The 144,179-nt window shown below is 39.6% G+C and overlaps 1 protein-coding gene across 1 annotated transcript; it reads right to left on the reverse strand.

Moving 5' to 3' along the window:
- Positions 1 to 83,864: 83,864 nt before the first annotated feature.
- Positions 83,865 to 84,671, reverse strand: LOC149172450 (uncharacterized). The gene has a single exon (XM_089426326.1). The coding sequence runs from the start codon at positions 84,669 to 84,671 to the stop codon at positions 83,865 to 83,867; it is 807 nt and encodes a 268-aa protein (XP_089282452.1).
- Positions 84,672 to 144,179: the final 59,508 nt, after the last annotated feature.

Here is a 144,179-nt window from a genome sequence, read left to right on the forward strand (position 1 = left end):
GTTTGTTGAATGTGGTGGTTGAAGAGTAACTGCGCGGAGTGGTGAACGCTGGCCACCTTCGTCCTTTCGGGAATATGAAATGGCTATGTTGCGCTATCTATGCTCCTTGATCACTCCTGTTATGGGTTGCATCGTGTTGTGCTATCGCCTTTCCACTTCCAACCTTCTGTCTCTGTCTCTCGGCCTCTTTTAGGTGATGGGATGGCTATTCAAGCCTTTATGATCTCTTGAAAATGTTTAATAATGATTGTTTTCTGTTGTGTATAGAAAATGTTGTAACGCTGAGAAATCTCACCCATTCTCCTTCTTTCGGACTTCAAAAAGTCCACAAACATGATTAATTCCTTTATTGGGTCCGCCCTTCAGGTTGTTGTCGCATATCTCAGCCGACCGGTTCCCTCGCTTTCCTTTGTATTTTCATTTATCTAACGAAAATATACCAAATACATTGAAAACAGCTTGTGCGCGGACTTAAAATTTTATAAGAAATCATTTGTAGTGCCATCGGGTCCGACCCATCAAGTCGCATGCATGTATATGTAAAGGCCCTGCCACTTTGGTTTCTGCCGATAGCAATATTATTGTGGACCCGACAGGCATTGTAATATGGTTTAATAGCAATATCGCATCCGATAGGTGCAATCGGTAATCGACCATTGGCAATGTTATAGACATGGCTTATAAAAGGCTTCCTGAAAGTTGCGATTGTGATTGCGATAGGATATGGCTATCTGCTAAATGAAGCGGTGATCCGAACTTAAACAGGAACGCAACAAACTACAAAGCTAACCATATACACAGATATGCAGTGGAAATAATACTTCATTTCATTAATGTAAAACACTGAAATATGCTTACAAACAGTAATGGAAATAAACCAGCTAGGGCGATGGTAGCTTATCCCTGAGCAGAGATGTGGTGGCTACATGCCTCTGAACTTTCTTAAAATGAGGCTCAAGGGCCTTTTTATTATTGAACAATAAGAGAAAACCCTAAACAACAAAAGCCCTAACTCGAGGAGATGTAACACCAAGCGTTTGTGGGCCCCGTTGGGGTGAGTTGGATAGCCAACTTCCCGGGGTCGCAAATTGGTCATATTATCTCTGTTTGATGCACATGATAGCCCATTGGAAAGATCTCTCAAAGGACTACGACAAAAAAGATGATTTTTTGACAGAAATATCGCTGGCAGTAGATTTCCCAAAAAACGTCGTTTATGGCCTCAAAACAGCTCCAGAAGTTTAGGACCCGAAAGACTGCTAAAAATAGTAAACAATGCTATAATTAAGGAAACTGAAAAACTAAAAGAAGCACTGGTGGGGATCCAAGTGGAATTAGCAGGTGGCCACCAATATCCACCTGGATCAAGCGGCCCCCGTGTATGCCTTGGACCCTTTTGAGCACAACCAGGCAGACCAAGCCTATCTCTGATCATAGAAAATCCTCGTTGTATGGCAGAGCTAACACTGGCTCCTTTTGGGGATGAGATCCTCCCTATGAGGTCTCAAGAGCTTGCAGATCAATGCCTTTCCTGTGAAAAACAAATTAGCAAAATTTCCTAGTGTTCCATTGGGCATGGAGTCTACTTTGCTTACACTAAAATGATAAACAAAATATTTACAACTTTAAGGCCAAAAGACCTTAAACCACATAAATTTTCAAAAAACGGCCATTAACTGGGCCATCAAAAACTGCTTCTCCTTCCATGCTTTTCAGCATAAAGGTATTGTTCCCTTGAATCTGAGAAATGATAAAAGGCCCTGTCTAGAAAGCATCAAATTTCCCATGGTTTCCTTTGTTTTCTTTCAATGCATCCCACTTCAGAACCAAGTCTCCAACCTGAAAATTATGTGTTTTTGTCCTCTTGTCAAAAGCTTCCTTGATATTTTTCTGATGTGTTGCATCCTTTTCAACCAGTTGTTCTCTGATTTGATGTACCTCTACTAGATTAGTGATCCTTTTTGCCATGTCTTCCTCCTCATTTTGTTCTCGTTGCAAGAACTTTGCCATAGGGAGAGTTAACTGAATAGGGAACACAACCTCAGTGCCATATACCAGCTTGAATGGAGAATTCCCTGTGGACTTCTTGATGGTCACTCTGTCGGCCCATAGTGCATATTTGAGCTTAGAATCTCAATTCTTTTTATTGTCTTCCAGCAACTTTTTTATTTCTTTTTCAATCAAAGGAAGTAGCATAGGATTTATTGGTCTTGGCTTCTGTTTGAAAGGTATGGTGTCTTTCTCTAAAGGGATTATTATCCAATCACGTGAGAGGATTTTGGAGACATATTTATTATTTTCTAATTGTTGGTAAACCAAATGTGAAAAATCTGGTTACCTATTACCGCGGTTCTTGGGTCGGTTGCCGGCGTCGGGCTCTAGTTGCAACTTGCCTGGATGCCTTGTTCTTTGACTATCCTGTAGAGTCACTCTAGAGTCTAGGGTAGTGGTATGGAGTGGAGGTTGTTGCATCATTAAAAAAAGTAATGGGTAGCTTGTAATGGAGGTTGTTGCATTGAATTTGTAATGGAGGTTGTCACATTGAATTTTTTAGGCCAGCATTCATAATGGCGGGCATGACGCTGATATTTTTCCCTATTTTCCCTCTGGTGGGGTGTGTCTTCTCATTGGGTGTGTCATGCGGTTAAGAAGATTAAAATCTATTTACATTAATTAGTTTTTTTTTCTTGCTCTCACATACGTATGAACACCTTGTCTAGGAAGGCAACTACTCATTACTATAGGAAAACCTAATTATCGATTCCACAAGCTTAGCTAATTACTATTACTTAGGGTCAGTGACCACTGCCGAGGATTTTTTTATATCACCACATTTAACCAGAGAATTGCGAGCAGCGAAGGAGCCATTTTCCTTTTTTGAAATTGCGCAAAACCCATTTTTACAGGTAATTATGGATAACCCAAAATAGCTTATCTATATGCCACTATTTTTACAGCTATTTCTCGACAAACCAAAAGAGTATTCATTTGTATGAAAAGTCTCAAAACCTAAAAGTAAATATTTAGTCATGTCAATTCTATCACCTTTTAAACTTGGTCTCAAACGGGTTTTACAATTCTTACCAACATTCAATCTCATTGTCACCATAAAGATTTATTTTTGACGATGTTGAAATTGTTGATTATCTTTTTAAGGAGATTGATTTTTGATAATGTTGAAATGGTTGATTATCTTTTTAAGGAGTTGTATCAATTAGGTGCTCACACAGTTCATGTAACTTAGCTTCAAACGTTCTTGCTAACATGCTTGCTCTCTTGATGAGATCATTATTGATTCTTGACATGACATTTAGTTTTATACCTAGTGGATTTCCTTGGGAAACACATTATGATAAAAAGTATTGTTTTTCTTCAGTAGTGTATAAATACCTAGTTGGTTTCTTAAAAAAAAATATAACGTAAAACTAAAAATAAAAATCTAGTCGACCTTGAGAAATACATCATGCAAAAAAAGGTTCAAATTGGTCTAGCTAGAGTCACTGCAGAAAAATTATTAACCTCCCCACTTGAATTCAAATCTAACTTATGACATAAATCTCTTTTTCATGTCCTAGAATTGTTATATTAATACATGTTTCCCCCCATGATACATTATTTTACCCCCTTTTTTCACCCCTTGAAAAATACATCATGCAAAAAAAGGTTCAAATTGGTCTAGCTAGAGTCACTGCAGAAAAATTATTAACCTCCCCACTTGAATTCAAATCTAACTTATGACATAAATCTCTTTTTCATGTCCTAGAATTGTTATATTAATACATGTTTCCCCCCGTGATACATTATTTTACCCCCTTTTTTCACCAATTTTAACTCTTATACCATGCTCTTCCTTTTCATTTTGACATAAACATGAAGGATTGGGTTTAATGTGTAATTTTATATGAATGAGAAGTTCCAACACTAATTTGGGGATCAATATATTGGCACACTTTCTGGAGAAAACTGAAGATGGGTTTTATCTGTAGTGATGTTTTTATGCTCCCATTTGAGTCAAAGGGATACCATGGGATTTTTTCCAAAATTCACATGATCTCAGAGATGCAATAGATTTTGTGAGGCAGATTTGTTAAAATGCACAATTTCCAATTTTTTTAATCATGCACATATTTGAAGAAAATGGGTAGTTACAACCTAAATTTGTAATGTAATATGTATAAAAACACATATGCTGGAAGAGAGGATGTTATTCTAATTTCATTTTTCTGGTTTGGACCTTGAGCATATGGTTGTTGATGTAAAAGACTGATTGATTTTTAATACAAGAATCCTAATGTCAAGTTGTTCTTCTCATCTTTGGTGTATTTTATGATAGTTTCTTCTCTATTATTTAATATTTTAAAAGACGGTGCAAGCTCTAGTAATAGAAGAATTCTAATGTCAACTTCTTCTCATTTTTGGTGCATTTTATGATAGTTTCTCCTGTGTGATTTAATATTTTAAAAGAGGATGTGTTCTCGACTCGTAAGACACACCGGATCAACTTGACACCTCCCTAGTTGTATATTTTTAATGTGGTTTGTTGATCTTGTGAATAGTTTGTGTTAATTTACAAGTATTGGTGTATTGACCATGATGATTTTTTTACAGATTTACTAGATATATGTGTGCTACTTATTACACTTTGTTTCCTTCATATTTATACAACACTTTGACTTGTGCTCGTTTAGCACTTATTTCTCGAAAGGTGCAACTATAAGTGTGACATATCTCCTTAAAATTATTACATTGCTCAATTGCATGGATAAAAACCATAAAATATAACAATATCTCTATTATATGCTTATAGGTGATTTGTTAGGCAACACATGCAATTTGTTTCAAGGTTTTAGCCTTCTTGCAGATCTAAGATATCTTAACAAAGTGCATAGTGAAACACAATTATTATTAATTGATGCCCTGAAGAAAAAAATTGGAAACACCGAGTAAGCAACCTGAAAGCTCTATTATGACACATGCAGAAGATCATGAAATGAAACATGATATATCAATATTACAAGGCCAAGTGCAACACATTTTTCTCTCACAAAAAGTAAAGAAGCTAAGATGGAAGCTAAGATCGATGGTATAGAAGAAAAACTGAAAAACAACATGGATGATTTGAGGAAATACATGGAAGGTTTGAAGGAATGTTTCACAAAGTTGCTACAAGAAATGCTTCCTAATGGTGAAAAGGTAGTAAAGGAAACTCATGATGAGAAGAAAAGAAATGTGAATCATGATTTCATACCCTCGCCACTTAATCCCCTCAATGTCATACATGTGGTCATATTAGTGCCATCAAACTCAAGGTCAGACTAACAGCCTAGTCTTCCCGTCGAGCTCCGTATCTCCTGGTGTGCAGTGATGTGATGGTCCATAGGAGTTGGGGCTGGCCCCTTGCCTCAATCTCCTATCGTTGGCACTTAAATCTGCAAACGATGGTCCTATGGGTGTGCATCAAATGAAGGATTAAGGCCTTTCCTTAGCCCCACCATCGATAGCTCCTTTTTCTCAGTGTCATGGTTGCATGTGGTGGACACGACCAAGGGCTAAGGGTCATTACCAAAACCCTCTTTGGTGAGCTCCTCACAAAACTAAATCGATGGTTGTGTGGCAATAACATGACTGGGGGTTGGGACTACCATCCTGACCCCTCTTTCCAAATGACGGAGACAGAAAGTTTCAAGTATTGGTTCTGCCCATAACATAACAAGCACCAGAGTGAGAAAAGTTGGTAGAGCATTAGAATGATAGCTAGGAGGTGAGGGGTCCGAATATGGTCGGGCCTCCAACTGACCCACACCAAATTTTTAAGTGACCTTGGGCTGCCAAATTGCATCCCATGACTGGGCCATGTGGCACCCATTCATTGGTCCACTTCAATCAACCATGAACCAATCAGATACGCCCAAAAACCAACGAACCAAAACTTGCCGTGTTCTAACTTGTCACTAGGTCATACCCTACAGAGTCAACTTGCTAACTCAGAAATGCAAAATCTGAGTCCGCTACCCTTCTCAATTTTAGTTGTTTCGCTAAATGATCATCTCAAGATAACTTGAGCATACGGTGCCAAATTGAGGTTAAACGAATGGTGTTGGATTCATAATGACAAGCACTTCTATTTGGCGATAGTTTCGAGACTTTCTAATAACTTTCATTTTTTGAGTTAAAAATTGATCACCTGATCATATACAATTTTTGTAAATTTCCATGTAGGTTATTACAAGAGTTTCTATTGTTACAAGTGCCATCATAGGCTCTACTTCAATTACTACAATTCCTATCAGCGAGTTGCCACAAAACCTACCAGTGAGTTGCTATAACACTTATCAATGAATTGTTATAATATCTATTAGGTAGGTGTAGGTAAGTTTCTTTTTCTTTTATTTAAACTAAGTTCATTCAATTCTATGGATTTGTATTTGGAAAGACACTTATAATTCCATCCTAATTCCTCATCCATTTCCATTTCCTTTCTCAAAGGTTGACACTCTCTTCAGTTTGTGAGGTATCATTACCTTTTCATTCTATAACATTCCCTCACCATTCTTATCAATCTCCACTCCCATATTCATACATGAGAAGGGTTCAAAATTTTCAATAGTAAGAGAATTTGTTGCGACCACACAAGAACACGTCTCTACCTAGACCTCTACTGTGTTTCGTTATGTTTCAAAGCGTTGTTAGATAAATTCAGTTCTTTTTAGGTTGATCTTGCTTAGCAGTTTGCCTTTATGGATCACCACGTGATGTATGATACAACTCCTAAATGCAGTCTAAGAATGATAAGCAAGCTTTTTCAATTCTTTCAACTTTATGAAAATCTTAACTACTGAGGGAAAAGAAAGACATCATCTTTTCAAACAGATCATAGAGCACACACTGATGCACTTTTCCTAAATCGACATGCAAACTGTCAAAATGCACATGCACAATGCAAGTATTTCTTTTCTTCTTCCTTAATGTTGATGTATTACAAAAAGAAAGCTGTTGTATGATTTCGAATTCAATTTCAAGCGAAAGCAAACAAGTTTTTGTCTAATAATCAAAAGATCACCTTAAGATTCACTCGTTTCAACACAAGAAATACTGAAATTCGAACCATATAACGAAAGCAAATGCTCAAGTAGCTATGAACAGCAATAAACTAGCTCTTAGAATCACAACGACACTTTATCACAGGTCTAGATCCAAGAGGCCACAGCAAGACTAGTTCACTTTCGCTATGGGAAACTGTGAATGAAAGCAAGAAATAAAATAAGAACAATCACGGTTTCTTCATACAACTGAGGCGGAATGAAGGCAAAGAAAGGTAGTTTCAGCTGGGTATACAGGTTGACAACAGGCTGCAAAAACAATATTGAAAACTGGGCAACAGACAGTAGGGAACCCCAATTGCACAAGGCAAAACTGGATCAGCGCAGGTACTGCACTGTCAATCTGACATGCAGCGTAGGTAGCCCCTTTGGGAGCTGCGTTGCAGCGCAGGTAGCCTTTGCTGCAGCTGCACTGAAGAGACAACTCTCGTCTCTCTCAGATTCTGGGTCACAGTTTGCTCAAAAATCAATGGTTTTTGGCCAAATCAGAAGCTATCAGTCAAGTATACACTAGAGGATGATTAAGGAAGATGAACACTATCACAAAGAGCTAAAAAGAGTCCTTGTGGATCAGCTCTTCAAATCATAAACATGCCCAACACTGAGCTAGAGTAGCTGCCCTCTACTTTGCATTAGAAGGATTCGAATGCAGTTCGATTCGGTACTCCCTTTGTTTAGGAAATGAATAGCAAGAAACACAAGCTACCAACAAGACACAATCCCCAGCGGAGTCGCGAGTCTGTTGTGGGGAAAAGTATCCAACACGGAATGACCCTATCCCACTCTAAGGGTGATAGTTCCTTAGCAACAGCTGAAGCAAAGCTATCTAAAGTTACTTCTTTATGACATGCAAGAGATGAAAGGAAGAGATCCACTTACCGATGTCTTGCGCAAATGGTCGATCCAATCTCCTCTATTTGCCGCTTGCTCCCAGCTCCAAGTCTTCTCATGGGCCCAGCTACACGAGATCCTGCGAACAAGACAAGAAAAGGAAACTACAAGAAGCATGCATTCATAATTGATTCAAGGATTAGCATAAATCAAATACGCAAGTAAGACAATACACCATTGAAACACATGCGAATAGAAGAACCTCAAATGCTTTATTAATATAAGGAAGCAAGGTTCAGGCGGTGATACAACCGTAAGAGGTCCAATCCAGCATCACCTTCCCGACGGAAAGAAATCTCCTCTTCACCTCCCTCAAGCAATCACCCAATACTAATAACTGTAAACCAACAGCAATTCTTTGCACTAAATTCCGGCCTTCAGATCCCATGGGATGAGATCCTTATATAGAGTTTTGGAGTGAAGATAAGTCAGCTTTATGTGTGACTTGTCCTCTTCAACTCCAGTTGTTCTTCAGTCCTTGAGTCCACTCGGAGTTTCTAACTTCCACTTGGAGTTTTTAGAAGCTCTTAACTCATCATTAGGCGAATCTTCTGATCCAAGTGTCATTTTGGAAGCTTCCTGGGCACTGGCACATTGAGAAAAGATTCCTCCACATGTCAAAGTACGCCCAGCGCAGGTAGCCTTTGTTGCACTTGCTATGCAGCGCAGGTACACCATAGAGCTTTTGTCATTCAGCGCAGATGCTCAGTGGAGCAACTGCTTTGATCCAAAATTGACCTGTTTTTGAGTGTTTTTCAGTGGAGAACTGATTTGCAGTGCTGTGGTTTGCTGACCTTGTTCCTCTAAGGGTAAGAACAACATGTTTAGGGACTTTGGATCCCTCAGATTATTGACATTTCATGCTCCATGCTGTAAGGCACAAAAATGTCTATAACAGTTGCCCCCTAAAGTATGAGGTCGTTTATCGGGTGAAATGCTTTATTAGGAGGATCCGAAGTTCATTCAATCGTCGGGAGGTGACCTGTAACAAAATACAATACAATACATTATCTTTTCATACTTTCTTTTCATGATCTAGCTGATGCGGGCATTTCCCATGCTCAGCTTTATAAATACATTTGCTGTACATAAACAGACGATCGTCTGATAATAGACTGATAATTCTCTGCTTTTAATTATCATCCTTTTAGTAGGATGATCATCTGTTGCACATGTCTATGCTTTTATCTCCTGAATATATATCGCAGCCCGGATGGATGAAACTAGATCCGGGGTCTTCAAACTTGTCCGATCTTCACTCTTAGTACAAGTCGATCCATGTGAGAATTTCTTGAAGTCGAACATGGAAAGACATCGCTTGATTACCAGTCAATAATGTAAATTGTTAACAACCGCGAGAGGAATCACCGATAATGATGATGACCCTCAAGGTACTGCAGCACAATTCACGTGGCGTGAATATAGGATCTGACGTCGAACACCACGCAAAGTCTCCTGGTCGAAGGTCATTAATGTATACCTATCGCCGGAAGTGAGAAACTTGCCATTGAGGCATGCAAGCTTCAAAGTACTGAGGGGGTGTTCCTAGATCAACTTCTTGGATAATGAGCTGATGTCGACAAGAAGTGATCCGTCAAAGGAGGGCCTTAATGAATCCCACATCAGTGACACGGAACGGAGCTAGTGATGATGGTGAAAACGATCTGTGAAATATGATTCAGGGTGGCGGTCATGGAAGGATGAAAGATGATGTATGGTAGTGGATGGGACCCGGTTGACACTTTCTGAATGACATCTCTTGAACATATAACGACACTGATGTGATGGATCGGTAGCATTACCCCATGTATGGATGGTATGGCGAGACCATGGTGAAGGGACCGGTGAATGATAATAACCCAACCCGATATTTATGGAGGCAAAAGTGTCATGTTCAAGAGCGACTTGCTACCATTAAGCTTTGAGGTTCTTCCCAATTTTTCCCCAGTCATTTCTGACCAGTACCTCTTTATTTTTGTCAAGCTTGAGGAGGATAACATATGCTTGTTCTATGACCCGCCCTTCGGGCAAGCCCATCGCTATGTTTTTAACGAGCTTAACGATAGGGAAACTCGTTCTCGTTTAAAGACAAGTTTGTCGCTATAATATTTTTAATGAGCCCAGCGACAAAGACAACTCGGTCCTTTTCATTTTTAGAGAGTCTGAAAAGGGTACATAAAGTGGACTCCAGGGGTCCTTTTTCGTCATCTAATCCCTTAAGTCCGAAAAAGTATAAAACAATACAGAAGGGATGAATGTTCGATATCTTTATCGAGCCGAACTAGACAAGCGCTCGATCTTTTTGTGCAATAATCCCTCAGGTCCAAAAAGATTAAAATCTAGAGGAGGGATAGCTCTTCCTGTCCTTTTAACGAGCTGGAAGGTCAAAACTCGGAAAACTTTTCATATTTTACGAGTCAGTGAAAAGAGCTCAAAGAAGACTCGTCTTTTGAGGAACGAGTGATAAACAGGGATAGCAGCAGATTCCAGGTACAGGTTGGAATTTTCCAATCACGGCAGTGTTACAAGGATGGCTAAGCGAAATCACTCTTCGCAGCTGTTCCTCAAAATAGGTAAACAATCAAGTGGATGTGAATGATCGGCCAAATGAAAAGTGGAGGTGACGGTACACAAACACGACCAAGGCTTTTATGGCTGATGAATTTACGGTCTCAAATGGTTATTTACCGGTTCATTTTTCTTAATGAGCTTGAACTCTGGGGGAAGCTTGCTCACATGCTTATGTTTATTTTTTAACGAGCATGAATTTCCGCATTAAAACTGCTCGGTTTTGCGTTTATTTTTTAACGAGCATGAACTTTGCCAAAACTGCTCGTTCTTTTGCATGCCCCCAGCATCATAATAACGCATGTCAAAGGAGGGTGCCCCCCAAGCTTCATTGCATTCAACTTGGTGGTTGGAATGAAGGTTTACCTTTGAATTTTGAAAAGGGGATTTGTTTCATTTTTTAATGAGGTTGACATAGTAAAAGAACTATCCTCATGACTCCTTGTTTCATTTTTTAACGAGGTTGACACGAGATAAGAACCGTCCTCGGAGCCCACTGTATTTACAGTATTTCCATTAGGGCGATGATCCATGCTGACAAAATATTTAGGAATCTTCTGAATCCGTTGGATATAGAAGATTTCATATGGTAGGTTTCCACTGTGGCTACTTCCGCCAGATTACCTGCCGGCGGTAGGACAAAAGTACCCATTAAGGCAGGGTCTTTTAGGAGACCTACTCCAATATTTTGGAGCGATTGATTACTTTCATGGATCATTGTGCTGCTTCCCGTAACTTGAGAACTGTTGGGGAGAAATGTTTGTTGGTCGACGATTGTAATTTTTCCTTGAAAAGGAAATACAATCCTCCTGAAGTAGGTCGACACAACTACAGCCATGGCATATATCCAAGGCCTTCCCAGTAGGATGTTGTAATCGAGGTTTCCGTCGATTACTTCAACATCAACTTCTACTGTTTTGCCCCCCAGCTCAACTTGCAAGTTACTTAAAATCCCGTATGGAGTGTATGATCGTCCATCAAATGCTTTTAAGGTCGTTGACGATTTCGACAAGGGTGGTGAGCCTAAATTTTTCCAGCAACTCATCGACATAAGACATGTAGATGCCCCCTCATCAATAATTGTTCGATGAACAGTTTTGTTGAGGGCTTTCACTTGAATAAGGAAAGCTAGTTGAGCTGGTAACTGAGGGTCATATCCTTTATGATCAAAGGCCACAAGATTGGAATCCATTGGGCCAATCCCACCTATTGCTGATAATAAAGTTTGCTCTTGGGAGGGGCAATTTTGCGATACCTCAAGTGTCGACATAGCGGACGGCGATTGGGCCAGGTCCTCTACTATATTATAATTCTGTGCTATTTTTGCACGAGGATTAAATGTCGATTTGTGTACTACTCCCTTTGGCGACTTTATCATTGGTTCAGGAATGATGGGTGGCACGACTTTGGTCAAAGTTGTTGTTGAACTACTAGGTTGTTTATTTGCCTTGCTGTTCAGCTGCTTTGGATTCCTGTAATCTTTATTCCTTGCCAAAGCATTATTCTGCTGCTTTGAGGTGGACAACATAAGCACTTGGGATCGGGAAGCATTTTGATTAGCAACCAGATTTCGTCTTGGATTGGGAAACGGATCAGTCAATATTGCTGGGGTTTTTGAACTCTTGAAGAGTTTCTTAACTTCAGCTATATGTGGACAATCTTTCGTCCAATGATCCTCATCGCATATATGACACCCTGTCGGGGGTTTCCCTTTCCTTTTCTTTTTCTTCTTGCCCCCTGGTTGCTTCAGTTGTTTGCCCTTGTCGGTCGACATGGCATTTACTTCTGAGGCAAGAAGTTCCTCATTTGCATTTTGACTAGAAATTTTGCATTTGCCAGTCACGCCATTACTGGTGTGAGAGTCTGTATTCGATTTAGGAGGGGGAGGAATTGAAAATTAAGGTCTAGGGGCATCAGGGATTTTGTCGTAGAGCGTGCCAGACTGAGTATATACTAAGTCTAAATATTGAGCGCGAGCAATGACTTGCTCCTCTGTTACGACTCCCCCCTTGGCCACATCTTCCGTTATAGCCGGAAGTAACGACTTTATAAACCATTCAGCTAACAGCTGATCGGGAACGTAAGTTTTCACCATCCTACGACGACGTCGCCACTCATGTATATGATCAGATATGTGAGTGGCCATTGTCTGTTTGAAGTTGGTAAGGAGTTCTGTTCCCGTTTCATACCTTATCGGTAATTGAAAATGGGTTAAGAAAGTCGTGGCTAAGGAGCTGAAATTGTCGAAAGAGGCTCTTGGCAATTCAATGTACCATTTAGCCGCTGGACCTGTCAATGTCCTCTGGAAGAGGCGAAGCCTTATCAAATCATCGTTTAGAGTGTTCGATGAACACCACAGATGAAAAGTCATGACGTGATTCGACGGGTCTTCACCTGGATTTCCATTGAATTTAGGAATGTCCGATGGAAGTTTATGTGGAATCGCTGGCCACCAAGGGGCATAAGCAATTGGATCATTCGTCAGCCGGTTTAGATCTGGCAATTCTAGAGTTGCTACAAAGGGCAACTGTTGGTTCAGGTTAGGCGAAGCATATCCAGGATAAGATGGTATCGCCTGAGCAATGGGTCTTCGCAGACCAGCATAATGCTGACAACTTTGACAAAGTTGATGGGCATAACCATTATAGCATGGTTGCCCATTACTTACAAAGACTTGTTGCTCAGGTCCTTGATATGATTGCTGGAATGGCAGCTGTTGAGATTGAACCAGCTCTGGTTGTTGGACCATTTGCTGTTGACCAATACTGGATGATTGACCAAGATGAGGAGTCACAGTACTTGTTTGAGCCTGAGTCGCTCCAGATAAGGAGGCACTACCCTGAGATTGTGATTGAGCCACCGAGACAAGAGGTTGTTGTATTACAACAGGTAGCGCTTGTACTTGCGACGCATTCGCCATAGCAGGTGTGGTGGGAATATTCGACACAGGGTGCACTGGTTGCATTGAATGTGAAACTCCTGATCGTTGAGGCAGTATTGGTACCCAACCGCTGGATGTAATTCCAGTTTGACCTGATCCTTGTTGTAAACTCTCATATGGTTGTTCTCTAGGAGGGAACAATGAAAGAGCATACTGCCCTCCACATGGTGGAAATCCAGTACTTAAAGGGTAAATTGGCCTTTGAAGACACATTGGATCAATTTATTGAGTTTCAACATAAGAAGTACCAGATGATAATCCGGATGAAGAAATAGGAACTAACCATATTGTCGTCCTGGCCCCCGAAGGGGCTCCCTCCAGCTGTTGAGAGCTGGGGACAGATGGTATGTCGGCGAACATTGTCGGAGTAGCAGTAGGAGGTTCTGCTGCTGCTGCGTCAGACGACACAGTCCTAGATGTCAACGGTTGTTCAGACATATTTAGTCTATCCAAAAGATTTCTTAGCGATTTCTACAAGAACTTACGATGCCAAAAGACTAACTTCGAAGATCAACGCAGGAATAGGGGGTGATTATGTTCCATTTAGAATGAATTTTATATGACGACGCTTTAGACACAACTTGCTTTTTCAATTTTTAAGAGTCGAGAAAAAGCTAAAGATGACTCTAGTCTCCTTCGATGTATTAACGAGCCCGAAGTGACAAATGCTCGGATGGACTTTTTCAGTTATAGAGTTTGAAAAAGGCCAAAAGAAACTACTCTGGAGTTCTAGGCAGAGGGTGTGCCAAACCTTTCGCGAAACCACAGAATACGTTTTACGGTACGAGTGGTCGATCTTCGTGAATGCTGTGTTCACTGCATCGCGATCAGTAGGGCGGCCGACACGGCTTCCTATGGATAAAGGCTTTGTTCCTATAGGGGTCCCCCAATATACGCGACGGTACACGGGGGCACAAGTCCGTATTAGTGCTATCGTCCCTCAGGAGGAATCACCCACCTTCGTAGAGATCGACGGTCACTATGTTTAACGACGCCGGAACACGTCTCTACCTAGACCTCTACTGTGTTTCGTTATGTTTCAAAGCGTTGTTAGATAAATTCAGTTCTTTTTTGGTTGATCTTGCTTAGCAGTTTGCCTTTATGGATCACCACGTGATGTATGATACAACTCCTAAATGCAGTCTAAGAATGATAAGCAAGCTTTTTCAATTCTTTCAACTTTATGAAAATCTTAACTACTGAGGGAAAAGAAAGACATCATCTTTTCAAACAGATCATAGAGCACACACTGATGCACTTTTCCTAAATCGACATGCAAACTGTCAAAATGCACATTCACAATGCAAGTATTTCTTTTCTTCTTCCTTAATGTTGATGTATTACAAAAAGAAAGCTGTTGTATGATTTCGAATTCAATTTCAAGCGAAAGCAAACAAGTTTTTGTCTAATAATCAAAAGATCACCTTAAGATTCACTCGTTTCAACACAAGAAATACTGAAATTCGAACCATATAACGAAAGCAAATGCTCAAGTAGCTATGAACAGCAATAAACTAGCTCTTAGAATCACAACGACACTTTATCACAGGTCTAGATCCAAGAGGCCACAGCAAGACTAGTTCACTTTCGCTACGGGAAACTGTGAATGAAAGCAAGAAATAAAATAAGAACAATCACGGTTTCTTCATACAACTGAGGCGGAATGAAGGCAAAGAAAGGTAGTTTCAGCTAGGTATACAGGTTGACAACAGGCTGCAAAAACAATATTGAAAACTGGGCAACAGACAGTAGGGAACCCCAATTGCACAAGGCAAAACTGGATCAGCGCAGGTACTGCACTGTCAATCTGACATGCAGCGCAGGTAGCCCCTTCGGGACCTGCGTTGCAGCGCAGGTAGCCTTTGCTGCAGCTGCACTGAAGAGACAACTCTCGTCTCTCTCAGATTCTGGGTCACAGTTTGCTCAAAAATCAATGGTTTTTGGCCAAATCAGAAGCTATCAGTCAAGTATACACTAGAGGATGATTAAGGAAGATGAACACTATCACAAAGAGCTAAAAAGAGTCCTTGTGGATCAGCTCTTCAAATCATAAACATGCCCAACACTGAGCTAGAGTAGCTACCCTCTACTTTGCATTAGAAGGATTCGAATGCAGTTCGATTCGGTACTCCCTTTGTTTAGGAAATGAATAGCAAGAAACACAAGCTACCAACAAGACACGATCCCCAGCGGAGTCGCCAGTCTGTTGTGGGGAAAAGTATCCAACACGGAATGACCCTATCCCACTCTAAGGGTGATAGTTCCTTAGCAACAGCTGAAGCAAAGCTATCTAAAGTTACTTCTTTATGACATGCAAGAGATGAAAGGAAGAGATCCACTTACCGATGTCTTGCGCAAATGGTCGATCCAATCTCCTCTATTTGCCGCTTGCTCCCAGCTCCAAGTCTTCTCACGGGCCCAGCTACACGAGATCCTGCGAACAAGACAAGAAAAGGAAACTACAAGAAGCATGCATTCATAATTGATTCAAGGATTAGCATAAATCAAATACGCAAGTAAGACAATACACCATTGAAACACATGCGAATAGAAGAACCTCAAATGCTTTATTAATATAAGGAAGCAAGGTTCAGGCGGTGATACAACCGTAAGAGGTCCAATCCAGCATCACCTTCCCGACGGAAAGAAATCTCCTCTTCACCTCCCTCAAGCAATCACCCAATACTAATAACTGTAAACCAACAGCAATTCTTTGCACTAAATTCCGGCCTCCAGATCCCATGGGATGAGATCCTTATATAGAGTTTTGGAGTGAAGATAAGTCAGCTTGATGTGTGACTTGTTGTCCTCTTCAACTCCAGTTGTTCTTCAGTCCTTGAGTCCACTCGGAGTTTCTACCTTCCACTTGGAGTTTTTAGAAGCTCTTAACTCATCATTAGGCGAATCTTCTGATCCAAGTGTCATTTTGGAAGCTTCCTGGGCACTGGCACATTGAGAAAAGATTCCTCCACATGTCAAAGTACGCCCAGCGCAGGTAGCCTTTGTTGCACTTGCTATGCAGCGCAGGTACACCATAGAGCTTTTGTCATTCAGCGCAGATGCTCAGTGGAGCAGCTGCTTTGATCCAAAATTGACCTGTTTTTGAGTGTTTTTCAGTGGAGAACTGATTTGCAGTGCTGTGGTTTGCTGACCTTGTTCCTCTAAGGGTAAGAACAACATGTTTAGGGACTTTGGATCCCTCAGATTATTGACATTTCATGCTCCAATGGGCAAAGGAAGTTCCCCCCTAGTATGGCTAATAAGAGGTATTACATTGCATGAGGACATGCAACATTTTTAGTAGGGAGAGATGACATGCCTCGTAATGGACATATTTCTATACACTCTTTTCCCTATTATTAATTCCTTTTCACTTTCCTATGACTGTATATTAGTCCATTCTAATGTTTGTATGTGAAATTTAGACATAAGGTCTTTTCTGTTGCATTTCCTTGGGATTTTATATGATTTTATGATTACACATTAAAAAGGTATCATATTTTCATTTATCTTTGACTTAATCTGCAAAAACAACATGCCAAATGTTTTGTTATGAAAGTTATGATGTTTTCATAGGGGATGTTCTGTTTACAGTTGTTGCAACTTTGAACTCTATTGCTACAACTATAATTCATGTTGTTGCTACAACTCTGAACTCGATTGCTACAACTATAATTCATGACATTGTTACAACTCCAATTCACAATGTTGCTGCAACTCCCATTGTTGAAACTCTAATTCACGATGTTGTTGCAACTCCCATTGTCGCAAATACAATTCATGTTGTCACTGTTGTGGCAACTCCAATTCACGTATTTGTGATAATTTCCATTGTTGCAATTCTGATTCATGTGATTGCTATAACTTCAGTTCAGGCCATTGCTGTAAGTTAGGAATTACATTGCAACCCACTGCCGCAACTCCCAAAACCATGAGCTAGTGGAACCTTGTGATGGTTGGAAACTTGAATTGATGTTGTAACACAATTGTGATTGCATTATTTTAATATGGATCAATATTACTCATGGTTAACTAAGTTATGAAAACTATTTTGGAATTATGTATGATTCATTTATTGTTTACTACTTATTATCCAATCATGTGAGAGGCTTCTGGAGACATATTTATTATTTTCTAATTGTTAGCAAACCAAATGTGAAACCCATGCATCTCATTTATTGGTTATTATTTATTTTTAAACAAATGTCATCTATAAGTGGAGTTCCTCTTTCATTCCATGAGGAGTACTCTTGGAGAAATTTCCATATCATAATGAAACAATAGCCACGTGGTGGCATGTCAGTGCTTATTTGCATACATGAATTGTGTGCATCTAGTTTATATGGTTGAAATGATGTGTGAACATATCATTATTTAAAATAAAAAGGTTGCATTGAAAATTTATATGTTTAAAATTTGGATTATATTTTTTATTTTGAAAGTGTCCATAGCTTTAAAATAATTGATTTTAGATAACAATAAAATTATATCAAAGCTTATGCAAAAAAGTACATTGAAATGTATATAAGGAAAAATTATTCTAGAAATATTTTTTAAAATATTTATTTGAGTAATATTACAAATAATTTGAGGGCAGAGTACCAAATACCAATGCCATTACTAGTGAAATCAAATTAAAATAAAAAGTAAGGGATAGATAGTAGCTAGTACCTACGTTTAGGTTAAATATAGTTTAATTAAACTAAAAAATAATAGACACTTATTTCATCACAAAAATAAAACAACAAATAATAAAATGTTTTTTTGTGGAATGGCAACACCAAAAATTAAGAAATGTTATTAACTAATATTGTTTCTATTAAGATATATACTATTTCACATATATATATATATATATATATATATATATATATATATATATATATATATATATATATATATATATATATATATATATATATATATATATATATATATAGTAATAAGTAATCTCTTGAATTGAAAATGAAGAATTATAATTCACAAAAATAGCAAAATGAAAAGAAAAAATCAAGAAATTAAATAAAAAAGAAATAAAACTAAAAACAAAAAATTAGTAACTAGTAGAAATGGAAGTTACTAAAGAACCTATAATAAGACCTCAACCAATCACCTTACAACTAAATAAATTTAAATATTAACAAAAATTGTATTCCTAAGGTTAAGCTATGGATAAGCAACAAATTTGTTTCGTCAAAGACAAAGTAGTCAAAGCAAAGACCAAACATTTATGACAATTATCCATAGTTTAACATTAAGAATTCAATTATCTAATTTTTTATTATTATTATTTAAATTTATTCCTTTTTAAGGTGATTGATTAATCTCTTATTATGGGTTGTTTAGTAACTTCAATTTCTATTAGTTACTATTATTTTTCTTAGTTTTTTTCCTTTTTATTTTTTTTCTATTATTTCCATTTTCATGAATTATAATTTTTCATCCTATTATGAATTAATAATTAATGATTACTTATTATTATATTAAAAATATATTTTAATAAATTCAATTATAAAAAATTATATATATTAATTAAAAAACACACACATATATATATTAAAGTGTATATATGCTAATACCAACATAGATCCATCTTAAGTATGAATCTAACATAAGACGAGTGGTCTAAAATAGGTTTTACAATTTTTACCAACATTCAATCATTGTCGCCATAAAGATTGATTTTTGATGATGTTGAAATTGTTGATTATATTTTTAAGGAGATTTTTTTTAGTGATGTTGAAATGGTTGATTATATTTTTAAGGAGTTGTATCAGTTAGGTGCTCACACAATTCATGTAACTTAGTTTCTTTCATTAGGGTTCTTTCTGAGTGCAATCACTCTATTTGGCCACGGTCATTTGTATGACAAGTCTAAAACCGAAAAGAAGATATTTAGTGATGTCAATTGTATCGCCTTTCAACCTTGGTCTCAAATGGATTTTACAATTCTTACCATCATTCAATCTCATTGTCGCCATAAAGATTGATTTTTGATGATGTTGAAATTGTTGATTATCTTTTTAAGGAGCTATATCAGTTAGGTGCTCACACAGTTCATGTTACTTAGCTTCTTTCACTAGGGTTCTTTCCGACTGCAATCACCCTATTTTGGCTACAATAAAAAGCATGGCTAAAACTCTACCGGCGGTCAAAATTGTAGCATTTGACATTTATAAATATTATATAACTTGGTTCAACATCCTTACCATGGTAAGACCACTATTTCTTTACTTGTAATTGTATTGGTGATGTAACTATATTAGTTGCGTTTGGTTTTTAATGTTTTTGGGTTCATTAATGCAAGGTTTTAGGAGACGAGGAGAGTGTGTTGTGGGGATGGAGTCATTGAGACTACTATATTGCCCAATTCTAGGTAAATAGGGAGGTGTGCCAATGCTTTGCAATATATGTTCTGGGAAAATTTCCATTCCACCGAGACTGCCAATGAATTTCTTCTCAATTCACTCATTCATTCTTCCAGGAATCTCTCATTTCTTAAATTAGTGGTGGAATCCAAACTAAGATCAGTTGAATTTTACTTTCGAAATAGTTATTTTAGTTGTATGAGAGTTTAAATTTCATGTCATGAAGCTAACAAATTGTGTTTTTCATTAGAATTTAATGTTTTACTCCTTAATTTTTGTCTTACTTTTTCTAATTATGCATTTAGTTTTTTTTATTTGAATAAATCTACATGATGTCTATAGTTTAACATTATAAATTAGATTTTGTTATTTTTTAACATTATTATTTGAACTTTTAATGTCTACATTCTTATTATGTGATCATTACATATCTATAGTTTGAGTTGGATTTTCTCTCACTAATCTTAGAGAAAGTTTCCTTTTCCCTTACTCATTTTGCACAAGTTAATCCTTTACAAAGGGGAAAGTACATGACTATTACTTTCCAATATTAGTTTGAATGAGAAATATGAAAAAAATTATTTCAAATGCATGAAGGGTTTACATATTTTTAAGTAAGATTGATTATTTCCTTTAGTAAGACTTCATTTCCACTGGCATTGCTAATTGAGCTAACCCAAGTGGACATTTCTAAAATGTAGTTTCAAAATTTAAATATTTTTAATTTTTATATCAAAATCATATATAAGTTTATATAAATTTCAATTTCATTCCAATTAATTCATCTTTAGCTTTATTATTTGAATAATGGTTTATATAGAATTAAGTTTCTATAAAATTTAATTAACTATATAAAATTTTCAATGTCGTTTCAAAATTTATAAAATATTGTGTATATAAAGTTTTACTTGTAACCCTTAATAATTTGCTAATGGATTACATAAAATTAGATGTATATAAAAAAATATTTTTGATTATGTTTCTTAATATTCATGGTAACTACTCACATAACCATATCTTCAATTGAATTCTAGCTTTATTATTTCAATAATGGTTTCTATAAAATTAACTCGCTATAAAATCTATTTAACTATATAAAAATTTCAATTTAATTTAAAATTTTATAAAAGATTGTGTTTATAAAATTTTGTTTTTCAATTTAATTTTTTCATAATGATTTACATAAAATTAGATATATATAGACAAATTTATTTGACTCTGTTAAACTTCTCAGTAACTTAAATATCCATGAGAACTCAAGTCCTGATGAGTCTTGAGTCTGATTGGGTCCTCGTGGGTTACCAGCTGCCATTGTGGCTGGCAGTTGAGCTGTCGTCCATCTGGATATTCCAAGGGAAGAAGTGGGGGGGGCATCCCAAGTTTTTTTGGGGGACTACACAAACACACATCATCCATCTGGATATTCTAAGGAAGTGAGGGGGTCCCCGAGGTTTTTTGGGGAAAAAAGATAAATATAAGTATATAGATATGTGTGTAGAGAGAGAGAGAGGTGCCCCTCTAACAGCAAAGAATCATATATAGAACTGAAAACCAATCACAAGAATCTAAAGTTCTATTCATATTTCATAAAAGCAAGGTTATGTTCAATGCCCATGAAACTACAGACAATAAGAGAGTATCAATACATTGAGCATTTGTAGTTACATAAGAATAACACAAATCTTTATTTTATTCAAGGGAAAGAATTGAAAGTAAAAGATTATATGATTGATTTTACAGCGGATACAATAAACGACTTATGTTTTTTTTGTTTTTAGCCAAATTTTCCTTTGATTCCCGATTAAAATCTATGTAAATTCAATTCTAGATTCTGATTCTAAGAAAAGAGGTTCCAAGAAAGGGATTTGATTCCTGATTGAATTCTAAGTAAATTCAACCCTCGATTCTGATTCCAAGAAAGAGGTTCTCAAAGGGGAAATATATCTAGAGAGAGAGAGATCCAATGGTGAGCAGCAAGGAATTTATTTTCCACTAATGGGCGAGTTCAATTCCCATTAGGACCTTTCCTGGAATCATGAGGCCACCTAGAGGTTGTGATCAAATGTGTGGCTGCACCTAGAAGAATTGTATTAAATGGTTTCATGACCCATGCACACATTAATGGATCAAAGGCCACAACAATTTACTTCAATATTAATCAAGTCCAATGGGTTACCTCAATTAGTTTAAATGGACTGTTTGAAGGTGGAGTTTGCCATGAGGTCTTTGGTTCAAGTCTTGATGAGTCTTGAGTCTGATTGGGTCCTGGTGGGTTACCAGCTGCCATTGTGGCTCGCAGTTGAGTTGTCCTCCATCTGGATATTCCAAGGGAAGAATGGGGAGGGGGTGATCCCCAAGTTTTTTCGCGGCGATTACACGCACACACATCATCCATATGGATATTCTAAGGAAGCGAGGGGGTCCCCAGAGGTTTTTTTGGGGGAAAAAATATAAACATAAATATATAGATATATGTGTGTGTAGAGAGAGAGAGAGGTGCCCCTCTAATAGAAAAGAATCATATATAGAACAGAAAATCAATCACAAGAATCTAAAGTTCTATCCATATTTCATAAAAGCATGGTTCTGTTCAATGCCCATGAAACTACAGATAATAAGAGAATATCACTACATTGAGCATTTGTATTTACGTAAGAATAACACAAATCTTTATTTTTTTCAAGGGAAAGAATTGAAAGTAAAATCTTATATGATTGATTTTACAGCGGATACAATAAAAGACTTATGTTTTGGGCTGTCTAATTGCTTGTACAATGGAGAGACAAGGTGCCCAAAGAGAATTTGTAATTGCCTACGGAGCATAATAATTGACCTTTAATTTAAAGTAAACAAGACTATTGTGCAAGGCCATCTCATGTTCAAGGATATGCTCTGATCTTCAGTCCTAATGATTCAAAATCGTTCCTTCGTGTAGGCCTTTGTCTGCAAAATTTTTTGAACTCCTCATCAGAACTAGAAGATTCTGATTGGTCTAGCTCAGAAGAGAATTTGGACTTCTTACATTTTGATCCATTAATCTGTCAATGACCTACCGTGTCATATTCACTAACCAATTCAAATATATTGCTCGAGATTTTTGCATTTGAACTTGTACAATCAGGTTGAGTTTCCTGTTCATCATGATATTTGTTGGAATTCCCACTTTTCGAATAGGTCATTTTTGTCCAAATCTATCCCAAGTCATTTTTACACAGTCACTATTGTATACCTATTGATCAATCAGAAAAGAAAAATGCTACTATGTCAATCAGAGATCAAATTTTTCTACACAACATCTTATTTCATTGTGAGTGTCTCTTTGATGTCTTTTTAACATGTTGTTAGATCTGAAAAGGAAAATGTGATAAATCATAAAGTTTTACCAATGGTGAACATTTGACAATGCAAAATGTTGGAAAGGAAAGTTGCTCAAATATGCATTCCTGGTCCATTTCCTTCCATTAGGACTTCTTTGTCACCATCAAGAGCCTTCAATGCCACCCAAGATTACTCCTCAAGGTCCTATCAGTCCAGGCCACTCTCTAGAGGAAATAGTAACCTAAAAGACTTTGATGAATCAAATTTATTAGTATAAATCAAACCTTTACATGAGTGTTTGGAAAAGCAGATGTTCGAAGCGTTTCCTGTACTTCACTTGACAATTTCTTTTTCGGCTTGCTCAGGATGAATGCAGCTTGATCAGAAGTTGCATCAATAGAAGTTATTCGATAAACTGGCCCAGCGTCTGTGAATACCTTCACTTGGATAGAGAAAATCAAGCTCAACAGACTAAACAGATGCAACTAGTAGTTAATGAGAAATAATGGTTTATTAAAGAGATTCGGATTATAAAGCAAATAGCATGGCAAATGCAACCTGAACTTTTGTGAAGAATAAAAATAATGCTATCTAACAGCAAAGAATCATATATAGAACAGAAAACCAATCACAAGAATCTAAATTTCTATTCATATTTCATAAAAGCATGGTTCTGTTCAATTCCCATGAAACTACAAACAATAAGAGAGTATCATTGCATTGAGCATTTGTAGTTACGTAAGAATAACACAAACCTTTATTTTTTTCAAGGGAAAGAATTGAAAGTAAAAGATTAGATGATTGATTTTAGAGTGAATACAATAAAAGACTTATGTTTTATATTTTTAGCCAAATTTTCCTTTGATTCCCGATTAAAATCTATGTAAATTCAATTCTAGATTCTGATTCTAAGAAAAGAGGTTTGAAGAAAGGGATTTGATTCCTAATTGAATTCTAAGTAAATTCAACCCTCGATTCTGATTCCAAGAAAGAGGTTCTCAAAGAGGAAATATATATAGAGAGAGAGATCCAATGGTGAGCAGCAAGGAATTTATTTTCCACTAATGGGCGGGTTCAATTCCCATTAGGACTTTTCTTGGAATCATGAGGTCACCTAGAGGTAGTGGTCAAATGTGTGAATGCACCTAGAAGAATTGTATTAAATGGTCTCATGACCCATGCACACATTAATGGATCAAAGGCCACAACCATTTACTTCAATATTAATCAAGTCCAATGGGTTACCTCAATTAGTTTAAATGGATTGTTTGAAGGTGGAGTTTTCCATGAGGTCTTTGGTTCAAGACGTGTTGAGTCTTGAGTCTGATTGGGTCCTTGTGGGTAACCAACTACCATTGTGGCTGGCAGTGAGCTTTCCTCCATCTGGATATCCCAAGGGAAGAAGGGGGAGGGGAGGATCCCCAAGTTTTTTGGGGGGATTACACACACACATATCATCCATCTGGATATTCTAAGGAAGTGAGGGGTCCCCAAAGTTTTTTTTGGGGGAAAAAATATAAATATAAATATATAGAGATATGTGTGTAGAGAGAGAGAGAGGTGCCCCTCTAACAACAAAGGATCATATATAGAACAGAAAACCAATCACAAGAATCGAAAATTCTATTCATATCTCATAAAATCATGGTTTTGTTCAATGCCCATGAAACTATAGACAATAAGAGAGTATCACTGCATTGAGCATTTGTAGTTACGTAAGAATAACACAAATCTTTATTTTTTTCAAGGGAAAGAATTGAAAGTAAAATATTAGATGATTGATTTTACAACGGATACAATAAAATACTTATGTTTTGGGTTGTCTAATTGCTTGTACAATGGAGAGACAAGGTGCCCAAAGAGAATTCGTAATTGCTTACGGAGCATAATAATTGACCTTTAATTTAAAGTAAACAAGACTATTGTGCAAGGCCATCTCATGTTCAAGGATATGCTCTGAACTTTAGTCCTAATGATTTAAAAGTGTTCCTTCGTGCAGGCCTCAATCTACAAAATTTTCTGAACTCCTCATCAGAACTAGAAGATTCTGATTGGTCCAGCTCATAAGAGAATTTGGACTTCTTACATTTTGATTCATTAATCTGTCGATGACCTACCGTGTCATCTTCACTAACCAATTCAAATATATTGCTGGAGATTTTTGCATTTGAACTTTTACAATCAGGTTGAGTTTCCTCTTCATCATGATATTTGTTGGAATTCCCACTTTTCGAATAGGTTATTTTTGTCCAAATCTATCCCAGGTCATTTTCACACAGTCACTATTGTATAGCTATTGATCAATCAGAAAATAAAAATGCTATTGTGTCAATCAGAGATCAAATTTTGGTACACAACATCTTCTTTCATTGTGAGTGTCTCTTTGATGTCTTTTTAACATGTTGTTAGATCTGAAAAGGAAAATGTGATAAATCATAAAGTTTTACCGATGGTGAACATTTGACAATGCAAAATGTTGGAAAGGAAAGCTGCTCAAATATGCATTACTGGTCCATTTCCTTCCATTAGGACTTTTTTGTCACCATCAAGAGCCTTCAATGCCACCCAAGATTACTCCTCAGGGACCTATCAGTCCAGGCCACTCTCTAGAGGAAATAGTAACCTAAAAGACTTTGATGAATCAAATTTAGTAGTATAAATCAAACCTTTACATGAGTGCTGGGAAAAGCAGGTGTTCAAAGCGTTAATCAAGCTCAAGCTCAATAGACTGAACAGGTGCAACTAGTAGTTAATGAGAAATAATGGTTTATTAAAGAGATTCAGATTATAAAGCAAATAGCATGGCAAATTCACCTGAATTTCTGTGAAGAATAAAAATAATGCTATCTAATTTTTTAGAACAAAAGATCACCTGATTTGAAAACCCTGCATTCCTTGACATAACCATACCCCGTTGATTTCTAGCAGTTGCCATTGATGTCACATAAAATCCCTCTTTCCATTTCCCGCTAATCCATTTAAATGGAAATGAATCGCTCACTTTATATGATTGTTGAGTATAGAGTGTACCTAAGATAAACCGGTGCATCATCAGATCACTTTAGTAAACACTCAAAAGCCTCAGCATCAAGAGTATTTCCCAGAAGCACAAGCATTACAGATATTACTCCAACAGTCCAGAGTAACAATCAATACCCCAACTTCAACAACATGGTTTGATTTATTTTAGGAACAACTATGGCTAAATAAAACTCCAGCAAACATTTATGGTTGCTTCTATACTCTTTAACTTCGAGATATCTAGCTTCTAGAATCTATACTCTTAAACTTAAAAATATTAATGGTACAGAGATCTAATTTTAAGGTATTAGGACCCTTTTTGTCGATGCATGCATTTCACTTCAACAATGTTCCTTGCTATGTTCAGGTTGTTTAGAAGTTAGAATGTTGTATAGGTTCATATGGTTACAGGGTGTTTTTGGTCAAATTTGGATAATGGGACCACCTCATTGCATTAGTAACTAGGCACTACATATCTTTATATGTTCTTGAATATGCTACAGACATGGTCACAAGTGACCATGACACATGGGACTAGAGGCCCACTTCAATGTCCATCATTTTTTTATGTTTGTTGCATCTATATAACACCCAAAATATTATCTGCTAACGTGGAAACAATGAATATGGGCCAATACACAGGCTGTGCTATTGCTTTGCAAAATATAGAACCTATGTCCCCTGGCTTTTTCAATCAGCAAGAAACATAACCTTGCATACTCTGTTTCGAATAAAAACTATTAGTTTACCTCTAGATTTCTCTTCCAACCCAAAGCTACTACATTCAACCCAACCTATATCTCCCCTCTTGATTAAGGCTTAAGATCTTCAGTGGACACAAGTCTGTCTATATGCAGCTCAGAGTTCCAGTGGCATCTATCTTTGCCTACTTCCAATCAGAAAATAATATAATTTTATGAATTCCCACAAACAACCAAGGGTTAGGTCAATGGGAGTAGATAGTAGAGTACAAATTTCATTTTTACACAGTCACTATTGTAAATCTTTTATGGAATTATAAATGCTTTACTAGCTTCACAACTAATATGGGAATGTTTAACTAAGGATAAAAGGCAATGAGGACCTATGGGCTATCCTAACTTTAACAAATATTTAACCAGATGTGAATGCTATATACCCTGTTTGAAACAATTTGGGACTCATATATAAAATTATCCTATTTGAAACAATCTGAGACTCATATATAGAACAAACGGCCAAGTCACAAGAATTGAAAGTTCTATTCAAATTTCTTAGAAGTATAGTTCTCTTCAATTCCCATGGAACTAAAGAAGATAAAAGAATATCACTGCATAGAGCATTTGCATTGACATTATACTTTCTCCTAGACTGCATAAAGTACAGAACCATCAGAAACAAATAAACAAAAATATGTAATTATAACTCCCTAAAAGATATTTTGACCCATGAGAATCTAAGTGACCTAGCAAATTTCATAACTCTACTCAATCACAAGCATGATATTTTTAGCCAAATTTTCCTTTGACTCCTGATTAAAATCTATGTAAATTCAATTCTAGATAATCAAGAATAATAGGCTCAAACGAGATTCAGATTACAGTTTCGATTAGCCTTTAAATTCAGACTCTACTAGTTTCCTATGGGAGAAGAATCTCTTTACCAAGTCTTACTAAATTTCATTATCAAGCCTACAACTTGCATGAAGGATTACATGGTTGTCTGGCCAATATAGAAGAAATTCCGCTTCACTAGATCCATGCTAATAGTTTTTGCTTTGGATGAATTCACAAGAATGGTCCTTGCATACTTGTGTTTGTTTCAATCCCAAGTCACATGTGTTTTTGTCAAATGATCTGAATTCTTGTTCAATTTGAACGGACCCAAAAGAAAACATGTCAAACTACAGACCTGAGATGAAGAATAACAACAAAAAGAAGCTGAAATCAAGATTTCAACCCATCAGCATTATCAATGGAACCATTTGCATCTTGCAAACCTATTGTGTCTTCCAACCCTAGAGTGCAACTTTTGTTGGTTGTCGTATGTACAAAATGTGTCATTTCTTATGACTGCAATATATTGACACTTGAAGGAGCATCCTGCTCTGTCATATCTGACTGTATTTTGGGTCCCTCAACAGCTAGAGCTTCTGTTTTCTCCATAGCAGAAAGGACTAGCTCCTCAAGTGATGCAAATTCATTGTAAGAACTATTAATGACAGATGCCTTGAGTTTCTGCGTCCCAAATCTCACCTGTTTTGTTCCTTCAGAAATAATCATCCTTTTACCAATAGTTAGTTGGCCAGAACTACAATCTGATCTCCTAAGTCGACTTATTAAATTGCTACATGTTGAAAAAACAAACATAAGTGATAGTCATGACCAAAAAGAGCTTCTCTAAATGCACATAAATTTTTCCACACAAAAATGAAAAAACGGCAATAATATTTGTCTCACCTGCTTTTGGATATGTCAAGGCTAGACCCTGCTTCCAATGCTACTTGCTGAAGAGCTTTCACAGTAATGTCTTCAAGTGGCATCATTCTTCAGCTTGCATGGTAAGCTTTTCAGCTCCGAGAGAAGCCAAACTGTGCAAAATATCAACAGCACTAAAATCTCGTTGGACTGGCATTGCTAGAGGCTTTGATACCTGCATGATTAATCTCCCATTGCTTTTATTAGTATTAGATAACATGGGATTCATTTGCCTTGGTAAACCTCCCTCCTTCATCGAGACCACTGAACCAAGATCATTTGCAAGAGCATGCAGGTGAACAGACCCTGGTACAGAGGAATTTATGGGTCTTCGCAATCCACCTGAGGCATCTAGAGGAGAATTTTGAAAATTCTTTTCTTTCAGACCCCACTTTTGCATCAATGCTTCTGCCTCTACATCGTCTAGAATTTTAGCTCATATTTTACTGTGTGTTGTCTTCATCGCTTTAAGCTCTGATTCTGCAACCAGCATTAATGATACCAATTTCAGTTCTTCATCTAAGCCACAATTATTTCTAGAATATTGTGTGCAACTTGAGAGAGCAGGGACATAAAGTTCATGCCCACGGCTGCCTACTTCTGAGAAAGACCCTTACTGAAACTGGTGGCAAAGGCATGCCCTAGTAGACCCTGTTTCACTTACAGAGCCTAAACAAAACAAACTATGAATATTATCTGCTAAAGTGGAAAAAATGAATATTGGCCAATACACAGGTTGTGCTATTGCTTTGTAAAATATAGAGCCTATGTCCCCTGGCTTTTTCAATCAACAAGAAACATAACCTTGCATACTCTGTTTCGAATAAAAACTATTAATTTACCTCTAGATTTCTCTTCCAAGCCAAAGCTACTACATTCAACCCAACCTATATCTCCCCTCCTGATTAAGGCTTAAGATCTTTGTTGGAGAGGTAAATCCCCTCTGCGGATAGAGGCGATCCCACTAGCCCAAAATGGGTCTAGCAACAATCCATTAACGCTACCATGCATGTTCCTAGTTGCAAATGGAAAGTGGATTATGAGAACCAACCTGGAGTCCAACGCTCGTGTCGTAGAAGGGTTGATACTCCCGTTCCCTTGCTCCGGCAGGTCACGATCCTCACGATCTCCACCAATGGATACCTGCACATGCAAAGAACGAAGCGAATACAAGCATAAAATCCACTAAATACAACTATATATCAGTCAGAAAGGAAATAGATCAAACATTATCATAATGAACAATAAGATCGGAACCATAATAATAGTCGTTTATTAATGAATAATCAACAGAGAAAGATACAACCAAAGTTCTGACGTTGAATCTCTCCTCTGGCTGGGCGAGCAGCTATACATGTCTTGCAATAGACCTTCTCTCTCTCAGACTTCCGGCAGCATAACCTCCCTATGCTCCAAAACTCTTACTATCACTCGAGACAAGCGTTATCACTACTACTCAAAAACTAGCTTGTCAAATGCATGAGGACAGACTTTTATAGATGGAGAAGGGGAAGAAAATACAATGAATCAAGACACCCATTATGGATTGGCATTATCTCCAAAAAGTCATTGTGGATAGATGTAAAGGATAGATGATGACTGTCGACATCTAGAAGATGAGCTTTATCCTCAAAAGACTTCATGACTTGAAGGGAAAAAACATCTGGGCGCGCGTTTGTCAAAAATCTTTTCCAAACTTGGTTGGCACAGGTGTTACTCTAAGACAGAGCGCCAATGGTCGCACCTTCTTTTGAGGATCTCATTCATTGGCGCGGGTAGTACATTGTGGACCCACGCTAATGGAAAAAGGGCACTTTTCAGGGATATTTTGCAGGAGGTGTCTTCAGGGAAGATGAATTCCATACTTAGGGGAACATAATGCAAGTGTTTTTAAGTTATGTCACTGCTCACAAGTCCCGGAATGAGTCCTCCAAAGTACGGAAAAGGGGTAACAGGGACGGTGACCAATGGTGACAAATTACTATGTAACAGATGCCCCCTAAAGCATGAGGCCCGAGAGAGAGAGAGGGGTGAAATGCTTTACAAGAACACATGTAGCTGCCGCCGAGAATCTGCATTGAGAGATACAACTGATAGCTCAAGTACATGATATATGTGGTATGGTCGCAACCATCCATAAGAGAGTACATAATAATCTAGATCCATAGTATGGGCGCAGCCATCTGGTTAGGATCAATGAATTGACTCAGGTATGGTTGCAGCCATCCAGTGAATGAGTCATGTAACAAGAATGACGCCTGGATTACAACAGACAAAATCCAAGGTCTTGCGCTCCATCTCGACCTGAACAAAAGTACAAGTTCAAGCATGCGAATATATGAGTTGAAGTCGAACATGCACGAACATCGTCTGATTACCAGTCAATATTGAAAACTGTTAACAGACGCGAGAGGTACCACCAATAATGACAATGGCCCTCAAGGTACTATAGGTACAATCTACGGTGTGCGAATTAGTGATCTGGCGTCGAACACCCGTAGAATCATTCGATCGGAGGCCAATGATGAAAACCTCACGTCGAACATGAAGAACCTGCCATTGAGGCATGCAAGCTCCAAGGCACCGAAAGGGAGTCTCTAGATCAGCTTCCTGGATAATGAGCTGAAGTCGACAGGAAGTGACCTTGATCGAAGGTGGGCCATAATGTTTCCCACATCATCGACACGAGACAGAGAGATAATGTTGTGAATCAGGATTATGTGAGCTATCAGAGGGAGGTTGTTTCTTTGTAGAGGTCAACTTATCTTGAACATATCGACGGCACGACAGTGGAATTGGCAGTATTTGACATCAATGGATCAGAGGTCATGGTGACGAGGCAATGAGCAGATGAGAGGTCAAAACAGGATCACCCAAATCCACGGAGGCAAGTGAAAAATGAGATGAGATATCCCCACCCAGACACGAAAGCAGACATGTGCCATGTTCAAGAGCGACATACTGCCGACACGACAATAATTATGGTTTCTTTTTTCCCCCGCCATTTCTGGCGAGTACTCCAATTATTTTTAACAAGCTTGATGGGGATAACATATGCTTGTGGTGCGTCATTTCGACAAAATCCGATGTCATCAGGTTTTAACGAGTCTGACAAAGGAAGAACTCGGCGTCTTTTCATGTTTAGAGAGTTTGAAAAGACAGCAGAAAAGGAAACTCCAGGGGTGTCCTTTTTCATAAAGTTGTGTCTCGCGAGCCCGAAAAAGTATAAAAAAATGCTCGAAAGAACCGCCCGACCATTACGATCGAGGAGTACTTTTCATAAATAGTGATTTCGACCTGAAAAAGTAAAAAAGTGATCAAAACCACGTCGTTTCGTAACCATTAACGAGTCTGAAACGACAAAAACTCGGTAATCTTTTTATGTTTTAATGGTCGACAAAAAGAACATAAAACGACCGCCCCTTATTAACGTTTAACGAGTCAAGAGGAGTAACTCGGCAATCTTTTCCTCTTTAAACGGTCAGAAAAGAGCTGAAAGCGGACCTTAAAGTAACCTTTTCACATGTTTTACTGAGCTTGAAAAAGTAGAAAAAGGAGCTCGTTTCGTTGCTTGAGTTGCACCAACACCTGTTATCATACAAAAAACAGCGTAAAACCCACTTTGATATTCAAAAATACCCAAAAAATAATATTTTAAAGGCATTTTAGGTCAAAAAATGCTATAAAATAGTGAAATGGTAAAAAACAAATTTACTTTTTACTTTTCACCTTGTGAGTTTACCATTGGAGGGTTTTGGGTGCAAACTTCAATCGTTGATCATGATCAATCCAGGAAAGCAATCGAGCCGCCGTCCGGAGCAGGTAAGAGGTCTTGTCCTTAGCTTCATTTTCGTTCCATTTTTTCAGTTTTTCATCCATAGATAGATCCCCTGCAAGAGGATTTGCAAAATTTAGGGTTGCACCATTAGCACGACTTTCCCGCTCGGGATCGCGCCAATGGGATTATTTTCCCAAAGGGGGCACGACATTGGCGCAACTATTTTGAAAACAGTCGCGCCAACCGCGCGACCTAATTTTCCCATGGATTTAACCGTTGATTTTGCAATTTTCCTTTAATTTTGGTTTCACCAGTGATCTAATGATGATATTTTTGACTTTATGGTTGCAGGGATTCGTCAAAATGGCTGTAGAATGGAGAGAAAGAGAGCATGATGCTATAGATGCTATGGCACTAGAGGATGAAGCCTGCATGGATGCTTTGAGGGACTGCGGCTTAAAGAAGTTTTTCCTTACCTCCTATTTGCGTGCACAACCTGAGTTACTACGATTTATCGTGGATGCTTGGGACATAGAGGATCAGGTATTCCGCTTGAAAGATCAGACATTGGAGCTGGATGTTTCCGATGTCTATTTTATCACTGGGTTATCGCAGAGAGGTGCACGACCCATCTTGACCGGAAGTAGGCCTTCCGGGGAAAAGATGGGGGAGGTGATGGAACGGGTTTGTCCTGGGGCACAGATTGGATCAAACAGTGCCAAGGTAGATATTGTCACAGTTTCAGACCTAGTGCTACGGGTGATATTATTCACTATCACCCGGACTGCTGGGGTACAGGTGCCCCACGAGGCCAGCAAGAATCATTTACTGTTGGCAACCGAGTGTCTCCAACCTATGCTGTTTGACTGGGCCACGACAATGACTACAAACATCAAGAGGCAGCTTACGAAGTGTAAGCGAGATGGCATAGTGGCAGATCCAGTATGGATCCATTGTGGTATCCTTCTTCTTGGAGCGACTGCCGATTTTCCGGATTCAGGGAGGCATAGTGGCAGATCCAGTGCTACGGGAACCGAGGTTGGCTTGATGGGCAGCACTGATGCCCAGAGGAGGAGGGGGCCAGCAGATGGCCTGGAGGCCCGAGTTCTTCATATGGCTCCGTCACCAGATGATTGTTATAGAGGACTGGCCCTATGCGGGCACCAATTTTACTGGAGACCCAGATCTCCCATTGCCTATGGGGGAAGACTGGGATGAGGAGCTTGGTAAGAACACTTTGTGTTTTTGATGTTTTTTATGTATTTAAGTTTTTTTGTAATACATTCCTGTCTCTGACAACAGCTATATATATGTATGCAGATGTTGGTGCAGAGCGACCAACTGATCTGTCTCACACAGCACGGAGGGTACAACCCGCAGCCGACCCTCAGGGAGAGGGTGGTGCGGGTGACGAGCTAGTACAGAACCTTGAGGCACTCACTCGAGGGATTCCAGACTATGCCAGATTGGCGGATGTGCCCTTCGCATACCAGAGGCACACAGTGGGAGTACCTACTCGCGTCCACCGTCTGCTGAGACGTTTGGTGCGAGCGGTGACATGCTATCATGAGCATCACCGTGATTAGACGCCTAGGTTTCATTTTTGCATATTTTTGAGAGACATGTTGTCTTCGGCCATATGAGATTCGGACATGTATTAATTTTTTGGACTATGTAATGCACGCGGTGCAAACATTATGACACACACATATATATATACATATGCCTATGGTTTATTATTGTGTTTTCATGTGCTTGCTTGTATAATGTTTTGATTACAAATTACGCAAATGTCTATCTAATACATGATTAGCCAATGCATCAGATAATGTGTTTAATTATCGTGGAATATGCTGATATGTGATAAAATCAAAGTTCCTTTCTAACAATCTCACACGTAAATACAACCTTAGAATGCGATGGTCTCTGACGGAATATTGCCCGTTGAGCTAGTGGACGACAAGTTGAGAGTCCAGGTTCACTACCAATGCACGAATGCTGAGATTAATTGCTTCAGCAAGTAGCTCGATTACAGCACAATATTCAACGACATTGTTAGTGGTACGACCCAAACACACACCTTGAAAATCTATCAGCTCGCCATGAGGATCATAGATCACCCACGCCGCAAAGGACAAGTTGTGAGTACTGCGGCAGGCACCATCAGCGAAACCAACATAAGGTGCATCAAACATCTGCACAAGAAGCAAAAGACACAATAAGTGGCAGTTACGCCTTTAAAACTGACACACATACACACAACACACTTGCTAGAGTACATGTATGTACAAAATAAAATGTACAAGCATCATGCATAGTACTTTTTCAAATATAGCCCGTTTCGGGGCTTCCCAAGAGGGTTCCCTTCATAATCAATTAGCTCGTAGGCCCCTTTCTGCAAAACTTTCTTCACAATGTAAGGGCCTAGCCACATAGACTCGAGCTTTCCTGCTCCTAGCTTATCTTTTGCCTGATCATAGAGCAGGACTAAATCTCCCTCAACAAAAGAACGTGGATGTACAGTCTAATCGAAGTGAGTCTTGACTCGCTTCTTTTGTGTTTCGATGGCCAAAGAGGCCAGGTGACGGGTCTAATCTAGCCGTTCCAAGTAAAGAAGGTGTTCTTCTAACGGAGTAGTGTTGGGAAGTAGCTCGACAACCAATTTTAATGAAGGGATTTCACATTCGATTGGAAGGGTAGCCTCTACTCCATAAACAAGCTGAAATGGAGTAAAACCAATGGCATCCTTCACGGAGGTTCGGTAGGCCCACAAGGTAGGGAACAACATCAAATGCCAGTTAGATTTATGCATGCCAACGGTACGCTGAAGCATTGTAACCAAAATCTTATTGATAGCTTCAACTTGGCCATTGGACTAAGGGTAGTATGGAGTTGAACTATCGTGCTGCAAGCCTAGCTGGGTTGTTAATTCCAACATCATATGATTATGGAAATGCTTCCCGTGATCAGTGACGATGTCTTGAGGGACGTCGAATTGCGAAATAACATGATTGAATAAAAATTGCGTTGCTGTGTGACCGTCTTCAGTTAATGTAAGCATCGCCTCGACCCATTTAGTAAAGTAATCGACGACAACGATAATAAACCCATGCCCCTCGGCCGAGCGAGGGTTACAGGTCATATAATCAATGCCCCATTTCGCAAAAGGGCCGACGGTGACAACAGGGTGCAATGGAGCAGGAGGCGCTCGCATCTTTCGCTGGTATATCTGGCACTCATGACAAGAGTGGACGGCAAGAATGCAATCCTTGAAGATAGAGGGCCAAAAGTAGCCAGCACGAAGGATTTTTTGGGCAGTGGCATATCCGGACATGTGACCACCACACGCACCTGAGTGACAGTCATTCAAGGCACGCTCAGCTTCCTCGAGAGTTAAACATCGGCGGAGAACAGAGTCGGCACCGAGGCGATATAGTGTATCCCCTCGAGAGACATAGTCTCAATAATGGCTTCGTCGGAAGGGAATGTTTCTTTTAAAGAGTCCGAAGAAGTCTCATCTACAAGCCCTGAGGATGGAGCGAACGAGTGAAGAACCTTGCTCGAAGGAGCAAGTTCAGAAGAAGGAGCCGATGTAGCAATGATTTCGACATAGTTGAGTTCGGCAGGACTCAACGGCATCTGGTCGCCCCACGAATCTACTTGGTCGGTGGGAGGGATGATCCACGGATCAGAACAAGTATTAATCATATTGACAGAAGCGACGTTAGGAGGGGTGAGCGGAAAAACACCCATAAGGGCGGGATCTTTGAAAAGTCCAGCTCCCAGACTCTCAGATAATTACGAGGTGTTCTCCACAAAAGGGATGTTGCCTTCCGAAGAGGAAGCGAAGAATGATAGCTGGTCTACGGTAATAATATTTCCTTGATGAGGGAAACGAATGATACGAAACAAAGATGAAGCTACAGCTTTCATCGCGTATATCCAGCTACGTCCGAGAAGGAGGTTGTAGGTAAGAGTAGCATCAACAACTTCAACTTCCATTTCGACCGTCTTCCCTTCCAAAGATATGGACAAACGTTGGAGTATACCATAAGGACGAGATGTTCTTCCATCAAAAGCTTCCAAGGTTTTGGGAGACTGGCTCAGCGTTGGAGATCCAATAGCTTTCCAACAGGCCACAGACATGATGCAAGTAGAAGCACCTTCATCAATGACTTTACGATGAATCGTTTTGGAATCAATAATAACCTGTATAAGGAATGCGATTTGGGGAGGCAGTCTCTGTGTATGGCGTTCTAAGTCAAAAGTAATTAAATCTGAGTCGGCCGGGTCTATGCCACCGATAGCGGATAGCAAGGACTTCCTCTGAGAAGGGCAGCTCTAGAGAACTTCTAAAGCGGACATAGCCGACGGAGTCTAAGCTAAGTCCTCAATGATATTGTAGTGTTGTGCAGCACGAGCATTTGGGTTGTAAGAAGATTTCCGAAGTACTCCTTTTGGAGGGGGTCGAAGAGGTGTCTCAGTAGTAGGTCTCTCGATGTGGAGCGGACCTGAACTGAACGGAGGAGCACTAGAGGGGATCTCAGGCTCTTTCCCGGTAGATGGTGGATAGTTCGAGTACTGATATTGAAAGGTATCGTTCCAGCCATAAAGACTTGAGAACCGAAGGAAGAGGGAGGCTGAGAGGGGTCAGCCACCATTTGAGTTTTTTGAGTTTGTTGTGAGAGAAAGGGTTCTTTGAGCACCGCAGGAGTCCTGGGAGCGTCTTTCAACAAACGACTAACTTCGGACCGCCTAGGGCAGTCTTTGGTATAGTGATCTTCATCACAGATAAGACAAGGATACTTGAGTTTGCGCTTGGAACCGTCCTCGGGCGAAGGTTTATGGGAGTCCTCTTTAGGTTGATCGGGCTTATTCTTCGCTTTCCCTTTCTTCTTTTCTTTCGAGGCTTTATCTGCCGTGGTGGACTGGACGACATTGACCTCGGAAGTAACATTCGAAGCAGGTGTTACCTGAGAAGTGGGTTCATTCAAAGCACTTGATTTTTGCTTCCGAGGGTTTGCAGGATTTTTCTTCGAGGATGAATTAACAGAACCAATAATACCGTCAACAGTTGGTGTTGGCGGGGCTTTGGATGTCCCTGGTCTCGGGGCGTCAGGCAAATAATCATACAATGTACCTGACTGTGAATAAACCAAGTCAAGGTACTGAGCGCGCGCGATAGCTTTCTCTTCAGTGACACATGCCCCCATGGCAATGTCCCTGGCTATTGGAGGAACGAATGAAGTCGTAAACCAATCGGTAAGAAGTTGGTCGGGAATCCAAAATTTGATCATACGTCTATGCCGTCTCCATTCATGGATATGATCATAGATATGCGTAGCCGTTGTTTGTCTTAAGGATGTGAGGAGGTGTGTACCCATTTCATATCGAATGGGTAACTGAAAATGAGTGAGAAATGCCATAGCCAACGAGTTGAAATCCTGAAAGGATCCGCGGTTGAGCTCAATATACCACTTAGCGGCAGAGCCAGTGAGAGTCCTTTGAAAAAGGCGAAGCCGAATTGAATCATCAAGCCATGAATTGGATGAACACCACAGGTGATGAGTCATGACATGAGCTTGTGGATCTTCATTAGCTTTACCATCGAATTTTGGACAGTCACTGGGAATTTTCGTTGGAACTGGAGGCCAATATGGATTATGGAGAATAGGATCATTGGTCAATTTAGACACATCCGGTAATTCTAAAGTCGCTAAGAAAGGTAATTAAGGATTGAAGGACATCTGGGGCTGCTGGTGGGATGGAACACCAGGGTTCCAACCACCTGGCGGTTGCCCCCAAGGGCTTGGTCCGGACGGATTTGGCCCCATAGGGTTTTGTCCGTAGGGATTTGGGTTCTGCCCCCCAGCGTTCCAAGGATTACCAAACGGTCCTGCAGGAGCACCATATGGTTGTGGATAATTCTGATAAGGATTCACCTACAGTTGTTGATAATTTTGATATGGGGCAAACAAAGGTTGCCCTTGAGGTTGCTGGTAACCATATGGGGGCTGGACTCCAAACTGAGTTTGAGAAACAGGCTGAGTTTGATAGGCTTGTTGGGATTGAACTCCAGCTTGCATTTGAAAACCGAATGAGGTCTGGGGTCCAGCCTGGGGCAAAAAACCAGGTTGAGCAGTGCCAGAAGGATGTCCTGTAGGTTGGGCTATCTGGCCAGAAGGATGACCTTGTTGATATTGGGGTTGGCCTCCCTACCCAGAAGGTTGTACCTGCTGGGAATGGAGTTGTTGTTGCACAAGTGAAGGTTGTCCTAAAGGACCAGATGGCTGAGTGGGCTGGGCAGTTGGTTGGCCTGATTGGATTTGAGGCTGACCGAATTGCCCAGAAGGTTGACTATACTGAACGGTAGGCTGGCCATGTGGTTGAACAGCTTGTCCAGATATTGGACCATACTGGACATTGGATTGGTTTGGGTTAACATATGATTGACCAATTTTTCCAGTAGGATAACCTTGCTGGATACCAGGTTGGACTTGTTGAACGGAAGATTGACCTGAGTTACCAGAAGGTTGAACATAAGAGGGGGAAAACGGACCACCAGAGGCAAAAGGGTTTCCCTGGAAGGATTGCCCTTGTTGGTCTTGATGAGGTGGTCTTGGAGATTGCGTAGACGATACTTGGCCACCATTAAAAGAGGTGGAGCCCCAATCAATTGACAACGGAACTGAAATCTCAACAATTGGTTGAGATGGCAAATATCGATCGTATGGCCCCTCTGCTGGGACGTTTGACGTAGGATCAAATACTCCGAATAAAGAAGCCGAAGGACGACTGAAAATAGGAGTCGAAGAAGCTACACATACCGTTGGAGCGGTTGTGATTGAGGTAACAGACGTACTGCGACTTTGTGGAGTAAAAGGCTCCATGGTAGGAAAAGCGAGTTGTGACCAAATAGAACCCGTGAAAGGAGTTCCAGAGGGCATAGAATCCCTTAATGCTTTATAGCCTGGAGGTAGGTTCCCAGTAGTAGGAGTGCTACTAACAAGTGTAGGTTCCGTTGCGGTGGGAATTTCACCGCTCGTCGCAACGGATTCTTCAGTCGAAGTAGGGGATACGTCCTCCATGTCGGAGGAAAAAGGTGGGACTGAAACACGAGGAGAAGTGTATTCCCAAAAAGGGACACCGTCCTCAGAAGGTTCCCAAATAGGGTTCCAATGAAACTCGTAAGTCTCGTCGCCTGGAGCACGAGAACTAATCGGTTGTATACTCGAAACAACAGGAAGAATTCCACTCACAACCGGTATCTCGGCAAAGGAAGAAGACGAAATTGGTAATTCCGCCAGGATGAAACTTCACAAAACCTAGGGAATCTAATGAGACAAAACCCTACTCAAACTAACGCAAACAAAATCTAACCGGGTAAATGTGTATCGTGGCCGAATAAATTTTAAGACGCAAAGACAAAACTTGACCTTTTCATGTTTTAAGAGTCGAGAAAAGGACAAAAAGATGACTCTAGTCTCCTTCGAATGTTTAATGAGCACGAAGTGACAAGACGCTCACTGGCACCTTTTCTTTTAAGGAGTCCGAAAAGGATCAAAAGTGACTACTCTGGAGACTCTAGGCAAAGGGTTTACCAAACAATCCGTAAAACTGCTTATACATCTTGGCAATCAGATGAAAACCAAGGACTTCTCGTACGGCAGTCAATCTTACCGAATGTTGTGTTCAGTGCATTACGGCTTGTAAGGCGGCAGACACGGCTTCCTGTGGATAAAGGATGATAACCTAGTGGGGTCTCCCTTATATACGCGATGGTACGTGGGAGCTCAGTCTGTGCTAGACCACTATTGAGTCACAAGAGGAGGAATCACCCAACCGTAATGTGAAACAACAGTGACTAGGTTTAACGACGCTGGAGCACGTCTCTAGCCTAGACCTCTAGAATGTATACGTTATGTTCCAATGCATTGTTAGATTCATTCGATTTATTTTACAGTTGATCTTCAATTAGGTCTCAGTTTTTAGGTCCTACCATATGTGATCTCTCAGAATTTCCTAAATGCAAACTATATGCCAAAATATATCATTCCATTCAATGAATGCTAACTACAGGAGAGTTGAGATTTTGAAACAAACAAAATGATCACCAAACAATCAACAAAGATCCTAATGCAGCTAATAGCAATAAATGAAACTTTTTCCTTTTCTTTTTCAAAAGTGACTAATTGCCAATAACAATAAATGCTAACTAATATAATGCAAAAAGATCATTTGTTTTTTTTTCTTTTAAAATGGCATAATGCACTTAAACAAATCTCGAGAGATGTTAACAAGCATAAACAGGCAAATGTCACTCAATGCAAATAGAACCAAGTCTGAAACACCAAGATAAACTGTCAAAACAAGGAGAATCACAAAGACCTCAATGAACCATGTTATCTAAGCTCAAACGAAGTCAAGCAAAATCCAAACGAGCTAGAGGTGAATTGCTCGAAGCACGGAATAATAAGCTTTAGCAACCACTAGAAAAAAACCAAAAAGTTGACTGGACAATCAAAGAACCAAAAACTCCCACGGAAGGCTCGATATACAAAGCCACTAGATGCTCTAGGGCTGGGATATAAGATCGATGGAAATAGGCAAACACTCGAAGGATAAAGGTAAAAAACTAGTCAAACAGAGTTCTGACACACTCCAGTAGCTGAAAAGGATGTAAAAAGACAGAAATCTGAGTTTAAAAAGCTTCCAACAAACACACTGGCAAAGTTCACAGGACTGGCGCGACTGTCAGCCTGTAACTAGCGCTATTAAGGAATTAGCGCGAGTTGTTGTTGTGCAACATGCGCCAACTGGCGCGACTGTCAGGTAGAAAAACGCGCCAATAAAGTTTGTTGGCCTAAAAAATAAATCAAGCAGTCCAGGGTCTGGTCGACAGTATTCAGACAGATCAAACAGCAAGAAACAACTTTAAAACTGACCCAGAAAGCTCATTTACGCAAGCAAGCAAGAGAAAACCAACATGCAAGACAAACTCCAAGTTGTTCGGTCCATAAACCAAACCGAAGATTGACTGAAGTGGCGTTGATCTACTTCGCTAATGCAAAGCAATAGCGTTTCGAAGGCTTCATGGCCGTGCTTCAGGCTCCGTCCAAGGTTTATGAATGAGACAAAAAATAGCTCCTCCCCAGTGGAGTCGCCAAATTTTTGGAGAGGTAAATCCCCTCTGCGGACAGAGGCGATCCCACTAGCCCAAAATGGGTCTAGCAACAATCAATTAACGCTACCATGCAAGTTCCTAGTTGCAAATGGAAAGTGGATTATGAGAACCAACCTGGAGACCAACGCTCGTGTCGTAGAAGGGTTGATACTCCCGTTCCCTTGCTCCGGCAGGTCACGATCCTCACGATCTCCGCAAATGGATACCTGCACATGCAAAGAATGAAGCGAATACAAGCATAAAATCCACTAAATACAACTATATATCAGTCAGAAAGGAAATAGATCAAACATTATCATAATGAACAATAAGATCAGAACCATAATAATAGTCGTTTATTAATGAATAATCAACAGAGAAAGATACAACCAAAGTTTTGACGTTGAATCTCTCCTGTGGCTGGGCGAGCAACTATACATGTCTTGCAATAGACCTTCTCTCTCTCAGACTTCTGGCAGCATAACCTCCCTATGCTCCAAAACTCTTACTATCACTCGAGACAAGCGTTATCACTACTACTCAAAAACTAGCTTGTCAAATGCATGAGGACAGACTTTTATAGATGGAGAAGGGGAAGAAAATACAATGAATCAAGACACCCATTATGGATTGGCATTATCTCCAAAAAGTCGTTGTGGATAGATGTAAAGGATAGATGATGACTGTCGACATCTAGAAGATGAGCTTTATCCTCAAAAGACTTCATGACTTGAAGGGAAAAAACATTTGGGCGCGCGTTTGTCAAAAATCTTTTCCAAACTTGGTTGGCGCAGGTGTTACTCTAAGACAGAGCGCCAATGGTCGCACCTTCTTTTGAGGATCTCATATATTGGTGCGAGTAGTACATTGTGGACCCGCGCTAATGGAAAAAGGGCACTTTTCAAGGATCTTTTGCAGGAGGTGTCTTCAGGGAAGATGAAGTCCATACTTAGGGGAACATAATGCAAGTGTTTTTAAGTTATGTCACTGCTCACAGGTCCCGGACTGAGTCCTCCAAAGTACGGAAAAGGGGTAACAGGAACGGTGACCAATGGTGACAAATTACTGTGTAACAATCTTCATTGGACACAAGTCTGTCTATCTTTCACGAGCTATGCAACTCAGACTTCCAGTGGCATCTATCTTTGCCTACTTCCAATCAGAAAATAATATAATTTTATGAATGCCCACAAACAACCAAGGGTTAGATCAATGGGAGTAGATAGTAGAGTACAAATTTCATTTTTACACAGTCACTATTGTAAATCTTTTATGTACTTCTAAATGCTTTACTAGCTTCACAACTAATATGGGAATGTTTAACTAAGGATAAAAGGCAATGAGGACCTATGGGCTATCCTAACTTTAACAAATATTTAACCAGATGTGAATGCTATATATCCTAATTGAAACAATTTGGGACTCATATACAAAAGTATCCTATTTGAAACAATCTGAGACTCATATACAGAACAAATGGCCAAGTCACAAGAATTGAAATTTATATTCAAATTTCTTAGAAGTATAGTTCTCTTCAATGCCCATGGAACTAAAGAAGATAAAAGAATATCATTGCATCGAGCATTTTCATTGACATTATACTTTCTCCTAGACTGCTTAAAGTACAGAACCATCAGAAACAAATAAACAAAATTATGTAATTATAACTCCCTAAAAGATATTTTGACCCATGAGAATCTAAATGACCTAGCAAATTTCATAACTCTACTCAATCACAAGCATGATATTTTTAGCCAAATTTTCCTTTGACTCCCGATTAAAATCTATGTAAATTCAATTCTAGACAATCAAGAATAATAGGCTCAAACGAGATTCAGATTACAGTTTCGATTAGCCTTTAAATTCAGACTCTACTAGTTTCCTATGGGAGAAGAATCTGTTTACCAAGTTTTACTAAATTTCATTAGTCAAGCCAAAAACTTGCATGAAGGAGTACATGATTTTCTGGCCAATATAGAAGAAATTCCGCTTCACTAGATCCATGCTAATAGTTTTTGCTTTGGATGAATTCACAAGAATGGTCCTTGCATACTTGTGTTTGTTTCAATCCCAAGCCACATGTGTTTTTGTCAAATGATCTAAATTCTTGTTCAATTTGAACAGACCCAAAAGAAAACATGTCAAACTACAGACCTGAGATGAAGAATAACAACAGAAAGAAGCCGAAATCAAGATTTCAACCCATCATCATTATCATTGGAACCATTTGCATCTTGCAAACCTATTGTGTCTTCCAACCCTAGAGTGCAACTTTTATTGGTTGTCGTACGTACAAAATATGTCATTTCTTATGACTGCAATATATTGACACTTGAAGGAGCATCCTACTCTGTCATATCTGACTGTATTTTGAGTCCCTCAACAGCTAGATCTTCTGTTTTCTCCATAGCAGAAAGGACTAGCTCCTCAAGTGATGCAAATTCATTGTAAGAACCGTTAATGACAGATGACTTGAGTTTCTGCGTCCCAAATCTCACCTGTTTTGTTCCTTTAGAAATAATCATCCTTTTACCAATAGGTAGTTGGTCAGAACTACAATCTGATCTCCTAACTCGCCTTATTAAATTTCTACATGTTGAAAAAACAAACATAAGTGATAGTCATGACCAAAAAGAGCTTCTCTGAATGCACATAAATTTTTCCACACAAAAATGAAAAAACTGCGATAATATTTGTCTCACCTGCTTTTGGATATGTCAAGGCTAGACCCTGCTTCCATTGCTACTTGCTGAAGAGCTTTCACAGTAATGTCTTCAAGTGGCATCATTCTACAGCTTGCATGGTAAGCTTTTCAGCTCCGAGAAGCCAAACTGTGCAAAATATCAACAGCACTAAAATCTCTTTGGACTGGCATTGCTAGAGGCTTTGATACCTGCATGATTAATCTCCCATTTCTTTTATTAATATTAGATAACATGGGATTCATTTGCCTTAGTAAACCTCCCTCCTTCATCGAGGCCACTGAAACAAGATCATTTGCAAGAGCATGCAGGTGAACAGACCCTAGTACAGAGGAATTTATGGGACTGCACAATCCACCTAAGGCGTCTAGAGGAGACTTTTGAAAATTTTGCATCAATGCTTCTGCCTCTACATCGTCTAGAATCCTAGCTCGTATTTTACTGCGTGTTGTCTTCATCGCTTTAAGCTCTGATTCTGCAGCCAGCACTAATGATACCAATTTCAGTTCTTCATCTGAGCCACAATTATGTCTAGAATTTTGTGTGGAACTTGAGAGAGCAGGGACATAAAGTTCATGCCCACGGCTGCCTACTTCCGAGAAAGACCCTTCCTAAAACTGGTGGCAAAGGCGTGCCCTAGTAGACCCCGTTTCATTTACAGAGCCTAAACAAAACAAACTATGATCTTCATAAAGCATATTGAGGAATTCACTCTCAACCAAATCATCATCATCTCTATTAGAAGCCTTTCCCAAATTGTTGTGTCTCTCTTGTTTATGCTCATGAGACACTTCTAGAATAATCTACTTTTTGGAATAATCTAGAGCAACTTCTTGAAGATGATACTTGGTTCTATAGAAAATGATTAGGTATATAACAGACAGGTATTCAGGTATTCGCTAACTGTAAGTTTTTCCTAATCAACTAGACAGAGGTATTGATGTACCCATGTAGTGCCCATATTGTTACTATTGTGCCCCATAGAAGCCCACTATTGTTATTATTGTGCCCTTACATTATTATTGTTATGTCGGCTCTGATTATGTTATGATCCCTTAGACTCTTATATATAGAAAGGAGGTCTTTTCATTTGTATCATCCAATAATTTTTCATTTATGTAATGTAAAGTAGGTTTCCCCCTAGAAGAGGCTAAATTCTAAGGCGTTGATCTATCTTTTCTATCTTTTCTTGGGCTGGTTTCATAACAGTAAATGAATCTTGCATCTAGTAGTTTTTGCAGTTCTTCTTTGACTATATCTTTAAGGGCTGGATTCATCCTCCTTTGTGGTTTCCGGACTGTCTTGCAACCTTCTTTGATGTATATGTGGTGAGTACCATTGAGGGGTGTACTCCCTTCCTTTCCTTGTAACTCCAAGAGAAGGCTTCTAGGTTTTCTCTCAACATGTTGCATAACTTTTCCTCTTAAAGAGCAAAAAGAGATGGATTAATTTTCAAAGTTTTCTTTGGGCCAAATTCTATGGTCTTGACATGGAGTGGGTTGGAATTGGCCAAGCATATGTCAATTGGATGATTGTTCTAGGTATCCCTTACTTCTTCTTCTAATGGTAACGAACTAGGAGTTGGTCTTTGGAGCAGGTGTTCAATTAAGTCATTTTCATCTTGTTGTCCTCCTCCTATAGTTGCTTCCAAAGCATAAAGTTGGGCTGAATAAGCCTCATCTTCTTCCTCCTCCTCCAACCATAAAGGTAAATCATGCTCTAGAGAAGGTTGAGCAGGAGGGTATAGGACTAACTGTTTGGACATATGCCCATTCTTGATGGTCATATTCCCAGCTCTGCAGCTAATGTAAGAATTAGTTGTGGCCAACCATGGCCTCCCAAGGATGAGAGGTTAACCAGTAATCTTAGCCTTAGCCTCGAGAACTAGGAAATATGCAAGGTACTCCCAGGAGTCAATGGAGACCATCACATCCTCCACAATTCCGTCAGGGGTGATTGTGGAACAGTATGCAAGTTGCAGAACTGTTGTGGTCTTCCTCAAGGACCCTTGGAGGTTGAGCTTGAGCATGGTGTCTTTGGTCATCACATTAATGGCAGCCCCAAGATCAATCAGAGTGTGTGGGACAATGGTGCCATTGATGTGCACATCTACTACAGGGCTTCCAGGGTCCAAATATTTTGGACATATTACCTGCCCCAACATTAAGTCAGATAGCTGCCAATGACATTAATGGTAGGGGCATCCCTTTTTCTTCTTCCTGGATGCTTGAAGCACTTATCCTTAATCAACTTATTTTAAATGGGAACATCTTTTATTGCTTGGAGAAGGGGGATATTTACACATAGATTTTTCAATTCTCCTAGAAGTTCAAGTTATTTTGGGGTAGGATGGAGTGGTTGGGCTAATCTCTCAGGAAAGGGTGGATTTACTTTAAGGTTGCTTTCCTCTCTTTCTTCCTCAACCTCCCTATGTGGAGAGGGAGGTTGGTTATCTGGGAGAATTCTCCCAGATATTAGGTTGATCTTCTGGATTTCTACAGCATAAGTTGGGTATGATGTCTCTCCACTATATACTTGTTGAGCCTGCCTATTGTTTGGGTTCAGATTTGGTTGGGCAGGCATCTGGGGTTGCTTGGGTGGAGCAGAGTGTAGGAGTTGTGGTTGGGTAGGTGGTGGAGGCAATAGAGTTGGAGCATTGTTGTATTGGGGCCTCCACCCCTGGTGTGGGGTATTCCACTGAGGTTGTGGTGGAACATAAGCTTGAAATGACTAGTTGGTTGGCTGGGAATGATACTGAGATTCATAGGATGAAGGAGGGGATGTAGACTAGGAAGGATGAGTAGGGGGTCCCCAAGAAGGTATAATTGTGGTTTGGTTGGGGTTGTAATATGCATGGGATGACCCTTGCATACCCTACTGGTATGGTCTAGGCCCAGGAGGTCTCCTTTGGTTGATGTAGCAAAGCTGCTCAGTGACCCCTTCAGCTCCTTGATATACAGCTTTGAGTCTGGGTAAAGAAGGGCACTTGTCTGTGGAGTGGTTTTCTTCACAGACCGAGCAAATCTCAATGCAGTTCAATGGACATTCATTCCTGGGATGCCTCTTGGTGCATCTAGGAAAAAAGATGGCCAAGGCTCTCTTTGCTTCAGCTTGCTTCCTCTTGATATTCATGGTGTCCAATTGCAAGGCAAGGGTTTGCATCATCTCACTTTTGAAATCTTCCAACATATTTCCAATTTCACCCTTGATGGATGAGTTGGAAGATGATGTGCTGGTTATAGGTTGACTACCCCTACCCTTTTTCCTGGTTGCACTAGAATGGTTTCTAAAGACAGTCTTGATATCCTCATAGGGTAATTGGTAGATATCTCCTCCTACTAACAAATGTAAGGTATCCAGAAGACCTTCCATTACTACTCTGAGTAGGACCAGCTTTAGTGACTCAGGGTCAAGTGTGCACCTGGCCCTTTTGTAACTGAGCTGGAATCTTTCTTCATAGTCTTCTAAGGATTCATCCTAGCCCATGGTCATCTTGAAAATCTCTTCTTTAGTATCCTTTGACCTACAATAGTCCCTATATTTTTTGTTAAAATCTTGTTGCATCTAAGCCCAAGTTGTGATGCTATCTCTAGGTAAACCCATGAACCAGCCCAATGTTGCATCCTTGAGGGTAGATGGAAGCAATTTTAACTTTTTCTCATCATCTGTATAGTCATAGGTTCGGCATATAACAACAAACTCAAATAGGAAGGTGTCATGGTCCTTTGTGGCCAGGGCATGGAAATGAGGTAGAGCAGAGGGGCTTATATTCTTCATCTTAGTGTTCCCATTGGTTTCCCTAATGGGGAAGGCACCCTCAACTCTCTCTCGATTCCCTCTGTCATTTCGGTTTTCAGCCATTGGTTCAGTAGGAATGGGTTCTTCTTCTTCTTCTTCCCCTATAGGTTCTTCAAATATGTCAAGTTGCTCACCTAAAGGTTCCTCCAGTTCACAGCCACCGAAGAAGAGAGAAGGTTGGATGTTGGATGCAGTGGGGGTATTTGGCAAGAATTTTCCTAAATTGTCCCTACTCCTATGAGGCATGAAAGGAAATGTTTTTGAGTTTGTTTTTGGAAGATTTTTTAGCAAGAAAGTAATTTTCAGAAATGAAATTGTTGATTGAATGAAAACTACTGACAGAAAGAAACTACTTGTTGAATTAAGATTCTACTTGTAGAATGGAAAGGAAAGAAAATAATGACAAATGAAAGAAAGGAAGCTACTAGATTATTTTTGCAGAAATAAACTAATGGAAGAAAGTTGAAGACGAGAAATAGAAGAAAAGAAAGCAATAATCACATTCTACTCTGACACCTCCCCGGCAACGATGCCAAAAAGTGATGAGCGCCAGTATTGCAGCAAGGATGCTGCAACTCCTGGGCTACCAGCTTTACTTATCAGCCTGGGGTTCGTACAAGTAGAAGTGAAGGTATTGCCTGTTGTCACTTGTTCATCTGGCAAGAGACCCCAAGGATTCCAAGCCAAACTTCTATAGAGTTAGAAGAAGCTTGATTCTTTGATGGAAGAAGAGAAAATCTATTCTAAGAGAGCTACTCTACTGCAGTAATGAAGAAAACAACATGTAATACTAAATCACACCATATCCTAATTAATCATTTAAACAGCTAAACTGAGTAGAATTGCTAAATCAACACTAACCTAATGCTACTATCTAAGTTCCAGAAGTAAAGAGCATCAAACCAAACTAATGTGTAAGCAAGGAAACTAAACTAAGTCTATTTTAGCATTTTTGGTGTTTTGGTAAAATCAAGCATGCAATGAGTCAAGCAGAAGAACAAGCGAAGATCGAAATCAGTGAAAGGAGGACGTAACGAAGCAAAAGTGCATAGGAACCGTTAGATCGATCAACGAATAGTAAAAATGGAAGATGAGCGGCGGAGATCTTATCGCAAGATATTACGTGAATAGATGGATGAACAAGACTAACGGGAGATGAATGGATGAGATCTTATCGTGGGAGGTTAAGTCAAGAGATGGACAAACAGGACTAATCGGAAGATGAATGGCGGAGATCTTATCGCGGGAGGTTAAGTCAAGAGGTGGACGAACATGACTAATTGGAAGATGAATGGCAGAGATCTTATCGCAATAGGTTAAGTCAAGAGATGGACAAAGAGTACTAATCAGAGGATGAATGGCAGAGATTTTATCTCTAGAGGTTAAGTCAATAGATGGGCAAACAAGACTAATGGGAGATAAATGACAGAGATATTATCATGGGAGGTTAATTCAAGAGATGGATGAACATGACTAATCGAAAGATGAGCAGTGGAGATCTTATCGCGGAGGTGAAGTGAATAGATGGATCAATCACATCAAGTCACGTGGCGACAGAAGGAAAAACAACGTGTGGAATGATGGAGCGGGTTTCTGTAAGCAGTAAGCAGTTTCTTGCACGCCCTCAAAGTTGTAAGCTGTATTTCTAAATTTTACGTGATTAGCCTAAGTGAATGACACGCAGCACAGGAAAATCACTTTTCTTGCATGCTCTCAGGTGGATATAAGTCATGCAAGAATCCACGCGAGATTGCGCAATAGCTGTCAGATCATGGGGCTTTGATCAACGGTGGAGATTGGTAGCGCATAAAGTATTGAGACGACGTGATAGCCATTGGATCAAGATAGACATATCGACAATGGAGATCTGGAGTGTGAAAAGTCAAGCGTTGAAATGAATCGGATGGTGATTGGTCAGGTTTATTGTGGATCAAATGGTGATTGGTCAGGTTTATTGCGGATCAGACAGTAAGGAGATCTACGGGTATAATCTAAGTAAGACGTGATTTATTGGCTTCCGCTTAAGCATTTTGTGCTGAAGGAAATGAGAATACGAGTGAGATCTATTATAGAAAGAGAGTGATTGAAGACGATAACGATGAAATGAACCAAGTATTGAATCAAGACAACAAGCTCCAAAGCTCATGCGATAACTAGAAATCTGAAACACAACCAATCTACTCTACACTGATGTAATGGAAATGCAGCTACTTAAGAAAACGAACAATTAAACCATGAATCTATGCTAGCATACATGTACAATAAAAAGGAGCCTTAGCTACTAGGGTTGGGCCCTAACCCAAGAGTTTCAGCCCTAACCCAAGAGTTTCAACCCTTTGAGTTAACTTAGTGCTGGCTCAAAACAAAACTCATTCTTATTATCAAAACAATGGATTACATCAAAAACTGTCACAAGTCTTGCAGCTTGAAAATAAAGTAGAATTTTACAATCAAAATTATGAATCCTACTGAGGTCCTAGGCCTCTCTACTTATACGACTGAAGTCTCCAACAAATTCATTAAAATTAGGGAGGCTCGGCTCCCAAACTCGAGATAACTTTTGCTTTGACGTTCACTTGCTCGGATGCCTTCTAGTCCTCATGATTTGGCTGGTTGCACTCCGAGCTGATGAAGGAATATTCGAATGGAGGGGTAGTAAATGAGGAGGATTTACCTCCTATAATTCCTCTCCCTTGTCCCATTCTAGTTTTGACCAAGGTCTTTAGTAAAATTCCTTGCTTTTATCCTTTAATCTTGTGTTACATGCACATTAGACCACAAAGAAAAATATCCAACTCTAACTCATCTCATAAACAAAATATAATCAAAAGTATGCAATAAGTTGTGAGAATAGTTGGTTTGACTAAGCTAGGAGGTGAATTAAGGCCCATATAATTACCCAATGATGAGGCTCATCAATCATAACTGTCAATATTCCCTACATGTGTCCTTATCCCCTGAATGTCGTAGTCAATCTACTGTGTGACATAAGTCTTCCTGGCACCCCATATCCTACATCAACCTTGTGTTGCGTTTCACTTCCTACGTCAACCCTATGTTGCGCTCTGCCTTGTCCTTTCTGTACCACCCATTCCTACTGTGTGATCCCACTATGCCAAAAAAATTTCAAAAAAAATTATGGGCTCCAACATGGCCTCCACATCATCTAAACCTTCTCCATGCTATAGACCCTACGAAACCATCCTGATCCTTGTCATCCCAGGGGATTCTCTTGTGTGACCTTCTGTAGGCTTCCAGGATGTAACCTTTGGGCATACGTCATCATGGGCTCTCTCCTAGTCGTCAATCTCTGATGTTAAATCTTGTCCATTCGTTACGCTGGCCTTGTGCTCGGTTATGCCTTGTGGTCATATGGCTAGTGACTTAGCTTTCCATCCGACCACCATGCGGCCCAATAAACTTATCCAAACTCGTGGATAAGGTTGAAAGGCTAAGCATATGAGGTAAGGTCTTTCCTCTACATTGTTCTATGTGCCATTCATGAAAGGGTTCATCCATGGTTCACCCACAATGGTTTTGTAAATGTATAGACTCACGCTAGAGTCTAACCATAGCCATTAAAGGCTTATGAAGCACACTTGGATGTTATCCCTCTTGAGCTTTTGATGAGCCCCAAATTTGGTAACTTGTTGGGCTCATTTGGCCTAATTATCCTTGTTCGATCCTTGTTCAATCCTTCATTTTTCATAGCTTATGCATTATTTTTCAGTATGTTTATGTCATTTGTACGAATAAGGGTAGTCACTCTTCCTAGGTGGCTAACACGTGCTCATTTCAGGTTTTTTGACACATGTTAGAGCAAAACCGAGCAATCATGGGCTAGAAGACAGCCAAGCTTGAGGTGAGGATTCGTAGGGGGGTTGTCTATGGCATTAAATAGTCCTTCCTCGGGATCTTCACCCCCAACTCCGAGCTCCAAAGGCCACCAAAACCGGATATAGAAGGCAGCCAAGCAGATTTTGGAAGGGGCTGTCTACTCACAGTTTGGACAGCCAAGTCCCATAGATCTAGGAGGCCAGCTAGGGCCCTCGTGGTGTATAAATGTTAAGGCCTCAGCCTTCGTAAGGGACCTTTGAAACCATTGCATATTTTTCACTATAGTGCTGTTAGCTTTACTTTGTTCTCTTGTAGCCATTTTGGCATAACTCTTGACTTATGACTATTTTTTGATAATGAGAAGCAATATGATTTTATATCAACTCTGAGTTTTCTATAGGAGCCATAGCTCTCAGGGTTGGGCCCAAACTGAGAGCCTAGGGCTTCCTTTTTGTACTGTTACCTTTCCCTTATGCATCGTTGTTTTCCTTTTATGCATTTGAAACGTATTTCTGTTGGGCAGATTTAGTTGTATTGGTTAAATAGGTCACTGTTTATGAATAGAATTGCTTCAGATGTTTAAAATAGATTGGTAGGATAATAACAAGAAAAAAAATCCAAGAAAAGGGTCAACAACACTCTCAGTTTCACCTCATCCTTATTGGACCAGGGGCTGGAATTGAAGAAACAGTGCTGCCCCAAAAAAAACACTAGTTTGCTTGACCATGCAATCCTTAGTGTACTGTTTTCATTTGCATAAGTTAGTTATGGGTTCAGATCTCTGAAATGTTTCTTTGCATGATTGATGTACATGGTCTTCTTTCCAAATAAAGCTGTTGTTCATTCGTTTTATTGACAGTTAGATTAGATTAGCTAGGACTTTGATTATTTGTAAGACTTTGTTGATTCGGTTAAATGTACACCGTGCAGGGCATCTCTACCACTCTCTCATCCGCCTAAGCTTCATCAGAGCCAGCTGTTCCATCTCCTAGCTAGGTTCCTCGTCTCACACCTGTTCTTTTGGCCACGTAACCCTACCTTCTTGCTCCATCATTGTCTTAGCCTTCTTTAAGCCAAGTCAGCCTTCTACACCCTCTCACTCCATCCACCAGTCCCTGGGTCACTCCAGGCCCCTATCCTACCTCCCTGTCCATTCATGCATCTTCCCTCACTCACCCATCCTCTAAAATCCACTTTTTAACATCCTGTAGAAATTTTTGAACATCCTGTAGAAATCTCTGAACATCCTGTAGAACCCCGGCAGACTTTCTGTAGAAGCTCACAAATGAGGTTTCTTGATAGCCAAACTTTGTGAAACTCTACAGAAGGGTGTTAAGGACTCCTTAGACCCTCTCTGAACCTTCCCAACCTTTTCCAAGCATTTTTCCTCCTTGATCCGCCCCTGCACAGTAAAAAGCCAGTTAAAAGCACATGCATGATAATTCTAATAACTTATTCAAAAATACAAAAAGATGTTTTCTTTAGGTAGAGGTAGTCTAGACACATGTATTTTACCTTCATAGAAGTAATGGCATCCCTTCCAGTAGTTTGCATTCTCTCCTTTGCATCAGTAGGACTAGCTGGTAGAATTAGGGTTTGCGTTACTTTTTGGCTTTCAGTTTCTTTTCGCAAGTAGATTAGCTTCCTTTGAGTTAGCTTTCATCCATCAGTTAAAAAGCTTCTTCTAAGAGCTCATAGAAGTTGGCTTAAGCCCCTAGCAGACTTGTGCAAGCTGACCAAGTGACAGCTGCGCAAGAGCTAGTACTTGTGCATACAGCACCGTCGCTTCCAAGTTTGTTACGAACTACCGGGTTGATAAAAGTAAAGAAGGGAGTCCCAGGAGTTGCAGCATTATTGCTGCAATACTGGAGCCCACCATCTTTTTGGCACCGTTTTCGGGGAAGCATCAGAGTATTGGTGATTGTTGCTTTTCTTCTATTTTCTCCTACAACCTTCTGCTAAGTAGTTTATTTCATTTCATTTCCGCAAAAGTAGAGTAGATATTCCCTGCTTTCATAGATTAGCATTTCAATTCTGAAAGTGTAGATTAGCGTTTCAATTCAGCAAGCGTAGACTACCATTTAATTCCTGCAATTTCATTTGAGAAAGATATATTAGTCCTTTCATGCTTTCATTTCAATTCCGCATTTTCATTTCAGCAAGATAGTTAGTTGCAGTTCAATCTATTTTAGTTTTGCAGGTACTAGAAGAAAAAAAAACAAAAGAAATCAAAAGTCTTTCCATTTCATGCCTCATAGGAACAGAGATAAAACCGACAAATTCTTACCCAACACCCCCACCACATCACTGAGTCAATCTTCTCTCTTCTCTGGTGACAGTGAGCCAAAAGAACCTATAGGTGAACCTCTTGAGATATACTAAGATCCTATAACAGAAGGAGAGTTAGAAAACACTCCATCTGAAGCCATGGCTGAAAACCGAAAAGGTAGAAGAGAAGATGAGAGAATAGAAGGTGCCTTTCCCATCCGAGAGACGAATAGAGACATGAAAATGAAAAACATAAGCCCCTCTACTTTACCTCACTTCCATGGATTGACTACTGAAGACCCTGATACCTTCCTGTTTGAGTTTGCTGTCCTTTGTCGAACTTATGACTATGCTGAGGATGAGAAAAAGTTGAAACTCTTTCTCTCTACCCTCAAGGACGCAACATTACGCTGGTTCATGGGGTTACCTGGAAACAGTATCACAACTTGGGCTCAGATGCAGCAAGCTTTCAATGCCAAATACCGGGACTACTGTAGATCCAAGGAAACTAAGGGAGAAATCTTCCGGATGACCATGGGAAGCGATGAATCTTTAGAAGACTACGAGGAAAGGTTCCAACTCAGTTATAGACGGGCCAGGTGCACACTTGAACCGGAATCTCTGAAGCTGGTTCTGCTCCGAGGAGTCCCTGATGACCTTCTGGACACCCTTAACATGCTTACTGGAGGAGACATCTACCAACTACCTTATGAGGACATAAAGACCGTGTTTAGAAACCATTCTAGGGTGGCCCAGAAGAGAGGTAGGGGGAATCATCTTTCAGATAGTACCACCTTCTCCAAGCATGAGTTTGCTAACCAGATGGAAGACCTCAAGAGTGAGATGAGACAGACTATTTCCATGCAACTTGATACCTTCTGAATTCAGTAAAAGAAAGAAGAAGATGAGAGGGCTTTGGCCATTTTTTGTCCTAGATGCACGAGGAAGCATCCCAAGAATGAGTGCCCATTGTACTCAGTAGAGGTATGTTTCGTTTGTGAGGAAGACCACCCCACCAAACAATGCCCTACCTTGCCTGGATTTAAAGCCATGTATCTAGGGGCTGAGGTGGCTACTGAACCTCTCTACTTCCTCAACCAGAGGAGGCCACATGGACCCAGACCTTACTAGTAGGGGATGAAAGGGACATCCCAAGCTTATTACAACCCCAACCAATCCGTTCATATACCTTCTTGGGGCCCCCCTGCTCATCCTTCCTGGTCCACACCTCCTCCGTGGTCTTATCCATCTCCATACCATACTCAACCTCCTTCTCATTCGTTTCACTCACATGCCCAGCCACAACCTCAGTGGAATGCACCTCAACCGGGGTGGAGGCCCCAGTACAACACTCCTCTCTCCATTTTGCCTCCACCATCGGCTCAACCACAACCATTACCTCCTACTCCTCCAAGACAACCCTAGATGCCTGCTTAACCGAACCCGAACCCTAACAACAAATAGGCCCAACAGGTATATACTGGGGAGACAACATGCCCTACATATGCTGTGGAGATCCAGGAGATCAACCTGCAATCTGGGAAGGTCCTTCTAGAGCGCCAACCTACTCCCCTAGAGGAGGAGGAAGAGAATTTAACAGGAAAGTGAACCCTAAGCCATTCCACCCTTTCCTCAGTGACTCACAGTAACCACACAACCCAACCCAGAAGAGAATGAGCTTCTGGGAGAACTCAAGCAGTTGAGTGTGAAAATACCACTTCTCTAGGCCATAAAAGATGTACCGATATACAACAAATTGATTAAGGAGAAGTGTTTCAGGCACCCAGGCAGGCGAAAGAGAGATGCCTCAACCATCAATGTCATAGGACAACTGTCCGATCTCATGTTGGGGCAAGTAATCTGTCCAAAGTATTTGGACCCTGGGAGTCCTGTAGTTGATGTCCACATCAATGGCACCATCATACCCCACACCTTGATTGATCTAGGGGCCGCCATTAATTTGATGACCAGGGACACCATGCTTAAGCTCAACCTTCAGAGTTCCTTAAGGAAGACCTCGATAGTGCTGCAATAGGCAGACCGCTCCACCGTGACTCCCGAAGGGATTGTGGAAGATGTCTTGGTCTTTGTTGACTCCTGGGAGTACCCAGCGGACTTTTTGGTCCTTCAGCCAAAGGCAAAACTCACGGGATATCCCCTCATTTTGGGAAGGCCTTGGCTAGCTACTGCGTATGCTTACATCAGTTGTTAAGCAGGAAGCATGACCATAAAAAATGGGCCTATGTCCAAACAGTTGGTCCTATACCTTCCTGCCCAACCTCTGCTATAACATGACTTACCCCTCTAGTTGGAAGAAGGAGAAGAGGATGAGGTCTACTCTGCACCATTATGCACAGTATAGGTCACCAGGGGAGGTCCTCAAACTGAGGATGATTTGATTGAGAACTTAATCCAAAATCCTCCCCCTGGTCCACTATCCTTGGAATAGTTGGTGGAAGATACCCAAGCCAATGCTTTAGTGGGCCTATGTGCGACTGATTCGACCACTCCCAGAGTTAAGAATGTGGAGTTTGGCCCTAAAAGAACTTTAAAGATCAGCTCCTCTCTCTCCCTCTCAGGAAAAGGAGCTATGTAGCCTCTTGACACACCATTTGGAGGCTTTTGCCTGGAGCTACAAGGAAATGAAAGGAATCCATCCCTCGGTCTGTACCCATCATATTTACATTAAGGAGGACTGCAAACCAGTCAGGCAACCTCAGAGGAGAATGAATCTAGCCCTTAAGGACATTGTTAAAAAGAAGTGCAAAAATTGTTGGATGTAGGATTCATCTACCCCATATCAGACAGCGAATGGGTTTCCCCTTTGGTGTTGGTACCGAAGAAAAATGGGAAGTGGAGAATCTGTGTGGACTACAGAGAACTGAACAAAGCCACCAAGAAAGACCACTTCCCTCTGCCTTTCATAGATCAAGTGTTGGATGGACTGGCAGGAAAGAAGTTTTTCTCTTTCCTAGATGGGTTCAGCAGGTATAATCAGATCCAAATCAGCCCAGAGGACCAATATAAGACCACCTTCACTTGTCCATGGGGTACCTTTGCCTACCGAGTCCTTCCCTTTGGGCTATGCAATGCCCCTGCCACTTTCCAGAGAGCTGTATTGAGCATCTTTGCCAAGTTGGTTCATGATTCGGTGGAAATCTATATGGATGACTTTACTCCTTACGGGTCTAGCTTCCAAGAAGCCTTGTCCAACCTGGGAAAATTTTTAAGCAAGTGAATTGAGATGAACCTGTCCCTCAGCTCTGAAAAATGTGAATTCCTGATGACTGAAGGGACTGTGTTAGGTCATACCATTTCTCGCCAAGGATTACAGGTGGATCTTAATAAAATTGCTATCATCAAAAAGGTTCCACCTCCTCAGAAGGTAAGAGATGTTCGGAGTTTCTTAGGCTTAGCGGGATATTATAGAAGATTCATTAAAGACTTCAGTAAGCTAGCCTCGCCATTGTTGGGCCTCTTAGCAAAGATGTTGAGTTTAAATGGACGGACGACTGTCAGAGGGCTCTGAATGAATTAAAGGATAAGTTGGTGTCTGCCCCAATTTTGAGAGGCCCAAACTGGGCCCTACCTTTCCACATCCACACTGATGCCTCGAATAGAGCCATAGGGGCAGCCTTAGGACAAGTTGAAGAAAAACTTCCATATGCCATATACTTTGTTAGTAAAAACTTATCCAAGGCAGAAATGAATTATACTGTAACTGAGAAAGAATTCCTGGCCGTGGTCCATTCCCTGAACAAGTTCCGAAACTACATCACTGGCTATCAAACATTTGTACATACTGACCATGATGAAATTAGATATTTAATGAATAAGCCTGATGTGAATGTTCGTATTATTAGATGGTTACTTTTGTTGCAGCAGTTTGATTTGACTATCGTTGATAAACCAGTAAAGAAAATGTTGTTGCTGACTTCTTGTTTAGATTGGATTTGCCTGCAGGTGAAGAAGGAACAATGGATGACCAGATGCCAGATGAACATCTGTTTGCTATCTCATTACTCTCTCCGTGGTTTGCTGATATAGCAAACTATCTGGTCTCAGTACAGTTCCCTCCGCATCTATCCTCAAAGGAGAAGAGCAGAATCATGAGGAAAAGTGCCTCATTCACTTGGATCGGGGGCAACCTGTTCAAAATTGGCCCCGATCATATCTTAAGGCGTTGTGTAAGGTAGGAGGAAGTCTTTGACATCCTCCTAACCTGTCACGATTGGCCTTGTGGAGGACATTTTGCAGCCAAGAGGACTGCCTTCAAAATCCTACAGGCAGGCTACTATTGGCCCACTCTTCATCAAGATGTCAGAAGATATATCAGCCAATGTGACCGATGCTAAAGGATGGGGAAACCGACTCCAAGGGACGAAATGCCTCTCCAACCTCAAGTGAATCTTGAGCCATTTGAGAAATGGGGTATGTATTTTGTGGGTCCTATCAACCCTCCTTTAAGGCAAAGGTCTTACATCATTGTGTGCACAGACTATCTGACAAAGTGGGTGGAAACCAAGGCAATCAAAGCAGCAACAGAAGAAAAGGTGGCTGATTTTTTAAGAGAAAACATCTTCTACAAATTTGGCTACCCAAGAGAGTTAGTCACCGATCAAGGAAGCCAGTTCACCTCCAACTTAATTAAAGACTTGCTCGCTCATCACAAGATCAAGCATAGGACTTCCACCCCATATCATCCTCAAGCAAATGGGCAGGTGGAAGTCACCAATAGAGCATTAGAAGGGATTTTGACTAAGGTGGTGAGTAGCAGCAGAAAGGATTGGGCATATCGCCTGGTTGAGGCCACTTGGGCCTACAACACCACTTGGAAGACCACAACCAGTTTCACACCTTATGAGCTGGTTTGTGGGAAGAGAGCTTTGCTGTCAATCGAGTTTGAGTACAACACATTGAGGATGGCAGCTCAGCTGGAGCTAGATCTCAGCCATGCTCAACAAGAATGGTTATTGCAGTTGAATGGGTTAGATTAACATCGAATGCAGGCCCTCCTCCACTCAGAAGTGGTTCAACTTCAGGGGAAGATATGGCATGACCGACACCTCGATGACAAACAATTCCAACCGGGAGATTGGGCGCTGCTGTATGATTCCAGACATAAGGATTTCAAGGGGAAGCTGAGGACAAGATGGCTAGGACCATATCCAGTGGAGAAGTGTAATGACAATGGTTCTGTCCTTATTCGGACCATTGACGAAGAAGCCATCCCCATGCTCGTCAATGGGCATCAACTAAAGATCTACAGGAAACCTCTTTCGAGGCAAGAGTTCATCAAAACTGTGGAAAAATCAGTGCTGGTCATAGAGAAGGGTTCTACCTCTGTTTTGAGCACACCCTGAGCATCTTTATATAAAACAAAAAGGGTTTAATCTCTGGAAATTGTTGGGTTGCAGGAACACAATGCAGAAAGGAGGCCTCTCAACTCAAGGACAAGGGTCCCTACCAAGCTACCAGACAACCTCACATACACTCCCTCCATGAACACTCATTTTTCCAAGGTTTGGACACAATCTGGTCATGGTTTAGCCTTCGACAGGAAGCTACAGGACTTTCTACAGGAAGTTCTGTATTTCTACAGAAAACATCCTGTAGAGCCTTGGGGCGGGCCAGGATCGATTTTGGAGAAGGATTTGAAGCTTGAAGTCCATTGAGGAGGCATGCAACCACTCTTTTCTTCCATCCTCCACTTGTTTCACCTCCTTTCACCACCAATGCTACCATCTGGTCGAATATACCTTCACAGTCATACCAGAACCTTGTTTTCTCAGATAATTTTTTTTTAAGTGGGAAATAAAGCATGCAGAGGCTCGCACACTTTACCTGTCAAGGCAAACTCAGGACCCTGCACCTGTGAACGTGACTCATTTATTTCAACATGCACCCCAGGAGGAGAAACGGCTACAGGATGTCCTACAGGAATCCTGTAGCAGCTGATTTGGCTGGAGCACATACCATGGAGATACCAGCAGCTCATGAAGCCGGTGCATGCAGCATTCACCACCAGGAAATCGGGTCTCAAGGTCTCGTAGCCAGTAGCAGCCAATGAAGAGGAGCTCCAGCACCCGTGCACGAAGCAACATCAAGCAGATCCAGCGTTCCTCGTCCCGAAACCTGAAAAAACCACGTCCACGGCCGCACAGGTAAGTGCCTAACCTTATTTCGTCAAATTACATAAGCTATACTCTAAATTTGCATGACTGTGAGAATGGACGGATTGAACAAGTCTGGTAGCCATTCAACAGGCCACCACAACCAGCCAGATGGCCTCGTAGGATCCGAATGGGCTTGGTTATGTCGAAAAGACGGGCAATTGACACGTGGGAAGTGTCCAGTCGGGGAGAAGCAGCAGTATGACAGGAATGGTGGTGGTGAATGCAGAGGGAAGAATTCGGCGGTCAGGCACACGCCAACGAATGATGGTTGTGACATCGGCCAATGGATCGACCGGGACAGCTCACCCCCGCGCCATGAATTCCACAGAAATTCAGAATCGGTCGGTTGAATAAATTATGATACACTGCAGTCATTTACACTCACAACCATTTTGCAGCTGAGTACGCGTCCTCCTCCTGCAAGTTGTTAGCCCGAGTTCTCGGTCTGTTCCAACGTCCTACTGTTGCTCAAACTCGTCTAGAACCACCGTAACGTCCTCCAGAAGCCGTGCACGATTTCTACAGGAAGTTGCGCTATAGGGAGCCCGACATTACAAAGAAGCTTGGACTGTTCACACCGAGGGTGGCAATTCTCAGTGAGATAGGCCTGAACATAACTTTCCCATGCAAATAATTCAAAAGGTGGTGAATTCGACGTGTTGAGGGGGTAGGGAAAATGTGAATGCAAGTCTGTCTATGAATTCAAAAGTCGTTTTCTTATCGCTGCATGAAATTGTCTTCGTAGTCTGCATGCGAGATTTTCTCCAGGGTCTTGAATTAAAATCCCTCCTGTAGAAAAATTGAGATGCTGTCAAGGCTCACTGGTGAAAGATTGTGAACTTTATATGACTGTGTGCATAACGGAGACATATCTCTGCGCTCTGTGTAGAGAAATCCCGAAGTCCTCCTTCTGTACACGAGCAGGCAAGTTCAGAACAACAAAAATAGAGTTTTTTACCATGCCGGGAGGGTTCATTAGAAAAGAACCTTCGGACTCCAAGAAATTACGGGAAACCCTTGAGGTGGTGGACTTGTTTTCCTGTGCACACTGGATTTCATTCTGTGACAAGCTTCAAGGTCACGATGACGAAATTACAGAAGAATTCCTAAGGTCCTTGAAGCCGAAGTCAAAGACATTGGCCGTTGTCAACTTCAGAGGATTGACCCTCAGACTCACCCCACATCTAATTAGCAGAGTAATTGATCTATCAATGGGGCTACCCTGGTATGTGAGGGTGGCGATTAAAGCAATGAAAGACGAGGAGCTAGACTAGTTGCTCAGAGGATGAGCAACCCTTTTAGCAGGGGGGTGATGATGAGCCCCAAATTTGGTAACTTGTTGGGCTCATTTGGCCTAATTATCCTTGTTCAGTCCTTGTTCAATCCTTCATTTTTCATAGCTTATGCATTATTATTCAGTATGTTTATGTCATTTGTACGAATAAGGGTAGTCACTCTTCCTAGGCGGCTAACACGTGCTCATTTCAGGTTTTTGACACATGTTGGAGCAAAACCGAGCAATCATGGGCTAGAAGACATCCAAGATTGAGGTGAGGATTCGTAGGGGGGTTGTCTATGGCATTAAATAGCCCTTCCTCAGGATCTTCACCCCCAACTCTGAGCTCCAAAGGCCACCAAAACCGGATCTAGAAGGCAGCCAAGCAGATTTTGGAAGGGGTTGTCTACTCACAGTTTGGACAGCTAAGTCCCATAGATCTAGGAGGCCAGCTAGGGCCCTCATGGTGTATAAATGTTAAGGCCTCAACCTTCGTAAGGGACTTTTGAAACCATTGCATATTTCGCACTACAGTGCTGTTAGCTTTACTTTGTTCTCTTGTAGCCATTTTGGCATAACTCTTGACTTATGACTATTTTTTGATAATGAGAAGCAGTCCGATTTTATATCAACTCTGAGTTTTCTATAGGAGCCATAGCTCTCAGGGTTGGGCCCAACCTGAGAGCCTAGGGCTTCCTTTTTGTACTGCTACCTTTCCCTTATGCATCGTTGTTTTCCTTTTATGCATTTGAAACGTATTTCTGTTGGGCAGATTTAGTTGTGTTGGTTAAATAGGTCACTATTTATGAATAGAATTGCTTCAAATGTTTAAAATAGATTGGTAGGATAATAACAGGAAAAAAACTCCAAGAAAAGGGTCAACAACACTCTCAGTTTCACCTCATCCTTATTGGATCAGGGGCTGGAATTGAAGAAACAGTGTTGCCCCAACAAAAACACTAGTTTGCTTGACCATGTAATCCTTAGTGTGCTGTTTTCATTTGCATAAGTTAGTTATGGGTTCATATCTCTGAAATGTTTCTTTGCATGATTGATGTACATGGTTTTCTTTCCAAATAGAGCTGCTTTTCATTCATTTTATTAACAGTTAGATTAGATTAGCTAGGACTTTGATTATTTGTAAGACATTGTTGATTCGGTTAAATGTACACCGTCCAGGGCATCTCTACCACTCTCTCATCCAACTAAGCTTCATCAGAGCCAACTGTTCCATCTCCTAGTTAGGTTCCTCATCTCACACCTGTCCTTTTGCCCACGTAACCCTACCTTCTTGCTCCATCATTGTCTTAGCCTTCTTTAAGCCAAGTCAGCCTTCTACACCCTCTCACCACTCCATCCACTAGTCCCTGGGTCACTCCAGGCCCCTATCCTACCTCCCTATCCATTCATGCATCTTCCCTCACTCACCCATCCTCTAAAATCCACTTTTTAAACATCCTGTAGAAATTTCTGAACATCCTGTAGAAATCTCTGAACATCGTGTAGAACCCCTGCAGACTTTCTGTAGAAGCTCACAAATGTGGTTTCTTGATAGCAAAACTTTGTGAAACTCTCCGGAAGGGTGTTAGGGACTCCTTAGACCCTCTCTGAACCTTCACAACCTTTCCAAGCATTTGTCCTCCTTGATCCGCCCCTGCACAGTAAAAAGCCAGTTAAAATCACATGCATGATAATTGTAATAACTTATTCAAAAATACAAAAAGATGTTTTCTTCAGGTAGAGCTAGTCTAGACACATGTATTTTACCTTCATAGAAGTAATGGCATCCCTTCCAGTAGTTTGCATTCTCTCCTTTGCATCAGTAGGACTAGCTGGTAGAATTAGGGTTTGCTAGGGTTTGCGTTACCTTTTAGCTTTCAGTTTCTTTCCGCAAGCAGATTAGCTTCCTTTGAGTTAGCTTTCATCCATCAGTGAAAAAGCTTCTTCTAAGAGCTCATAGAAGTTGGCTTAAGCCCCTAGCGGACTTGTGCCAGCTGACCAAGTGACAACTGCGGCAAGAGCTAGTACTTGTGCATACAACACCGTCGCTTCCAAGTTTGTTACGAACTACCGAGTTGATAAAAGTAAAGAAGGGATTCCCAGGAGTTGCAGCATTATTGATGCAATACTGGAGCCCACCAGCTTTCCACAAGAACACCATTTCAGGTTTCTTGATGACAAAAATACAAGGCATGGTTCATGGAATTGACCATCCAACCTCTCATAGATCTGTGGTCCCTTGGGTCCTAATATCTTACAAGGGATGAAAAAATCTCGTCTTAGAGATCCACAGGTCTCTTTCAATAAATAAATAAGCATAACAAGCTCATAAAAACAATCGGAGAACCTACGATGCTGAGAAGACCACAAGGAGACCATCATTCCACAAGTAAACATGAGTCTCCCCTTTATGCCTCGATTTCAGGCGGAAACCATAAATATAGGCACATAAGCAACAATAAAACAAGCTTGTACGCTTTTCATTAATATGGATAGGAATTTTGGGCATGGGTTGCACATATGATCATCGTATACCCCTTGCTATAGGCTTGAAGCCTCATGAAGAGCCTCTAATGCTCGTACCACACACAATAGTTTTACCAAGAATGTACTGCACACACCCAGGTGGTTACACACACACACACACATATATTTGTATTTATATTTATATCAAAGTTTTCGATAGAAAGAGCAATGCTATAAATTCACAACAATAGTGCACACATGCATCAAAGTTTCATTATGCAAATCTTAGCAAACCATGAGCCATTCTTACCGTAAATACAACAATGAGTTACAACTCAACATGAGCTCAATAATAAGGGGACACAATTACAAATACTTATATGGAATTTATACTAGAGTTGGAAACTTAGATTGGGACAATGATTCTCCACCCACCCATAGACAGTTACTTGCAATTGTCACCCCCAAATCATATTCCAAAGGTTGAGATGAGGTGCTTCTGTGTGTTTTTCACCAACCGACATAGCTAAGATAGGATGTAAAAAGGTCATTGTTGCCTTCATCCACCGGCTAAGCTCATTATGACTCACACTGTTAGATCTGCATCCAATTATGCCAACATTTCACAATGCATAGAACTCCCATTCACTTTAAGGAGAAGAGAGTCCACTATTAGGAAGGTTCATCAGTGGTAAGTTGTTAATGGGTAAATAAATTACTTCTCCAGGTGGTTCATTGGTGAGTCGAGCACCAATTTATTCCTGGTGGCTTTATCAATCCTCACAAGCACCGAGGTGAATCCTTCCAATTTAGCAGGTTCTTCAAGCCACCAACTTCTAGTGGTTTCTTAAGCCTTACAAGCAAGGCACACTTTCTAAACCATTTACACAGCAAGCTTCACTTAGAAGGCTCCTCAGTTGTGTTCAATTTTCTAGGATTTCATTATGTGTAAGAGACCACTTGATCTCTCTCTCAACTTTGCGTTCTCCCACACGCAGTAGTTATGAACATCACGTTTGTTGCCAATACTTCCCGACTTTTGTGTGTGTGGGAGCAAGAGGGAGCCTGTATATTTTTCCACTAATGAATTAATATCCATGTGTCCCCTACACCTCCAACGAATTAACTGCCTTCCTTCTTCCACAAGTCACTCTGAGTCATCCCCTAATAGCGTAGCCCATGTTGCTCATCAATTTTTCCCTTTTCTTTGCTTACAATTTGGGCTAAAAGACACAACCCAGAACAATGAAATATGTGTCCATTTCTCAATCATTTCAAAATAATTACAATTATTTACAAAAAATATATTAACCAGAAATTTATATCTATATATATATATATATAAACAATTTTATTTTTAAACGAATATAAACAATTTTACTACTAAATAATAAAAAACAATATAAACTTATATTTTTCATTTTTATAATTATATAATAATAAAATATACTATATAATATATAATATATGTTACCTTTACCATAATTACTTCGTAACTACAAAATATATCCACTCAAATGAATAATACATAAATAATGTAAGAATTTACTGTTGAATTGAAGTTTTTGTGATCCATATCAAGTTTATGAGAAAAAGTTTTTCGGCGTAAATCACATGATATTTCATTTGTCGACGCGTTTTGAACCAATCAGTGTGGTTCATCGTCAGGACAAGTTGAAGAATCAGATCTAAGTTGCATGTTAAATAGTCAGAGCAGAACATCCAACGGCTATATTGAACTGGTAGGCTAGACCGGCTAACAGCTATATTTGACTGGGAAACAGCTAGTCAGACTGGACTAAGGGATAGGGATAGGAGAGCATAGCTATATTTAATTAAAAATTAATCAATAGGAATTAATCACATATATTTAAGTAAGATAAATAAATATTTAGTTAGTTAATTGAAAGTTAGTTAAGTATCAAATAAAACTAGGTAATATATTAAATAAATAAATAAGTTAAAGTTACAGATTTAAATAATTATTAAATCAATAGTAAGTTAGTTTTACTATTATTAAATTAAAAGGGGTTTAAATTTATATATAATTAAATGGTTAATGAGAAGTTAGTTTAAAACATATGTAAATAAGGTAACATATTTAATGAACATGAATTAAAAAGGTTTACATTAAATACACATAAAAGCTATATAATTAAATATATCATATTTATTTAAAATTAAATATTTAGTTAATTAACTGTAAATTAATTTTATATTTAATTAAAGAGGTTAATAAAAATTAAAAATCTAATTGTAAGTTAGTATTGTAAATTTATTACCATAACCACTAATTGTTGTTAGATCTATTAATCGATCTTATTAATAAAGTTATTAAAATAAATTAATTTAAGTCTTATAAAATAAGAATAATTCTTTTATATTTAAATTTTTGAATAAATTATTAGGAATTTCTCATCACTTTTTAATATTTATAATTTTTAACACTATAACTATAAATTAATAAGCCATAAAACATATTATCATTTTAATTTAAGCCTAAATGTAGATTGAATTTCAAAATCAAAATAATTATTTTTCTTTTTTATAATTAAGTTAAATTTTGTATGTAAATAATTGTTTAAAATAAATTTAAATAATAAAGCCGTCTACTTGGAACAAAAAAAATTCTATTTATATATCTTATACTATATAAACTGACCCACTAGAAGAGGATTATCAAGGAATAATACCAAAGAGGATCAAAGAACTATGGCAAAAGAGAGCAGGTTAAAGGATAACAAGGGGAAACTTGCTTTATAAGAAAATTAGAACAAGCTACTAAAAGAGGGAGGGGAGGAAGGGAAGGACACGACTAGGAAGCAAGCGCTGGGACCCAACAACTACTAATCTTCCAATCGTCTTCTCTATTGAGATTGCTAGGCCTTTTTTCAATCTCAAGGGCTTCCCTAAATTTTCAGTGATGGAACTGCGAAACTCTAGCAATAACATTGGCCTTTTCAATACAAACATGATGTTTGGTCTTCTCGGCATGCTCTGCTAGTGCGGAAGACTTGGTTATCCGATGTTTAAGGTCAGTTGCGTGCTCAATAATCCTCTGCTTAGGAGCGTCCAGTCTCACCAATATAGAGGGTCCCACAGGAATAAGGAATAATATAGACACCCTTCATTTCCTTAGGTTCAATATGATCCTTCACTGATCGGAGGGACTTACGAATGGGGTTAAGGGGTCTAAAGGTTGAGGGAACATTATGTTTCTTAAGAATCCTCACAATCTTATCAGTGGTCCCTTGCACAAACAGTAGATGGACCCCTCAGACCTGTTCTTTAGGTTCTCTTTTAATTATCGAATTTTTGGCAGCGTTGAGGAAAGCCTTATGACCCAGGTATCTACTATAACCGTTTTCAACAAAAGCATTTATGACCCAAGTATCTACTATAACCGTTTTCAACAAAAACATTAACGAGATGGGATTTCTCTTTCTCAAAGCTCTTTTCATGAGAGATCCTTAGGGCACGAGTAGCGAGGGTGTTGAAAATGCCCAACTTCTGAGTCGGGAAATGGTGGGAACAGACATGAAGATATTGCTCCGTATGTGTTTTCTTTCGAAGGCATGAAGATATTGCTCCGTATGTATTTTCCGTATGGTGGGAACAGGCATAAAGAAGTTTGGCCGGGTAGGCTCTCTTCAGTGACGGTGCCACTACACTCATCGTAGAAGTTGATCCTGTTAACACCCAGGTTGTTCCCTTTGACTCCTGAGGGAATACGGCCGGGGTAACCACTAACCAAGCTTTGGATTACAGGGTCTAGCCCAACCTGCAATCAGAGAGGGCTCTCTCTTTGACTGTTTAACTTTGTTCTTAAGAATCTTAGGCTAGATATGAGGTGAGGGTTTGTTTTAAGATTTTGGTTGAATGATGTCTTTCAGTACCTAAGGTGATATGTTCAGGCAGTTTAGACCATTGGGCAATGGAGTCTGCAGTTGCAGGTTGTTTGAATTTGTTGAGTGTGATTATTGAAACAACATGGCCATTTAAATATTTCATGAGACAAACTTGAAACTATAATGATGAAGTGTGTGTAACCAGTGGAAGGCAATTAAGAAATTTCCACTAAGTTGATGGTGTGAGAGAGAGAGATATTGACCAGGAGCAGGTTTGAATTCCTGAACAATAATCACTGTGAAAGGTATAGTTTGGAAGTGCAGCAATTAAGAATTACACTCTTATAACTATAACTGAGGAAAACAAACATAATAGCTTAGATTGAGTTCAGGGTATTCTATGAATAAATCCTGATACTATTCTTTTTCTTTGCCATTAAACTTGTGAAACACAGAGACATGAATGGATTAAGAAGAGAATAACAAATATAACGAACAGGTTAAAGAAAACTTATTTTTTCATGAGAATACGCAGGAATCCTGTAGCATTCAGCAAGCACCCAAAACGCATCAGATAACACAGAAATTTGGAAATTCCATCAGCTTTGTATATTAAAACTCTGAACATTTACAGCATAGTATCTCTTGATAGAGAAAATCAACAACCCCTGCAAGCTTATGCGAGGGGGAATATATACGATTGGTTATACAAAAATATCTGAACCGCTGAGTCACTTGATAATTAAATGCGCTCACCAACTTTACAAAATAGCAGATAAAGAAGTTATTACTGCTCTAAATACAAAATGAATACTCTTCAATGCTATCAGAAATCTTTTTGACCTTTGGAGGCCACTGAGTCGGTTGAGCGTTCTGTATTAATGCTGAATGATGTGTTTTTACGGCTTTGTCATGCTGTAGCTTTCTTGGCCCTGTCATTTGCAGCTGTCAGTATTGCTTTAGTGGCCGAATCTTTCTGCTGAGTTGGCTCAATCCACTCTTCTCTAGTCATAGTGTATGCATCACACTTTCTGATCCTGATGACTTGTGTTTTTTGATGAAAAACCTGATGAGAGGCTCTTGTTCATAGTATCAACTGTATCATTTTGGTCCACCATTCCTGTGTGGGCAATTGATGTCTCAAAATTGCATCTAAGGTCTCATCTGCCTCTGTATATTTGTAGAAGTTTGGAGGCACTTCAAACAAATGTTTGATCTCATTCATAATGAAAAATAAGTTCTCTACTCTGTTATAGAGACTTTGCCCAGATGCTGGCCCTGTTTCTTCTGAGGTACTTGGTCTTACAGTGATCTGATTGGTAGCAAATGTATTGACCCTTTTAGCATAGTTCTCATGTGAAAGTAGTCTCCCTGCGCTGTTCAGTAAGCCAGGAAGACCTCTGCTTTGTAATGCTGCAAACTTGTCCATAAATTTGTTTACTTCTGTCTGCATGTCCTGGCTTCTTCTTTCCAGTTTTTGTACCAGGCTTCTCAATGTAAGGACCCTCTTTATCAGCAAGATAGTTTCAGTTCTGTTGGGGATCCCAATTGCTGCCAGCTGAGGACCTGTGCGGTTATTCAGCATGTTGATCATTCTATTAGCTATCTCAGGCATATTTCCTAGAGATGCCCTTGCTCTCTGGACTTCCCTGTGTGCTTTTCCTATGAGCTCCATTTGCTCATGAATGGTCTCTATATACTGCCACTGATCTGTGATTGATTGGCCAATGTTGGCCCATAAAACTGTCTTGAGCTCAGCCACCACTTTGTCAAGGGTGAGCTCTTTCTCTAGCTCCTTTATCTTCTCTTTGAGAGCCTTCACTTCTCTTCCCTTTTCGGCTATGCTTTGCTTTGACTTGTCATATTTTTCATTCAGCTTAGCTAAATTCTCCCTGGCTTCATTTAACTCTGTCATTTGGGCTTCTAAGGCCCGAATTTCATTCTTCAGCTTCTGCATATCAAGGCTTGGAGCCTGCTCTGTTGTTGGTGCTGGTGTAGATGGCGCTGTTTGAGCTGTCTGCTCTGTAGGAGGAGCAGTAGTTTGAGGAGATACCTCAAGGTTGATTATTTGTGGAGGGTGCTGTGATGTTTGGCCTCCTTCCTTCTGTTGTAGGGCTGCCTGCAGCGCAACCTCTGACTCTCCCAATTTCTCCTCTGTCTGGATCAGCTGTTTGTATAATGATACCAGCATAGTTGCTGCATCTTGGTCATGCCTTAGCTGGGCAACCTCTTCTGTCTGAGGATGAAGAGTTACTGGGATCTTGATCATTTTTCTTAATGCTGCCATGTCTGCATCTCTTAATTTCAACAACGCTTGTATAGCCTTGGTGTCCTTGGGATCATGCCCAAGCTCTATGATGATATCCTCCAACGCTTTGATTCAGTTGTCTTTTGCCTGGGAGGATGCTTTCTCCAACTCAAGTTGGGCAGCTGTGTTGTTTAGGCTATTTTCCATCCTATGATTTACCAATGTTTTGTCTGCAAGGGTGGCATATACCATCTCACCCGTTTTCTTGTGCAGTTCAATCTGATCCATAGGGTGGATGTCTTTTGCAAGGACCTCAAGGTTGGTCCTTATGTAGTCTGCAGCTGACTGTGGCTGCAACATGGTTGGCATGAAATGACTCATTATCATTTTGCCCTCATGTACATCATATGCAGACATCAACCTCTGTTGGTTTGTAGGAGCCATTTTCAACAAGTGATTGTAGAGCTGTATCTTGAGTGGCTCATTCCTCTTTTTGATATCAATAAATTGTTGTTTGATGCCTGTTTCAGCTCCCCTTTGGTGGCTTGAGGAGCTGACTTCTCCTCCAACTGTCCTTTCATGTTCCTGCTGAAAGGAACTTGCAGATGCTTCCATGCTTGGTGGGCCCATGCCCAAAGATTGCCCCATAGGCATTTCTTCTTCTGAAAGGGGATTTAGCCTCTGTCTTTTCTCCCCTTGAGTTGTGGATGTGGTGAGGGGAGTCTCCTGCTCTCTATCCCTCTTCCGATTTCTGTCTTCATTTTGTGGGGTTTGGAGGACCGAGGCCTCCACTGTCGTTTCCTGCCTAGGAGGCACAGTTTCTTGTGCCTGCTGCCCAGTGGATATTGGGGCTTCAGCTATTTGTTCTTGCTGCACTGGCTGCTCCTGTTTTTGTTGTTCTTCTTGTTGCTATACTTCTTCATGAGGTGGCTGTTCTGGCTCCATCTGTTTCTCTTTGCCTTTGCTGGAAGCCTGATAAGTAGCTTTGGCTGCTTGCTGATGTGCTGTAGAAGATGAGGCAACTGCTCCAAGTTGCCTTTGATATGAAGAGGAAACTTCTCCACAAGTTTCCAAGTCAGCCTCTTTTTCAATATTCTTTGTCTCTCTTTGAATCATTTTCTCTCTAGTAATTGCCTCTTCTAGGGTGCCCTCTTTCCAACTTAGTATATTGGCATATTTCTCAATATGAGGCAATCTAATGTGAGCATAGCCACCCAATTTATGTTTTACCCTCCTGAGAGAAATGAAATGATTAGGGTCATAAGGTACCCAGCGAAAACAGGTTTCCAATCGGAGGGCCTGTAGCATGCCATCTGCTTCCTTCCATCCCTCCTCCCTTATGTTGTAAAGAAAAGGGCCTAGCTGGTTCCTGACTTTTAGTTGCACTTTCTTGTTTTTACTATGGAAATGGATTTGGTCTGCATTTCCAAACTGCCTGAAATACTCCAAGGCAAATAGTCTCATAGGGACATATCTTGGCAGCCTATAAGGGTCCAACTCACAGCCATATATTCTGATTACTGTATGGTGTTGGTAAAAGTACCAATCACCAATGATGTAGGTCTTAGAGAGATGGAGAATTCTTTGCATTTCATTGGTCAATCTCGGAGGAGGAACACCAAATAACAAAGTCATAGCTGGATGAATGAAAAGGTCTATGAATTCACAGTATGTGTATGGTGAACAAGAGGTATGATGAAAAACTGAAGTCCAAAACACAACTGACCTTTGATTTCCCTGGGAATCAAGTTTCTTGAGAGGAATAGGGAAACTGTCGGGTTGATAAAATAAGAACAGATGATATATGTATGAGGTGTATCTAAACACCTTTTCCCTTTCTAGATTCATCAGTTGCTCATGAATCTTGTTTGCAATGTATTCAGCATAGTCATAGTGCACAGCAGGAGGCTTCCCAGGAGAAAATATGGACATCATGGCCATAATGGTGTTATCAACATCCTCAACTCCCTTGTAGCCCAGGACATAGCTAATCAAATCTACAAGCATTTTGCCCAAGTCATTGAGATATGGATTTCCAATAGGAGGCGTTCTCACAATTTCAGAGCTTGGCTGAATAAATAACTGATTAATTTTGATGATTTGGGCACTAGACAGGTTGCCCCCCCCCCTTTAATAAGTCCAACATGGAGAGAGGAGTCAATGGTCTTGCAGTGTGAAAGTGCAGCATCTCATTTATGGCCTCAGGGGTAATATGGAACAAGACTGAGCCTGTGGGATTGAGAACAGCTCTCTGACATGGATCATAACATTCACAGCATCTATGGATCAAGTCTGAAAGGGAATTGACTTGAGGAAGGTTAAAAATGGGCAAATTGGAGTCCCAAATCCCCAAAATATCAGCTCCACTGAGGTTTTGGGCCTTTAACTCATTCAGCATATGGATGTTAAATTTGGAATTCATTGGAAATGACTCTATCATCTGATAATCTTTATCACCCAGGGCCTTCCATTCTAACTCTCTTTGTGGGGCATTCAGAGGTGGGATATTTAATGCTATTGGTGTTTCCATGGCTAATTAGGACTATAATTTGTACGTGAACTGGTGTTTACTGATCAGAGCAACACAGAGGGGTATCTCCGGAACAGAGAGGCGAATTGCAGAGGAGCAGAGGGTAAATGGTAGTGAAGCAATTGAAATACAGCACAGAGAATTGATAGAGCAAATGCCAGGACTGGTAAACTCTTTCCACGGTGAATTAGTGGAGCCCGGGTCTTTAAGTTCACGAATGCGCGAACTAACTGTGAATTTAGGTAAATTTGGCTAAATGCAAGTTCTGCAGAGGAGTTTCGACCCAACAATTGAAAATAGACACTGGTACCGGGGACTGTCTGGTAAATACAGTGTTTTCTCACTCTTTTTAAGCTAGCTTTGGACAATTATGGACAAAACCAGGCGCGGAGGGAATGATTTGGATAAATACCTTGTGAATTGCCAGCAATGGTTACAAATGCAGGTGGATTGGACGCGCCCACGGTCTTTGTAGCGATTTCTGCAGGTTGGCGACGGATTGGTCGTAATTCGCATGCAGGGGGAGCAATAGTTGTTTTTGCAAAAAGTGAGAAAAAACGCAATTTTCGGCGAAAATATGGACTTTTGGGTCATTGGCGCCTTTATTTGGATGACGTCATCAGGTGGGGTCAGGGTCGGGTGACATCAGCATGATGACATCGGGTGACGTGGCGGCCTGTGAGTGGTCCACGGGGATTGCATAGGTGGTGGACATGTCGGAGCGCTGGCGGGAGGGGTGCTGACAGGGCGTCGAGTTGAATTGACGTGGGCGTGACGTAGTGGTGATGTGGGCAGGCGGTAAACCACAAGCGGTAAATGGTTTTTCTCGGACCGCTTTGGATACGGTCGTGGTTTTGTCAGAGGGTGGCCCGAGAGAATATGGGGGTGACGCGTGGTAGAGGCCTGACGTCACCCTCTGACAATTTCTCTGGCGATAAAGTGCAATCATCGGGGCTGACCCGATATGGATATGGGCCGTCGGATGGGAAAGCCCAGATCTGACGGTCGACGGGTCAATAAGATGTCAGGGCGATACGGAAGCGGGCGGGCATATAAAATAATATTATTCGGTAAAATACGCGCCCGACAAAACATTAGAAAAGTGGGTTTTCAACTGTATTACGGGTAAAATGGATTATGCACAGGTTTGGTTACAAAACTGAGTTTAGGCGGTTAATCCAAGCAGATATTAGATTAATTCTAGGATTAATTTATCGGCGCTCTTTGGGTCGCGCTATAATGTTTAGCGCTCAAACCATTTTAAAGCCAAACTTAGAGCTATAATGATCGGGGAAAGGGATACTTAGATATTTTGGGTTTTTTGCATAATTTACATAGTAATAGGGGAATAGGGGGTATAGGGAGTTACATAGTAAGAAGTTAGGGGTTAATATGAGTGGAAGAGGTGGATGAGGAGTGGAAACACTAAGTTTTATATGGAATCAACTTAGTTTAGAAAGTAGATCAAAATGAAAAGAATTTTACACAAGGAATGTGGCTTTTAAAGAAACAAGAACCACCATAAGACCTTGACTTTCTTTCATGAACATAACTGGTAATGGGATGTTAACAAATTAATGTGGGGGGGGAAACAGGAAGTTAGACATGCTCCTTTGTATTGCTACAAGATGAAGGAGAAGAGGAACTTCTCTATCCACTGATGTTTCCTTTATGTTAGACCAGCAAAATTCAATTGAAAGGAATGACATTTCTGCAACCCCCTCTACCTACCCATTAACTTGCCTAGCTTTTTTTGTTTCTTCATGGAGGGTGCACTTAGATTTGCAGACCCTCATGTACCTTTTCTTTTCTTTCGGCTTTTTCTTTTGATTTTCTATCTAGAACTACCCTTATTGCTTCCAAGGTCCGAGATTAAGCAGTTGGGAACCTTAATTCTCTACCTAACTACTGGTCTGCCAAGATTGAATAGTTTGGACAGACTTCTTTCTCTATTCTACAACAGAAAATTGAAACATGGCATGATCCAGATTAGGCTGTTGGACCATCCATCCAAAATTGAGTCAACATCAAGCTATGTACACATATTACATTCTCTTGAAAATATGGGATCTTTGCATCACCAAAGCAGAGCATATTTGGAACTTTCTTTGCCAATCATGAAATATGAAACCTATTGGTATAGGTATCTAACAGATCCCATCCACTTGGTGCCATTGTGCTCATCGTGGAATCCGATCCCATCTTGGAAGTGGAGAGGAAAACTAAAACGACCAGCTCTTTCCAGGCAATTTGCAACGATAGGGAAAGAAAAGTGTAAACTAGCGTTTGTCCCAAAAGGTACAAAGAGAGGCCGATGGGATTATTAAATTAGAATTGTTGAATTTCTCTAGAAGAGATGTTGGTTCAAGCCTAACGGATGAGCAATTTGAGTTGACTAAAGGCCTTCTAATTGTTTTTTATTATGGTAAAATTATATTGATAATTCATTGGTTTTACTTTCAAAAGCTTGAAGGAATTTGAAGAGCATGTATAGAATTGCTTTGTGGGATTTGATCCCAAAATCACTGATTTGTAGATATATACTCAATGAAATGTTAATTGGTTGAAACCTTGCACAAATGTTTGATATAAGAAAATAAGCTAAAAAGGTTGAAAGGCTTAATTGGTTTGTGGAAAACCTTGTTTTCTTGCACTTGATCATTGTGCAATTACTTTTCTTTAGATGTTTTGTTTATATCTATATTACACGGAACACATTGAATATCTTATTTCATTTTAGAGTAAGTTAATTACCCAAAATTAAGAACCCTCTATAGATGGCCAAGCATCTATGAAGCTTTCTAGTGACCAAGGCAATAACCACCATGACTATCCCCTACCATTTGACAATGCTTCTCTACTCAACTAGATTGAATACTTAGGGAGGGAGAAGCAAGCCAATTACACAAACAAATTGCCTTTGGAATGAATTATGCACATACATAGAGCAAAATCTAAATACTATACCAAGAAGAAAGAAAGTTGTCCACACAAATTTGTTAAATGGATCCACTTTGCACGCTTGTTCAAAGTGTAAATAATGAAGAGTGGTTATATGTAAAGACAAAGAAACTGAAATGTATTTCAATAATGAAGAAATAAAGCTCACGTTTCTTGTCTCATGTAATGAAAAATGGCTTTATGTAAAAAAATAAACATTCAAAATTAAGAAATCTTTATGAAAAATTAATAAAAATAAAAATACTCATTTATTTAAGTGGAATGCATTTGTAGACATGATTTGTATTGTTAAGACACTCCTAAGTGTTAAGTTTTTGGTTTAATTTTCCGCCTTACCATGGGAAATTGAATATTTACACAGTTGAAAATTTTATTATAACATCATGAGCACAATGCCGCAAGTTAAAGCAAAGAGTAAATGAACTGATATTGTTTTCACCATTTAAATTATTGCTATACCAATTTATGTTTTTTCCCATGATGTTATTTTGTTATTTTTTAAAGTACAACCTTCAATTTACTTGATTGTTGATAAATAATCCAAGAAAGGGCGGTGAAAGAAAATTATTTTTCACTCTACTTATATTGTTGTTAAATTACTATTATTGATTTTATTTATTTATTTTTCCAAAGAAATATCCAGGTAGATCCATACTATCAGCTTATTAGTTGGCCTAACTACAAGGGTGTCGAGGAGAATTGACCCCGTGGCCTCTCATTAGCAAGGTGCTTTAGTGATGGGAACTCAACTAATTGAGTTAACCCTTGGGGCTTACTATTATTGATTTTAATTAGTAATTTGTTAAAATATATTTTTTTTGTTTAGTTAAATTAAATCAATATTTATAGTTATGTATTTTTGAAGCAATTTATTTCTATTTATAATCAATAATAGATAATAAATAAATATTTGTTATTATGTTTTTTTTGAAAAATTATTTCCAACAAATTGTAGATAATACAAGGAGCAAAGAGATTTGATGTTTGGAGTTCTATGCTTTTTCAACACCATATTTCTTAAAATATAACTTAACTTCTTGCATGTTTATTATCAACAATGTAGGTAAATGTTTAGGTTGTATATTTTTTAATTTAGATTTAAGACAAATAAATTAATTTTTAAGTCAACTTAGTTGTTTGAGGTATGAAAAGATTATATTTACTTAGGGTGGAGAGAAAACATATATAAAAGTAATCAATCACCATGTATGTATTGTATAAAATTATTGTTCGAAGATTTGATGTGAAAAAAATCAAATTTAATGACCATACATCCTACACTATTACCACAATATGTGATCGAAGTCACAACTTTTGTCGAGAAAAAATTGGTCTAAAATTCTACCCCCACCATACCGAACAACAATTTTGCCTAGGGATTTGGTCTAAAATTCTACCCGACCATATCGAACAACAAGTTTGCCTAGGATGCCTTCCCTATGCTATCAAATAGCATTGGAGATATCAAGGAGAGGTAGGCACAATATATCAATAAATATTAAGCTCTCCTCATTGAAGGTTTACAATTTTACAGTTTAGCATGATAGCAAATATGACATGGCGGGACATTGGAATTTGTGCATTATGATATAAAGCATTCCAAATTGACGATCATGGACTTTTTCCTATGTGTTAAATAAAAATGTAAAACTAATAATCAAACAATGAAGTGCTATATAGAGGGACATCACAAAGAATTAGGATATTACACTTTTCTCATTGAACAACTTATGACCCAATAATGCTTTTCTCATTGAACAACTTGATTACCCAATAATGCATGGTGTGGATGGATTTTTTGGTTTTATGAATTACTTAAATATAGATGAGAAGGAATTTTTTAGTTTTGTGAATTACTAAAATATAGATGAGAGGGATTTCTAAATTTAATGACATAAATCTAGTCCCATTTTGTAATAAGGATTGAGCACTTTACTCATAAATTAAAATGAGTTGCAATATGCCATAATACAACTGGCAATGATTATTTAATTATTTGCAATACACCATATTACAATTGGTAATGATCATTTGGACATTTATGGGACCATTTACTTGGTGTAATATCATCGTAAGTATCATCAGTTACGAGAATTGGTGAACACTAGTTGTATAGATATCCTACATGTGTAAGATTGTTAATTATCATGGTTGTTTTGTTCGTTGTATAGATGTCCTACATGTGTAAGATTGTTAGTTATCATGGTTGTTTTGTTCATGTTAATGTGGTTTTTTATTTAAAAACATATGCCTCTTACAATTTGACATAATATAATTTTTTGTTTGAAAATATATAATGAAATTTGCGTTATGTATGAAAGGTTATCAACCTGAAATCAAATTATTTTTAAACAAGTTTTTTCTCGTTCTCCCTTCATGTGGATCATATTGCAATGTTCTCATACAATGCTTTGATCTCATTTTGGTCATAAGTTCATTGATAGAAACATAGTTGTATGTTGGTGTTTAATAATATATGTTGTGTTAAAAGTAACACACTTGTCTTGTCTTAATTTATAATGATTATGAGCCTCATATACAACAATAACAATGAAGTGTATTCAAGCTGATCTGGGATATAGAAATCCCAATAGTGAGAAACTAAGAGGTGGATCTTAGCCAGAACGTCGTAGGCATTCTGTAAGAGTCCTGATGTCCCTCTTATACAAACACTATACAGCAAGCAAAATTGATGTAGGGTATTATCATAGCAAGAAAGAAAAATTGATGGATAGTTTCATGTGGACTTTGTTTAGGAATCCCACTAGACACATCATGTAATACTAACGTGCATCCTCTGAGGTCACCTCACATTAGGGTGAGGTATGGTCGTGGGCTCAACCAAAGACCTGACTCCCATAAAACCCCTAAAGCTTGTCTTCTCCACGATTAGTAATGACTAACTGAATAATAAATAGGGAAATCGGATGGTCGCGCCCCAGAAATGATTATACCAATAGTCGGGCCCTCTCTGCATTGTTGTTATAAACACTTAACCCTTATTAGAGGGGGGATGGGTTTTAAACCCAGGGTTGTTAAAACCTATGTTAAGGCAACAGGCCTTCCATCCAGGGTATGGCGAGGGGAGGAGGCCAACCACCTGACCTGAGCTCGCCTCCAGTTTTACCCGATAAGGTTGGTAGCTAGAGTCGGCCTTGTAGCTGCTACAGGTTGGTAGCCATGAACCAACATGGTATTGAACTCACCTCTGTAGCTAGAGACGGGAGGTAGCTAGGGATATAAAAAACAATTAGAAAGCCTTTAGCCAACTCAAATTTCTCATCCGTTAGGCTTGAACCAACATCTCTTCTAGAGAAATTCAACAATTGTAATTTAATAATCCTATGGGCCTCTCTTTGTACCTTTTGGGACAATTTCTAGTTAATAGAGAGGAAAAATAGTCTTAAAAATAATTTAAATTAAAAAAATCACTTAAAAAAAATTAGAAAAAAAATAAAATAATAATAATAAATACTCCCATCCCACCTTTCAAAAGATTCAAAATGAGGAAGAGCCACATATTTAGATCCTCCTGAATTTGTTATTTATATAATATATTTTGTTAAGAATTTGACATTGTGATCGCTGGATGACGAAAACCCAATACTACCAATGTTTTAGGTGGGTCCAGGCAAGGTCCACAAGTAAGCTTCATTATCAGTAACAGTTGTGCAGGAGCCGTGCAGGCCATTGCAGCGAGGAGTTTCATTGTATTATTTCGTATTGGGCAGACATGGTTTGGAAATAATTATTAAATGTCCAGTAAAATCCCCATTCAGAATCGATGCTATGTTTTGAATGATTTATTGTATCTGGAATATTTTTATTTGGTATCTACGGTTTATCACAGTAAATTATTTTCGGCGAATGGTATTATAAAATATTGGACAGAATTTTTTTATGAAATTTTTGAAATAACTTCGTTTATGACAAGGTTTTACTGCGTAAATTATTTCTTGCAAGTTTCAAGTTTTAATTCCAGATTATTCGACAACGACATTACATAAATTCTGGAAATTTTCCTATTGAGATATATATCGTGGAAGATTTAAATTCTAAATCGTCTTATTAATAGTAAAATTTCCATCCAGAACACTACATCAAGATTTGAGATTGAAAACTAAAGGGTGAAGTTTGCAGGTGGGGAAAATAACTATAACTACAGTTGGAGATTGAAGATTTCAGTATGTGGGAAACTAAATGAAGTGTATTTGGTGGGTTGTAGGTCTGTTTAATATTGGAAACAGAAGACAACCGAAATAATGATTTTTCTTCTTCGAGCAACAAAGGATTGATTTTCCATCCAGATAAAACAGAAAAATGTCAAAAGGGAGTTCACGACGTTGCTGTAAGGGGCTCGAGATCCTCCATATGAAATCAGTGTAGCCTAATGCACCGTTAATATGAAACAGAGCACTCTGTCATACTTATTTTCATATGACAGAGTATCATGTATGGTGGAGTTTTTATACCACTAGAAAATTTTCTTGACAGAAGACCATGTGTTATTGTGTGCATTCTTTTTTATTTGTTCATTTTTAGATCATTTATATTTAGACCTTGAATGTAAGCATTATTGTTAGCTATAACTTCTGATTTTAGTTGTTATCAAAACATTTGATTTTAGGTGTCATTGAATTGTTATTATTATTATTATTTTTTACAAGAACGGTTATGGATTGTATTAATGAGACGGTCTGAATACCAATCTTCTGATTACAATATGAGTGGGCACGATCAAATTGGATTCGTCCTTCTGAGAAGCTATGAGGTTTTCTTTCCACTTCCAGCTCCTTTTTGGATCAACAATTGAGCTTATTTCTGCAATTTGCCCAAGTTTAAATATACAAACAAATAGCTTCAGAATTAAACAAAAAACGTATCTGCTGAAATGATTTAAGGAATTGGGACCCATGTTTCTTCCCCATCTCTTTTCATTGCCCCGGCCGATAGATTTGCAGCTTTATTGGCTTCAAGATCTGCCTCTTTGTTATTGTCTCTCAGCATGTGAGAGTATTTTAGATTTTGGAACAACTTCGTCATGCTTCTGATTCTTTGGATCAGCCTTGCTAATCTTAAATCCCTTGGTGTAGAATTAGTCACCATGAGTTTTATGATCACTTTGGAATCCCCAAAAATATTAGCCTCCTTGATTTCCAGATTCAAGAGCATCTTGAGTCCTTGGTAGAGGGAAAATGCCTCAGCTTGGATGCTAGAATTGATTCCTAGACCCCAGGCAAACTGGAGGATCGATGTACCTTCAATGTTTTTAATAACTCCTCTTGCTCCAACGTTGCCCGGATTACCTTTTGCTGCCTCGTCGAAGAAGAGGGAGTGCACCTTTTGCTTGAGGATCCAGTTTTGAAAATCCTCGCTATTTTTTCCCCTTATTTGCCATTCCTCGGGAGGAGCCATGCTTCTGATATTTTGGTGGAATTGCAGGTTCAAGGAGGTCCCCCAATCTCTGTCTAGCTGGCTGAGGTTTGAGTAGTCTTTTTGTTCTCCCAAACATTCTTTTAATTGAATCTTTACCTTGACCACCGCCGTCTTGGCATTATGCTGAATGCTTCTAAAGATTCTGCTATTACGCTCTAGCCATAGTTGCCAGCAGCAAATTTTAAGCAGTGATACCCAGGCCGCTTTGATCACTTTATTTTTAGGAGAGGGTCCAGGATAGTAGATTTTCCAAGTGGCGAACAGATCTATTATGGAGGCAGGGAACTCGAATATGGGGTTCTAATAGTCCATCAGTTCTCTCCAGACCTGTATGGAGAACTTGCAATAGAGGACCAGATGTGTGGCACATTCCTCGATTCTTTGCACAAGGAGCACCTGGATGAACCATGGAAGCCACGCCTCTGGAGTTTGTCCTCAGTTAAAAATTTTCTGTGGCATAAAAGCCAACAAAAAATATCAATTTTTGGCAACGAAGAGATACTCCAGACAGCCTTCCACGGGGCCGGGTCTGGAGGCACGTTTGGGATTGCAGCAAGGTGCGCATAACCCTGGGAAACATAATGGCTGGTCGACTGATCGCCCCAGCCTCACCTATCTTTCCTGCTGATGTGCATGGGTGCTATCCCATTCAGAAGCTCGCGGAGGTGGATGAACTCTTGATGGAGGTCTGAAGGCGGATCCGACAGACTCCAGCCCGCCCATTTCATTCCATTCCATGAGGATATGTCCCACAGTTTTATTTTTCCAATTGCCGTCAACCATTCTTTCAACGCTTTCACCTTTGGGCAGTCTCCTATGGGCTCACGATCCATAATACGATCATTCCATATGCTTATTTTTTTCCCCTTTTCGGGAATCCAGTAGGCTTTGGATTGAATCAACGGGGCAACTTTGGAGCAGAGGCTGACGAAAGGCGAGGCTCCTTGAGGCGAAGGTCCATCTAAACATCTCAACCTCGTGCCTTTGAAGTATTTTCTCCAGAGTGTTGTCTGTGCCCAGCTTGGTTTAGGCGCAATTAATCTCCAGAGGAGCTTGGCTCCCATTGCTATGTTCTGCAGAGGGAGCTTCTTAAAATTGAGCCCACCCTCCATCTTAGATTTGAGGACAGTCTCCCATTTAACCAGCGGGAATCTTCTCTCATTGTGTTTACCCCCTTTCCAAAAGAAATTTCTGATATATTGCTCCATTTTCTGGAGTATACCAGTGGGCGCAAGAAGCACTGAGAACTGGTATAACGGGAGGCTGCTAAGGATGGCTTTAATGAGAACTGTTTTGCCTGCCATATTTAGCCAATTAATTCCCCATGCCTGGAGTTTGCTTTTGAATTTTTCTACCTGTGGAAACCAATCCCTGCTATAGGCGCGCTTGAGGAAAATAGGTAGACCCAGATACTTGAACGATGTCCATTCTGAGGAGGCTGTAAATCCTAGGCATCTGGTGATGGTATTGAGCAGAGAGGGCGGAGTGTTCCAGCAGTAAGTATGACACTTATCCTTGTTGAGGCTGCTTCCAGACTCCATACAATACTCATCAAGCATCTCTTTAAATCTTCTGGCTGAATGGATCAAAGCTGCCCCAAGAAGCAGAGTATCATCTGCAAATAGGGCGTGGTTTATGTTTTGGACCCCCCTCGCTATGGATATCCCTGAAATCTCCTGCTCTTGCATTTTTTTGTTTAGGTGGAAACTGAGAACTAAGGCTTGAATAACAAACAACAGTGGAGACATGGGACAACCCTGTCTTAGTCCTCTTGTAGCTTTAAAGAAACCCACAGATCTACCGTTGACTAAAGGAGCAATCCATGGTTCCGAGATACAAGCCCGGATCCAATTGATAAATCTCACCCCAAAACCAAATTTTTTCAAAACATTCAAAAGAAAGCTATGATTAACTCGATCAAAGGCATTTGCTAGATCCAGTTTGATAGCCATACCTTGTTCTTTGCGCTGCTGACTTGACAGAATTGCCTCTTGGACTATTATGAAGTTGTCCACCAAATGCTTTCTGTGGATGAAGCCTCCTTGGTTCTCTGGAATGATTTTAGGAAGAATATGCTTCAACATGCTAGCAATAATTTTTGTGATCAGCTTGTAGCCAATGTTACACAGGGATATGGGGCGAAACCTATTAAAGGAGTTGGCTCCCTTTTTCTTGGGAATGAGAGCAAGGAAAGAGGAGTTAGTACTTCCTCCTAATTTTTGGCAAGCTTGTGATTTTTGAACCATTTTATATAAATCTTTCCCCACTATGTGCCAGCAGGATTGGAGAAAAGAGGTGGAAAAACCATCAGGGCCCGGGGATTTATCTGGGTCCATAGTATAGAGGGCACTTTTGAGTTCTTCCATTGTGACTTTGTTTTCTAGATGATGATTCATCTTGGCAGATATTGAAGTGGGAAACCTGTCCAGCAAACGAGAGTTCTGGTGGCTGCTTGTCTCTTCACTGTACAGGCATTTGAAATGTTGATGGGCTGCATGTTTAATACTTGCAAAGTATTTGTGTGTGATAGCAGCTTCTTTGATTTCAGTTATGGAGTTGAAACCTTTCCTGGCTTCAGCTTGTTTGTGAAAAAAAGAGGTATTTCTGTTGCCTGCCTTTAGCCAAAGACAGCGCGATTTGATCCTCCACGTTTCCTCTTCGGCCATGCATGTTTTATGATACTGTTGTTGGAGATGTACCTCTTTGTCTAAGATTTATCTAGACATATGTGCCTCTTCCATGATCAGTTGATGGGCGTCAAGCTGACTTTGAATATTTTTCCTTTCAGCTGCTGGATTGGCAAGAGATTTGGCCCAGCACTTTAGGGCTGCTTTCAATCTCTTGAGTTTTTCTTCCCAAATATAAAATGGAGATCCGCTGACTGGCTGGGACCAGCTTTCTTTGACAATCTGCAAGAAGCTGGGTTCCTTGATCCACAAAGGACTAAACTTGAAGGGAATGGGGCCAAGGTCGGTGTGAGCTCGAAGGATTAGCTTGATTGGCTTATGATCAGAGGTGCTACAGGGAAGAATGTGCATGCTAGCGTCTAGACCAAGCAAAAGAAAGGAGCTATGCACAAAGAATCTATCCAGCCTTGCTGCAATATGGCCAGGACCTATTCTTTTATTGGACCAAGTAAACTTACCTGAGACAGGCTTGATATCTAGCAGATCCCAGTCTTGGAGGAGATCCTCTACCCATTCCCTTGCCGGGTCTCGCACAATGCAGCCTCCTCGCTTTTCAGAAGAGTGTAGCGTGATGTTTAGGTCACCTGCTATGATGACATTTTCTAGATTGCCCAGATCTGCTTGCTGCCTTAAGGAGTCCCAACAAATCTTTTTTTCTCCAGCATTGACCGGTACATAAACGTTGGAAGGACAAAAGATTTCTTTTGTAGTTAGATGCTGCATCTTTAACATCGCCCAGTGGATATTTGATTCCTCTGACACCAGCAAAAACCTGCTTTCATTCCAAAGAGTACCCCCCTCTAGAGGCTCCTTGGGCTGAGACAGTTGTTGCATTACACTTTTTCCAAAGTTTTTTGCTTACCTGAAGAAGATCTGACTCCTCCATCTTAGTCTCCTAGAGAAGGAGTATATCAGGGGCCTCTATTCTTATTAGATTTCGTATAGCCTCTTCTTTGATTTTGTTGCCCATACCCCTACAGTTCCAGGAGATTATCTTCATTATTTACCTTTGCTCGGTTGGGCTCCCTTGGAGCCTTGATGCTGATTTCTTACCATCTTCGGCTTTTTTGCTAACAACTTCTCCAAAGTTGGTTGACTGCCCTATAGCTTATCTTTGTACGTTTCGTGCTCTCTTTTCTCCCGATCCATTTTGCACCCTCTTGTAGATCTCCTTACAGAGGATTCAGATTCTCCTATTTCTCCTTCCTCCTCCGAATCTTCTGAATCTTGATCCTCCTCCTCAACTACATTGGGGGTTCCTTTTGAGCTTTATGTGGCTCCCGTGTCTTTAAAGTTAGGGGTTGGGAACCTTTGTCAGGGGACACTAGCTTTTGAGCTACCACTTCATGGGAGTCCTCTGGTTAGGAGCTAAGAGGATCAAACCTGTTCTCTGGGGTGAACTTGGGCTGGGTCTGCTGGACTGGATCCTACTGAGGGCCTTTGCCGCTAGATCATCCCGGCTTCTGGATCTTGGAAGACATTTTGGTTCATTTAACTTGGTTCCAGCCGACTTCCTTCCCTTGAGCTGCTTCATTGACTGTTGGGCAGTTTCTGGTGAAGTGCCCATAAACCTGGCATTTTCGGCATTTGAATGGTAGTTGTTCATAGTCTAGCTTCTGCACATGTGTCTAGCTTACTACTTTGATTTTGATGGCCTTTGGGAGCCCCTCCTCTAGATCCACCTCAACGCAGATCCTTGCACAGTCATATTGATCCTTGTTGTTCGCTCGGTCTATGAATTTCCCCAGGGCATTTCTGATGTGCATCAAAGAGTCCTAGTTCCAACAATGAACTGGGAGGTTAGGAAGCCTAACCCATACCGGAACAGCTTTGGGTACGTCTACTGCTGGATCGAAGTCAGGAGTCCATTTGTTCAAATACAGACCTTGGGGGCCCATAAAGTAAGGATCATTTCGGAAAATCATATCTTTGTCGTCTTTGGAGGTGAATTCAAAGAGGAAGAATCCTCGCCCTAGAAAGTATGAGGTCACACTTTCTTTGATTAGCGGCGACCAGTTTCTTTTGACCCAACTCTCTGTGGTTTTGGGGGATGGCCATAGACCAGTGAACTGGCCTATGAGAGCTTGCTCGGACAAGGACAAAGCAACCTGTATCGGTGTTGTGGGGAAAAAAGCCTATGCAGGACGATCCTATCCACCTAAGGTGTGACAGTGCCTTAGCAACAAACAGAGACAGCTATTCTAGTATTCTTCCTTTATGAATTAAGAATGAGGAGAGATGGATGGACTAACCGGTGTCTTCTGTTTGTCCCTCGATCTTGTTTCTCTTCTCTTTGAGAGTTCCCAGCTACTTGCCTTCTCGCTTGCCCAGCTTCAACAGGTTCCTGCAAGATCACAAGAAGAGAACACTACACAAAGACATAGATTCATATTCATAACTAGTTCAGGATTAGAAATAAACTAAACATACTAATGCAATCATACATCAAAGACACATCAACATATAGGAGAAATCAAGATAGCTTTATTGATGAATAACAAGGTTCAGGAAGAGATACAACCCAGAGGGCTCCAATCCAGCATCTCCTTCCTAGCAAATGAAATTCCTATCTTCACCTTCCTTCAAAGCATTAAGCACCCAATGATTCCAACCTCAAACCAACAGCAATTCTTTGCAATAACAAAATTCCAGCCTCTGGATCTCATGGAGGAGAGATCCATATATAGATGTTTGGAGAGAGGATGAGTCAGCTTGAGATCTGACTAGTGTCCTCTCCCTCTGTCAGTTCTTGCTTCCACTTGGAGGTTCTTGCTTCCACTTGGAGATTGAGAACCTCTTACTCATCACTATTCGAATTCACTGAGGCAAGTGTCATTCAGGAAGATTCTAGAAGCTTCCAGGGTCTTGACACCTTGTTGAATGAACTTGCCATTTGTCAATTCCCACTCAGCGCACCCTGGTAGTGCTTCTACCTGTGTTGCAGTGCAGGTAGCCAGTGCAGGCTTTGGATTTCAGCGCAGACAGCTAGTGGAGCCTCTGAATTGATCCTGAATTGACTTGTTTTTGAGCAGTTTCTGGTGGAGAACTTTTGTGAATTGCTGCAGTTTGTTAGCCTTGTTCCTCTAGGGGTAGGAACAACATGTTTAGGGACTTTGGATCCCTTAGATTATGGACATTTCATGCTTATAGCTGTAAGGCACAAACATGTCTATAAAAGTTTCCCCCTAAAGTATGAGGTCGTTTATCGGGTGAAATGCTTTATCAGAAGGATCCGAAGTTCATTCATTGCTGGGAGGAGACCTGTAATACAATACAATACAATACATTATTTCTCATACTTCTTTCATGATCTAGCTGAGGCGGGCATTCCCATGCTCAGCTTTATAAATTCATTTTTCAGTACATAGAACAGACAATCGTCTGATGGTAGACTGATAATTTTGATGAAATTATCATCCTTTGGGTAGGATGATTATCTGCTGCAATGATGTACATGTCAATGTCTTTATCTTTCCTGAATATATATCACAGCCCGGATGGATGAAACTAGATCCGGGGTCTTCAAACTCGTTCGATCTTCACTCTAAGTACAAGTCGATCCATGTGAGAAATGTTCTGAAGTCGAACATGGAAAGACATCGCTTGATTATCGGTCAATGAGGTAAATCGTTAACAAGCGCGAGAGGAGTCACCGATAATGATAATGACCCTCAAGGTACTGCAGTACAATTCACGTGGTGTGAATAAAGGACTTGGCGTCGAACACCACGCAAAATCTTTCGGTCGAAGGTCATTGATGTATACCTGTCGCCGGAAGTGAGAAACTTGCCATTGAGGCATGCAAGCTTCAAAGTACTGAAGGGGTTGTTCCTAGATCCAATTCTTGGATAATGAGCTGATGTCGACAAGAAGCGATCCGTCAAAGGAGGGCCTTAATGAATCCCACATCAATGACATGGAACGAAGCTAATGATTTTGATGGAGGTGAAAACGATCTGATGACATATGATTCAGGGTGGCGGTCATGAAAGGATGAAGGATAATGTACGGCAGTGGATGGGACACGGTTGACTTCTCTGAACGACTTCTCTTGAACATATGGCGACACTTATGCGATGGATCGGTAGCATTACCCCAAATATGGATGGTATGGCGAGACCATGGTGATGTGACCGGCGAATGAAACAACCCAACCCGATTGTGGCACGGAGGAAAAGTGTCATGTTCAAGAGCGACTTGCTACCATCAAAGTTTTCTTGAGTTTCTCCCAATTTTTCCCCAGTCATTGCTGACCAGTACCTCTTTATTTTTGTCAAGCTTGAGGAGGATAACATATGCTTGTTCTATAACTTGCCCTTCGGGTGAGCCCATCGCTATGTTTTAACGAGCCTAGCGATAGTGAAACTCGTTCTCGTCTAAAGACAAGTTTGTCGCTATTTAATGCATTTAACGAGTCTAACGACAAGGATAACTTGGTCCTTTTCATTTTTAGAGAGTCTGAAAAGGTACGTAAAGTCAACTCCGAAATTCCTTTTTCGTCATCTAATCCCTTAAGTCCGAAAAAGTATAAAACAATACAGAAGGGATGAGTTTTCGATAGTTTTAACGAGCCGAACAAATCAAGCGCTCGATCTTTTTGTGCAATAATCCCTCAGGTCCAAAAATATTAAAATCTAGAGGAGGGATAGCACTTCCGGTCGCTTTAACGAGCTGGAAGGCCAAAACTCGGCAATCTTTTCATATTTTACGAGTCAGATGAAAAGAGCTTAAAGAAGACTCGTCTTTTGAGGAACGAGTGATAAAACGGGTTAGCAGCTGATTCCAGGTAAGGCTTGGAATTTTCCAATCACGGCAGTGTCACAAGGATGGCTAGTGAAATCACTCTTCGCAGCTGTCACTCAAAATGGGTAAACAATCATATGTAGGTGAATGATCGGCCAATGGAAAAGTGGAGGTGGTGGGCAAACATGACCAAGGCTTTAATGGCTGATGATATTACGTTCACGTGGTTATTTACCGGAATAGTTCATTTTTTAACGAGCTTAAACGCGGGTGGAAACATTTGCTCGATCTTATGTTTATTTTTTAACGAGCATGAACTATGCGCTAAAACTGCTCGGATCTTGCGTTTATTTTTTAACGAGCATGAACTGTGTGCTAAAACTGCTCGATTACCCAGTCATATGATAAGAATGTCTCATTAAGATTCTATTTTTTATGGAGCTTCATCTCACAAAGCTTTGCTCCGGATCCTTTCGTTATGCAAGTTTGGAAACGAATAATCCTACGAGTTTAAAGGGTTAGACCTACAGGTTTAAAGGGAGGACCTAAAAATTTAAAAAATAAATAGTCGCCCCTTGCTTGCACTCCAAAAGGTTTGCATGCCCCCAGGTATAAAACAGAATTTCAAGGTTACCCCTACTTCATCTTCCGCCAAAACAAATGTTTTACCGAGAGAGGCCTACCTCTTTCAGGCTACCCGAAGATTGTTCTGTTATTCTTTCAACAAAACACTTCTTCGGCGATGTCTACCGAGATAGACAAAGGTGAGGTGCCAAACACGTAGCTTTGACAAGAGAATCATATTCTAGAATAACCCCTCTTCCAACCATGGATGGGGTACAGACTAGTCATATTCTCCCGCGGAAACCTACCCTATACCGAAAGTTTTCCTGCCGAAGCAGACCAGGGTGCATGCCCCCTGGGTTCCAGTCATATCCTTCCGAATCACTCACGCTCATCGGGAGGACGGACCGTGGGTTGAGACATTTCTTGCGTGAAGAGACCATTTAGGGATGGTATATGACTATTTGCAATGCGTAATCCAGGAAATGAAAGCTGGTCCACGAGCTTGACCACTCTTCCTTCGTGCGGAAAACACATTACTCTAAAGAGTGAGGAGACGATAGCTCCCATGAAATATATATAGTCTCGTCCAAGGAGTAGGTTATAATCCAAGGGTCCTTGAACGACCATCACATTCATTTGAACGGTCTTCCCTTTCAATGTGATAGGCACATTGGGGAGGATCCATAAAGGTCGACTGGTTCCTTTATCAAAGCCTGTCAGATTTCTCATTTCAGGCAAAAGTGCCGGCGAACCAAGCGCTTTCCAAGCAATAGAGGAAAGGATACTCACAGATGCCCCCTCATCAATGATGGTGCCAGCCATTACCATTCTGTATATTTGAACGATAATCCTGAATGGTATGCTTGCTGGCAAACGGGGTCTGCCTAGTTGGTTCCAGTCGAACGAGACAACTAGGTTGCTTGGTGGTGGGACCGAATATACGGCCGGGTATGACTCTGACGAAGTTCCTTCCTGCGATAAAGGAATGGGCAAATTGCCCCCTTGTTCGTCGGAGTCTGTGTTGATGAAGAGAATTTGGACGGTGTCGTCTTTATTCTCTTATGTGATGGTATCATTCGAAGATAGAGCCTCTGAAGGCAAAACCGGGTCAACTGCCGCCTCAACCTTTTGACTTTTGTCAGGTATGGATTCAGAAGGTTCATCCTCAATGATAGGTGCTTCGGCTAACCACCTGAGCGGGCCAGCCGGGTTCTCAACTGGTGAAGGATTCGGCAGGAGTTTTTGATATCCAGGAGGAAGTTGCACTGGTAAAACCGGGCGATCTTCCAAAACTCTTTTAGCCTCGTCTAAGAAGGGAAAACGGTGGATGGCATGGTCGCCTTCACACAGTTTGTAGGGAAATCTAGCTTTCCCTCTCTGTCCTGTGGCTTCACTTTCACTAGTTGACGGTGCGCTGTCAACATGACTATCAGAGGTTGACGCCACCGAATTGTACAAACGGGGAGACCAGTCCCTTAGTATCCGAGGGATGCAGGGACAATCTCTGTGGAAGTGGTCTCCCTTGCATATGACACATGGCGATTTAGGCCTAGTTAGTGTTGTGTGTGGATTTTTGTCAGACGACACTTGTTTGCCCCCAGTCACTTTTGGCTCCTTCCTCTTCTTCTCTTTCTTCTTCTTTTCCTTCTTCTCCTTAGGAACTTGGTTTTTTGTTTTACCAGCTCCGTCAAGCGAAGAGGAAGGAGGAGAGGAAGAATTAGATGAAGTAGAAGGCTGGTGGGCAACTCTGGTCTAGTCTAACTGTTGATTCGACTGTTCAGGAATAGTGGTGTTCTGAACGACATTGGTTGAGAAGAGCCAGACCGGCAAGCCAATTGTCAGTCCTGGAAGCGACAATGTGGCCATATGGGGTGCACCAACATCTCCCCAAGAGGAGAAAGGACTAGGACTTCCACCAAGGGGAATTCCTTGGTTGGTGTGCTCCATTTTCTCAAACTAAAGATCAATGCAGGAATAGGGGTGATTGTTCCGTTTAAAATAAATTTTAACGACGCTTTAGACACAACTTGCTTTTTCAATTTTAAAGAGTTGAGAAAAAGCTAAAGATGACTCTAGTCTCCTTCGATGTTTTAACGAGCCCGAAGTGACAAATGCTCAGATGGACTTTTTCAGTTATAGAGTCTGAAAAAGGCCAAAAGGAACTGCTCTGGAGTTCTAGGTAGAGGGTGTGCCAAACTTTTCGCAAAACCGCAGAATACTTTTTAAGGTACGGGCGGTCGATCTTCCTGAATGCTGTGTTCAGTGCATTGCGATCAGTAGGGTGGCCGACACGGCTTCATAAGGATAAAGGTTTTATGCCTATAGGGGTCTCCCAATATATACTCGATGGTACGTGGGAGCACAATCCGTACTGGCGCTATCGTCCCTCAGGAGGAATCACCCACCATCAGCGAGATCGACAGTCACCAGGCTTTACGACACCGGAACACGTCTCTAGCCTAGACCTCTATGTTGCGCGTTAAGTTACAAAGCGTTGTTAAGTTCATTCAATTTATTTTAGGTTGATCTTTTTAGAAGTTTGCCTTTTGAGGTTCACCACGAGATGTATGATACAATTCCTAAATGCAGTCTAAAGATGATAAGCAAGATTTATATCTTTTCAACTCTGAAAATCCTAGCTACAAAGGGAAAAGAAAGACACCATCTTTTCTCAAAGAGCAATCAACACACTCTAATGCACTTTTCCTAAATCAAGCATGCAGACTATCAAGATGCAAATGCACAATGCAGGTGTTTGTTTTCTGCTTTCTTAATATTGATGCCTAAAAAGAAAGCTTTTTGTACAACTTTAAATTTTCTTTTAAGTGACAAGTACAAACAAGTTTACTTTTTCGAAATCAGAAAGGGTAGAAGAGATGACAACACTTAACGATTCTCGAAATGAACACTTGTTTCGACACTTAAAAGAGACAAACTCAAGCCAAAAGCAAAAATGAATGTATAACCAACTGTAAACAGCGAATGAACTCTCTCCTAAGATCACAATCAACAGATCTGAATCAAGGGCTACAGGATGACTATTTCACTCTTGCAAAGGAAAACTGTAAATGATGCCACAAACACATAAAAACACTCACAGTCTTTTTGTACAAAAGGAGGCGGAATTTAAGCAGAGAAAAGGAGTTATCAGACAGGTACCTATGCTGGTTACAGGTTGCAAAAATCAGAGATCAAAACAAGGCAAAACAGAGCAGAGAACCCCAGCTGCACAAGGCCTAACTGGATCAATGCACCCTCAACACAGGGGTTTTGACATTCAGCGCAGGTAGCCTTCACGGGACCTGCGTTGAAATGCAGAACCTCTTCACAGGGTCTGCGCTGAAGGAGAAACGAGAGTTTCTCACTGGGTTCTGGGCCACAGTTTGCTATTTAATCTACAGTTTCAGGCCAAATCAAAGCAATAAGCAAGGTACAATCAAATGGATGCTTTGAGGAAGGGCTAAGATCTATCACAAAGGATCATCAAATCATTTGTGAGTCCATTGTTCAGATCATAGACAAATCCAGTGATTGGATCAAAGCAGCAGCTGTCTACTTTGCATCTGAGAATAGCAGATGCAGTTCGATTGTTGCTGTTGAGTCTATGAAACAAACAATGATAGAAACACAAATAAAATGACTAAACAAATCTCCCCAGTGGAGTCGCCAATTTGTTGTGGGGAAAAATGCCTATGCAGGACGATCCTATCCATCTAAGGTGTGACAGTGCCTTAGCAACAAATAGAGACAACTATTCTAGTATTCTTCCTTTATGAATTAAGAATGAAGAGAGATGGATGGACTAACCGGTGTCTTCCGTTTGTCCCTCGATCCTGTTTCTCTTCTCTTTGAGAGTTCCCAGCTACTTGCCTTCTCGCTCGCCCAACTTCAACAGGTTCCTGCAAGATCACAAGAAAGAAAACTACACAAAGACATAGATTCATATTCATAACTAGTTCAGGATTAGAAATAAACTAAACATACTAATGCAATCATACATCAAAGACACATCAGCATATAGGAGAAATCAAGATAGCTTTATTGATGAATAACAAGGTTCAGGAAGAGATACAACCCAGAGGGCTCCAATCCAGCATCTCCTTCCCAGCAAATGAAATTCCTATCTTCACCTTCCTTCAAAGCATTAAGCACCCAATGATTCCAACCTCAAACCAACAGCAATTCTTTGCAATAACAAAATTCCAGCCTCTAGATCTCATGGAGGAGAGATCCATATATAGATGTTTGGAGAGAGGATGAGTCAACTTGAGATTTGACTAGTGTCCTCTCCCTCTGTCAGTTCTTGCTTCCACTTGGAGATTGAGAACCTCTTACTCATCACTAGTCGAATTCACTGAGGCAAGTGTCATTGAGGAAGATTCTAGAAGCTTCCAGGGTCTTGACACCTTGTTGAATGAACTTGCCATTTGTCAATTCCCGCTCAGCGCACCCTGGTAGTGCTTCTACCTGCGTTGCAGTGCAGGTAGTCAGTGCAGACTTTGCATTTCAGCGCAGACAGCTAGTGGAGCCTCTGAATTGATCCTGAATTGACTTGTTTTTGAGTAGTTTCTGGTGGAGAACTTCTGTGAATTGCTGTGGTTTGTTAGCCTTGTTCCTCTAGGGGTAGGAACAACATGTTTAGGGACTTTGGATCCCTTATATTATGGACATTTCATGCTTATAGCTGTAAGGCACAAAAATTTCTATAACAATCGGGGTTTCCGGAGGAAGAGAGATCTCAGGGATATCATCGAGTTTCTTGACGAATTTCGCCGCTTCTACATTTTTCTTCTTGGGTAGCCCATCTAGAAGTCGGCTGAACGCCTCAACTGAGGAGACCATCGACGCGGGAGGAGAAGGAGGGACCTAGGGGGTGCCCAACACCTCCATGGATGCTATATCTGGCTTGACAGGTACTCTTGGACAGGTCAATCCCCTATGGCCAGAGGGGCCTCGGTTGGGCAGATCCGCGACTGATTGGGCTCACACGAAGATTACGCAGGGCTGGAAAGGCCGAACAGGGGCTGAGCTGGCTGCTAATCAGGATTTAAATAGGAACGCAATAAAATACAGAGATAACCATAAAGACAAATATGCAGCGGAAATAATACTTCATTTCATTACTGTAAAATACTGAAATATGCTTACAAATAGAAATGGAAATAACCCAGCTAGGGCGATGGTAACTTATCTCTGAGAAGTGATGTGTCGGCTACATGCCTCTAAACTCTTCTCCAAAAAAACTGTGTTACAATGAGGCTCGAGGGCCTATTTATTGTTGAGAAACAATGGAAAACCCTTCACATTCCAAAACCTAATCCTAGAAGATGAAATGCCAAATTGTGGGCCCCGTTTTTGGGTAAGTTGGTACATCAATTTCCCGGGGTCGCAAATTGGTCGTACTATCTCCGTTTGACACACATGATAGCCCGTTGGAAAGATCTCTCTGAGGGCTACGACTCCGTAAGTTTAGGACCCGAAAAACTGCTAAAAATAGTAAACTATGCTATAATTAAGGAAACAGAAAAACCGAAAGAGACAGTTGTGGGGGTCCAAATGGGATAGGTGGGTGGCCACCAACATCCCCCTGGATCAGGGGCATGGAGCAGCGCTCAGAGCTGATCGCAGTGTTATTAAAATTATTTATTAACAGTAACAAAGAAGTATATTCTGAGAACAATAGCACCCAACAATAAAATACAAATAGAGTTTACAAATAGATAATGAATACCACACTATTAGAAATGTAACTATCTCCATCCATGCTAAGGAAGCCATCACTCCGTTTGAATAACTTCATAGAATGAGTGGCTATAAGCCTATAACTTGTTCCTTGATGTCCAATTTAGGTTCAAATTACTAATCAAATGTTGTCAACAGGATTTCCAATCCATTCCACATTATATGATCTGTTTGTAGATGTAAAACTATGTCCATTGCAAGATAATTGTTAATAAACTAAGAACCACTTTGTAGGAGCTGTATTCGTTTAGGAATACAACAATTATTATTACCATATATCCTATTGCATATTTATAAATGTGTTCCTTCAGGAAACATGAAAACATACCATTCCATTCTGTCTAAGCCTTGGAAAATTACATCACTAACTTTAATATATTCTGATCTGTTCTTGAAGCCCAGTCCAAAATTTCCTACAAAGTAACTATATTCTCTCACAAGTATCTTAAGGGTCAAATAAGGGTCAAATATGCTGAAGGCGAGAATGAAAAAGATTTGTTGCTGCCTCAACAATGATCCCTTCACATATACAGACAAAATCTACAACATAAAATAATTATATCACTAAAATAGCCCACAAAATGTTAAGATGTGTCAAGGAATCTATCTGTGTCTGCTTCTGATCTTAGCATGTAAAGATCACCTTTACTCTGCAGAAGTACCATTAACTCTGGTAAATCTCTCTCCTTTTGTAACAAGGCTCTACAATGCAATATGAAATATTGTTACATTTAGATGTCATTTCATCATTGTAAAACGTCAGTGATAAAATGAAATTAGATGTCATTTCATCATTGTAAAACCTCATTGACAAAATAAGTTTTTACAAAATAAAACAGAAATCACCTCTGTGTATCATTTAGCAACAAACAAAGAACTTCAGTGGAAGACTAGATTTCACATATGATATATAGCTAGATTATTTGAAAAATAGTATCAGAAATGAATTATAGGGTATGGTGACTTTGGGTCAACTTCTATATTCAGAGGCAAGACAGTGAACACAGATTTTCAAAAAAATAAAGATGATTTTTCACAAATTCAGAATTTGCTAGAGAAGGGCCAGTAATGCAGCTAATTTTATGTAAAAAACGATGCCTTAACCACGGTCTACCAGCAAAATACGTACGTTTACCATTACAGGGAATCCATCTCGATGACGAATTCCACGATAATGAGAAATAGAAATTAATCTTTCAATGAATGCTTGTTTTACCCTATGAAATTCCCAACAAACAACATGATCCTGACTCATTTCTGGTTAAATTTGGTCAATTTGAGACTTAGTTGACTCATTGACCTTTATATTATCACTAATAACTAACTAATAACAAACCTAAGTGAAAACAAACCTGAGTAGCTTCTTTAAGTGCAATTCCTGAGATTTCGGGCTTTTCCAGAATAAATTGCGACCTCTAGGCAAGGGTTTGTGGTCTTTGTTTTTCCCAACCATGAACATGTAAGTTTCTTTTGAAAATAAATTTCATCAAAATAAAAGGTGGCCGCAATTATGTGAGAATCCAGAGCAGAGGAATCTTGCAGAAGCAAAGGGAGTGGAGTAGTCTTTGTTGGATTATTGCGAAGCTTAATTTCACAAATGCAAGGGGCACATTTTGAGTGAATTCATGAACTTGCTAGTCTCAAAGCCAATGCGCTAAGAAAAGGTGGAAGGATCCATTAAAAAAAAAATTGTTCTTGTATAACAAAATATTACCAAATTGTTTACTTTTATAAGAATGTGAAAATATAGAAGAAAGAAGGGAACTGAACATGGACAGTAAACTTTAGATGACTGGGAAACAATCTTACATAGTAATTACAAGCAACAATCCTCAATCCTCCTTTTAAACTGAGATCTTTTGTAAATGGGGGGACGAGTCCCCGGAAGAAGCTTATATTAGCCCTGACTGGGAAACAATCTTACATAGTAATTAGAAGCAACAATCCTCAATCCTCCTTTTAAACTGAGATCTTTTGTAACTGGGGGGACGAGTCCCCAGAAGAAACTGATATTAGCCCTGACTGGGAAACAATCTTACATAGTAATTACAAGCAACAATCCTCAATCCTCCTTTTAAACTGAGATCTTTTGTAAATGGGGGGACGAGTCCCCGGAAGAAGCTTATATTAGCCCTGAGTACAATATATTTACATTTATATACAGTCGGAATCAATCACATAGTACATATATACAGAAGCTCGATGTCAATGTCAATACCAATATGCTGCCGTGCAGCGCGACAAACATGGGGATCGATCACTGGTGGGGAGTGGGAAAGTCCTCCACCCCGACCGCGTGAGCCATGCGCTCATGCACAATTTTAAACTGAGATCTTTATTAAGCATAAAACTGGAGAAAATAACTCAAAGAGAAAAAGAACTTTAATATATTACCAAAAGCCCAATTTTTTTGTGATTTCAAGTACACTGATTTGCAGTAATTTGTTGCTGACAAATTTGCAACCAATGACCTAAACATTACAAGGTTAGTATTTGAGCAAGTCAAGACAGAAACACTTAATGAGAAAATCTAATAATGCAACGAATAGTATGCATAGGCCAAAAGAAACTCAGACATCTGGGGTGTCAGTGATAAAAGAACTGGTACAATACAATAACACACTTTTAAGAGACCTTTTCAGTCCTCACCTTTCACCCCAACCACAAGAACACCACATGGACCAGTTGGTTCTCATAATAATGCACTTGTATGAAACACAAAACAAAGTTTCTCATATCAATGTTTTTTTTAGGCAAAACAGTGTACTCATGTAAATATTGGCCAAATGAAAGTAAAAAGAAATAAAAACGAACAACACCGAAGATAAGGGGAGTTACATGGACTCTAGCGGCCTTTGAATTTCTCTTCATCACTGCCCCTAAACTTGTCCTAACCAATAGCACCCAATGTACCCTGTTGCACCGCGAATCGATCCTCCAACCCCGTCTTCACATAGCCTCGCATAGAAAAAAGGAAATGACAGTCAGCCATATGACCTCGTTCCTGAAGAAAACAAAAGAGTTTAAGTTAATTGCAATGGTGAGGCCAAGGAATTCCCACACCCCCATCGAGAGAGGGCTAAGATCAAGCCCCATTACGTTAGAGATAAAAATGGAGAACGATTAGCAGCCCTGGAGTTATCTTGACCAGCTTAAAGACCAGAGATAAAAATGGGGCACAGTTTCCAAGTCTGGGAATCCGAAACTGAGAATAACCAATAGCATAGGTGTTTCTTATTGCCATGCAGCTAAAACAAAAATAAATTAAAAAATTTAATGAAAAATAATAAATATAATTAAAAAAACAAAACAAAAACATAAAAGGTGTAGGTTAGCTGGCACGCCAGGTTTGCATGTAGCCCACATGCCCCGGACCCCACTTAGCCAAACTAATTAATATATCTTCTTATCAGATCAGCATAGAGTTTACCTGTAATAGCATAGACGATCAACATAGCATTTACCTGTAAGAACGCAGAGGAAGGTTCAGTATCAGAGAACACTAGGAAATCCCGGAACTACACTGATAGGAACTATTACGTATATGGAAACATAAGCACTTGTCGCTTACCATGGGAGGAACCTGACTCCATCTGTACTGTCTCTTGGTCAGTGGGCTCTTCTAAAAACGTAATGGAGAAACTACTCAAAGACAAACTAATAGAAGAACAACTCTCTTATCTTTCAACAAACCATACCTATACCTACGCACACTATATGTATACGACGTATACACTCGGCTCTTACCCGCTAGAATAAGGCTTCTGCCAACTGCTCGAATGCACCGAATTAGGCTTCTATGTGAGGGGTTATACAAGAGCACTATAAGGTTGTGCGTGTTTGACGATCTCTGTAGTTGAAGTGCTTGGCTTTTGAGAGAGAAGGGCAGTTTACCTACTTTGAAACGGGAACTGATACTGTTACCCGTTTCGTAGAGATAGCAAAAAATGACCCGATTTTCAAAAGTGGTGATGCAAAATACACATGTTTTTTTTAGAACATGGTTTTTGGAACTTTAATTTTTTTCATGTGCATTAAGTTTTAGAATGGTAGTGATTTTCATGCTGATTTTAAAAAGTGAGTATTCTGCATCACACCCTTTTTTTAAAAGACCTATTTTTTGACTTTAAATTTTCTAGTGTGTGAAATGTAAATAATTATTTCGTAACCCTTTTTTTAAAAGACCTATTTTTTGACTTTAAATTTTCTAATGTATGAAATGTAAATAATTATTTCGTAAATTTAATAATTTTGGAAGCAATCTTCTTCTTCATATTTTCTAGTTTTTATTTTTTTTATTTTTATTTTTGTAGTGGGGCTTTTATTGATTTGCATATTTAAAGAAGAAGGTCGATATTTTACATTTTCGATATTCTACATATTTATACATCATTAATTAAATTTTCAATCCACATGAAATAATTGTCTCTAAAAAACAAATATAAAAATATATATAAAAAAGGCAAAAACAAAAAATAAAAAATGTTAAAAAAAATTTATATCATAAACCATAAAAGAATTTGGAAAAAAAAAACAATTATAAAAAAATATATATATATATATATATAAAATGAAGTAAGTAAATATTGAGAAATAAAATATATATATATATATATATATATATATTAACAAAAACTAGGAAAAAAAATAGAAACAAACTAGTTTAAAGAAAAAAATAGAAAAATAACGAAAAAAATTTAAAAAACTAGTGAAATTAATATTTAAAAAAAAAAACAAAAAATGTAAAAAAAAAAAAAAATCTCTCAAACCATAAAGAATTTGGAAAAAAGAAACAAAATTAAAATATATATATATATAAGTAGAAATAGAGAAATTAAAAAAAACATTAGAAATACTAGGAAAAAAAATAAAAATAAAAATAAAAACAAACTAGTTTAAAAAAAAAATAGAAAATTAACGAAAAAATAAAAAACTAGTAAAATTAATATTAAAAAAACAAAAATTAAATTAAATTATAAAAAAAAAAACCAAAAAAATGGTTATTTTTTATTTAAAAAAACAAAAATACAATTATCTTTTATTAAATATACCTATTTTATTTAAAACTAAATAAATAATTTTATCTTTTTTAAACAATATTGTATTTTATTAAAAAATAAATAAAAAATTAAACAATTTTTATTATTATTATTTTTTTAATTTAAAAATTCAAATTATTAAAACTACATTTTATATTTTCAAAAAAAAAAAAAATAAAAATTAAACCATTAAACAAATTTAAAATTAAACAAATTTAATTTTAAACAAATTTAAAATTAAACAAATTTATACGACGATTTTGAAATTATTCAGTTTATTTGGCATATAATTAAATTTCCATGTGCTAATATGGTCATGAGATTGAGAGTATTATTCAACCATATGATCAACGGTGTTTATTAGGACTTGAAAAATAAACGGTTAATAGTCAATTAGGGTTTATTATCCATTCCATAAACGACCTCGTGTGTCAGCTTGCAAGTTCGTTTTTTCATTGATTTTTGGTGTTTATTGTTTATGTTCTTAATTGCTACAGTTGGAAGATATAGTTAACTGCCCTTAATTAGCCCGTGACAGTGACCCTATTCCTTACAACTGCAAATCTGGTTTTTATTTGAAGATATTTGCATCTATTTTGATGCCATTTATTTTGAATGATTTAATGCATGGGTGTCTTCTTTGCAAGGTTTTATGCTTTATTTTGGCATTGCTACCAGTTATATAAGTTCCCCTCCGCCCACCCCTCCCTCCCTCCCTCCGCCCCCTCCCCGGCCTCCTCCACCCGCGCAGGGCCACCCCCGGGCCGCCCCGCCCGTCGGGGGTGGCGCTGCCGCTTGCTACCAGTTATATAAGTTCCCCTCCGCCCACCCCTCCCTCCCTCCGCCCCCTCCCCGGCCTCCTCCACCCACGCAGGGCCACCCCCGGGCCACCCCGCCCCGCCCGACGAGCGGGGCGCTCTACCCCCTCCGCCCGCAGCGCCACCCTCGGGCCGCCCCGCCCCGCCCCCTCTGCCCGCGGCGGGGCCCCCCACCCCCTCCGCCCGCAGCTCCCTCCCTCCGCCCCCTCCCCGGCGACCCACCGCCCGTCGGGCGGGGCGGGGTGGCCCGGGGGTGGCGCTGCGCCGCCCCGCCCCGCCCCCTCCGCCCACCCCTCCCTCCCTCCGCCCCCTCACGCGCAGCGCCCCCCGGGCCGCCCCGCCACCCGTCGGGCCCACCCCTCCCTCCCGGGGGTGGCCCTGCGTGGGTGGAGGAGGCCAGGGAGGGGGCGGGGGGAGGGAGGGGTGTGCGGGGGGGCCGGGGAGGGTGCGGGGTGAGGAAATTTATAATATATTCTTTCTTACCCTGCTAATACTTGCGTGGAGCAGATAAATTTTGCAGATAAGCCCAATCCAATAGATAAAATGGATTAGGAAAATTTTGCATATAAGCCCAATCCAATAGACAAAGTGGAAAAGGAGAACGCTCCTTTCGATCATCTTCTTCGAATGACCTCGGCGTACTGCCCGATCCCTGCACTCCCTCATTCACGGTAACCTCTTCGAATGACCTCAGCGTACTGCCCATCATCCAACAATGTTTCCTGCCATAAATACAAGAAGCAAACGCCTCTGCATTTGCCATTAGACTTGAATTCTAATTCCAGTCATCTCTACTTTTATTTTTATGGGTATTGTGCTGCTCCAACTACCACTGTTGTTGCAGCAGCAGTTAAACAACGATGGAAAAATAAAGTGGAGAAGAACATAGAAGTTTCAACAGGTACCAACGCTTATGGCACCCAAAACCAATACACACAAACGGATGTACAGAAATGGGAGCGACGCAATATTTTGTTCTGGGACAAAATGATCAGAGGTTATGTAAAGAACGGTTCCTGCGGCAAAGCGCTGAGGATGTACCATGAAATGCGATGCGAAGGTATAGAGCCGGACAATTTGGTATTTATTTCTGTAATCAATGCATGTGGCATTCTATCAGATTTGCGAGCGGGCAGGAAAATTCATGAAGATGTGATCGAAAAGGGAGTTGAGTCGGATGTTTTTGTGGGAACTGCACTGACCTTGTGTGATTCGATGGACAACGTTTAGAACACACAAGGGTATGTTTTTAATTATATTTTAAAGGTCAGCAACTTAGTGAATATTTCAATGTGTCGTTTAAAGTATTTAAATGCTTTATATACTTTGAATTATGTTTAGGATTTTTGTCATGTTTCTAAATAAAAATGTAGTGGGAAGGAAGCTATATTTTTATATGCTTTGAATTATGTTAAAAAAAATTATTTGTAAATAAAATTGTTGTGCAATTTTATTTTGTTAAGTTATTGTAGTTTTTTAAAATATATATAAATTTTTATTTTTATTTTTAAGTTGTAAAATTTTTGTAAAATATATATAATTTTTTATTTTTTTATTTATTAATATTTATAGGAAATAAAATTTTAATTTTTATAAATTATTTGGAAAAAAATGAATTTTCAGAAAAAACCATTAAATTCCAAAAAAAACATATTTAACTACTTAAATCTTGATTTTAACTTCCTTACTATATTTGAGATTAGAAAAACTGAACCTATTAAATATGATTTAATAAATTTTATATTTTTGGATTATCTTACAAAACTATAATTTTTTTGTATAGCTAAGAATCTTGATTTTAAGTTCCTTACTATATTTGAGATTAGAAAAACTAAACCTATTAAATATGATTTAATAAAATTTTATATCTTTGGATTATTTTACAAAACAATAATTTTTTGTATTTTTTTAGATTAATGTTTAAATTATAGTTTTTTTTTGGGTACTTTTCCTGAACTTAAGTATTGATTATATAATCAGATAGCCCGAAGATAGGTTATTAATGGAAAATGGTAGTCTATGGATAGATTATTAATGGAAAATGGTAGTCTATTTGTTTTTTTCCCCAATTTTTTTTAGATATGTTTTTTTTACTATTTATTTGTTTATAATTTGTAATTTTTTTCTAGTTTTTTAATTCTTATTTTTTATAGGTTAATTTTGTTTTGTTGTTTTTTTTTTTACATTTTACATTTTTATGATTGATTTTATTTTTGATGTTTGATTTTTTTTTTGTTTTGTGTTTTTTATTTTATGTTTTGTTTTTAGTATATATTTTTATTTATGTTTTGTTATTTTTATTTTTTATTTTTTTGTTTTGTGTTTTTTCATTGTTTTAATTTTAATTATAATTTTTTGAAATTTTAATGTTTTTCGGGGTCATGATAAAATATTTTATGCTATTATTTTGAAATGTTGAAATTTCACCCTTGAAAAAAAATTGTTATCCCAACATCAACACTTTTTGTTTTGAGGGTGTTTTTTGCACAAAATTTACCATTGAGAAAAAAAAAATGTTATTCAAACATCAACACTTCGTTTTGAGGGCGTTTTTTGGACAATTTTTACACCAAAAATTGGTTTTCACCGTCATTTTTAAAAATGTTGAAAATTTAGCTTGGAAAAAAAAAGGTGTTATTCCAGCATCAACACTTTTCGTTTTTAGCACTGTTTTTGATGTTTTTTTCGGGGTTTTTGGGCCAGAGTTCCCGTTTTGAGTTTATAGTTCCCGTTACAAAGTTTACATTGTGCATTGAGAGGAAGGCATCAAGTGGAAGACATCTATCGGTTGTTGGCGCCCATAACCAAAATGCCTACCATTCCGCCTGAAGGATAAAGACCATAACAGAAATGCCTACATCCATCGGTTGTTGGCGCCCATAACAAAAATGCCTACCATTCCGCCTGAAGGATGAAGACCATAGCATAAATGCCTACCATTTCACTGAATGACGAAGACAGAAATGCCTACCATTTCGTCTGAAGGATGAAGACCATGACGAGTAATTGAAGGAGACCATGATGAATATCTTGAAAATGCGCACAAATGTTAGTGGAAAGCATAAGGGTGGCGCTAAAAATCTGTGCACAGATGTCAGACGCACATTAAAAGTGTAGACAATCGAACTGATTCAAAAGAAGGCCTATCAGCCTAATAAGAACGCAGATACAGACGACGAGGCTAAATGTTTCAATGCGCACAGATGTCAGTGGAAAGCAGAAGGGTGGTGCTAAAAATCTATGCACAGATGTCAGACGCACATTAAAAGTGTAGACGATCGAACTGATTCAAAAGAAGGCCTATCGGCCTAATAAGAACACAGATACAGGCGACGGGGCTAAATGCTATGTTCCCGCTTGGAACAAGGCAGTGGTTGACCAGGCAGAGGTTCTCATTGAAGAGGAACCCTTGAAACCTTAGATTACTATGAAAAGTAATGTTAAAAATGTTAAATATTTTCCCTCCATGGCTGATATTGGGAATTGAAGGAAATATGTGTATGTGGACGTTGGGGCCTGGTTGTATGGGTCGAGCACATGGAGTTAGTTCAAGAAGAAGTATCGCAAGAAAAATAGCGAGTTTGATATATATGCCATCAAAGCAGACCATGATTTCTATGTAGATTACGAGAACTGCAAAGGGGTCCAGATTTTGCCTTATGTTGCTTTGGTCAGAAATGAAACCCTAACTTTGGAGATTAACAGGGATGCTAGCAACAATGTTGAAAGTAAATAAATGGGAATAATTTCCCTATCAATTTTTCCTAGCAAACAAAAAAAATTAAATGCAGCATTATGAAAAATTGTGTTGACCACCATATAAGGTATAGTGAGGGCCTGAACATAATGATTTTTGCGTGAAATTGTTGAATTCTACCCTGACCATGTCCCATTTATTGAAGCTTTAAAAAAACTCTTCTATGCTGCAATTTCTAGTGGAACTGTCGAATTCCATATTATTATTTCGATTTCTTTTCAAAATGATGAATTCAGTGTTTTATCCTTTGGTTTCAGAAGAAAATGATGAATTTTATGTTATATATATATTTTTTTATGCTATGTAAGCCGGTAAAGTTTTTCTTGGTGTTTTTTAAGATAGATTTTGGTAAAAAACAGACCGTCTCGTTAAAATGATTAACTTTGTATTCTATTTTTCTTTTAAATAGAATTTGAATTGCTAATGTTATTTCCACATATTTTCTTATTTAGTCTCTTGGAAAATAATTTTTTGCAGAAGTTAAGCTTTGTTTATTGATGAATCGCTTCTTAATAAGAAAACCATCCAACGTTGAATGGAAACCATCCAACGTTGTAGTGCATTTCTTACGTTTTGGATAATCCAGCAAAATCTTAACCCCTTTTGGTTCACTTTGAAGTACAAAACCCATGGCTCAGAGACATAACATAATGCATGTGTGTATACTTCATGCTTATTGTTTAACAGTTGACCAAATAGAATGGGAAGAAAAGTTGGTTTAATAGACTTTGGTAGGCATGAAAATTGTTGAGGATTGTCGTTCATGCCAAATCATGACATGATAACTAGGTTGAGGTCGTGGGATTAGACTATCACTATTCAACATGCATTTAAACTCTTAATTATGCCGTAAGGCATTCCCTCTGAAATTAATTCCCCTCTCTGCCCACCTGTCATCCTTGTACGCCATAGGATCTATGTTAGACGATTGCAAAAGTTTCAACCATTCGATCAGAATGGTTACAAAATGGTTACAAATTCGTTTTGGAAACAGTTTGTGCAATGGTCAGCATAACCGATTACAGCATGGTATCAATCTCATTACTCTTGGCTTCACAGTGTCTGCAGAGCGCAAGAGGAGCGCAGTGGCTGCAGAGCGCAGGAGGAAAACTAGAGTTGTGATGCCCGACGAGTACAACGACGCACCTTTCTGGGTGTACATTTCGGACATTAGCGTTTCTGTTTCTTCTGGTGAGCCAGGCTCTTGTCCTGGCCTTCACCAGGTGCCTGTGCTGCGAAAGCGTTCTGAAACCTGGCGGATGGCGGATCTAGGGCATGGGCAGTCATATTGTTTTTTATTATTTTTTTTTATTTGCAGTGGCGAATCCTTCCATGTAGGTATCTTGATTGGTGAGACCTACGCTGAGAAATGTCTTCACATCGCAAGGAGCGTTTGAGCTGAACTTGGAGAGGGCTTGGGGAGAGATCATCGACTGTCATATCCAGTAGTTCGAGATAGTCCTGGAGAGCTTCCCATTCTAATCCAAGGGCCACTTCCCCTGTCAACTTTGAACTGACCATGAATGTCCTCTCCACTATGCCAATCAATGCCTTCACCATAACATTGATGACCTGAGGAGGATTTGCTTGCGTGGATTCAGCGGAGAAGCCTGCGAGAGTCGAAGCGCAGACCTGTGGGTGGGGCATCTTGTCGCAAGCTCCTTTGAGAAATTCATTTGATGTTCGAATCACCTTGACAGAAGTTTTGAATGCTATACGACTAGTCTTCGACTGAATATGTTGGACAAAAACATTAGCACACTTGAATGTTTAGATGTTTCCTATTGTAAGAACATTGAAATATTACCTCTGCAAATAGCATATCAAAAGTACCTAAAAAAATTAAATTACTGCATTAAATGGGTAATATGCATTAAATTACCCAATCCATGATGAGGAGGGGTCCTTCGCATCTAGGCATCCATATTCATAAGACCGTCTTTCATAAGATCCTAGCTCAACGCATCAAAGTGCCCAATGACCTAATCAAGATGCCAAAATTAGGGTCCTCACAGTTCCCTCTGCTCATCGTGCTCACCAAGACATAGGATCAGCCATGCACATCGTTCTTCCAATGTGTTCTTCATGAGGCACCTTGATAGATACCATACCTCTGATTTTATGTTCACACAAGCTGCTACAGGGGTTTGCTCCAAAGTGCCTCACACTTCTTCTATCTTCCAGACTTCCAAGGGTACTATCACCCTTATCCAATGGTGCCAACACAAAGGAGCTGCATACTTTTCTTGGATGAACTTCCTTTGCTTCAGCTGCTAGCCAAAAATAGGATCACATGGAGGGCTGTCACTAAACCTTCTCAACAAGATCACATCAACTGCTAGATAATGACATTATGGAGGGCTTTTACTATTCTTCAAAAATCATTTTCAGATTGATGTCTAAAGGGACCATCCCTTCTCATAATTGCATCCTCTATTTTTATTGGCCTCAGGGCACCTCTTATGAAGGTTTCAAAGACATGAATATATATTCCTTATTGATTTGCAAGTTGGCTTGAATGGAACAGGCTTTTAACACTTGTATATATATATATATATATATATATATATATATATATATATATATATATATATATATATATATATATATATATATATATATATATATATATATATATATATATATATATATATATATATATATATATATGCGCTTGTAACAGTGATAAGGACTTGGCCTCTTCTTCAATACACAAAATAGGGTTCCTTGATTTTACTAATATAGATGACACAGGATGCCCACTGATTGTCTTTTCAAGGCTTGCAAATATATGCATACAAAATCTTGACTTCCGTAAATTATGAAGGGCCTTAGAACTGTCCTTTAAAAGATTCTCCGCTTCCTTACAAATATGTGGAATGAGAAGTCCACCACCTTTCTTCTTTTATAGCTCGGAGATCAAGAAATCACAGCCCCAATGACCTATAATGGTCAGCCAAATTAACAGAGCATGATAGTATATAGCAGTGCTTTATGTGACATAGGCTTCTTGGCCTTATTACAAGCACAAGGAATAAGTAGGCATCTTCTTAGATAAAACTATCGACATTAACAAAACTTTTTCTCTTCAATAACTCAAAGAACAAAGAGGCATGAATAGGTCGGATTCACTGTCTGAATTGAAGAGCGAGAGAGAATATAAGACAGAGTTCACCGAGCCATAACATTTCTGCCTCCATACCACAAGATCGAGAACAGAGTAATCCTTTCTCCAAGGTTGGCTTCATGAAATGACCTTTGGCATATTCTTGTGTTCTTGCACTTTTCTTGGCCTCTTAGGAGAATAAAGTTCTTTTCAAAAGACTTATCCAAAGCATACTTATGCCCAAAATGTAAAAGAGAGATAGCTCCATTGCATAGAAGACCGTTATTGTTTCTTGTGCTCAGAACAATATGAACACTTGGCTCCTTCTTAATGGTTCAGAGAACTAGGCCAACAACTCGGTTCTTCATTGCTCCATAGGACTCTCTTTAATTCATTGATCAAATCCAAATAAATATATGTATCCCTAGAGTCACTTATTTGATCCTCAACAAATTTGCTTGTTGGACATATTTGTTTACAAGACTTGAATTTATGTGAGCACAGGTGACTGGATGGAAGGACTGCTAGCTTCAGAATTTTGATGCAAAGGTGCCAAAGGGATCAGATCTTCAAACATATTGTTGACTGCTTTATCCAATGAGAAGATTGGACTCAGATCAAAAAATTCTTAAAACAAAACTCTTCATTGACTTCTTATCATGACACGTGCTTTAGCTGCTGAAGGAGGACTTTAGCATATTTAGATTTGATTAATGGCCTTCATGAGCTATTTAGCCCAGCTCTTGCATATACCTGGACTTGTATTAATTTTCGAGACCTCTTATGTTTTCTAAGGCTTGAAACAAGATACTTCAAATACATTAACAGTCCACTGCTTCATCTCTTGAGATTGCATTCCTCCTCTTGCTGGGACTTGACCTCAGCTAGCTCTAATACCATGTTAATTTTTGAGTTAACATGTTCTTTGTTTAGGTCAGAGGTCAGTTACTTCATTAATCCATTAGCCCATTATTAATTCCATTAATCCATTAGCAATCACATTGACCATTATCACATGTCAATAACTGATGAAAAAACATCAAACATAAATGCAAAAGACAAGCCAAGACAAGAGGACACCATGATTTAGACTTAAAGCCAGGGCAAAACCCGACAAGGGGGAAGCCCACAAATATTTTCTTCTTGATAATATCAAATGTTCAAAGAGAGAGAAATCCATAAGTACAATGATACATTAGTCAAACTCAATATATTGACTTGCCATAGATGATCCCAATCAAATGTCCAAAAGTCAAAGTCACATATGCAGAAGTCAACAATAGTCAAAGCTATCCTAACTAGTCAGCAGTCAACGATTAACAGCTTAGTCAAATTAGCCCAATCTATTCGGTAAAAGGAGAGAGAAATTCACCCTCTCTAGGCAGTCAAAATGCAGTCAAGGCAACCTTCAAAAGTCTGTTCAAAACTTGGTCAACAATCTGCGGTTAAACCTGCCTCAGACCTGTGGTCAAACACCTCAGTTTGTGCTTGGTTCCTCTGCTCACAAGTGTGGCCTAGCTGGCAGAGTAATAATCCATCAAAGTCGCAGTCAAACAGTTGGTCAAAGTGCCTGGTCAATGCTTCTCTGTGTACTCGAAAAGTCACCCGCAGAAAATCACAGGAAATCCGTCCTCCAAAAATTTGCACGTATGGGAGAGAGATAGTTTCTCAAAGAAAGTCAAATCCATCATGAGAGGAAAGAGAAAATCATGTGTGCTGAAGCCAAAATGGAGTGAACTCATCTTATATTTATACAATTAAATGTGGGTCAAAGGTCATGTCTTTTGGGCTTCATGAGCCTACATGACTGTGGGGTTGACCTTGACCAAAACCAACATTGTGGGCTTGACTTCAAATATACATTTCTGCCTGTCAGAATCCATCATGCTATAGGTCAAAATTGGTCCTCTCAAGAAGAGGAATCCAATGCCATCATCATCTCATACAAAGGAGCCGTCCACACTGGAATTTGACCTTAGTTGACCATTTTTAACAATTGCCTATACAGAACATCTAGTTAAAAGAATAATTTTACTCTCAATAAACATTGGACAAAAACTTCTCTCGATCCAGTTTGAATTTGGTAGTATCAAACAAAAGTTTCATTCCATAGATCAAACAACTTTTGTATTGTATAAGAGTCCAGCTTTTTTGTGGAGAGGTATGTTCATGACACCTCACTTACAAACTGGTTTGTTGTAAAGTTCATCTTAACAATGATTGATTCACTCAAACGAAATAAAGTGGGCAATAGATCCACATACACATCCTACACACATGGACACATACATAAATATTGTGGGAAGGACAGGAAGATGTGCTGACCTGACTTGAAAAAGAAATTGTTTCAAACCAATGTTGTCAGACTTGGACTCTTCTAAGACTTGACTAGGCTGTGACTCAGGAAGACTCAGCAGAATCTTTCAAACTTGGCAAAGAGAAAAAAAAATACTCAAAATATGTGTTGGCAAGTTTCAGAGGAGTCTGGCAAGTGGGGATTATGACAGAAGAGTGTCTAGGAGTTGCTCTTTTCAGCGGCGACTCAGTGCATTTTGGCAAGATTCAGGAGTCCGAAAAGAGTCTGACAACATTGTTTTGAACAAGCATCAGTCACAATTGAAAAGAAAATGAACATACAAAAAATCAGCACTCTTAATAGAAAGGATACATGTGTAGAGTTCTATTTAAGAGTTCAAGGCTAGACTCCAGTATAAAAGTAAATTCTGTTTGTTGCTGGAAACTGTAAAGTAGACAAACAACAAGCTAATTATTTTATTTAGCTGAACGTGAAATGCTTTGAAAATGTTCAAACGTTAAAATCAATCAAATTCCTGCCATTTATCTTGGACCTGATTTCATACATAAGCATGCTAGGAAACCACACTCCTCTATAAAAATATACAAGTTGTAAGACGATTATATAAACAATCATAGATTGAAACAATTTCGAGCAAAGGAAATGTTATTTCAATATATTGGCCCTATTCAAGTTTTGAATGATTTAGAAATTAGCAGATTTGTTAGATAGTGGAGGCAGGAAATTTGCACTTCTTTTCTGTCAAACCTGGTAGCTGATAAAAGATGAGAAACAAATTAATCACACACCTGTTGGTAAAGGCCTAATACTAAGAAGGCAGGTAGAAGTGGATGATCAAGATTGTTTATAGGTTTAGCCAACAATTTTATTGGTAACATGCTTAGTTTGAACTTTTGGTGATATTGTTTCATCACATAGGCTGACTACGGTTTGGTGAATTGTTACTGGAAATATACTTAAATCAAGATAAAATATAGGTGGTAATACCTAGTTGAATGGAGAGTCCCAGTACATTGGCCCTTTTGAGGATTATTACTTGACCAGTTTGTTGCCTTAGTCTGCTGAGTACATTTTTTTTGTTTTTGTTGGTTGGTTGTTGTTGTAATTGGTAAATTGTATAGGTGATTTTCATTCACATGCTTATTGGAATAGCTGGCTCTTGAATAGGGCAATCATGCAGTTGAGTATGTGAGAAAGGTTTGTAGAACGCATTATCTAATGAACTCCTATGTAGAGGCAAAAAGTCTCACTCATAGCCTACTCAGGGCTTCAGATGGGAATTTCTTTTATAGACTGATCAACTTACTAGAACTACTACTGCACTTTCTTCATCAACAGAAGCCACTTGAAAATGCTTGAAAATAAACTCTCTATAAGGGCCATTGTCAATAAAAATATTTGTAGTGGAGGGGGTTTCTACATGTTGACCAACCATGTAAATTGGATCTTTTAAATTATAATTCTTGTTTTCTAGCCTTCTATTTTTTGTAGATATCAATTGTGTAGTTGACGGCATACTTCTTATAAATAAATTTCCATGGCTATTACGGTTCAATTAAGAGCCAATCTCTTGCAGAGTTTAGAGTTGAATTCATATGTAACTGCCTTTGATTTAGGGAGTGATCTAGAAAAAACTTCAATGCCTAACAAGATTGTGATAATCACAACCATAAATGCTGCTTGGGCAGAAGAAAACAATGTACTACATTTGTACATGCAGAGCCTTCGAATAGTTATTGAATCATGTTCTCCTCATTGCAGTGGACCAAGGGCCATTTAATCGTTGCCAACATATTCATCGCACTACTATATTTTGCTGAAAGAAATATTTGATTTCAATGAATCTGCCTCTGCATACCAATACTGGCGTGAATGGTAAAATTCATTGAATCCACCTTTGCGTGCCACTAGAAGTTGTTGGATGAAAATATCTGTTTTAAAGGAAAGAAATGGAATGGTTTTTTTGTTATTTGGATTACCAAAAGAAATGGCTTAGTTAAGATAGCTTACAAATGGAGGCATAAGTTCTAAGGCTCTCATGGTGTTATTTCAATATATTGGCCCTATTCAAGTTTTGAATGATTCAGAAATTAGCAGATCTGTTAGATAGTGGAGGCAGGAAATTTGCACTTCTTTTCTGTCAAACCTGGTAGCTGATAAAAGATGAGAAACAACTTAATCACACACATGTTGGTAAAAGCCTAATACTAAGAAGGCAGGTAGAAGTGGATGATTAAGATTGTTTATAGGTTTAGCCAACAGTTTTATTGGTAACATGCGTAGTTTGAACTTTTGGTGATATTGTTTCATCACATAGGCTGACTACAGTTTGGTGAATTGTTACTGGAAATATACTTAAATCAAGATAAAATATAGGTGGTAATACCTAGTTGAATGGAGAGTCCCAGTATATTGGCCCTTTTGAGGATTATTACTTGACCAGTTTGTTGCCTTAGTCTGCTGAGTACATTTTTTTTTTGTTGGTTGGTTGTTGTTGTAATTGGTAAATTGTATAGGTGATTTTCATTCACATGCTTATTGGAATAGCTGGCTTCTTGAATAGGGCAGTCATGCAGTTGAGTATGTGAAAGGGATTTGTAGAACACATTATCTAACGAACTCTTATGTAGAGGCAAAAAGTCTCACTCATAGCCTACTCAAGGCTTTAGATGGGAATTTCTTTTATAGACTGATCAACTTACTAGAACTACTGCTGCTCTTTCTTCATCCACAGAAGCCACTTGAAAATGCTTGAAAATAAACTCTCTGTAAGGGCCATTGTCAATAAAAATATTTGCAGTGGAGGCCCTCAGCCCAACAACCATTTTAGCCAGCCTTGGAAGGCAAATAGTTGGGTACAAACACGATGAAAATTTAATTCCCTGTATACAAAAGCATGTATTAGGTGTTGATAATGGCTAGAAATATGAACTGAAGATGTATATAGCTCCTTCTGTACAAAAATGAACAGAAGAGGTAGAGGTATAAGGTTCACCTCGAATTTTCTTGCAAGTTCAATCCACTGTAGGATGTGAAAGGAAGTGTCATAATGCTAAGAGCGAAAAAGAGGGGAAGGAAGAAACTAATAATTTTAGAAATTTTAGCTTTCTATCCGTACCTTGATTTTTCTAATAAAATAAATATTAATTGTTTGACAGCATCCAGGGAGCTATCTGGTAATAATAATAATATTATTATTATATTATAATAATAATAACAATAATGGAAAGGTGGGGAAGGAAGAAACTAATAATTTTAGAAATTTGGACCTTTTGTCCTAGCTTTATTTGTTCTTCAGATCCAACTAATATTTTGTAGATCCAACTTATGGTGAACCAGCAACTTGAAAGCCAATTGCAAGTCATTCAGCCAACAATGATCTATAAGCATGCCATAGTATTATGTCTCTACATATTCACAATAGTGATTCCATTGTCATATTATTATTCCCCACATGGACAGAGCGATGACACAAGGGGTTTCTACATTTTGACCAACCATGTAAATTGGATCTTATAAATTAAAATTCTTGTTTTCTATCCTTCTATTTCTGTAGATATCAATTGTGTAGTTGATGGAATAATTTTTATAAATTCTTCCACAAACTATTATTATTTACAAAATATTCATTTTTCAGAATACACATAACTAACTATTGCAATTGTAACTCATTATCATCCACCCTTACTTTCAACAATGTCCATTCACATGTCCCTATTCTTCCCCACTCTATACATGTCTCTATTCTTCCCCACTCTATGCCTTACGATGTTTCCTTTGCAACATAAGGTGCAAATGCTAGTAATAGTTGTATCAAATATTTGGGGTTAAGTGTTGTTTTAGTCTCTTTGCTATGACTTTTAATTCAAATTTCTAGAAAATTTGGCGATTCTTTGTTTATTTTCATTTTCAGTGAGCTTTTGTTTTTTATATTTTTGGTGACTTATTAAGGTTGATTGAACATTTCTTCATAGTTTAATTGTTTTCCTATCACATCTATGTATTTTCTGTTATTTCTCTTTGGTTAAATAAATGTTTTCTTCCCTGTAACACCTTTGTTGGATTGATGTGTGGGAGAGAGACTTTACCAATTTGTAACAGGTTAATCCCCGAAGTAAATTGCTGCTTTGTTGTATTTTTCACGCGTTTTGCCCTTGCACTTTAGTAACTAATAATAACAAATTTTAGAAACAATGTGTTTTGCCTCCTGTTCTTGTGGTTACCTTCCATACTATTTACTATTATTGCTACTATAATCTAATCTATTAGCTGAAGTAATATTTTTACTCTTTTTTCTTTATTACTTAATATTAATATTTTAATTAAATTTTTTTATCAAAATTCGGCATTGAGATTTTAATTTGCAGAAATTATCAACACAATTTTTAGAACAATGCACTTAATTTTTATGATTTGATAAGAAAAAATTACATGAGTTTGAAACCCAAAAGCTTATACCTAAAGAAACTGTTGTTTTCTAAAAGTGGTTTTGATTATTAAATTTTTTTCGAACTGTAATCATTACTAATTTACTATATACGTGAAAATCAATATCCCTCATAGTTAAAATATCTTTAATAATAATATATATATTTTTATAAGCCTAACCTTTAACCTTTTATAGATAATCAGATTCCTCTCTTGACTATTAGAACATTACTTGACATATTAAATACAATACTTAACTTATTTATACTTTTAAAAAAACGTGATATTGGAATTAGAAAAGAGTTGTGTTTAGTGTGATTTTTTGGAAGTTTCTCTGGTGGGTTTTTCCGGTTATATTTCTCTAAAATCTAGCAGCAATTTATTGAAATTACAAGCTTATGAAAATCCCTGCATAATCAAAATGTCATAGGGTTTTTTCAGGGTGCTAAATCCAAATATGAAGTTAAAAACCAATTCAAATAACAAAAACCAAGATTTCACCTCAATTTTTTCAACCGAATTCTGACTTAGGAAAGTTTAAAAAATTACACTAAAGACAACTCCATTGTGAAATATTTGACATATGGGTAAAAGATCGCACGTTCGTTAGTCACCAACCCGACGTCCATTAGTCGCCAACCCACTAACGACGATCCACTTTGTAAATCATGACATGGACGATGGCATCGACGTCACAATTGGGAGAGCTATCGGATCCATCCGACCCATGGTGTCACGCCCCCAGGCCTACGGTAGTCTTCCAACCGTGTCCGACGAGGTGCGACACCACCGTGTACTTTCTTTTTAACAATACTTGTACACATGGACTGCACCTTTCCACATTAACATACTTATTTTGTGTTTCGCAACCAAGTAAAATGCATTAGCCTTTATACTTAATGAAGCCCATACTCATTCATTATCCAATATGCAATTAACCAAGACAATAACAATTGCACACAAGTATAAAGGGAGGGGCAACTCCCGAACAAGTCTGCCCGATAATAATATATTATGATAATCTTCAATAATACATCATACAAGTGTGCTTGGCAAAATCCAAGCCAACACTTAGAAATATTTACAAACAAGGCAAAGACAGCCTTTTACAACCATGTGCCAACCTCTTACGGTAGGAGGGTGCTCACCCAAGACACCAAGAACTCCTCCTCTCAGTTTTGCACAAAACTGCCTTAAAACCATGTACTTTCGTCCTACAATCAGCTCCCGGTAAAACTGCGCACTTTACCCTTCAGCGCATGAGATATGTGCATTTACTGCACCTTCCTTATACCCCTTTCTCGATGTAGAGAGATATGCGAAGTTCCTTGTTCGAACTGTCTTCCAAATGAGCTCCAACCTTGTTGTATTTATACCCATTCTTGTGCGTAGTTTAGGAGGGGTGTCTAGCCTTAAGGCCGACCCCCATACCCTTCACTCAACGCCCAAACAACATTCTAATACAAGTCGGCTTGCTTCTATTTGGCTGCGCATATAAGCATGGCTCCAACACTTAGTCTAATTTTAAGTGTCGCATTGTTGTCATTCTTTCGTCGCATATATGGCTCGGCTGTTCGTCGCACCGCGCCCGCTCGTGTAGAACCACGCCCACTCGTGCAGAACCACGCCCGCTCTAGCTCGCCGGGTGACCGCGCCCGCTCGTCGGGTGACCGCGCCCGCTCGCCGGGTGACTGCGCCTGCTCGTGCAGAACCGCGCCCGCTCCAGCTCGCTGGGTGACCGCGCCCGCTCGTCGGGTGACCGCGCCCGCTCGCCGGGTGACTGCGCCCGCTCGTGCAGAACCGCGCCCGCTCCAGCTCGCCGGGTAACCGCGCCCGCTCGTCGGGTGACCGCGCCCGCTCGTCGGGTGACTGCGCCCGCTCGTGCAGAACCGCGCCCGCTCCAGCTCGTCGGGTGACTGCGCCCGCTCATCGTGCACGGGGCGCCCGCCCATCGTGCGTGCCTACCCAGGTCGTGCCCACCGCTTGTCTGTCGTGTGAAGGGGCACCCGCCCGTCGCGCACTTGCCCAAGTCACGAGGGCCTTACATCCTCCTCCACCTGAAAACGTTGTCGTCCTCGACAACAACCCATCCCGGTAGCTCTCCACCAAGATCATCATCAACCATGAAGTAGATTCCTCCATATAAGGCAAACATCTCTGCAACATATATAAAGCTCCATCTCCATCATGTCATCATCTCCATGTGCAAAACTGCCCATGATATGTCAACAAGTGCTAACACATCTCTCCCACGTGTCAACAACTCATCTCTACACTATATCAATAGTCATCTCAATGATCATCATGTGAACTCATGTCATGATACTGCAGCATAATATCAACACATTTCTGTACACTTCGCGACCCCATGTCTGAACTAGTTGGGTAGCTAATCCAACCATCACGCCCAATCCATGAGAGTGGACATCCTCATGTCTCCATCAACTGTTTCTCAAACATCAGCTACATCCTCGACTCATCAAGAATCCATAATCCCATGCTCAGGTCCATGGAAACTCCATACATTTGCAACATGTCATGATGCTTGATGCCAAGCCATCCCTGCACCATCAATCATACCTGCTCAACCTACTTAAGGGCTCACTGCCATGAGAAGCTAACAATGAGCCCCATCTTCTATGTCATCTAAGAAGATGTAGAGGGAGAAGAGCTTGAAGGCTCTCCCTCACTGATCAGCTCAATCCATCTATCAGGATCCTCAACCTCCATCCTTTGTAGATATGCCTCCCGATCTTCCTTCTGGATATTCGGCCTCACATATACCTCATCAGCATCATCATCGTCCTCCACTAACTCTAGCCTTCTTGATAAGTCCAAGATGCTATCTGAAAGTGATCTAATGACCAATGACTGCTCCACAAGCTTTGCCTCAACAGTGGACAACCGCTTGTTTACCTTCTCCATATCCTCCATTTGCATTCCTCCTAATTTATGATCAGGTTTTGTCACACCAATGGTTGGAACACCAATGGGCACATCTTCCCTTCCATCATAAATGAAGAGTTTCCTCAAATGTGGTACAACCATAGCCTCAAATTGTTTCATGAATTCCATCCCCAATACAGCTTCATAGTCATCAATCCGCACTATAGTGAAGTCCACCTTCCCGGTCCATTCACCAAGTGTAGTGTCCACTTTTTCAGCTATACCAAGAATTCCCATAGGAGGAGAATTCATTGTCTTCATTTGTGCCTTCACCGGTACAAATTTCAGCCCAATCCTTCTTGCGGTGTCTTCACTCATGAAGTTGTGTGAAGCCCCACTATCCACCATAGTGAGTACATCAGCACCTCCAACCTTCGTCTGAACATACTCCAACCTGTTTCTTTCCGGATCTCCTCTTTCACAATCTTCATCAATCACTATCCTTGAAGTAGCACTCTGGCTCCCTTCACTTGCAGCTTCATCGTGAAGATCATCAGTAGAAGAGACTTCTACTACTAAGTGTTCCTGTGTTCGTGAGGTTCCTTCCCCACTTCCTTCTTTTTGTTTTTCCTTAGATTCGATTTCTCCCTTCAAGACCTTGAGATGTCTTTCAAGGGCTAAGCAATCCTTCTTCTTTTGATTCAATGCATGTCTCAACCCTAGTCCCTTGAGTTCTGCTTCAAGTAAGATCCCTTCCTTTGCAAATCGAAGGGCTTCTTCCTCATCCAGGTCCGAGGCCCCTCTTTCTATCAAGGTACGAAGAGCACTTCTTGTTTCAGACAACCTCTTGCCACAATCTGCAAATCCTTGTCTTAATTTTATTGACTCTTCAAGTAACTCTTCTTCAAATTCTTCAATGGTAGCATAACCCAATTTCTCCAAGATAGACATCTTCACCAAGTCACTTGCAATAGAACCAACCCTTGTTTCACTTCGTGTGAAACGGTTTCCTTCACCTGCAAGAATCTTGTCAATCTGCCAAATTCCAAGTGTGTGAACAACCCTGCTCACCAGCTCTAGACCGAGCTCTGATATGCTTCAACACCTGAACCTTATCCAAACCTTTACGAGCAACCCTGCTCTGATACCACCTGTCACGCCCCCAGGCCTACGGTAGTCTTCCAACCGTGTCCGGCGAGGTGCGGCACCACCGTGTACTTTCTTTTTAACAATACTTGTACACATGGACTACGCCTTTCCACATTAACATACTTAGTTTGTGTTTCGCAACCAAGTAAAATGCATTAGCCTTTATACTTAATGAAGCCCATACTCATTCATTATCCAATATGCAATTAACCAAGACAATAACAATTGCACACAAGTATAAAGGGAGGGGCAACTCCCGAACAAGTCTGCCCGATAATAATATATTATGATAATCTTCAATAATACATCATACAAGTGTGCTTGGAAAAATCCAAGCCAACACTTAGAAATATTTACAAACAAGGCAAAGACAGCCTTTTACAACCATGTGCCAACCTCTTACGATAGGAGGGTGCTCACCCGAGACACCAAGAACTCCTCCTCTCAGTTCTGCACAAAACTTCCTTAAAACCGTGCACTGTCATCCTACAATCAGCTCCCGGTAAAACTGCGCACTTTACCCTTTAGCGCATGAGATATGCACACTTACTGTGCCTTCCTTTTACCCCTTGCTCGATGTAGAGAGATATGCGAAGTTCCTTGTTCGTACTGTCTTCCAAATGAGCTCCAACCTTGTTGTATTTATACCCATTCTTGTGCGTAGTTTAGGACGGGTGTCTAGCCTTAAGGCCGACCCCCATACCCTTCACTCAACGCCCAAACAACATTCTAATACAAGTCGGCTTGCTTCTATTTGGCTGCGCATATAAGCATGGCTCCAACACTTAGTCTAATTTTAAGTGTTGCACTGTTGTCATTCTTTCGTCGCATATATGGCTCGGCTGTTCGTCGCACCGCGCCCGCTCGTGCAGAACCGCGCCCGCTCTAGCTCGCCGGATGACCGTGCCCTCTCGTCGGGTGACCGCGCCCACTCACCGGGTGACTGCGCCCGCTCGTGCAGAACCGCGCCCGCTCCAGCTCGCCGGGTGACTGCGCCCGCTCGTCGGGTGACCGCGCTCGCTCGCCGGGTGATTGCGCCCGCTCGTGCAGAACCGCGCCCGCTCCAGCTCGTCGGGTGACCGCGCCCGCTCATCGTGCACGGGGCGCCCGCCCATCGTGCGTGCCTACCCAGGTCGTGCCCACCACTTGTCTGTCGTGTGAAGGGGCGCCCGCCCGTTGCGCACCTGCCCAAGTCGTGAGGGCCTTACACACGGGGACCTGCAACCTTTGAAGCACTTGTACCATCAAAGTTAGTTTTATTATTTTGGTATAGGTGCACATATTTTCCGCATCAACTCCATATTTGCAGGGAAACACATAATAAAATATTGTCAGGGCCTGGAGCATACAAATATAAAATATTGTCAGGGCCTTGAGCATTTTTGCCACATTTGGGTAGAAAGTTTAAATAAAATATTTATATTAAATAATAAAATGAACAAAAGTATTAATATTAAATAATAAAAATAAAACAAAATGTGTATGTATAATATTAAATAATAAAAATAAAACAACATGTGTATATATAAGATTTAATTAGTAGGTAAATAAAATTAGTATTTTTATAAGTAGTTTAAAGTGTTACCAATTATAAAAATATATATATTTATAATTAAAATATTTTCATATTAAGGAATTTTGATTTTTTAATTTTAATAAAATTTTGAATTTTTTTTATAAATTTTAATAAAAATATAAAATTTATGATTTCTAAACATAATTTTATATCGACCAAACGATAGTTGTTCGTTAAAATCACTATAAAAATAAAAATTTCTCATTTCATTATGATGTAAGAATTGTCAAAATAATATCACAATAACCAAATGTTGTAAGGACAAATTTCCAAAAAGGAAGGAACTACTAAATTAGTAGTTACTCTTAGTAATAGAGTTTTCTATATTCTATTATTAGAGATAAGTGTTTTTTTTTTTACCGGTTTACTTTTTTAAGATGATCTTCCCAAATCCTCTATTCCTTCAGTGTATCTTTGCACTTTTAGGGACAATTGCTAGTAGTAATCTAATTTTGAGGTTATGGTTAAGTATGATATTAAATTGATGTATGAGACCCTTTTGTTTGTGAGAAAAAGGAGTCACTTTACCTTCTCATAATAATTTGATTGTTAAAATTTACGGAGGTGTGTATACTCCACCCCACTATTAATTTGAACCTCTAACCTTTTACAAGAAATCATATGTTATTAAATAGTAAAACCACTCGGGGTAGTTCAATTGGCAAGCCCGTGTAAATCGAAGTGTTATGATCGAAGTGATTCGAGTTCAAATCTCCCTGACTAACCCTTTGCCCGTAGAAAGGGCTACTCCCCTAGTCGCAAAAAAAAAAAAAGGGAAGAAGAAGAAGAGATAGAGTAGAAAACCACTCAAACTATAGAAAGTTTTGTTAACATTTAAAAATAATATGTGTCACATAAGTACAAAACAACCCATTTGCCAATTCCCCTAGTTTGCAAAAGAAAAAGAAAAGAAAAAAAGAAGAAGAGGAAGAGATAGAGTAGAAAACCACTCAAACTATAGTAAGTTTTGTTAACATTTAAAAATAATAAAGAAAATTTACCATAATTGCATTGATAGGTGCTCTCCAACCCATTATGCAAGAGATGTTGTAATTTCTGAGTTAAGGTGGATCTAAGCTAGTAATTACATCAGCCTAGATCCATCCTAAATTCAGATTTATCAAGCACCGTGATGGATCAAATCTCTTGAGGTGCAAACCTTTCATCAAGTTTTGCACTCAAAAAAAGAGGTTTGCACCATTTTATCCCTCTCGACGCCTGATAGATCCAGAGTTAAGATGGATCCACGCTGGTAAATAATAAATCACAATTTCATAATGAAAAGTAAACTAATATAAAATAATTGGGCCCATAGGAACTCTCTAGCCCAATATGGTAGTGATTTTGTAATACAATGTTTAACATTTTGACTAAGTCAAATTACATAAAAATAAAATAAAATTAAACAAAAAGATTAATGTAATGTAAACATTTTAACTTTTTCAAAATAAAAATAACTAAATAAAAATAATCCTATAAAAAATAAAATAATACTAAAAATAAAAATGGCCCATAGTATTGACCCATGGTATTTACGTGGAATGTTGTCTATTTAAAGGGAGAAATTAAACCACCCTAGATCCATCTTAACTCTTGATCTACCAAGCACTGAGAGGGATCAAATCTCTTAACATGCAAACCTCTTTTACAATGAAAAGAGATTTGATCTTTCGACACTTGGATAATCGTTTAAGGGCAATCTTTATTAGTCTTTGCATCATACACAATCCTATAATCTCCACTTGTATTAATATTTAACACGATTACTTTGCATTAAATGTTAACTAGTTAGAATTTTAATAAAATTTTATGAAATAAAAATTAAAGGAGGAATTCTTTTTTTAAGAATTCTCAAATCCAATGATCTAGTAGCAATTTATTGGTGATTAAACTGCATGTTTTATATGTATAATAGAAAATCAAGGAAAGCACCTTGTTTCATATAACACCCATTTCCTGGAAAATTTGGCAAATTTCTTTGGTCAAAAACATAATAAATCACTGTGGAAGGATGGAAAATATTAAGCCATCACTAGATGTCATTGCATGAATTCTCACCTTTTTTTCCAAGAATTATGTCAAAAGCATAATAAATTGTTATCAAAGGATGGAAAATATTATGGCATCACTGATATACAACAAATCAATGTCCATGCATGAATTCTCACCCCTTTTTCCAAGGGTTGATGAGTTAGCTTTGTGCATAGAACTCAAGTTTCTTTTTAGCAACTTCACAAAATTGGCTTCTAGTTGTTGTATGGTGTACTAGTTTTTTTAGTTGGAAAAAAAATGGTGTAGTGACGAAGCAATTTGTCTTATAAGCTATTTTTAGCCTCGTGGACATTAAAATAATTTCTTTCTTTCTTTCTATATTGACGATGCAGAACTTTAAATCAAGATGTTAAAAGACTTACAATTTCATGTTGAGACTAAATCATTTGTAAATAAAAATAGAAGAACACATTAGAACTCTAAAACCTTGTGCCTATAATGGAATAATGTCCTTATTTATACTTAAGTTCTTATTTTATTAAAATTTGTATTAAGTTGTTATTAAAATTTGCATTTAATCAAATGTATTCTGGATATTGAAATAGGTTGAAGCAAAGCACTATATAATCTTCAAAGTTATATTGGAAGTTGGATTATAATTTCTTTTCCATGGGATAAGAATCACGTATGTGACAAGAATCACGTTATGTATATATAATACTAGGTAAATTTGTATTAAGTTGTTATTAAAATTTGCATTTAATCAAATGTATTCTGGATATTGAAATAGGTTGAAGCAAAGCACTATATAATCTTCAAAGTTATATTGGAAGTTTGATTATAATTTCTTTTCCATGGGATAAGAATCACGTATGTGACAAGAATCATGTTATGTATATATAATGCTAGGTTTATAAAAAAAATAGTTGCAAAAAAAAATTGATTTCAAATTCTTAATCTAGGTTAACGATGTCAAGAAATGAATCTACTTGTGGTTTAGGATTGAAATAATAGAACCCATATCTTCTAATAAAATAAATTCCCCTAGAAGGAAAAATAAATCAAGAATTGTATCTTTGCACTTATTGAGTTAATATGTACGAATCAACTCAAAATAAATGAATTAATTGATTTAGATTTTTTCTTTCATTTCTACATTGATGTATTATAGATAATTATGCTAGCATGAGTAAATTGATTTTGTAAAAGATATATATCTCTTTTGCCACAAATGGGATATAAATTCAATAAAGTTTTGAGTAGAGCAATGTTCTACATGATCTAAGATATGTGCACGGGAACAATGTTTTTAGGAGTTTTACCCAATTTTAAGTCAACTCAAATCATCAAAAATTTGATTAAGGTTTAAAATCAGTGACAATTTTGACTTTTTGTATCATTAAACTTTGGTAACCAAGAAAAAAATTGCTAGCTCAAACAATATCTTTTTGCATAAATAAACATACCAATTAGTCATGTAACATAGCCCCTACTAACCCTTGCCCTCACTAAGGTCAGAAGGGGGAAGTTACTATGTTGACCCAAACTCCAAGGTATAGTTATGGGGATCGGGTCTAATTTTTCTTTTATCTTTTTAAACTTCTTTATCACCTAAAATGGATACCATCATTCCATTTGTCTCGTTGAGACCTTTACAATGATATAAATTTTACCTCTATCTGACTTACAAATCAAAAGACGTGATCATTCAAAGATGGGCCAGTTACCACCTTGCCACATCATCATTGATCCCATGTGGTAATCACATACCAACCCATGTGGCACTTTGTGCACCAAATCTGCCATTGTGGACCAATCCACACGAATAGGCACACTCCTATAAGTAATCAGAGGCCGATCTATTCCCAACTCCGTAGAACATTGAAACTTAACAAGTGGGCTCAACCTCTAACCCTCGACCACCCTCCGGGGCCATCTATGCTTTGGGCCTTAGCTAGCCCAACCCAAACTTGGTCGTTCGGTCTCACTCCCAACCCTAAACCCAGTCGTTTGACCCGACTCTCAACCATCGACTAGCGGGTCCCACCGATGGCTCTGCCTATGCACCTTAGGTTAAAAAAACTTCACTCATGGTCCCACGCTTCTGACCTCCGACTTAGTGGGTCGTATAGGCAACTTCAAGTTGATTTTACAATTTTTTGACACTTAGAAATTTTCACGAGTTTCTTCTTGGTTACAGAGGCACTTCGACCTACAACTAATTCGATAATGATGCATAGAAGTTTCGAAGACGAAACTTGGAAAAATACATGTACATGGGATTACACTTAGTAAATATGCATTTGAGTGTGTTTCTAAAAAAAACACAGGGAACTTGACCAACTCCCTCGCACATCATAATGATGTGTTTCTTTTACTCCATCAACTCACATACACAGAGAAAATGAACAACCAATAACTAGTAGCTCATACTTGTCGAATCAGTGAGAGGAACACTATAATTCATGTTTACGCAATATTTATAGAAACTTAATCATTCTTCAAACATGCTTACAGGAAACCTAATTTCCATTAACACACATGAAATCACATTCCTCATTAAAAGTATAAGCATGTAACCAATACAATGACCAATACAAAATATCCAAATATAAAAAGGATGAGCAAATACTTATCTTATACAACTAAATAAATAGGTAATTGAGATCGGGACTTTGACTCTCCACCCAACCGTAAACAAGCTACAACCAATATTACTTGTAGTTGTCACCCCCAAGCCAAATTCCAATGCTTGAGGTGGAGTGCTTCCGAGGGAAAACTTCAACCAAAGAAATAGCTGAAACAGGATGTCTCAAGGCCGCTCTACCTTCATCCACTAACTACATAATCTTCCACTCAGTCTTCTCATAATTTTTGATACAATTTTAACATCCATGCCAAGACATCACAGTACAGAGAGTTCAACTGACTTTCACGAGGGGTCAGTACACAATAAGGAAGGTTCATCAGTCTTACGGGCAAGCCATTACTATCTATAATGATTTCACCCAACAAGCCTTTGTGAGGTTTCTTAAGGTAGTTTTTAATATCTCCAAAGCTCAACAATGGCGAACTTTGGACGTTTTCTTCTATACGTTCTCACCTCCACCCCTAGAGGAATTTGTCTTGTTTCATAACAGGGTTGTGCAGAGAACCCTTCCCCTACTCCTGCGTGCTCTCAAAGAGTTTGTTCTCTTTGCATATCTTTGCGCTAGTGTGTTTGTTTACCTGTGAGAATGTCTCCCCGAGAATTCTCTCCCTCTTAGACTTATTCACCTCTTCTGAACAAACCAACCGTCTCTCTTTATCTCAAATCTCCACGCAATAAAATACTGGACAATGCAACCCATGCTTGTCTTTAAATTTTCTCGTTTTCTTGCTTATAGTTGGAGTTCAAAGGACACATGGGCATGTCCTTCCTCTTTTAGTTAATTTATGGCATAGTAAACCCATTTAAAACCACTTAACCAACAAGGACTGATATTTAAAACAATCATTCCCTCAAGCAATCACCTTCCTCAAGCAATGGAATATGTGTTCCTCTCTCATCCATTTAATAAATACAATTATTTACAATGAAAGAAATATTAACCAATAGATATCATAGTGCCCTCCCCAATGAGAGAATTATTAACTAGGGGATGTCACAAGTCATCAATTTTCTTTTATATTATTAATAATTTTTCAATCAATGATGTACATCACACTCTTTATAAGTTTGTTGAAAAAGATATACTTTAAATTTAAACTCAAGATATTATAATAATACCTCATTTCAATTACTAAACATTACAATCAAACAGTGATGGGGTAACTTTTAAAATTTATTTTATCTTGTTGTAATTGATTTATCAATAATGTAAATTACATGCTCTGTAAACTTGTTGATGATAATGATATGCTTTTCATATGAACTTGTTGTGACCACAATCCCCCCATACATTTTTGAAAATATATGGGGACCCTTTATTGATTTTGGTTGATGTTACTGGCATTAGGTTTTTGATTGATCACTTTCCTTTACAGTGCATTTTAGCAAACTCTCTTCTTCATTAGTGTTTGGGTGACTCTTGATTTCTTTGTCTTTTATTGCTAAGCTTTCGGGTTTTTGATTATCATATTTTTTCATATCCTTTGTTATGGCCTTTATTTAGCTTGGTAAGTTGTTGGCATCTCCTTGCTACATTTTCATTCATGATGCCATTTTCTTGATGGTCATATAAAGACAACGTGGCACCTTTCATTGCCACATCCCCTTACTTTTTCATGATAGGTCGTATCGGTTGTTTGTCTTTTCTACTTCACCTCTAACGCTTAGCTCCTGCATTGATAAAAAGAAAAATCATTAATTAGAAAATGGTCGGGGTGATCTGTGCCCATGGGTTCTCTCTCCACGTCGTCCTATTACCATTCAACATTTTTCTTCTTGACATTTTATGTTAATTTTTTTCATTGAATCAATGAACTACAGGTCTTCTACTCTAGAAGTATTTGGCATCAATGTCATGCGTATACCATTGACACTTGAGTTCAATAAACCTTATGCCAAGGATTATTTGATATTTTAAATAAATAAATGGTTGTCTTGATAAAGTAATTATCATATCACAGAGGATTATAGGAAGTTTATTGCTTAGAGTAGAGGTTGAAAATTACAATGGAAAGAAGAGATCATTCAAATTTGTAAAATATAGGTTTACTATCTCAATCTGCGTAAGATATAACGCCAATAAATAGGGTTGGACGTTCCTGAGATTTGGACAACAAAATATCAAGAAAGAATCAGTTTGGATTTCATTTTAAGCACTATTGTTTGAATGCTAATCATTTATGTTCAAATTAAAATCTTGTCCAGCTATCTTGCAAGGTTAAATGTCAATAAATTTGAAACTGAATACAGTGTATGAACATAAATTTATTGCTTTAAGCTTCTAGCTATCTATCAGCTTAAGGTAATAAGAATCTTGCACTATACATGTCATATTATTTGAACTATTTCAGTACTATGGCATGAAATTATTGTTCTTATGCAATTGCCTTACTTGAATTTGGAGGTGTTAGCAAGTAGATGTTTGTTAACTATTTAGCAAATATTTGTTTGCATACATTTGTTTGAACGAGGATTAGGTTTTGGAACGATTTCTCTGGCCTATTACCTTTATCCTATTCTAAATTCAACAATTTCTATTTCTTTTCCCTTCCTTTTGCATCTTGCTCTTGATTGGGATAAGTATTTATATCTTGTCCCGACTGAGATGGATAAGTCTTCTTTTCTTGCATCTTAGAATAATTTCACATTTGCAATTTTTCTTTGCATCAAGTCCTCTCTCAAAGAGGCAAATTCATTGCAGTTTGATCAAGCCTTTAAATTGATCAAACCTTAATGTTGATATAAAACGAGTTGTCTTTAGTGTGATTTTTTGGAAGTTTTTCCCGTGGGTTTTTCTGGTCTAATTTCTCTAAAATCTGGAAAGAATTTATTGAAATCACAAGTTTGATGGGTAACCCCTGCACAATCCAAGTGTCCTAGGGGTTTTTAAGGGTGTTGAATCCGTATATAGAGTCAAAAAACAAGTTTAAATAACACAAATGAAGGTTTCCCCTCAAATTTATTTGTTGGATTACAACACCAGAAAGTCCAAAAAGTCACACTATAGATAACTCTGATATAAAATTATTTCACTTATATCATTAAAATATTAACAAAAAAATGTTGTAAACTTATTGTAAATTTTGTATATATAATTTCGTCTTTTTTATTTTCATATTGTTTAATTTAGATATTTTGAAAAGTTCTATAATCTCTTTCTTTGTGATATTTAACATTTAGATCTAACTTTAACATTTAACTTTACACCCTAATGTTTGACCATAATTTTTTTTTGGTCAAGTAAGAATGGAGCCTTCTATTAACCGAACTGGTACATTACATATGTTACACGTCTATGCAAGTGCAGAGACCAAAACAAGAAACAACCTGTTGTGGGAATGCCAACAACAGGAAACAAACCAAATCCCCCGGACTTTCAAAACCTATTAAACAGGAAGGAGTGTTAACTCCCAAGGGCTCTCTATCATCCACATGCAACTAAAGGGCAACCGCTAAACTCCAGACCATTGCTCCAGACCCGACGGTAACATAAACCTCAGTTAAAAGGTTTGAAATCCACCCTTTTGAAAAAATGTTGGCTCTTCTATGTCGTCGATCTTTTCCAGATCCAACGGTTCCATCCCTTCCCGACTTCGGAATTTTCCCTCTACTATCAATCGTCAATCTCCGTCCACCAGATCAAAAAGCTCACACGTTTTTCGCATGATTAACTTGCACACCCTAAAGCCGCCCAAAAAGCGGTTTCCCTCTCTCACCTCGCTGCTACGTGTCACTATGAGAGTGGAATCGGAGCCAAAGGGGAATTACCGCTTACTACCTTTCCTCTGCCTGAAATCCACTCATGGGTTTCTCCATCCCACTACTACCCACCCAGACCCGACGAAAACACAAACCATAGTTCTCAACAAAGTTTGAAATCTGCCCCACTGAAGAAACATCGACACTTATCCACTATTGATCTATTTAAGATCCAACGGTCACAACACTTCCCGACTTCGAGACTTGCTCCTTGTTTGTTAACCGTCGATCTCGCTTGCCCAGATCTAACGACTCATACGTATTTTGCATGGTTAACTTGCGCACTCCAAGTTCACCCCGAAAAAAGCGGTTTCCCTCTCTCACCTCACTGCTACTTATCACTGTGCGAGTGGAATCAAAGCCAAAAGGGAAATATCATTTAGGCCTCTCCTCCGCCCAAAATCCACTTGTGGTTTTCTCCAACCCGCTACTGCTCATTAACTGTCGAGTAACTTCCTCGCCCGAACACCATAGATATATATCAACTGAGATCTGTCGGTCCAGAATCAGTCCTCACACCACTGCATCCTTGGCCTTCCTCCGTTTATCTCAACCATCCGCTCAAATCCAATGGAATACTAATGCTAATACAATCTGCGGACTGCTGCCAAACAACAAACAAATAGTTTAGGCTTCCCTATCCTCTCGCCTGTCTCCTGAGCCTCTTAGATCCATCTTGTCAATCCATCGGTCCCTATCTTTGGCAGCCTGACAGAGACAATCCTCTAATAGTTTGCCTGGGGGTAAAAGCTCCCAAACGTGCCGAGTGTCCCTTTCCTTATTAATCACTCCATTCGCCAGACGATCAGCTAACATGTTAGCTTTTCTTTTCACGTGGACAAAGCTTACAGTTTTTAAGGTTTGCAGGTGGGCGTAGATATGGTGAAAGATCTGCAATAGCATCCAGTGTTTCGACACTTTATCTGGTGAAGTACCATTGCATATTTTCTTGGCCGCTCTAATGATCAATTCAGAATTCACTTCAATGATGACATTGTGGGGAATTTGAATCCACCAAGATTTCCAAGTATTGCTCTAAGGCCATGAGTTCTGCCATGTTATTGGTGGCCTTCCCCAAGTGGCCATGAAAGATCTCCTTTATTTGACCCTGTTCATCTCTTATAACACCCCCAAAACCAGCTAACCCTGGGTTGCCCTTAAATGCTCCGTCTATATTGACCTTTAAGAAACCATGCGAAGGAGGCTTCCAAATATTTATATCTGCATTTGTTTGGTTCACACCCTTAATTATGCCATGTGGACCTGTTAGCTCTGCGATACAACAAGGATTTGGCTTGGTCTGCCTAGTTGTGCTCAAAAGGGTCCAAGGCATACACAGGGGCTGCTTCATTTAGCAGACAACCATATCTTATCGCAATCGCAATCGCAGCTTTCAGGAAGCCTTTTATAAGTCATGTCTATAACATTGCTAATGGTCGATTACCGATTGCACCTATCGGATGCGATATTGCTATTAAACTATGTTACAATGCTTGTCGGGTCCACAACAGTATCGCTATCGACAGAAACCGAAGGGGCAGGGCATTTACATATACATGCATGTGACCCGATGGCACTACAAATGATTTCTTATAAAATTTCAAGTCCGCGCACAAGCCATTTTCAATGTATTTGGTATATTTTCGTTAGATAAATGAAAATACAAAGGGAAGCGAGGGAACCGGTTGGCTACGATATGCGACAACAACCTGAAGGGCGGACCTGATAAAGGAATTAATCATGTTTGTGGACTTTTTGAAGTCTGAAAGAAGCAGAATGGGTGGGATTTCTCAACATTACAACATTTTCTGTACACAACAGAAAACAATCATTATTAAACATTTTCAAGAGATCACAAAGGCCTGAATAGCCATCCCATCACCTAAAAGAGGCCAAGAGACAGAGACAGAAGGTTGGAAGTGGAAAGGCGACATCACAACATGATGCAGCTCACAACAAGAGTGATCAAGGAGCATAAAAAGCGCAACATAGCCATTTCATATTCCCGAAAGGACGAAGGTGGCCAATGTTCACCACTCCGTGCAGTTACTCTTCAACCACCGCATTCAACAAACAGGATGGCTGAGAATGGAAAGGACAAGACTCGGGAAAATCAGCACATCCAACAGTTAAGGGATTTCCTCCTTTACGACACTCCACCTGCTCGAGGAGTACAACAGAGCACCAGAGAATGTCAAATTAATTCATTGAAGCAAGAAGATCGTAGCAGAGACGCCATCAAAGAGTTAAAGGGGTTGGTGGTCCATTATGACCCCTCCACGCATAGAAAAACAACATATCTTTGTAATCAAACTCTATATATACCTATAACAGAGATGTAATCAGGGTTGATGGTTGTTGTTTTGATGTAAGGTTCAACTTCTGGAGACTGTAACTACTTTGATACTTGTAGCGTCTGGTCTTCATTTTCAGCTAATACAAGCTTCTTTTGCTGTTAATTGCTCACTTTCCATTCCTACTCTGTTCTAGGTTGTGCCTGTTATGCATTTGTTCATGTGCTCTTGATATTTAACATTAGAGGGGCTGTCATCCCACCTCTGTGTTGAAGTCTAGTATTTATCATTGAATTTGTTATGCAGGTTTCTGTTTACTTAGTGCCAGAGAGTTGTCATCCTGTCTGTGCATTAGGAAATAGATTTGCAGACCTCTTTACTGGTTGCAGCCGGCCATCACATGGTCTTGTGCATCTGCTGGTGTGGTCAGTATTCTCCATGTTCACCTAATCCTCAAACTGTGAGTAGTTGGTGGTCTAAAGCCTTGTAGTTTGGTGGTGTTCACCCATGTCTGGAGTTAAGCATAGTAGAAGTGGTTATCTGGCTTGAACAAGCATCATTCCTTCTATTCATCCATTTCCAATTTTTTTTGAGTTTGTAATGTTCCCGAGCATCTCTGAGATACAACCTAGGAGACTTTATTGGGGTGATAACATTAATTGGCGCCATTGCCGGGGAGAGGAGATTGAAGCTCAGCTTCCCTGGGAGATGACACAGTTCCAGATTTTGATGATAGACAAGGTTTGGACACATTTCTAGTTGTAATCATCTATTTGGAAACTCCACTGGAGGAAGACCAACCTTTGGCGACTCCACATTTCAGTCCTGGCTCAGTTCGTGAGACACACTCGAAGAAATCCTCAGAAATCACCAGCTGTTCTAGTGCCTGACCCTGAGAGGATTGTTAACCCAAAGAAAACATCACAGAAAGGAGGATCAGGATCAGGTAAGCCCAAGAAATCTTATTTGTCTCTGCATGAGGAGTTTTTAGTTGAGAATACACAGTTTGAAGATTTGAAGCCTAGTATTGCTAGTGAGGAAATACCTGTAGAGATTTATAAAGCTCCTTATCCGCTTAGTTCCCCTTTGTATCTCAGTCCAAAGAAAGCATCCCATACAGTCCCTAACATCCCTGTGTCTCTGTCATCCATTGCATTTTCCTATACTACTCAACCTGCCAGTATCCGTCTGCATACCCCAATCATGGCAGGCTAGCAAGCACCTATGAAGATAGAAAGAATCATAGCTGCTAGGTATGGACCCCTGGTCTTGCCTGTTCCTTTGAATGCCATGCCTACAGGAGAGTATAAAAAATATATGCCTAAGTTCACTGGTACAGAAGGAGTAACAACTGAAGAGCACCTTGAATCTTTTTATAGCTATGCTGATAACTTAGACATCAGTGAAAATGACGTGTGGATGAGAGTTTTTGTCCAGAGCCTTGATGGAGAGGCTAGAAAGTGGTTCAGAGAATTTCCCCCTGGATCTATTGCTGATATTGAAGCCTTAGATGAAGCATTTTTGAAGCACTGGGGAGATAAGAAGGACTTGCTGTATTACCATAATGAGTTTGGTAACCTGAAGAGGGAAAATGGGGAATCATTGCCTGATTTTAATAAAATATTCAATCGTATGTATAGTAAGATACTGGCTGAAGTAAAGCCTACCCCCACCTTTTCCAAACTTGCCTATGCCAGTGCCTTTGACTCTGATTTCCGTTTGCTGTTGAGAGAAAGAAGATGTGCCACTCTAGCTGACATGCAGGATGCGGCACTAGAAGTGGAATCTAATATTATGGCCGCGGAAAAGCTAAAAAGTCATGCTGATAGAAGAAGGCAGAGAGGTGAGGCTTCTTCTTCCTCTGCTTCATCTTCCGAGCCCAAATTGGATAAAATGACTAGAATGATTGAGTCATTGGCTGCTGAAGTATCTAAGCTGAAGGTCGAGCAGAACTCTGGGAAGGCTAGGCTTCCAAATGCATTTGCTCCAAAAAATCCAAATCCATTCAGAAGAGCAAATGAGAAATTACAAATCATTCAAAGGGGTAAAGAAGCAACTGAAGAACAGAAAGTTAAGGCTCCTTTCCAAAATGTAGTCATGGAGGAGGAGCAGTTTGAAGAAGAGAATGAAATTCATTGCATGGAAGATAAAGGTAGTGCTACCTTTTTAACATTGGCTGCATATGAAGAATCATTAATGCAGGACCAAACTAGTGAAGAGTGGGACAGAGAGGCTGTTCTGCAAACTGGCGAACAACAAAGATATAATCTTAGGTCAAAAGCAAACAATGTCAAGGAGAGTCCTGCCCAAAAAGCTGTTGTCCAGACAGAGTCATAGAATATCAGGCAGAAGAGGCCAGCAGCTGATCCAGTCATCCTAAAAGCACTAGCCCAAGAGGTAAGAGGTCCTGATAAGTCCCTTTCCCCTTTCAGTTTTGAATCAGAAGTCCAGAAGTTAAAAATATCTGTGCCTTTGTTAGAACTTGTAAGGAGTGAAGTGCTTAGAAAGCCTATCCTTGAGGCTCTTGAGCTGAAAGCTACACAAACCTCCACTGACTACGTCAATTTGCAAGATGACAAGCCTGCAATTGTGCTTAGCCCTATGACCGAACTTGTTGATGATAATTATCCATCATTTTATGTCTCCTTGACCCTCCATGACAAAATCCTCCACAATTTCCTGCTAGACACAGGAGCCAGCCACAATCTGATGCCTAAAGCTGTCATGGAAGAGTTAGGCCTTGACACCACAAGACCATATCATGATTTATTCTCATTTGATTCAAGAAAGGTGAAATGTCTGGGGTTGATTAAAGATTTAGCCATTACCCTAACTCCGCTGCCCATGAAGAGTATGATGATGGATATTGTGGTAGCAGATGTCCCTCCCAAGTTTGGCATGCTTTTGTCCAAAGGGTGGATTAAGAGACTAGGTGGGACATTGCAGAATGATTTGTCTTATGCCACTGTCCTAGTTTTTGGAGGAGAAAGCAGGAGATTGTACAGAGAAGCGCAACTGGCATACGTCATCAGTGATGAGAAGAATCCTTCTAATCATCCCATTTATGTTGTGGACATCAATTTGGAGCATGTATTCTCCAAATGGAAGAATCTCAAAAGGCCTCATTGCAGCTCAAGAAACCAATTGTTCAGGCCGAGGAAGAGCAAGGAAGTCAAGTTTGGGAGATGTTTTTTGATGGAGCATGTTCTAGGGAGACTGCAGGAGCAGGGGTGGTGCTGATATCTCTAGAATAAAAAAGCACACAACTGTCTTTTAAGCTGGCTTTTCAAGTCACTAATAACATAGAAGAATACGAGGCTCTGATATTAGGCCTTAACGTAGCTAAAGATAGAGGAATCAGAAGCATAAAGGTGTTCGGAGATGCTGATTTGATCATTCAGCAAGTAAACAGAACATTTCAAGCAAAGCATACAAGGCTGAAAGCATATAGAGATGAGGTATGGAGACTCAAAGATTCCTTTGATAATTTCTGTATTTCATATATACCTAGAGCCAAAAATCAGCTTGCTGATTCCCTTGCTGTGTCTGCTAGCATGTTTATCCCTCCCATGCCTCCCAGACTAGTTTATGAAGTCGAAATGAAGTACAGACCATCCTTGCCTGATAATGTCCACCATTGGAAAGTTTTTGAAGATGATGATGAAGAGAATAGGTTCTTGCAAGTCATTGATGAATTTTCTGAAATGAAAATCAACCAAGAGAATGAAGCCTTGGAAGAAATCCCTCAGTCTCAGCTTAGAAATAAAATTGGCAAAGATAGCATTGTCCAGATTCCTAGAAATCATATTCTTAGGGGTCTAATTCCTCTAGAAATACTGTTTGACCAAAATGACGTGCCCTATAAAGCTGCCCAAAAAGAAGATCAATCTGCAATCTGTAAGCATGATATAGGGAGTCCAGGTCAGCCTAGATACATAAATCTGTCCACTCATCTGTTTGTTGACCAAAGTGTTGAATACTGCAATTTAATGAAGCAATTTCCTGATGTCTTTGCCTGTGAATGTAGCGAATTGAAAACATATGATAAAAAGATCATCCCGCATAGAATCCCTTTAGATAAAGACACCATACCTTTCAAACAGAAGCCAAGACCAATAAATCCTATGCTACTTCCTTTGATTGAAAAAGAAATAAAAAAGTTGCTGGAAGACAATAAAAATAATTGGGATTCTAAGCTCAAATATGCACTATGGGCCGACAGAGTGACCATCAAGAAGTCCACAGGTAATTCTCCATTCAAGCTGGTATATGGCACTGAGGTTGTGTTCCCTATTCGTTTAACTCTCCCGGTGGCAAAGTTCTTGCAGCGAGAACAAAATGAGGAGGAAGACATGGAAAAAAGGATCACTAATCTAGTAGAGGTACATCAAATCAGAGAACAACTGGTTGAAAAGGATGCAGCACATTAGAAAAAGATCAAGGAAGCTTTTGACAAGAGGACAAAAACAGATAATTTTCAGGTTGGAGACTTGGTTCTGAAGTGGGATGCACTAAAAGAAAAGAAAGGCAACCATGGGAAATTTGATGCTTTCTGGACAGGGCCTTTTATCATTTCTCAGATTCAAGGGAACAATACCTTTATGCTGAAAAGCATGGAAGGAGAAGCAGTTTTTAATGGCCCGGTTAATGGGCGTTTTTTGAAAATTTATGTGGTTTAAGGTCTTTTGGCCTTAAAGTTGTAAATATTTTGTTAATCAGTTTAGTGTAAGCAAAGTAGACTCCATGCCAAATGGAACACTAGGAAATTTTGCTAATTTGTTTTTCACAGGAAAGGCATTGATCTGCAAGTTCTTGAGACCTCACAGGGAGGATCTCATACCCAAAAGGAGCTAGTTTTAGCTCTATTATACAACGAGGATTTTCTACGATAAGAGATAGGCTTGGTCTGCTTGGTTGTTCTCAAAAGGGTCCAAGGCATACACAGGGGCCGCTTGATCCAGGTGGATATCGGTGGCCACCTGCTAATTCCACTTGGAGCCCTACCAGTGCTTCTTTCATTTTTTCAGTTTCCTTAATTATAGCATAGTTTACTATTTTTAGCAGTCTTTCGGGTCCTAAACTTCTGGAGCCGTTTTGAGGCCCTAAACAACGTTTTTTGGGAAATCTATAGCCAGCGATTTATCTATCAAAAAATCATCTTTTTCGTTGTAGTCCTCTGAGAGATCTTTCCAATGGGTTATCATGTGCACCAAACGGAGATAATATGACCAATTCACGATCCCAGGAAGTTGGCTATCCAACTCACCCCAACGGGGCCCACAAACTCTTGGTGTTACATCTCCTCAGGTTAGGGTTTTTGTTGTTTAGGGTTTTCTCTTATTGTTCAATAATAAAAAGGCCCTTGAGCCTCATTGTAAGAAAGTTCAGAGGCATGTAGCCACCACATCTCTGCTCAGAGATAAGCTACCATCGCCCTAGCTGGTTTATTTCCATTACTGTTTGTAAGCATATTTCAGTGTTTTACATTAATGAAATGAAGTATTATTTCCGCTGCATATCTATGTTTATGGTTATCTTTGTAATTTGTTGTGTTCCTGTTTAAGTTCGGATCACCGCTTCATTTAGCAGACAACCATATCCTATCGCAATCGCAATCGCAGCTTTCAGGAAGCCTTTTATAAGTCATGTCTATAACATTGCCGATGGCCGATTACCGATTGCACCTATCGGATGCGATATTGCTATTAAACCATGTTACAATGCCTGTCGGGTCCACAATAATATCGCTATCGGCGGAAACCAAAGGGGCAGGGGCTTTACATATACATGCATGCGACTCGATGGGTTGGACCCGATGGCACTACAAATGATTTCTTATAAAATTTCAAGTCCACGCACAAGCCGTTTTCAATGTATTTGGTATATTTTTGTTAGATAAATGAAAATACAAAGGGAAGCGAAGGAATCGGTCGGCTAAGATATGCGACAGCAACCTGAAGGGCGGACCCGATAAAGGAATTAATCATGTTTGTGGACTTTTTGAAGTCCAAAAGAAGCAGAATGGGCGAGATTTCTGAGCGTTACAACATTTTCTGTACACAACAGAAAACAATCATTATTAAACATTTTCAAGAGATCACAAAGGCCTGAATAGCCATCCCATCACCTAAAAGAGGCCGAGAGACAGAGACAGAAGGTTGGAAGTGGAAAGGCGATAGCACAACACGATGCAACCCACAACAGGAGTGATCAAGGAGCATAAACATCACAACATAGCCATTTCATATTCCCGAAAGGACGAAGGTGGCCAGTGTTCACCACTCCGCGCAGTTACTCTTCAACCACCACATTCAACAAATATGATGGCTGAGAAGGGAAAGGACAAGACTTGGGCAAATCAGCGCATCCAGCAGTTAAGGGATTTCCTCCTTTATGACACTCCACCTGCTCAAGGAGTATAACAGAGCACCAGGGAATGTCAAATTAATTCATTGAAGCAAGCAGATTGTAGCAGAGACGCCATCAGAGAGTTAAAGCGGTTGGTGGTCCATTATGACCCCTCCACGCATAGAACAACAACATATCTTTGTAATCAAACTCCATATATACCCAGAACATAGATGTAATTAGGGTTGATGGTTGTTGTTTTGATGTAAGGTTCAACTTCTCGAGACTGTAACTACTTTGATACTTGCAGCGTATGGTCTTCATTTTCAGCTAATACAAGCTTCTTTTGTTGTTAATTGCTCACTTTCCATTTCTACTCTGTTCTAGGTTGTGCCTGTTATGCATTTATTCATGTGCTCTTGATATTTAGCATTAGAGAGGCTGTCATCCCACCTCTGTGTTGAAGTCTAGTATGTATCATTGAATGTGTTATGCAGGTTTCTGTTTACTTAGTGCCAGAGAGCTATCATCCTGTCTGTGCATTAGGAAATATATTTGCAGACCTCTTTACTGGTTGCAGCCGGCCATTACATGGTCTTGTGCATCTGCTGGTGTGGTCAATATTCTCCATGTTCACCTAATCCTCAAACTATGAGTAGTTGGTGGTCTAAAGCCTTGTAGTCTGGGGGTGTTCACCCATGTTTGGAGTTAAGCATAGTAGAAGTGGTTCTCTGGTTTGAACAAGCATCATGCCTTCCATTCATCCATTTCCAACATTTTGTTGAGTTTATAATGTTCCCAAGAATCTCTGAGATACAACCTAGGAGAGTTTCTTGGGGTGATAACAGGACCTATAGACTGGAGACCCAAATGTAGTAGAATGCACACATCTTGGGGCATAGGAGGGTCCTTAGGAAGTTTCCTCAACAAACTTCTGACTTTGTCTTTGAGCTACCTTAAAATTTGGTCAATTACGTGCTAGGGATTGCTTGCTTTGTTCTTGAATATCCAACTATTGCGTTCTTTCCAAACATCCCAGATGACAAAGCCTAGAACCAGAGTCCAGGCTTTATTAATGATTTCATTCCCTGAGAAGTTTTTCCTCCAATTATTCAAAGTGTTGGAGATGTTGAGCCTATTCCTGTCAGTGTGCCTAAAGATCGAGGCCACCCATTCCCACACGATAGAGGTGAAAGGGCAGAGGTTGAGAAGGTGATCCATTGTCTCCTCTTGCGAGACACAAAGGTAACATTTGGATGGTCTAGTGAAGCCTTTTTTCAGGAGATTCTCCCAAGTTAAAATTTTCCTTTGATGAACTAGCCAAATAAATAACTTTATTTTCATCCAGTGGGGGCTCTGCTAAAGATTCTGCCAAACTTGATCAAGGTTTAGGTAGTTAAATCCTGTTACTACCTGTTTAGCTTCTTTGAGGTTAAAGTTTCCTTCGGTGTTCTTTCCCCGTCTTAGTTTGTTCAGGCAAGGAGGATACCAGAATCATCCTATGCTCTAGATCCAGAATAAGAGAGTCTGCCTGGGCCTTCAGAGGGCTCTCTTCACTGTGGCCTAGATCCTTCCAAATGCTCCATTTTCCATTGTTCCTTACCTGGTCCCAGAAGTCATTTACCATAATTAGACCTTTGTTGTCTGTGTCATTCTTGAGAGTTGCTAATTCATCCTTATATAAGTTGGGTTCCTTTTTCCAGTTATCCTCCCAAAATCGTGCCAGGTTCCCAGCTCAAATCTCCCAGAAACTATATTGCTGAACAATACCTTTATTTTCCCAGGCAAGGTTCCAAATGTGGGAGCCCTTAACATACCCTGACATTCTAATGTGATCCTTCTCCTGCCAATTTTTAGCATATTTTTGTTTCCAAATCTTAGCCTAGGGAGTTGTCTATTCCTTGATCCATCTCCACCAGAGTTTAGCTCCCAAAACTTTGCTGATGGTTTCAGGATCATGAAGCCCCAAGCCACCATGGCTCTTGGGTTTGCAGATCTTGTCCCAGGCTACTAAAGCCCATTTCTTTTTCTCTTCTCCTTTGCCCCATAGAAAGTCCCTTTGTATGCTCCTGATTTGTTTCTTAATTCCTTTAGGAGCAGGAAGAGCTGAGAACATGAACATGGGAATTTCCTACAGGACAGCCTGTGTGAGCACAAGGTGCCCTGCCAAATTTAAAGACATGTCCATTTTCTGATCTTGTCCTGAATTTTATTTATTATTGGCTCCCACACTTCCTTAATTAGAGGTTTATCTGTGAGAGGTATGCCCAGATACTTGGAAGGTAGCTGGTCCCTTTGAAACCCAAGAATTCTAGTGATGTTTCTCTGAATAGCAATGTCAGTGTTAAAGAAAAAACTTTTGATTTGTTGAGGCTTACCTCTGTGCCAGCTGCCATAGCAAAGTCATTTAAGATATCTTTGATCGTTCTGGCTTCCCTGACTCTGGGTATGCCCTGCAGCATTGTGTCATCCACAAATTTTTGATGAGTTTTTGCTGCTCCATCCAAGGTGAGTTTGATACCCTAGATTCTTCCTTCAGCATGTGCCATTTTAATCACTCTGCCTAGCCCTTTCATAATGAGAACAAAGAGGAAGGGTGAGAGTGGATCCCCTTGTCTAAGACCTCTTGAGGGTGTGAAGAGTCTTGAAGGAGTGCCATTAAGCAGGATGGCGAAACTGGTCATGGTAACTAGTGCCATAACCCATCTTATCCAGTTTTGGTCAAAGCCATAGGCTCTTAGAACTACCTTTATATAAGACCAACTTAGCTTGTCATAAGCTTTCGCTAGGTCTAGCTGAATGATCATACCAGCTTGTTTGTTGCTTTTGAGAGAGTGTACCACCTCATGAGCTTAAATGATGTTATTAAGGATCTGTCTTCCTTCCACATAGCCCGTTTGCTCCTCTGAGATGAGAGCTAGTAAAAGGGGCTTGAGTCTATTGGCGATCACCTTGGAAATGATTTTATACACCACATTACATAAAGCTATGGGTCTGAAACCATCCGGAGTCATGGCTTTTTCCTGTTTTGGTATCAAAGCTATGATGGAAGTGTTAAAAGCCTTCAGAACCTTTTTGGATCTTCTTGAGTCTTCCACCACCTCAAGGATATCCTGTTTGATTGTTTTCCAGCATGCTTTGAAGAAGTCTACCTTGAACCCATTAGGGCCTGGAGATTTTCCATTTTGCATTTCATTGATCACTTCACTGACCTCCTCTTCCGACACTGGCCTGTTAAGGTTGTGGTTGTCCTCTCTGGTAACCAGTTGTGGGATATACTAAGTGAAATGGTTGATGAACTTGGATCTATCCTCCAGAGGCTCCTCTGCTATACTGAGGAAATGTTGTACAAGGACAGATTCCATGTCTTTGTGAGAGACAATTTCTCTCCCATGAGAATCTTTGAGCTTTGTGATTCTATTGTGTGCGTTGTGATCCATGGTGGATTTATGAAATAACTTCATGTTTCTTTCTCCCTTTCTAATCCACTGTATCCTTGATTTCTGTCTCCAGAAAATCTCCTCTTGCAAGCACCTATCTTCCCATTCTTCCTGCAAAGAATCAACTAGATTTTTCCACTCCTCGGTAAAGCCTTCTGTGATGCTGATTTGATTGATCTCCTGGAGTTTCTGCTCAGCTTATCTTTTGGCTCTGAAGATATTGCCAAATTCCTTTTTGTTCCAATCTTTAAGGCTGGATTTGATATGTTTAAGTTTCTGTTGGACCAAGAACATTCTAGTGCCTTGAATATTCAAATCCTCTCTCCACCATTTGTCAATATTACTGGTGAACTCAAGGTGAGAGATCCAGGTATTCTCAAACCTGAAAGGTCTGTTTCTTGGTGTACCCATAAAAGTAGCTTCCAACTGTACAAGCCAATGGTTCGAACCTCCAAATGGAAGAATAAAAGCTGTCATGGCAAGGCCTGAGAGAAAGAGGTCCTCTGTAATAAATCTATCTAGTTTAGAGGTGACTTGTGAAGCCCCTCACCTCTTGTTGTTCCAGGTGGAGGTCCCATTTATTGTTTCAGTGTCCACTAACCCCATGTTCATTATGAAGTTCTAGAAGGCCATGGAGTCTTTGACTAGCTGTCTAATACCGTCTTTTTTCTCTGTAAGAGATCTTATCATATTGAGATCTCCTGCACTGATCCAGGGCATATTAGGGTGTCTTGCTCTTAGTTCCTCAAGGGAGGTGAGAAGCTTGAGTTTGTCTTCTTGCTTTTGATGTCCATAGACATTTGTGATAGTGTATATCTCCTTATCACCTAAAGGTTGACATACCAAAGAAAGATAGTTCCTAGATGCCTCACCATCCATGATTCCAAATTTCTGGGGATCTGATATGATAATCACCCTATGAGTGACCTCAGTAAAGATTTGTTTAACAAAAAGGTATTACAGAATCATGTGCTGGTGTGTGTGTTTTGTGTTACTGAAACAACAGATCGATCAGATTGCCAATACATAGACATTTTGAATGGAAAGACAACAGAGAAATGCAGTAAGTAGACGCAAAGACATAAGCAATTTTGAATAAGGAGTTCACCTTATTCTCCAGGGCTACGTCTCCGGTCCAGCTTCAGTGGTGGCCTTGTTTTATTATGTCTTTGAGTAGAGAAATTACAATACAGGGACTCAATATGAGTTCTCCTGAAGCAGATTTTGCTTGGCAGGGTGGTTCTTGGATTCCCCAAGCCACTTGGAGTACACAAACTCTTGTTCTTCCTACCCGCTCTGTGACCCTCGGTCTACAGTGGAAAGAGCCAACTGTGATGCTCAATCCAGACAGATTCCTCTATGGGAAGGCTTGATTCTTCAAGCTCTTTGGTGCTCGATGCTGCCTGTGGTCAGCTCGGCCCTCTGTCTCCTCTGCTTGGCTTTACTTCTCTCTGTGCTCAGTCCTCCTCTCAGGGTTCACTGTTCACTGTCTCTCTTGGTCACTTGGACTCTTCGATGTGAATCTCCCTTCTAATCTCCAATCCCCCATTCGACTGCCTCCGTTCATGGCTTAAGTCATTCGATCCTCAGTCTGTTCATTTCCTCTTCTTCCTGCATCGATTAGCCTGTCGCCTGTGTGCTTGGAATTCCCTGTTCGGCATCAGCATAATGCTCAGGAAGTAGCCACGTGTCTCCATTGGAACTGCGCCAGCCCGCTTGTCGATTCGTTGCTTTCTCCACCGTGGCGATAAACGGATTCCAAATCCTCTTAAATCGCGACTTTATCCCCTGTCAATTCCGCTCTGTCTATCGGGCATAATCTCAGCCGTCCGATCTGGGCTCCTCCAGATCCAATGTCATTCGCACGTCGAGCACGGTGGACTTGCTCATCCAATAACGCGTGATCGCAACGGTTTTTCTCTCTCCTCTGCTGCCACGTGTCGATCGCTGATTGTGATCGCTCCGCTTTCTCCAAAACCTCTTACCATTCAAGGGTGTCCCGATCAAACCGCCGGTTTCCAGGCCGTGGGTCCCACCATCATACATTGGCGCTTTTTCCTTTTTCCGCCCGCGGTCCTCTGGCTCCCCGATGTGACCGAGTGCTTAAGCCCTACCATTTCGACCCTGTTTTCCCAGCAATGCGCTAATGCGCATCGAAAACCAGCTCCTTTTCCCATTACGGGGCTCCCAGGGGCTATTTTGACCTCCTGCGCAGTCTCCATGGGCCTCGGTCACCGCGCTTTGACCTAGGTCCTCGTCGTTCCAAGCCGGCTTCCATGGCCACTGGTTCAGGGTGTTTTCGATTGCTGTTTTGGATTCTTCAAGGATTTGTTCGACCTGTTTTAGTCATGGTTCTATGACAGTCATTTATGGATCCGATTCGGATCATGGCCTCCCAATTGAAAAGCTTTTGGACCACCAAAAGTTGGTTTTCTTTTAAGCATCGACTAAGTGAGGAAGTTGATGTCTCACTTATCCAGTCTCAATCCACTTCGCATTGCTCGGCTTCGAACCTTTAAGCCCAATTCTGAGGTATTCCACCTATCCACTACGCGTCGTCCTTACCTTTCTGTCCAGCACTGTATCTCCCCGCAACTCATTAAGGTATTCCGGTAGTAGATCATCAACAAAAGGCAATTGATTCTACTCTTCAGGGTCCTCAATCATTGAAGGTTCAAACAATCTCAAGCAATCTGCATTCACGACTCAGTACATGTGCATGTAAGCTGGCATATCAAGGCGAAAAACATTTTCACAACCAAGGGCCATCTGAAGAAGCAGATGTCAAACTGCTGAAGCTGTTTGTGCATACGTTTGTGGATAGGGATGTGGGCCGGGTTCACCGGAGGTGGCCGGCCCACCCCATTAATACGAACAATGTATAGTGGTCGATGGAGGGTCCGACAGGGTCGTGGCCACCGACCCATATTTAAACATAGCTTTTGTATATATATATATATATATATATATATATATATATATATATATATATATATATATATATATATATATATATATATATATATAGGGCAATTTATTCAAATTTGTCTAACATAAGGCTTATTAGACAAATTAAAGAGGCAACAATTTAGCCCACTTCGAGAGCTAAGTTTCATGCCTTGGGGTCAATCAAATTGTAGGACACTCAAACCTGGCCCACAACCCAACTTTGACCAGAACTTTAATTGGCTCGTTCTCCCTCATACGAGCTCGGATTAATGAACTATTCACATTGTCGTGATCAGGATGATGATATATACACTCAAGTCCTAGTTTGAAATCATTCTGACCATTTTTATTTTCGAGTGTTCATAAGCCCTCTTTGTCCTATGTGTGTCCCCAGAGCCACCTGGATCATTAAGAGAAGATCTAGAGTGTCTCCACCCTGAACACATCTGATCAATTCCAACTAATGTATGCAGGCTCTTAGAGTGCCTCAAACCTACTTTAAGAGTTTTTACTTTGGCAACGATTTTTTATTTTAATTATCAGTTGTGACAACCTTAGTTAGTTGGCCTAAAATTTGTTTATTAAGTTTTTAGGATAGGTCCTCAAGAAATTAACCAGATTGGAGGAACATAAGCATTATCCTTCTAAAAAGTTTCAAAATATTCACCATAAAGAAAACCATCACAAAAATTGAATGGTTCAATCCAATTTGTTTATTTTCTTTCAAAAAATGGAATGGTAGTCAAAAAAATTGTGAAAGAAAACAATAACATCAAAAAATC

The sequence above is a fragment of the Pinus tabuliformis genome, chromosome 4_2 (assembly GCF_031772625.1).
Source record: "Pinus tabuliformis cultivar Carrire ecotype Pingquan chromosome 4_2, CPIR1, whole genome shotgun sequence".
Classification (NCBI taxonomy): Eukaryota; Viridiplantae; Streptophyta; class Pinopsida; order Pinales; family Pinaceae; genus Pinus; species Pinus tabuliformis.

Bases quoted from the DNA above. Each gene is read 5' to 3' on its own strand.
- LOC149172450 (XM_089426326.1), bottom strand. From the start codon at position 84,671: ATGCAACAACTGTCTCAGCCCAAGGAGCCTCTAGAGGGGGGTACTCTT.